General features: G+C 39.4%; 1 long non-coding RNA gene across 1 annotated transcript; it reads left to right on the top strand.

The window, feature by feature from the left end:
* The first annotated feature begins 915 nt into the window (after positions 1-915).
* LOC133073420 (uncharacterized) lies at positions 916-77,066 on the top strand. Its single transcript, XR_009696980.1, has 3 exons — positions 916-1,003; positions 1,153-1,295; positions 77,035-77,066. It is a non-coding gene; the product is annotated as an uncharacterized LOC133073420 (long non-coding RNA).
* Positions 77,067-121,896: the final 44,830 nt, after the last annotated feature.

Raw genomic sequence — 121,896 nt, 5'->3', positions numbered from 1 at the left:
ATATTGCCCTATTACACAGGTTGCAGATAAACTAAGCATAGTGTGGACTTTTACAATATTCTATGAAAAGAGTGCTATAAAGTATTTTTGGCTTTGAAACCTTCACTAGTACCTTAGACAAGACAAATATTTTTCTTCTTCATCGTTCTAAAACTGATTATGTACACAGCTTTAAAGTACTTCTTATCAATAAAGGGCCTCTCTGCCTTTGGGGTCTCTGCATCTTGGCAGACTGTAGCTAAAAATCACCCCAGGATGTCCTCGGTGGCTTTGTTCAGAGAATTGAGAAGCCCTGTAGCCTGTTCATGGAACAGTTTTGAGTTGGAGGCCAAAGAGATATCAGGGAGGCAAGAAAATTCAGTCTGAGTAGCAAAGCAGCAGGCGAATATTAATCTTTGGTAGGTCCAGGGCTACTCCCACTCTATCCCGGATGAAAAAACAAAACAGATATGGAAATACAAACAGAACCGTAAAGTCAGTGGGGGAAGTGGTTAGAAGAGGAGGCGGCATACACCTGGAAAGTTACTGCAGCAACTGGGAAGAGAACCCCAAATTGTGACCATTACACGGGATTCGCAAATACACTCCTCTTTTCTCCTCTCTGCTTCTGAATAAAACCATACCCAGCTCGGAGACCCCAGTTTCCTCTGAGGCTTCCGTAATCCCATCTGGAAAATCGTATTGGATTGATACACAATCCCAATCCAATCCATTTGCTAGTTTGCAAAGGAAAATCCGGTCCGGCGTTTATTTTTAGCAGCGCTCCCTGTGACCGAACGCGACAGCTCTTCAGCGGGGATAACTGAGGACCGTATTGGGGAGAGAGGCAAAGAAGGGCGGGGGAGCGGGAGGCGGCGAGAAGGGGTGGGGGGACGCCCTGCGCATGCGTGCCAGCGCCCATGCAAATCTGCTGTACATCCAGCGAGCAAAGTGGGATGATCTGTCACTACACCTGCAGCACCACGTTCGGAGGACAGCTCCTGCTTGCTGCTTCCAGAGCCAGGTAAAAAAACAAACAAACTCAACGGGCACCGTGCATGCATATGAATGCCAGGTCGCAACCTGTCCCTTGTAGAGGCAATCTGCCGCTGCTGCTAAGTGTCCTTTGGTGGCTGATTGCAGTTTCAAGGTTTAAGAAATCCCATCTTTCAGGAAGCCTGAGGGGAAGAAAGGAAGTACGGGCGAAATCGTCAGATTGGCTTCCCGGGTTTGGGAATCTGAAGCGGGCCCGCATCTTCCGGCCAACTTCCATTGAACTTCCCAGCACTCGAAAGGGACCGAAATGGAGAGCAAAGGTATGTGGCTGTCCCCATCGGGGGACTTCCCGCGGCATGTGCGTGTGGCCAGGGCAGTCCTCGGCGAGGGGACTGCAGTGCTTGGGGAGCGAGCATCATACTAGGTCGACAGGAGGAGATGCTATGTCCGTTGCAGCACCAGGGAAGTGTGGCAGGAAGGCGACTTCTTTTTAACTCCCACAGCTTGGAAGACAGTGTTTAATACTCCATCAGTTGCGTAGTGAAGTGTGATGAGGTTTTTTTTCTTTTCTTTTCTTTTTAGGTAGGGGGTGGGAAGAGTCTTTAGACGGTGGGGGAGGCGACATGTGTTGATAAAGCGATTTCTTTTCTGTAGAATGGATGGGTTCACATAAATATATTTCATTTACCTTAGGATTGCTGACAGGCACGTTTGTATCTGATATCCAATAATGCATTGCTATAGAAAAAAATGTTTGGATTTCTCCACCCCCCACCCCAGGAAGATGATATTTCTGGGTGTGTATGACCACATCCCACTGCATTTTGAATATATATCAGCAGAGAAATTGGGTCTATTTGAAACAGTGTGCGTTAGAACTGACCTCTAAGAAGAACAGTGTATCGGAGCACTGCTTGGCTCCAGGCATGATGCATATACTAGTTCTGGATATGTATATATTAATATTTTCCTCATAAGCAAATCTGCATAATGTATACATACTAATTGGTAAATGAGCTGTAAAAATCAACTTCTGATAGCATATTTAACTCACATAAGCAAAATGACTATTAAAATTGTAGGATTGGATAGCCTTTGGGTTTAACTCCATCTATGCAGGTCTCTTCTTCCTCCTCCTCCTCCTCCTCTTTAAAACGCCCACTAGCTTGCAAGAGTCTTGAGTGATGTGGTCAGATATCCAGTAGGAATACTGGATGTATTTAATTGTGGTGAAATCGGAAAAAATGATGTCAACTTTTATGAAACTATATTCATTACCCAGAACTCAAGAAGCTATATTTGAAACAAGGTTTTATTTTTAAACCAAGAATGTCAGTCATTGTGGTAATGTGCTCAGGATCAGGGAGTCGTGGTGGGTTACCTATTTCTGGGCTGATTAGTAAAACTGAAGTGTCAAGTGATAGCAAGTACATGTTCAATAAAGTATTTAATTATAAGAGTTAAGTATTTCAACTTAGGTAAGCATTTCCAGTGTGAAAATAACTGAATCAACATAGGTTCAGACAAGCTGACAAATTTTAATTGGGATAATTTATTCCTATGATTTACTGATGGGCATTTCCTTGACTAACAATCATGTACGTATAGAAGAGACCCCATGTCAATAAATATACATGAGGCATATATTGATTAACTTTACTGTAGAATCCATTTTAAAACTAGAAGTCAAAAATTCATAGATGTCTGTAATATTCCAGTTGATTAAGTATTTCTAGAACATGAAATTAACAACAGAGTATCATTTTACTAAGAAGCATCTTTTTTTTATTTAGAGAACACCTGCTATTTGAATATTAAGCTTGGTTATTTGACAAATGTTCTTTGTAACATTTTGCTTTCAATTTATACACGAATTCCTGGCCCATCGTAAAAAGAAAACGTATCTCTTAGCAATAATTTTTAATTTCTCCTCTTTGTCCATAACATATGCTACATGCCACAAAAAGTTCTAGATAGTTTATATCTCATACTGATAACGGTAGCATTCTAGTTATTCTGCCAGGCTTGGGATTTCAGAAAGGAAAATCTCAGAAGTATATCTGAGAAGAATCATGCTAGAAGTTCTAAAAAATCTATAGCAGTGATACAGGCATGAATCACAGCACTGACTTCAAGGCAATGAATTATTTTGCCCCAAGCCAATATTGTGGTCATTTTGCAGAGGTACCATAATTGCTTCAGGCAAAAGATATGGTGAAAGTCCTCATACACATTGGTTCATGGACTTTTTTGCAAAACTGAATTAGCCAGATAGTGATCATACAAAGAGTGGTGAATTACACGTTGACCTCACTTTCTGACTTGATGCAAATTGCATAGCTAAAAATGGTAGCTAACTTGAAATTTTATTATAGAAGAAAGTGTGTATTAAGAGAAGTATATTCATATCCCATCTGAATTGTTGTACCTTAAGTATTGATACTTTATGCTGCCATGTACAAATTTCTTCCCCCAATAGCTTCAAGTTTAGTTTCAGGAAGACATTTTCAAATGTAAACATACATACTTATTTTTTTCTACTACATACTCTTTCAATACTCAAAGTACTATTACATGATTCAATTGAGAGTTCAAGAGTTCTTCATCCTAGAAAAAAAGCTAATGGCCCACTTAGTTTTGAATCTTGTTGCCAACATTTGACAACCTTCATCTTACCTCCAGCATTTCAAAACCATTCTTAGAGCACTCATCCAAAGTCTTCAGCAAGTTAAGCATCAGTTATTTACAAATAAGATCAATTTTTTCGCTTCCTTACTTATTGTTTTGCATCCCTTCTTGTTAGCAGGACGAGGAAGAGAGGTAAATGAATCAATTGATCCAGCAGTCAATTTCTGGTGTAATTTCAGTGATCCTTATGTATCATGGTAATTAATGTTGCTTCAGAGATTTGGATTGGTGCACAGTCCGAACAACTTTGACAGGATTTGTGTCTGGTGGTGGTTCACAAACTTTGATGTACATTAGAATCATCTGGTATGCTTTTTAGACCTCCTCATGCCTGGTCAAACACTTCATCAATTGCATCAGAATTTTAAGGTAGGAGAGAGGCAATATTTTTTTTTTAAAGATCTCAGATGCAACAGTATTCAAGAATCACTCATTTAGACTTTTGATAATCAAAATGTGGTTTTGATTTAGAATGTTGATCTTTGCTCTAGGCTTACTGAATCAGAATCTGATTTTTAACAAAATTCGCAGATTATTTGTGCGCCCATAAAAGTTTGAGAAACATTGATTTACTGTGAAGAAAAAGGTTCCCTCCCTCTCTTCCCCGCTCCCTCCCCCACGCCCTCAGTCTTCTGTATTTTTCCCCTTCCTGCCTGTATCACATATTTTCTTTGTCCAGCTAGGTTTGCAAGCTTGTGCTTATCAGAAACACCTGTGAAGGTTTTGAAGCATAAAGATGCTTAGGCCACACCTTTAGACATTCTGGTTTAATTGATTCTATTGTAGAACCTGGGCATAGGTATTTTTTAAAAGCTCCTCAAGTGTTGCAAATTGATAGTCAAAGTTAGTCAAAGTTAAACATTGGTCTAAGACCTTGTTAGTCAAAATGTAGTCCATAGACAATCAGTATTAACATCACCTGAAAATTTGCTAGAAATGCAGAATCTTGGGCCTTACTCCAGACCTACTGAGCCAAATGTTCATTTCAACAAAATCTGCTTGTCATTTGTATGCATATTAAAGTTTAAGAAGCTCTGGTTTAGACCTTAGGGGACTGATTGTATCTGAATGACACCACTCTGGGCATCTGAGTATAGAAGATGGGATATTATCTTATTAATCAATATGGAAGCATGTGATATGTGATCATGCTGTAAGTTTTTGGTTGCTTTGGGAAAGAATGGAAATGAAATACCAAAGAAATTGCTTGCCTCTTAGTATTATCAGAAGATGGATTCATTTAAAATACCTTCTCTGTTCTTCCTCTAGCCATTTAATTTCAACCCCTTAATTATCTTTAAATGCTTTTTCTGTAGGTTCATTTTTGAACTCCTTAAAATGTCCTGGTGTTAACCCATGGTAGTGTGACATTGGATTGCTTAATCAAAGCACATCTTAGATTGAATATAGCTTACCTCCATCCCATTGCCATGTGCCTCTATTCCATTCTTTTAAGATCCATTTGCTGTGCCTCTTGTTCACCAAGAGCTTCTGTGACCTCCCTTACATCTAATTAATATTTACTGGTATATTTTATATGATCAAAGTCCCTGTTTGTCCCTCTCATACTGCATTTCTTACAATCAACATTATAGTTTTTATGTTCTTTATTTAAACAAGCATTTCTTGAGCATCTGCTATGTTCCCAAAGTGCTTAGTTCTGAGAATGTAAAAGAAAACTAAGATGTAGTCTCTGATCTTAAAGATCTCACTCTCAAATCTTCACTCATAGATTAACTTTGTTTGTGGGCACAGTATGAAGTTCTAACAGTCCTGCAGCTGCCCAGGTGCCTGCATCAGATAAAACATTTTCATTTACATAGTAGGGATTCAGATTACATATGTTAGATTGGATAGCTTTCATTAGTTTATCATGCCATGTTCACACATCCAGGAGATTATAAATTGGGAGAGGTGAAAGAAGTGGGCTTCCCAGGTGATGCTAGTGGTAAAAGAACCTGCCTGCCAATGCAGGAGATGCAAGAGACACAGGTTCAACCCTTGGGTCAGGAAGATTCCCTGGAGGAGGGCATGGCAACCCCTTCCATATTCTTTTTTGGAGAATTCCATGGACAGTGGAGCCTGGCGAGCTACGGTCCATAGGGTCACACAGAGTCAGACGTGACTGAAACAACTTAGCATGCATGCATGCCTAGAATAATCATTTATCTGAAACCAGAATGGTTCACTCTACAAGAGGAAAGGAAAATGTCATGCAGTAACTAGTTTATCAGAGCCAGAAAGTGATTTTTTAAAAAGCTGCTTTGTGGTTAAAAAGCAAACAACTAAAGCTCCAAGACTGTTGTAGGATGAGTAAGATATAACACGGTAAAAAAACAGAACAGGCACTGAGCATAGGAGATCCCTGTTCTTATCCCAGCTTTAATGGCGTAACCTTGGACAAGTCAATTTTTCCTGTCTGAGTCTTAAAGATTCTTAAATATCAGAGAGATTCCATTTCATTTAATTCAAAATATTTAATGAGTTTCCACATTATTCCAGGCTTATTGTTAAATGCAGGGGATGGAGATAATGAATAGTGCATTGGGGTTGCCCTCAAGAAGCTTTCAGTTTGAGGATAAATGAACAGGCTCAAGAGCTATTGATTTCTAACATTGTATGTGTCTTCTCCCTTCATCTCTCAGAGTTCTAGTCAGTTACCCAGGTGGCTAGAATATAAAGTCGTAATGATTAATGACCTCTACAGAGGCACTTAATATTCCACAGCAATAATGTCTGCCTTTTGTTCCGCTTTTGGTTTTTTTTTTCACTTTTGGTTTCTTTAGACAGAATTTTTGTGTGGGAGAACATTTGAACTCTTGCTGAGTACTATTCTAAAAGCTGTTCCAACTAACTAGCTACCTGGCTAGTAACCTATTGTCTGAGTTGGGTGTTAATGATGAGGCTTGTTAGCATTAGAAATAAGCCTGGGGGTGGCCCATTTGTTATCTCCAGTCATTCCCTATCCTTGTCCTTTTATCCCATTAAGCTTCTGACCCTATTTGGTGTAGAGTTTTGTGCCTACTGAATGACTAATAGTTATATGTTACTTTGAATTTGTTAATATTGGGCTCTTAATTTGTCATACTAACAGCCGTAAATAACATTCATGAGACATTCTGTGTTTTTCCAAAGGGCTTGTTAATATATGTCACCTCCTTTAAAAACTTGTGACTAGATATATTAACTTCATTTTGTAGATAACAAAACTGAGGTTCAAGACTAAGTAACTTGGGCAATGCATCTTTATTTTCCTGTAAAACAAAACTTATTGTGCCTACCCCAAGTCCCATACCATAATAATTATGAAATTAAATTCAAACCAATAAAGCATTTAGTATTTAGAATCAGAGTTTTCATTATGATTAGCTGTGTTGTCTTTCATTATTATTAGTTGTGTTTGTCTTTTCATTAGGATCTCATCCTAGAGGGGAAGAATTAATCCTTTGTCATTTTTGTAGTTTTAGCAGCAAGCATACTTGCTGCTACAAATTATCTTCATTGACTTCTGCAAAGGCTTTAATTTACCAATAGGGATTTCTTTTGTTGTTATTCTATATATTTTTTTGCAGTAACTCCTCAAAAATGTGAATTTATATTTGTTGCTCAGACATAGTTTCAAGTCAGTTATATAACATCTTGTGGGTTTGGGAATGGAAGTGCATTGGGTCAAATATCATACCTTGTGTTAGTCATTCAGTCGTGTCTGACTCTTTGTGACCCCCATGGACTGTAGCCCACCAGGTTTCCCTGTCCATGGAATTCTCAGTGCAAGAATACTGGAGTGGATTGCCACTTCCTTCTCCGGGGGATCTTCCCAACCTAGGAACTGAATCCGGGTTTCCCACATTGCAGGCATACTCTTTGCCAACTGAGCCACTGGGAAGTACCTATTATACCTTGACTGGATTTAAAACATTGTGTAAAATCTGGCTGGTAACAGGATTTTCGGTCGGGGTGCACATCTGAATCATGCGGCACCCTGTAGTACCTGGGACTCGGATATTTAAGAAGCACCTCGTGATTAGGATGTGCACTCTCAACTAGGAATCAATAGATAAGCTACAGGGTGAGTAATATAAAATTGTAACATGTATGTGTGTCCTTTGTCAGAAATACTACAGGACTCCTACTGCTAGGACCTTGATTTTTATTTTCACCCTCTGTAGTGTTAAGAGAACATATGTGTAGGAGAGAGAAACCAATTCTTGTCCTACAGGCTTGGGTTAGAAACATAGATAGCATGTGTCTGAGCCCAAGAAGACACGTCACTTCTCCCAGTGTCTTCATCCTCATCAGCATCCTTGCATGCAGAGCATGATGGATTTTGTTCTAGTATCCATGTCTATAGTTCTCATTTTAGTTTGCTATTCTCTCCAGTTACTTTTTGAAACAGTCTCCATCTCCCTGTCTTTGGGAAGGTGGGACTCCCACCCAGGGAGGCCATGGTATTTTGCTGCTGTGAGGCAACTGATGGTACATTGGCAGAAGTCCCAAGGGACACCTGTTGCCTCTCAACAGCGCTTTTCTTTTTTACTTTTTAAAAGCATATACTCTGCCTGGCTTTTTACCTGAAACAAATCCCACCACCAGTGATTCAGAAAGTACAGATAATTGAAAGTGAGCTTTAAACATTGTTGGACAAAAAGGAAAGGGAAATTGCTATTCTGTGGTCAGTCTTGTTTCCCTACTATTTGTGGAATTGCCATTAGCCTGAGATGCAGTCGAAAGGGACTAGACTACAGGAAAAAATCTAGAAGCTTTCAGAGGCCATTGAGAAGATAACACATCAAAATTTCCTTAACTAGCAGGAAGCAGCAATACCAATCTGCTAATAGCATGTCTTTTAGTCCCCATTCATTCCCACAACTGTCACCCATGTGAAACAATCAGGTTTTTCTCAATTCCTCAAACACTGACACCAAATATGTCCAGCAAACCTCATTGCAATAAAAATTAGAAATTCCTTTTTAACTTTTTGAAGACAAAAAATGTAGATGATTCTGATTTCAAAAGAAATGTTGAGGTGTTTTTGTCCTTAGTCTCATTCACATGCTAGATTGGGTTTAGATTCTCTACAAATTAGAGACTTTCACAGGACTTATTACATGATCATTCTAATTGTTAAAAATCTGGAAAGTTTAAAATTAGGTTATTTAAGCAGTTTTTGTTTTTTACAGAGGCACTTCTTTCATTTCAAGATATTTTTAACATTTCCAGCACTGCTTAAAATTGTATTTGATTTACTTTTTTTTTTTTTCTATTCTGGGATTTAAAAGAGAAATATTTGCTATGTGTCAAGAAAAAAGGTTGTCATATAAAACATGCTGTATTTGCAAGCCTACAAATAGTTCAAAATAAGATGACATAGACTTTGCATCAGCATAAAAAGAAAACCAATAATACAAGTATAGCAATATCTGCAATGATACTGAGGTGAGGGAGACAACCAAGGCAATTTTCAAGCAAAATGATTGATTGATTGATTTAATAAGCAGTATTTATTGAGTGCCTACTATGTGTTAGATTCTCTAAGGGTAAGCTTCTTTAAACTGGTGGGATTATGAAACTGTATGCTAGGGAGATTCACTGAGGCATAGAAAATATGGTACATGTTCTGATAAAATAAAACTAATATTAGACCAGATGCTAGAAAACCTGGGTTCTGGTTCTTGTCCCTCTAATTCAATGGAGGAACTTTAGGAAAAATCTTTCTCCTCTCTGGACCTCAGTATCTTAAACCTTTTTCTTTTTTCAAAGAGTATATATAACTTCAAAGAGTGTAATAACAAATAACTTTATTTGCCTATTGATTTCTACTTTCTTTTTAGGAAGAAACTGCTTTTTCAGCTTGTTTGTATTCATCCTTTACTTGATCCCTTTTAGACTTGGTGTCTGTAGAAAATAAAACAGGGTGATCATAATTACCACATTAATTTTTAAGGAGCCCCTGATAGGTTTGAACTAGTGTTTTCAGGCTGTGAGTTGTATGAATGAATTTGTTGGGTCCACAGCTGGGTTGAGCAACTGAATTAGGTAGAGTAATTAACTTGGTGCCATGAGTAATTAATTTGGTTCTACATGCACAGAAGTGAAGTGAAATGAAAGTCACTCAGTCGTGTCCGACTCTTTGTGACCCTGTGGAGTATACAGTCCATGGAATTCTCCAGGCCAGAACACTGGAGTGGGTGCCTTTCCCTTCCCAGGGGATCTTCCCAACCCAGGAATCGAACCCAGGTCTCCCGCATTGCAGGTGGATTCTTTACCAGCTGAGCTACCAGGGAAGCCCATGTGCACACAAAGGTTGAGGGAAAATGGATACTTGGCTGGAGTTTGTAGATTGCATGATAGTGACCACATACAGGCCCAGGTATGTCTGAACCAATGCATGGTTGCAGTAGAGATCTTGGCTTGAGTCTGGAAACTTGGACTTGAATTCGACTTCCTGACCCAACTCCTCGTGTGAGTTTGAACTGGTCACTTCCTTTCTCTATCCTTCTTCCTTCATCTGTGAAACAAGGGAGGATCAGAGGCAAGGTTCTTTATCTATGGGATTGTAAGAACCAGCATTTTTGAGTGTTTATATGGGGACAACAGTGATTATGTTTTGTTTAAGGATTTATGGTTGTTTGCCTTTGTCTCTACTATGTCTTCAGTTAACTTAGTGGCATTTTTGCTTGTCAGATTGCACATTATGTTTTTGTAATTTTTTTTCACCTATCTCATGTGTCTTTACAAATAAGAGTAGTTTATTTATATATTAGCCTTATGTGAGGTTGATTTGGTGGATATGGTTTTCTCCGCTCTCCCAGCTGTAACCAGCACTTCTCCCATAAAAAAAACAAAGACAAACAAAATAATGCCAAGGAGTCAAAATGTTGAGTGTTTTACTAACATTATAGAAAGGATATTTGATTTTTTTTAGTTTTCAATCATTTGTGACATTAAAAAGTAATTGCATTCAGTCCTTCATTGTCTTCAAACAATTTAAATCCATTTTCTCTCTTCTGATGTTTGGTTGGCAACTGATCATTTTAGATAGAAGAAGATGTCTTTTACTTCCAGATAAAAGTTATACAAAGTCTGAGTTTCATGATTAATAAGCTGAATTTCTTGATTGTGCAGAGAATAAAATTTAGTGATAGAATGAAATATTTAACAGCCATTAGCATGTTTATGAACATGAATTGTCAGAAATACTTGTGATATGATGGTAATTATAAAAAAAGTGATACAGATATACGTATCAATTACAAAAATGTGAAATTTGTATGTCCATCGACATAGATGGTAATATGTACAAAGTGGTAACATTTGGGTAATGATGATTGGATTGTAAGGGCTTTTTCCTTTTTCAAATCTTTCAACAATTTTTTTTTTTTTTTCAATAAAGCATAAAATAGTCTTCCCAGGTGGCTCAGTGGTAAAGAACTCCACCTGCCAATGCAGCAGGCACTAGAGATGCAGATTCAATCCCTGGGTTGGGAAGATCCCTTGGAGAAGGAAATGGCAAGCCACTCCAGTATTCTTGTGAGAAATTCCATGGACAGAGGAGCCTGGGGAGCTACAGTCCATGGGGTTGCAAAGAGTCAGACACGACTTAGTGACTAAACAACACACTAGATATTGGGCTCAGTTATAGACTTTTTAAGCAGGTCTACCTAAGACTGAACTAAGCAAAAATCTTTATGCTTGATGGTTCATGTTTTATTCATATGAGACATTGAAAGGACATTTGAGGCGATAACAGTCTTTTGAAATTGTGCTTATGTATCTTTTACTATGTATTGAGTACTGTGCTTTACATATAATGACTCATTTAATCCTCATAACAATCCAGTGAGGCAGGAGCTATTGTTATCCCTATTTTAGGGAGTAAAAACCCCAGCATAGAGACATTGAGTAACTTGACTAAGTCACATAGCTAGTACAGAGCGGACAGGCTTCAGAGTCTGTGAGCTTAACAATTCAACATCTACGATATACTTTGCTCTGGTAAGTCAACTAGCCTTCCTTTGTTCGTGAAAACTAGTCCAGCTGTGTACATACAATATCACATGTGCAGTTTATTAGCCTTCAGGAGGGTGATCTCTGAAGGCTCAGGCTCACCCACGCCCCGGGCCAATGACAGCAAACTTGGGGAAACAAGAGGAGTTCCTGCCTGCTGCCACGTGGCTATGAGAGAGCACCAATGCTCATGTGCCAGAGACGAGTAAGCAGGGGCTGCACCTTCCTCCTCCCGCCTCACCTGGAACAGCTGTCCTGCTCATCTGGGAAGCTCAGTGGTATGGTAGAAAGGTTACAGGACTTAAAATCAGACACACAACTAACAACCTGTTAGTCCCTATGACTTGGGCAAGATACATCTGTGTCTTTGCTTCCTTATTGTACAATTCATCTTTCTTTTTTTTTTCTTTTTTTTTTTTTCATTTATTTTTATTAGTTGGAGGCTAATTACTTCACAACATTGCAGTGGGTTTTGTCATACATTGACTTGAATCAGCCATGGAATTACATGTATTCCCCCCTCCCACCTCCCTCTCTACCCGATCCCTCTGGGTCTTCCCAGTGCACCAGGCCCGAGCACTTGTCTAATGCATCCCACCTGGGCTGGTGATCTGTTTCACTATAGATAATATACATGCTGTTCTTTCGAAACATCCCACCCTACAATTCATCTTTCAAGATGAATGAGACAAATAATATACATAGGGTGTATTAATGTATTACATTAAAGTATATACATTAATATTAATGTGTGGTGGTGGTTTAGTCTCTAAGGCATGTCTGACTCTGTGACCCCATGGACTGTAGCCCGCCAGGCTTCTCTGTCCATGGGATTCTCCAGGCAAGAATACTGGAGTGGGTTGCCATTTCCTTCTCCAGGAGATCCTCCCAACCCAGAGCAGACTCTTTCCCGCAGAGTCACCAGGGAAGGCCCATATATTAATGTGTAGTAATATATAATAAATACATTTTATGTTTATGTAACAAACCAAGCATAACATCAGTACCTAGTATCAACACCTGTTGCTGTTGTAATTTTTTTCTGACTCTTGGGTTTTTACTTCCTCTTTTCCTGTATGGAGCTGTATTCTTGCCTTAAACTCCTCACTATCACGTTAGCCCTTTGTCTAGAACCAACTACTACTTTCTGTATCCTTCACTCTACCTCATGTGAACATTCCCAATGCAGGACAAGATTCCTATCTGATGCTGGCTGCTGCCACTTTCTTATTCTCACGAACAGATTCTTCCCTTCCCCACTATTGTCCGTCCTCCCTACTTTGACACAGGCTGTGATTGGCCTAGCGTCCATTTCTTTCATATTTTCTTTAGATTGCTGACCCTTGCTTCCTCATTAGTATTCCCTTCATTCTGCCTAGTTCTAATTCACTCAGTGTTTCTCCTCTGGTTGGAACTAGCAGAATGCCACGCAGCTGTGGTATATGGTTTAAAATTATAGTTTTTAAGACCTACTGGTTTAAGTCATGCTATAAAAATTAAAGTATAATGACAGAAATGAAAGAGATTCCCTCATCTTTTTGATCAAAATTTTACTTATTTGTTCCAATTATCCAGCCTAAAATGAAGTTGAGTTTCCTCAGAAGAGGAAGGATGTGATAGGAATTTTGACATTGTTGGGTAGGTCCAGGGAATGCTCCATTGTTCAGGGCAGAATAGTGAGAACAGCTTTCTTCCCAATTGTATTCAGTCAGGGGTTTTCAAGCTTAAGTATGGATCATAATAACTTGTAGACTTGTTATAGCACAATAAATTTCTGGATATCCTATAGTTTCTGATTCAGTGGGCCTGGGGTGGTCCTGAGACTTAACATTTTCTAACAGGTTCCCGGGAAATGCTGATGTTAATTAAGGGATCACACTTTGAGAACCTCTGGTGTAGACAATGTAGTCTAAGATTCTCTTTCACTTGTATCTAGAAATAAATGTTGGAGAAGGCAATGGCACCCCACTCCAGTATTCTTGCCTGGAAAATTCCAGGGATGGAGGAGCCTGGTAGGCTGCAGTCCATGGGGTCACAAAGAGTCAGACATGACTGAGTGACTTCACTTTCACTTTTCACTTTCATGCATTGGAGAAGGAAATGGCAACCCACTCCAGTGTTCTTGCCTGGAGAATCCCAGGGACGGGGAGCCTGGTGGGCTGCTATCTATGAGGTCACATAGAGTTGGACACGACTGACGTGACTTAGCAGCAGCAGCAGAAATAAATGTACATTTGGCTGATCATTGAGAAATACCAGAGCAAGGAATCATGGGGCAGCATTCTCATGAGGGAACTCCATAGCTTGAAAGAATAAATAAGATCACATCACCCCAGTGTTACCCATGACCACATTCCAGTCAGTTAATTAACACAAATATGTTATTAATAGTGTATACAAATAATACATGCTTGAATTTATCTTGCCAGTCACATTGCTTATCATCAAGATTAGAAATGAGAAAAAAAAAAAAAAAAAAAACCAGCACAGCTTCTGACCTCACAAAGATCTCACAGACTAAGTTTTGGAGATAGACACCAACAGAAGCCTGGGAAGAGCTGACAGCTAGTAATGCATGTGAAAATTTAGATTAAGTTTTAAATTTACTTTTAATATCATATCTTCTGCGTGTTTTACTCTGGCTAGGTGTTATAGACCAGGAACCAATGAATAATACAAGATTTATCCCTTCTGCTATTACATCAGCTACAGAAATATAATCCTTGGGAATACAGAGAAAGGAGTTGGCATTTGAGCTTGGTCATGCAGAAGGGATGGAACTAAAACATTGCAACAGTATTCCAGGCTGATGGAATAGCATAAAGAAAGGTACAGTATTGTTAATATACAGGTAATAACTAGGAAAGATTATATGATTGGATAATTCATTCATCTAAAAAATATTTGACAAGCTGGGCACTGTTCTAGGTGCTGAATATAGTAGTGAGAAGACAAAGTCCCTGCCCTCAGGAAGCAGGTAGAGTTGGGAACAGGATACCATGTGTAAAGAATATTGATAATGAAATGAAGAATTAGAAGAAAATTATGGCAGGCTATTACAAATTACATAATGTAGATAATGATAACCTACATTTCAAAATTATTAACTAGTATCAATTATCTTTTAAAAAGTAGGTTTCAGGGCTTTTGGAGTACAATTCCATTCGCAAAACTTCAATTATTCCCTAAGTTTTCAGGAAAACATCCATTGAACAAAGCAGGTGTACCTGTAAGCACACTGCCTTGGCCAGAAGAAATGCTGTGATCCAGTACTTTACTCTGTGACCTTTGCCAGCCTTTACTGCTGACACACTTTTCTTATTTAACGGAAGAGTGAATTTCATTTCTATTCAGTTTTTGGCTCTCAATCCTCTGAAATTTTTGCATTGAAACTTATAGATTGGGATTGTAGCAGGAAGGTCCAAAAATATTTTTGAAATGTGTCAGGCTCAAAAATTGCTCTCCAGTGATCTATAAATTATTATTATCAACTTTCAGAATTACAATGACAAGACAAACTCTATACAGGTACTAATATATGTGCATTTTGCAACTATGCTATGTGAAGTTCTTCAAATTCTCCTTAAGTCTATGAAGACTCATATACTTCAGCATAAGAAATATGCTTGTTTTCAACCTTACCATCCCTCTTTCAGTGGTATATTTTGATATTTTGGCTATTTCTCTTTAGAGAAGATAGAGGAATTAAAGCAGTTTTTGAGCCCAATTCTGGTTGGTTTTTGTCTATTTCCTTGTGGAAGATATTGGGCAAGGTTCATAGTCATCCTAATTCTAGATTTTTTTTTTTTACATGATGGAGATAATAACAGTATTTATTCATAGAGTCGTTCTGAGGATTAAATGAGATAGTGTATGAAAGTGTTCATCATACTGCCTGACGTATAGTAGCACTCAACAAAATAGATCTATCTTTAAATATCTCAAAACTGCCTCATTATAACCTCAGGTACAAAATCTTAGCCATAGCTTTTGCTGAGTCTGATGGATTCAGGTTTACTTAAAGGTTTCAATGAATTCCAAGCATAATACTTTCAATCTGAGCCTTTGGTGATAACTCAATATATAGAGCTATAAAATATGGTAGCCCCACAAAGATACTGCTTTTGGATCAAAGTCTTAGAACTGTTTCAGGAAGACACTTCCTGCCAAACTGAGCATAATCAGTTTGAACATAATCATAATCAGTGGTTGAAATCTAGACTACTGCCTTGTATAGAGAAGTCTCAGCCTGGCTGGTGAAAGATTTATGAACAAGATTTTGAAAATGAAGGTCAGCAGATGATTTTCATCTCTTAGCCATAAGGAATGGTTAGACAGATGGCAAGGACAGCCTTGTCTTTTCTCTGAGCAACCTCTTTTGATCTCTACTGACCATCAAATCATGCATGTCTTAGTAAAGATGAGAGAGTGTGGGGGAACACAATGACACTTCTTGTGCTACTCATTCCTTTAGAAATGCTTCTGGAGTAAGAAAGGTGCAACAAAGCTCCCTCATGAATAAAATTTGAGGTGATTTCTTACTTTTCTTTTTACACTTGCCATTTTTGTCCTAGTAATAGAAAGTGTATTATCAAAGATGGCAAATCCTGATCCCGCCCCGCAACACTTTTTCCCCTCTCCAGAGATAATCACTCTCAATTCTTTTTGCTATTTACCTGTGTATTCTAAATAAGTCTTTTATTACTGCTTTTCAATTTCTCAGCTCTATTTTTGATGTTTCATTGTAGAAATGAAGTTTTCCTTTCTCTCATCATCACATTCTCACCACAACAGGCATTCTTTCTGTCCTGCCATCTTCCTAGGGCTGTCATTGTTATTTTTGGTTAGATCAGTATTTAGCAGTTACATTGTTCTGACTGTGTAAATACTTTTCATGACCAAGTCAAGTGAAACTATGATTGCTGTTCCTTTCTCTGAAGATTTTTCCACCCCCATGGTTGATAGTTGTCTTGTTTTCTGTTTGTTCGGCTTTCTATGTTCTCTTCATTATCAAATCTCTACCAGTTTTCTGAATCTCATCTCCAGGCAATCAGATGCACAGGTATTTTATCAAGTTCTCCTTTTGGGGGGTAAGTTCATCTTGGAATAATCTCTCAGAACCTTCTGCTTTGGTTCTATATGTGTGCTTTTCCTTTTATGCCCCATGTACTGGTTTCATCCAGGGAATCTTCCTTTCAATCACTCTGGAAAATCTCTACTGGTCTCTTTGCTTGTATCTCTTATTTTCTTGTATCCTCTGCATTCTTTTACCTTAGTTAACTTATTTTAGTGGAATCAATTTTCTAGCAGTTTCCTGACAAAAAAAAAAGGTACATAGTAGTTAAATTTTCTGGGTTTTTGCATGTCTGAAAACTCATTTATTCTTTCCTCATATTTGGACAATAATTTGGCTAGGCATAGAATTTAGGTTGAAAATAATTTTCCTTCAGAATTTAAATGGCACCACTCTAATGTCATCTCCCTTCAAGTTTTGTTGTTCTGGTCTTGTGATGTTCTGATTCCTTATTTTTTGCACATGCCTTACTCCTTTCAAGAGTTCTAAAAATTTTCTGAGATTTGCCTTCTTGTGGTCGCATTTTCTCCTACTATACTGGGTACTTAGTGTCTTTCATGAGGAAACTTGTACTCTAGAAAAGTTTCCTGAAATATGTCCCTTGATGAATTCTTTGTTTTTTTAGTTGTTGTTGTTGCTGCTGCTGTTTGGTTCTGGCTTTTTGGAAATTTTGTTACTTATTGATATCCTGTATTTTAATGTTTTTATTTTAATGTGCTTTCTTTCCTATTTTCATCTCTTCTGCATTTCCCCCCTATTTTCTAGGTGATAGGCTCTAGTTTATCTTCAAATCTTCTTGTTTTTAAGTCTGATATCAGACTTGTAGTTTCTAACATTCTTGTTTTTCTTTGATTTTATATTATATTATTTAATTTTATATTATGCTGCCTTGTTTCACAGGGACAATATTTCTAATATCTCGTTAGGAATATTAATAATATGACTAATGTTATATTGCTATTAATAAGCTTTCTATCTTCTTCCATAGCCTTTACATCCAGTTGGCTTTTAAAAAATTATTATTGTTTTGATTTCTGTATTTCATGTTAGAGATTTTGTACAGATATTTTTATGTTTGTCATCTGTTCATATTTATGAGCACTCTAGAAAGGTAACTGGAAGTTCTGTTCATGTGGGTGGGGCTTATTGATAATGATCTTAGTTATATGGTCATCTTCATGGACTTTTCAGTCTGGAACTCCTGATTTCAGTCTTTAGGTCTTGCTTCTTATTATTTATAAATTTCTCAAAGAAGGCTTTCTCTTGCCTGGATGGTAAGGATGTGGCTGCCAGGCTTCCTTGCGTCTCAGCGATCAGCATGTAAATGTTCACTTAATCTCTCTGTGGTACCCACTCTGCCCACTGTACACAAAGCCTCTCTTCTATCCTCTACAAAGAACAAATCTTGAGTCTTCTGCTGGGATTGGGGACAGCAGTTGTCTAGATGGTCAATGTTTAAGAGAGGGTCTGAGGTTGTAATATCTTCTTAAAAACAAACTGTCCACCAATTCTGTGTATTTTATCCTTTTTGTAAACAAGGTTGGTGCTACCACTGTCTAAACTTTTGAAGATTCTGCATTTCAAGTTAGGTCGTTTATTATTTTCCACACTGCTGACTTAGAATTCAGTTTTCTCAGGTCTGCTAAATCCTTTATAGCTTCACCAGATGGTTTCTCATTTCTCAAATCTGATGGTTGACACACACACCTTTATTGTCCTTCTAGTTGGTAAAGAATCTGCCTGCAATGAAGGAGAGCCTGGTTCAATTCCTGGGTCAGGAAGATCTACCGGAGAAGGGATAGGCTACCCACTCCAGTATTCTTGGGCTTCTCTTGTGGCTCAGCTGGTAAAGAATCTGCCTGCAATTCAGGAGACCTGGATTTGATCCCTAGGTTGGGAAGATCCCCTGGAGAAGGGAAAGGGTACCCACTCTAGTATTCTGGCCTGGAGAATTCCATGGACTGTATAGTCCATGGGATCACAAAGAGTCAGACACAATGGAGTCACTTTCACTTTCACTTTCAGTGGTGTTTTAAGTAGAATGAAAGTAAAAGCCTATGTTCTACTTTATTATCTTTACCTAGAAGTCTTTACTTTCAAAAGATACTAAATAATCTTATGGAAAGATAATCTCAACTCAGAAGCCCTGGAGATAGCTTTTCGTGGGATTCTCAGCAGGGCCTCACTGATTTCCTCTGTTTATCCAGCCTAGTTAGGGTGTCAGACATCAGGGTCATTAAAGTGGTCTTCCCTTGAGAAAACACCATGTAAATACCTTAAGAGTTACAAGGTTAAGAGAACTACCAAGATCATTCCAGACATTTTTTTTTTTTTTTTTTTACAGTGCTCTGACAGATTATTCATTATTCCACTACCTGGGCATTCATTGGGCACTTAACCTGAGTCATGCATTGTTGGGCATTGGCAAAACATTGAGTAAGACACAGTTCTGGCCTTATGAACCTTCAGCACTAGCATGGAAGACTGACAGTACTGCTCAAAATACAATATGGTAAAAGCCATAACAGAGATATTAACAAGTGCTAAAGGTTCTGCGGGATGGGAGATTAAGTCTACCTTCAGATTCTTGCTGGGAAATGCATCTTTGCTCAATAACTTCCCAGAAAAAAATGGTCTTGCCAATTCATAACCGGGAAAGTTACTAACTTCCCAGCACTATGATTGCATCTTTATGGTCAGAAGAGATTTTAGAATTCATTTTTAACTTCTTCATTTCAGCTGGAAAAACCAAGACCCAGGGAAAAAATAAATCGATCCTGGTAAAGTAAGGGATAAAAAGCAGTTTATTGAATTCCATACTGTTCTCTATCTCTTAAAGCATATTAAGCCCCCACCTTAAAGCCCAGTTATCCATAAATATGATTACAGATTTTAATCAATGGCTCTGACTCTCAGAGATCTGGAAGTACCCGTTTTGAAAAGCCCTGCGTATTTCTTTAAAAACAGTAATTCAAATGAATGCTCTATTCTATGCTTTAGATATAGGAACAGAACTCCAAACTCTCATGTAATATCAGCAAGAGAGAATAATTTGAAGTTTTCATGATTTATTTTGAAAGCAGTGCCAGTTCTTAAACTGGAACAATAGGTCTCTTTTTATTTGCACAGGTTAATATTGACTGAATTTAAATTCATTCATCAAATTCAGGAGACAGCTTCCTAGATCCAGCTTTGGTTCTATTATTTTACAAAATATTTTTCATGTTTTCCCCATGTTTGCATTGTCTTGAAAGCACACAACAGATGTACAAACAAAGAATTTAAACATTTTGGAGAGGCAGGGAATGTAGTCTTCAATGAACATTTAAGAATATAATGTGTTCTGTTAAATTTGTGGTTTCATGACTTAATTTTAGCAAATGGTATATTATGGGGGAGCTAGGAACTGTAAAAAAAAAATTGTTCAATTGTTATTTATCAGCTATGTAACAGTAGCAATAATTATATAACTCATTAAAAGCAAAACAAAACAACTTGAAAGAGATCTTATATATCTTCCCCAAGTACTTTTTACATACACTAATAATTAGATTGTAATTTTCTTAAGAAAGATTTTCTTGGTTCTCTGCTGAGAAGAGTCTGGCCCTCTGATTCCTGGTTGTGTTTCTTTCTTCACTGCAGTATATGTAGTTCCTTTGTTGCCTGTCAGGCTTGTCTTCTAGAGTATGAACATCATGAAGGCAAAGATTGTGTTTTCTTTGTCATCCCAGTGACTTGGCCATATTAAGGTCATTTCTATTAAGAACAGAAAGTTCATTGGGTGAATAAAACATAAGTCGCTTGATTTTATAATAATATTTTCTTATTTGGTTTTCATGGCACTTTCCATTATATCCTTGGCTATAAAGTAGCTAAAGACTTGGGGTTGACACTCATGTAGTACACAGCCTTCACTTCCCTTCCCTTCCTGTTTGAACAGCGCTCAGATCTCACCCCAGGTCAAATGTAGCTGTCTAAAAAATGGAGTGTATTCACTGTGGACTTAACTTCTTGTTGTCCAGGAAAGAGAACTATTGATCTTCCTCCCTATGAAATCTGGTTAGGTATAAAAACTTCCTCCTTCTTGTTGGAAGCAATTTCTCTCCTGTTTTTGCAAATGAGCACCAAAGCAGTCTCTTCTCTGTTGTTCTCTCCTGTCTGTGGGGAACGGCTTCATCATCACCTCCACTTGTGCCGTCCCTAGTCTGCTGGTTTCTCCTCCCTCCCATGAGAGCCTGGATGCGCCACTCCTGTCTGCTCCTGGGAAGACTGCTCTGCTTGCCTCACACTCTGATTCTTGTCTTTACTACATTCCTGACCCCAGGGACTCTGAGGAACAGACGGTACTGCTCAGGAGCTTTTGAGAGTGGCCAGTACAGAAGGGGTGGCATTTCCAGAGTCACACCTATCATATCTTCTATTTTTCAAGAGACCCTGGGATTTCTACATTTTGGGGTTGGTGATAGAGGTGTTTTAGTTTCCTCTGCTCAAAAGTAGAGGTTGAATAAAAAGGAACAAAGTAGTAACATTTGCAGAGATGTGGACGGTAGAGATTGTCATATAGAATGAAGTAAGTCAGAAAGAGAAAAACAAATACCGTGTATTAATGCTTATAGATGGAATCTAGAAAAGTGGTACAGATGAACTTATTTACAAAGCAGAAATAGAGACACAGATGCAGAGGACAAACACGTGCACATCAAGGGAGGAAATGAATTGGGAGATTGGGATGGACATATATACACTACTATATATAAAATAGGTGTCTAACGAGGACCTGCCGTATGGTGCAGGGAACTCGGCTCAGTGCCCTGCGGTGACCTAAATGGGAAAGAAATCTAAAAAAGAGGGGATATATGTATACGTATAACTGATTCAGCTTGCTGTCCTGCAGAAACTAACACAGCATTAGAAAGCAACCATTCTCCAATAAAATTTAATTTAAAAAATAGTTTTCAAAAAGTGAGGGCTGAAATAAGTACATCATGAAGAACTTTCTTGTCACTGATGTCTTAATCACTCTGCTGGTTGTGCATTTCAGTGCTGTCCTGTTCTTGTTCTCAATTTATCTCTTACTTTTGCATAGTCTATTCATCTGGTTAGTGTTAAAGTTCTTTCAAAATTAGCCTTTCTATTTATGAACCTTTCACAAAGTTACTGGGGCAGTCCCCTTAGAATTTTGGCTTAATAGGATACAAATTAGAGTTATGGCAGAAAATTTTTTTTCTTTGTATCTCTGAAACAGAGGTTGCTGTGGATTTATGTACATGGACTTAAATTTCTCATAAGAAAGTCTGGGCTCAAATTTGGCTCATGACCTTGGGTATATCAGTTTACCTGTCTAGGCCTGAGTTGATTATAAATGGAAGTCAGTTGTCTACTCGCTGGAGTTTTGAGAAGGAATCAAGCAGATAAAGTGTATGCAAAGTGCTTTGTAAACTATATGGTACTGTATAAAAGCAAATTGTTATTAATAGATGTCTGACTATTCCCAATTGTTTCTGCTTGGTCAGTTAGTTCTGGATGAACAAATTGGAGAGGACAGAAAGGAAGGAAAAAACACCGGGCTAGGAGTCGGGTGATCTGGAGTCTGTCCTGGTGCTGCTCAGGACTCACTGACTTGATGTGACCTTGGCAAAGTCACTCTACCTCCTGCATTTCTGTTGCGTCAATGGTAATGTGAGGTGGGTTAAAGAAATGATGATACAGAAACTGTCATCCACTCAAAAAAAAAAAACTATGGTTCTTTTTATTTTGAGTATAGCTGATAAGAGATTATTATTTATTTAAGGGTGTCATTATGTTTAGATTACTGAAATGGAACATTTACCATTTATGAACCATATATGTATATGTGTGTGTGTATATCTATCTATCTATATATAGATATGTGCAATTGTACAATTTGATTTTGTGTTTTATTTTTTCGTGATGGAAATTTATGTTCTTCGTATGAATGTTATAGGGAAAATTGCAGCATCCACTTAAGGACAATCACTCCTAATATTGCTTCCAAATTCTTTCACATCCATGTAGCTTTGATTTCTTATAACATGCGTTTTTTTCCATTAACACTAGTCCAATCATACTTTATATATTTGATTAAAATTTTTTTTAGTTTTATGCAGTTTTGAAAGGTTACTTTCCTTTTACAGTAATTACAAAATATTGGCTGTATTCCCTGTGTTGTACAATAACTATATCCTAGATAATCCCATGTTGTACAATATACCCAGTAATTTGTACTCATTCCCTCATCCCTTATTTTGCCCCTTCCCCAAATAATATATCTTGATTGCATGATTTTAAGCAATTATTTTAAGGAATGCTCCAAGGCTTAATTCTTCAAGCACTGAAAGGGACCTAATGGAATCTCCTATCTTCTGAATTTTTCGGTTTTCCTCAGGAGGAAAGTATATATTTAAAGAGGAGGCGAAGTACTGAAAACAGATGAGATTTTGCATGAGAAATTTTGTCAATGACACCTAAAGCACATTTTGTTAAATATTCTCTAGTAATTTTAATTCTTTTTTCCTTCAAATAAGTATTGAGTATTTGTTACAAATCTTACACTATGTTAAGCCATGTAGATGCTCAAGTTAGTTAGATAATCCCTAATTAAAGGGATAGTTGGTATAGGGTAGAAAAGAACATGGATTCAAATTTATAAAGAGAGGTGAAACAAAGTTCCAAAAGTACAGGATGAGGAGAGATTAATTTTGCTGTGGAGGAGGAGGGAAGTTAAAAAATATAGCATCTTTAAAGGGCTTTATAGATTATAAATGTTTTCCCATTTACTAACCTGTTTAAATACAGCACAGACTCTTGACAGGTTTAGAACAAAATAGCATCTTCTGGAAATCAGTTTGAAATCCTTGAAACTCCTAAAGCCCAAGCAATGCAGAGAAAATACCAGTAAGATATATTGTTTGTTTGTTTGTTTTAATTAAGGTAGTACCCTAATGCTCAAATTTCTCACAATTTTGCCCAAAGTGACATGGACTAATTTTTATATTTGAGCAAGAATATCCTCCTATTAACTATAAGAAATACCCCCAACTTGTATAATGTAGGCATTTAATGCCATGTATATTTTCAAGGTGAATTTAACTATTACTTATAGCACATGGGTTTGTGATCACAAAGCTAGAAGAAACCTCAATTCAATTACCTAATTTGATAGATAATGAATACAATATGCCTTATGTAAAAAAAAAACACATTATTTTCACAAAAGAAATATCTTGCCCAAGTAAAAATCAGGACTATAATCGTAGTCTCCTGGATGAGATTTTTGCCGCCACGTCACAGCCAAACTCTGTTTAAAGACTGCAGCAAGTAGACTGTCATTTGATATTGAAGATATCTTCTCTCATCTCCCTTCTGCTGTTCACACAGTATTTTTCCATGAATACCTTTTAATATAATCAATGCTGTGTCCAAAGTTGCTAGAACTGTACATTGCTAATATTCGAAGAAGTGTGACTCTTTTGTGGCATTTATATAATGTATCTACTCCAGTGTGGTAAGTGGCTTTCAATCATAAAACAAGGAAATATGGTGCTGAGAAGTCATTGCTTTGTCACTGCCTCAATTTTTAGTGACAAATCATTTAAAGAGGAAACATATCTTTTTATTATGATACTACAGGGTTTTATTTAAGTTTGTTTTATTGCAAAATAAAATTCTAATTTTATTTTATCTAAGCACATTAAATATAGCAAATCTTAAATTTCAGTAACTGTGGGTACAATTTATTTAAAGATGCATAATTTTTCTGGGTATGTGAATGTGATCTTTGGTTATAGTCTATATTATCTGGATGTTTTTAAAGCACTGTGTCCATTTTCGGACTCTGCAATTTAGAAGAACCTAGTAAAAATAGAGCATGCGTGTGAAATGAGCACTTTAATGACAGGTTAAGGAATTAAAGTTGCTTAACCTGAAAAACAGGGAGCTCAGGAAACGTGCTAATTACTACCCTCAGGCTTCGGAGTGATTTTGTGAAGAGCACTGTAGTTTCCCCTTCCAGCACAGAAAGGAGAGCTCTTGTTAGTGTTGATGGGGCAGGGATTCAGCAGGGGGAACTCTTGCTGAGTCTTAATTCGTCTTTTAAGACAGGAATTGATGACCATCGGGTTTTTAAGTTACCTCTACTTATGTCTGAATAAAATGATCTCACAAATTATCTTTAAGTTCTGTTGTTACCCTTGGGGCAGAGAGATTCAAACGGATTTCTTTTGCAATGAAAATGGTTCAGTACAATGAAATGACTGACTTAGAAGACCTGCAAACTGTTTCACCAGGCCCTCATCCTACAGCTGAGGAATCAGAAGCTCAGAGAGTGGTGGAGAGAGAATTTGCAGGAAGGGCTATTGACCCTTCTGGAATGGATTTTCCATCTTTCTGCCCTACTTCTGAGTGCTTGACTTCGTGATCAAATGTGCAGTGGATTTCATTGGTCCCTACACAAAATTAAATTAATACTTGGGTGGAAGATCAAGCTCAGGATAAATTGGGAAATGTACCTCTTTCAAAGTATTGCAGATGATGACTTATTCTGTTAGATCACTGGCTTTCTGCCAGTATGGCCAAGGACAAATAGATTTGTTGATTATAGATGATTAGCAGTTAGAAATTATGAAATTTTTGTTATGTCCTAGATCATTGTGCTCTTCTCTCATGAGCTAGAAATAAATATGTAGGAGTGGGTGTCTCATACCCGACCACAACTGAACATTATTACTTGGAATTTTTCATACCCAGCAGTAATGTTAGTGTCTCAGCAAGTATTGCTTTCTGAGAGCCATGGTCACCACTAACTGGCTCCTTTTCTGTGATTTCAGATTGTGTAGAAAAGGAAAGGGCAAAGAGGTCCAGACAGATTTCCTTGTTGTGATAAACACGAAGTATAACAAGATGCTAGATTTGCAAATGGCCTGGATGCTGTTTTGCCCAACCTTTCATCGGACAGATGTAAAACCTCAATCCAAATGAAAAAGATACGGCTGGGATTTGGTGGTAGGTAAGGATTAGGAACCAGAAATGAGAAAAGAAAAAACATTTGAAAGTTACAGATGCATTATGGGTCCTCCTTGGGAAATAGTGATGGCAGTTTTTTGAGGACTTAAAACAAAATTAGCATACGCATCTTTAGACAGGATGAGAGAAGGCATCTCATCACACATAATTCTCTTAATAGCATTAGCGTAAAGAGTTTTTCTGAAAGAGACAAAGGAACTAGTATTTAAAAAGGAGAAGAACAATATGATGAGCACTTGGAGAAGCTGAGGGGCTGTTGACAATTCAGGTTTCTCACCAGGGTTACGTGGTTTCTCTTTGAAAAATAGAAGTGATCATCACCTTTTGGGAGAAGATGATAAAAACAGTATGCTCTCTGTTGCTATTTGATCATCTTTGACAAGTATCTAACCCTTTCACATCTCCAGAGAAGCAAAGGTAAATTATAGAACTGGCAGGATTATGGGAATTCATCATTCCTGCTCAATGTAGGAATCTAATCAATCTTTTTGGATTAATATTTAAATTTTCATTACATTTTTGTCTTTTTTCTTCTTGCTCTTGGTAGTAGGTAAGTTATATTAGAGCCAGAATCTATGTTTAGCACATTTATGGCTTTTAAGTCTCAAGAACACTGTCCGATACACAGTTAATACTCTATAAACCTTTGTGTTGTCATTGCTGTGTATGAAGCCCTGCTATTTGTACTTTTAGTATTATGTCATGTGGCTGTTTGGAAGAGAGTTAAGAATCTTGTGTAATTCCTACATTTTATATTAGCGACTAAGGCTAGGAGAGAAGCCTATGTGAATTTATATACCTACATAGCTGCAGACCATAAACAGAATTTAGATATACTCACTTTTTTTTTTTTAACCTCCCAGTCCAGAACACTAAATTTTTAAGTAAACAATTTTGTTAGAAACATTCACATAGCTGTGATGAGCAACATTGCCTGAAATTCAAGACTTTAATGACTCTATTATTAATTAATTAGTTACTTGATTAAAAGGTTTACTTATTCAGCCATTAGTATTTCTGGGACCTCTTGTGTGCTAAGCACTGGTCTACATAAGCAAATGCAGAAATATTTCTTCTTCTACATGAAGAAAATCAACAAAATTTTCTCACTTCATGGAATTTGTCTTCTGCTGTAGGGGAGAAACAACCAAAGAAGTAAAACATTTTGTATATGTCAGATAGTATAAGGTGCCATGAAAAAAAATGAGCTGGGAAGGTGAGAAGGGCATTCTAGGAGACACTGAGAGATTCATTTAGAATTTCACTTAGGTGGGTCATGGAAGGCCTCACTGAAGAGGTGGTATTTGGGCAAGGATCTGGACTAGGTAAGGGATCAAGCCGTGAGCAAGCAAGGACCTGATCATTTGGAGGATCAGCATTCCAGGTAGAGGGAACATCCAGTGCAGTATGCCCAGCAGGTATGCTGAGCAGCAAGGAGGCTGTGAAGTCAGTCAGGAGAGAATGTTGGAGATGAGGGTTCATGAGGCCATTGTACCTCTCTATCCTCTGGCCCCATTTCTTCTGCTGGCGGCTACCATCACAGACAGATCTCAGGGCTCAGGTGTGCAAAAGGACACCCCTGGGGCTATTCAGCCTACCTTCTTCCTAACCTAGGGTGCTCCCCACCAAAAACAGCTCCTTCAGCCTACCAATACCTAAGTCTGCCAGGTTAACAATGAATACTCTGGAATTCTGAGCTGGGGCTGGGAGTTGACCTGCTCGTGAATGCCCTTGTATACCAGAAATTTGGGATGGTACAGATAATTTCCCAGGAGAAAATGTGAACACCTCTTCTGATGTTGCAAGAGCCTCGTATTACTGATAGGAAAGACAGAAGCGCAAACGGGTTTGCAAGAGGTGGCATTCTCTCGATCCTATTGGCGAGTCTGGTGGAGACCTCTGAAAAACTGCTGGAGAGCCAGATCAAGTTTCATTTTTAAAGGAGCTGTATGTTTTTCCACAAGGTTCCTCAGAGCCCCTGCAAGTAACCTTTGGGGATTCACTGCATTGCTAAATCTGCATTAGCCCATTGCCTTCTGGAAAAAGCTAATCCTACTGCTTCTGTCAGCAGGAGAAGTCAGCCCTTGGGCTGGAACCAGTTGTCCTCAGAACAAACTGAAAGAGGTGGGGGAGAGTTTCAGGTCTTCAGGGTGAGGTATGCAAGCACCCCTAGGAAATGCTGTAACCAGAAATGTAGATACAAAGAAAGCACCTGTTTCTATTATTGCGAATCATAATAGCTTTCTTTAATACATTAGTTACATGTATAATGCATCTCCTATCCCTTACCTCATTGTCTCCTCTGCAATCCTATATGGCCTTATCGTTGAAATGATGTGTATAAACCAGCAGCTCTGCATCACCCAGGAGCTTATTAGAAATGCCTCATCCAGGTCTAGTAGGCTAGAATTTGCATTTACTAAGACTCTAGCCTTTAAAATTTAAGAAGCTTTGCAACTGGTCCATGGGGCAATCATTTCTCCCTGTTACAGTAAGGAAGTGGAGGAGCAGCATGGTTGGGTGACTGAGGCAGGGTCATTCACGTTAGTAACAGTGAAGGAGGGGGGTCGTTCCCAGGCTTTGTGTCTCTTGGACCAGCGGTCTCTTGGCTCCACCCACTTCCTTCCTCTCCATTGACCCTTTGTAGCTTATCTGCAATGTACTAGCTTCAGAGGAAAAGCAACCCCTCTGCTCTGAAGCTGGGCTGTCACCTTCACTTATTCTGTCCACCAGCTGCCCCGGGCCCTCCCTCATCTGCTTGCTGGTTCTGGAAACGCAAACACCCTGAAAAGCTCTGCAGCATTGCTCGCAAGGAGCCAATAACGAGTGAATCTGATAAGAATTGCTGGCATCAGTCTCTTGCACTAGGTTTCTCTGCAAAATCTTTTCAGCTTCTTTGAAAGAGAGGGGTGCAGATTCAGATCTAGGCAAACAAGGGAATACAGCGAGGACATGCTAATGGGTACGATTGGGTTTCCCCCCCACCCTCATGCTCATGATTATGGGATGACAGATGACATCTGGCTCAGTAGCACCCAAAAACGTGTATGAAGTTGTCATATCTGCAGAGAGCTTCCCAGCCCACCATTCAGCATAGCTTACTGCAACCTTGAAACTCATATTCCCATTTTAAGGCTGTAAAACTGGGCCTAGATGTCACTGACATGACACACAGATAGTGAGTGCTTCCATCTTTTGCTGACTAATCAATCCAACAGGTAGGAGAAACTGAGTCTATTAGTAAACAACACTTCATCTGCAGGAATCATGCTTTGGGAGAGGAAAAGTTCTAATAGAATTTTAAAGAATGTTGCTCATAGTTCCTGAACTATAATTCTTAATGTAGCAAAAGCTCACTAATCACACAGTGAATCTTCATATTTTATTAGTTCAGCAAAAAATTTTCTATTTAGTGTGAACCTACTATGTGCATGATGGTCACCCTAGAAGGTGGGAGGAGGGGCTCAGTGATGAATGAGATTTTCTGTAGGAGCCTCTGGGTTAATAGACTGTATGCATGTGGCCAGGGCAAACTATGATGGGTGACAAAGGGACACGCCTCCCTCCACCCTAAGGATGAAGGCTCAACCTGGGAGGTGACATTTGAGTCCTTTCATGACAGATGGGCAGCCTATGGACCTTCAGAGTCTCCAGAGGAGGGGACTTCATGGGGGGTCATGGGACAGTGTGTGCAAAGACACAGATGCAAGTGCTTCGTTTATATCTGAAGTAGTAAATGAACAATGCATTGACTGTGACTTGTAACCTATGAACTCAGAGGCAAAAGAAATATGTTTTCATTTTCTTTCAATTGTGTCGTTGTCGTTGTTTAGCCACTAAGTCATATCCGACCTTTTTACCATCCCATGGACTATAGGCTGGCCAAGCTCTTCTGTCCATGGAATTGTCCAGGCAAGCATACTGGAGTGGGTTGCCATTTCCTTCTCCAGGGGATCTTCCCAATCCAGGGGTCAAACCTGCGTCCCCTGCTTGGAGGAGGTATCTTTACCACTGAGCCACCAAGGAGGCCCTTCCTTCAAAGAAACCAACCTAAATCTGAGTTTCTTTCCCTCTCCCTGGTGGTAAATTAATTATTGGGCCTTATTCCCTTCCTACCAAGTAGAGTCCAGGTCCTTCCAGGGCCTTCTGAGTCTCAGAGCATTTGCAGTTATAGCCACTGCCCTGGAGTGTGTGCCATGCCTGGGATGTGAGCATCTTGACTGCTACCAAGAACTCTTCTTTGCCTGGGTTGTACTCCCCAGGCGGCCATGCCACCATCATTCGCCTGCTTCTCCTCTGCACTCTCCTGGATAGGTTCTTAATCCAAAGGGAAATTTTACCCCCACCTAGATGTTCTTAAGAGCCCCCTTTCATAGTCTCCTCAGTGACTCCATTCTTTTCCAAGATCTCTGGTCTTCAGATAGACCAGAGCTGTCTTCCTTACTGGAAAAATCCCTGAGTTGAGGAAACGCTACCTTAGGTGACCTAGTTCAAGTAGCAAAGGCAAAGGAGAACAAATGGGAGTGAGCGTTTTAACAAACAGCGACACCACCTGCCGACTTCCTGGGTATGAGGCATGAGGCGGGCAAAGGAGAGTGGTGGGTGCTCACCCTGGGTGCTTTGTTGGGGCGGTGGGAAGAGGGAGCAGTGGGGGGCCTCTTCCACTGACTCCTCTGGTTTCCTGACTGAGGTCATAAGGGCCTGCGTTTTGGTCTGAACCTCAGCTTTCTAAACCCTTTAGTCACATGTGAACTTGCCTCTAGTGCGCATTCAGAACAAGAGTCGGCTCAGCCTCCACTCTAAGCTGGGCAACTTTCACCCCGGATCCCGTCACCGTCTGTGTCTTTGCTGCATCATCACCATGCTCCAAGGTCTCTGGTGTTTCCATTCCCATTCTCCACTGGCTTAGCTTATCAACCTGCTCAAGTCTATCCTATTTAGAAGTGCAGCAGCGGCAGCAGCACATGAAAAGTCCTCTTTACCTCTTTACCTTTACCTTTATCACTTTCCAATTCCTTTCTTAACTCTCTCCTTCACAAAATCCCTGATCATGCTTGAGAAACCGCTAGGGCAGCTCTGGTCTTGGAAAGACAGATGGGCTCTGCGACTTACTGTAAATTCTCGGAAAATACACCATAAGCCGTCTGAAGTCTCAAGTTCATAATTTCTAAAATGATAACGGTGAGGCCAACTTTGAAGTGCTCTTGTCGGGGTTCAATAAAAATGTAGGTAAATTACTTAACACAGGCCTTGTATATAGTAGACACTAAAGAGACGGCACTGTTATTATCATCCTGACATACTGTACCCTTGGCCTGAAAACCTACTCTCTCCCTCTCACATTCATCCAATTTACCTGGCAGATTTCTGCTTATCCTTTAATACTCTGTTCTGTGCTGGTATCTGCTCCCATTTTATCCCCCCTTCCCCCTCAGCCCAATATATTCCCAGTGTCCTCTCATGGTAACTAAGACATTGTCTGAAGTTTGTTAAATATCTGCCTCCTCCTCAACACAACTCTGGGCGCTCCTTGAGAACAGCACCTCTTGTCTACATGTCCTTGTTTGGGCCCTGACATGTTGTCAACTCTCAAATACTTACTGAATTTCACTTCGTTTCACAGAGTTTTTCTTAGTGCTTATTATGTGCTAGGCGGTTTTCGTGTGTTAAGTCGCTTCAGTCATGTCTGACACTTTGCAACCCTGTGGATTCTTTTGTCTTTGTGACCCACCAGGTTCTTCTGTCCAAGGGATTCTCCAGCCAAGAATACTGGAATGGATTGCCATTCCCTTCCCCAGGGGATCTTCCCTACCCAGGGACTGAACCCGTGTCTCTGATGTCTCCTGCATTGGCAGGCAGATTCTTTACCTAGTGGGTCACCTGGGAAGTACCACTAGGCTCTTTAGAGATATTAATTGTTAATCTTCATAACAATGCTGAGGTAGGCACTGTTGTCTTCATTCCACAGACAAGAAAACTGAGGCACAGGGACGTTAAGTTGCCCACGACCACATAGCAAGTAGGGAGGGGAGCTGAGATCCGAACCCAGGCTGGCCCCCTGGTCCAGGTCTGGGTGTAATACCACCTGCCCTGGGGTAATAATGTAACCTTTGTCTGTCTGAAGATTATTATGAAGACTGTAAAAGATGGAAGTCAAGTTTATAAATTGCAAAGTGTTGAATAAATAAAGGAAATGAGTTCTTTGATTCACGTTGAAAGTGGTATAAAAATGTACGTTATGACACTGATGAAAAAGAGATCAATATGATCATAACACTGAACAGAAATTTGCTTATTGTCAAAATGTCAAAATGGTTTTTTTACCCTGATTTTGAATTACTGAAAGAAGAAACTACTCTTCGTATTTTCTTTTCCATTAGAGGAAAGCAAAAAATGGAAAAGAGTTTAATTTCAGTCACCTCTGGAGTGTGGTCCCACAGTCTTTTTTCTACAAGGATCCATTTTACTTTTGAGCAGCTGTTTAGAACAGATGAACTTCCTAAAATGGCCCTGGAGAGAAAAAAGCAAACAGCCAGCTGCTTGACCTTTTTCCAAATGAAAAAACAAACCCTGATCAGTTGGTCTTGATTGACATGTGTGGAGTCGAGGAGTCTTTGATCAGTTTTTGTACCAAATTACCCGTGTTGATTACTCACTGCTTGCTAATGTTATACCGCAGATCTTCTGGTGGGTCTGATGTATGTTTCCATTTTAGCTCCAGAAACGCAGTCAGCTGTGGACTGCAGCTGGGCCAGTGGTGACCTATGAGGAGATGAAGAGGAAGTGTTCCTTAGTTTTTCTATGGATCAGTTGTTTAGGGATTACCTGGAAGAGTTGAATTAGGCAGGTTTATAGGACCCACCCTGAATCTACTGGTTCAGGATCTGGAGAGGATTCCTGGATGTTGTGTTGAGAGCAAATACCCCTAATGTAACTTGTAGAACAACACAATTTGAGTACTACTGTCTGAGCTTGGGCTGCCTTAACAATATTCCATAGATTGTTGTTGTTTTTCAGTCACTCAGTTGTGTCCAACTCTTTGCAAAATCATGGACTGCGGCGTACCAGGCCTCCCTGTCTTTCACCGTCTCCCAGAGTCCACTTAAACTCATGCCCATTGAGTCAAAGATGGCATGCAACCATCTCATGCCCCCTTCTCCTCCTGCCTTCAATCTTTCCCAGCATCAGGGTCTTTTCTAATGAGTCGGGTCTTTGCATCAGGCAGCCGAAGTATTGGAGCTTCAGCATCAGCCATTCCAATGAATATTCAGGACTGATCTCCTTTAGGATTGACTGGTTTGCTCTCTTTGCAGTCCATAGGACTCTCAAGAGTCTTCTCCAACACCACAGTTCAAAAGCATCAATTCTTTGCCACTCTGCCTTCTTTATGGTCCAACTCTCACATCCATACATGACTACTGGAAAAACCATAGCTTTGACTAGACGGACCTTTGTCAGCAAAGTAATGTCTCTGCTTTTTAATATGCTCTCTAGGTTTGTCATAGCTTTTCTTCCCAGGAGCAAGTGTCTTTTAATTTCATGGCTGCATGTGAATTCTGGGAGGGTCACAAGGATTCAGACCATTCAACCACTGAGGTAGCAGTATGATTTTTTACTGTGTCATAGAAGGTGGGAAGAGCTCTAGAACTTAATTTGACATTTCCAAAAGAAAGACAGATTCTCTCTTTTTTTCTTGCTGGACGTGATCAATTCCTTGATGTTTAGACCTGCACAGGAGCTTAGAGACTGAGTTTACATTAGAACAAAAAGTTATTCTTAAATCTGTTTTGGCTCAGTTGTGCTGGTGATTTCAGTTCTGTTCTCTGTGCCTGTAGGAAGGAAAAAAGGAATGAATTTTCTGGATGATCAGCATTTGAATTGCTTGAGAATGATAAAAATAAGCCCCACAGAGTAGTGGTTAAAGAGTTGATATATGAGGCAGGGCTATAGTCACCACCTGAGTGATGGCAGCTGCCCCCCAGAAATTTTCTTTCAAACTTTGTAACAGCTGCTTAATATAGCAGGGAAGTGTTTCTTTTTTAATCCCTGTTAGGAGGTGCCAGTGCAGATGAGCGTGTCCTCTCTGACATCTCAGAATGGTTTTTCATGTCATTCGTCACACCAGCATAAGAATCATGATTTTAAAGTGATGGCAGCTGCAGATCTCTTGAAATCACCTAACACTCCAGCTACTGCCAGAGCATACCAGCAACCATAAGCCAGAGAACTCTTCTAGATGTTTGGAATCCAATCCTTTGCCTAAGGACACATGCGAGAGATCTATAACTATTGTCCAGCAGATGTATCAGAGTGCAATTCTGACACTCTTACCACCTCAGTTTATCTTGCTTGAGGATATAATCTAATCCCTGTATTCAACTGCCTCCTGTACTCCAGTGACTTGTATGTCTCCAGGTGGGAACAGTCTCATGAACTTCAGACCCAAACACCTTCAGCTCCACAGGTTTGGGTTGAACACTTCATCCTCTCCCGCATTACTCCCCTGTTTTTTTCAACTCGCCAAATGGCACCACAATCTCCCAGGTCCTGACAGCAGAAACTGCGAGTTCTCCTCAGGATCCCCCTCTCCTCACCCAGTTAGACCCCATGTACCCATTTGTCATCTCTAGTTTAGATGATGATGTCCCTCTAGCTCTACTGTCTCATTTCAGATACTCATCACTTCTTGTCTGCAGTGATGGATGGCCCTACTCCTGCCAGCAGGACCTCTTCTCCCCTCTGCCATTTACCATAAAGCACTAATTCTATGCTCTGTATTATACTGAGCCAGGTGGCTTGCAGTCAGGAACTGTACTGAATGAATGAGATGTTTACAGGCCATCCCTGAGCTGACTACAATACTGAACATCAGAACAACTTGAGGACTTAGCTGAGTCTAGCGTGTGTGCTAAGTCGCTTTAGCTATGTCCAAATCTGTGCAACCCTATGGACTGCAGTCTGTTAGGCTCCTCTGTTCATGGCGTTCTCCCCACAAGAATACTGGAGTGGGTTTCCATACCTTCCTCCAGGGGATCTTCCCAACCCAGGGATGAAACCCTCGTCTCTTATATCTCCTGCATTGGCAGGCAGGTTCTTTACCACTAGTGCCACCTGGGAAGCCCTAGCTGAGTCCAGCACCAGGCCCTTATTAAATATCTTTATGTAAACAAATTATTTAGCCTTATTTAGGGCAGATTGCAAATCTCCCCATTCTGTAATCCTGGCAGCTCATGAACCGAAACCTTAGTTGTAGGGTCATTTTTACTTATTATTATGGGTCTAGCACTAAACTACTTGCGAATAGAATATGCTTTGTTTCAGTATGCTTAAATAAATAGTAATTTTTTTTGTGAACTGAATCAATGCAAGAAGGTACTTCTTTGTATGCTTGAGAGCGAGAGACCCTCAGATCAAACAGAAAAGAATCCATTCATTTATAAATATACAAGGTACAGTTAAAGAGAAGAAGCAAGTCACCTGAGCTTTTCTGTCTGGGCTGTTCTGATGCCTCTCACGTTCCTTCCTAGGTTTCCCACTGTGCATTCGCTGATCTCTGCTGCTGCGTTTTCTGTCTGCACCAGAGCTCATCTCACCGTCTAACCTCTTTGGCTTTGACCATGTAATGACCCAAATAACCCCTGCAATAGCATCTTCATTTTAATGATTTCTTCATTCCCCTTTCCTGCCATCACCTCCCAACCAGAGGTCACCACCTCCTACGTGACCACCTGAGCCTATTTGGGTGTATGGTCCCTCAAGCTCCTTTTACCTCATCAACCTGGGCCCCGGGCAGAGTCTCCTGTCTCCTTGGCACCATCTGCTCCTAGAGCAGGCATCACCCTCTTGGTCCCTTCTGGCACCTGGCTATGGCATGCGTCTTCTAAGGGCTCCACTCGGTCTCACTCTTTGTTAGAAAGGTTTGAAGCAGTGACCGTTACTTTCAGATTTTGCCAAGCACCCTCCAAAGTGCCCCCCCTGCTTCTGCCTTTTGAAAACTGCTTTCTTAGCATTGAAGGAATAGGACATGTGAGGCCAGCTATTTTTTTTTCTATTAATGGAAGAAGCCCACAGTCTGGAAATCTTTTGCCAACCCAGGAGCAAAAGAGGCTTGTTTTTGTTATTTTCATCTTTTAAACTGTGAGGTTTTACTAGCACACATTCCTCTGGTGGCAGAAAGGATGGGAGAGAGAATTTTCTATTCTCCAGCTCAGGAGGAATTACACTTTCCTGCCCTGCCACTCGGAACAGCCTCTCAGGCTCCAAGCTGAAGCCCCACTGCCTGTTCCATTGGATCCCCGATATTGAACAACTACATGGAGAAATGTCACACAGAAGCTGTCATGGTTTAAAAGCTGTAGAACAATAAGGTTTGGCCATTAGGTCTGATCCCTGGGTGTGGTGGTAGTATTGGGCTGAGAGCTGGGCTTCCTCATGTGTGAGAAGCTTATGCAAATCTCCTTATGATCTGAAGATGGTGCTGAACTGTTTATCTTCTGCTGATCTTCCCAGCCCCATCATGCACATGTCACACCGCAGCCTTACCCAGCTGCTCACATTACCCATGCAAGTCTGACCTTGCATGCTTCCTTTGTTCCTCCCGACCCTTAATTTACTAGGATGTTGCTGCTTTTTCTACTTCTTTCTTTTGTGCTTAAAATACTTACTACTCTCCCAAACTGGGATCCAGAGTAGCATAGTCGCTGTGGCAAGTGTGCTCACTTGTGTCTGATTCTTTGTAACCACACGGACTATAGCCCGCCAGGCTCCTCAGAGCAGTGCTTCTCAAAGGTGGTCCCCGGTCCTGCAACCTTAGCCTTACCTGGGACCTTATTATTAAGAGTACAGAACTCAGGCCCCAACCTAGAGACCTTCTGTATCGGAAACTCTGGGGTGGGGCCCAGAGTCTGTGAGTGAGCCTTCCAGGGGGTTCTGAAACATACTTGAGTTTGAGAACCCTTGCTTTAAAATGAATTCCACATCCTCCTCTTACCCTAGGGGGTACTATCAAAGGTTCTGTTATAGTGGATATAAGTCAGGCTGGCTTACAGGAAGGCCCTAGAATTCTGCATTAAACCGTGGAACTGACCCTGTTTTCATTTACTTCATAAATGGTTATGGAGGAATCCTTAGTAAATGGAAGGGAATATGGAGGACTTTGAGGAAATTTCAGGTGTGACTCAGACATGAATTTTGCATATCTATGAACTGTGGGGAAAGGGGGGATGTTTAAGAACAGCTAGCAACTACAGGGCAAGAATTGACAAATGATCTAAGAGGAACTTTCTGGAGAGAGAAAATGTTTCTTGGTTAGCGCACAGGGACATGGATGGGTTTGAGTCATTTAAGGATGATCATTAAATTCAGGGGATGAGAGAATAAGGCTTAAAGAGGAATAGTCCCTGACCTTGAAAAGTTCACAGTGGGAGGGAGGGGAAGGAGAGGGAGAGGGGACAGTTACAACAACCACGATGGCTACCAGTGCAGTCAGAGTGTGAGTTCTGCCACCTCGCATTCTGCACCCTCCCTTTACTAGCCGCGTGAATCTGAGCAATTTCCCTAATCCTTCTGTCTCTGCCTCAGTTCCCTCATCTGTAAAGGGGAACAATAAGAGCCTCTACTACACAAGCTTGTGAGGAGAAGCACACAGTAATAGAAGAAAAGCATTTGGAACACTTAGCTGGCACACAGTAAGGGCCTCTGTAGGTGTTATTTATTTTGTCTTTAAGTATTGTGATGGCAACTTGCATGACACACCCAGAAGTGGGTGTTCTATAATGTAAAAGTTCTGATCATGTTTTGCTCATGATGGAGTAGTTCTAGGAAGCATTTAGACAGTGAGCTCAACCAGGCTCAGTGGAATGACTTTGTATTGGTCAAGAATACAGTGCCAGGACTTATTTGATCAGAAAATGATTCCAATGTTTCCTCTTTTGACTAATGGATTCTCAATCAGTCTGTTTCAAACTTATAAGCTGCTGCTGCTGCTAAATCGCTTCAGTCATATCCAACTCTGTGCGACCCCATAGACGGCAGACTACCAGGGTCCCCGTCCCTGGGATCCTCCAGGCAAGAACACTGGAGTGGGTTGCCATTTCCTTCTCCAATGCGTGAAAGTGAAAAGTGACAGTGAAGTCGCTCAGTCGTGTCTGACTCTTAGTGACCCCATGGACTGCAGCCCACCAGGCTCCTCCGTCCATGGGATTTTCCAGGCAAGAGTACTAGAACTTATAAGCTAGTATTGTGTAATTCAGAGCTATGGTACTGCCTTTGTGTAAGATGAAAACATGCCAGAAGCTGTCTTCTGCATCACCCAAAGGCAACTTGCACTAAAAAACAGAGAGTAAGGGTCACATTTCATCCCCGTTAGTACCAAGGCATTCTGCTCATGCATAGACCAAATGGCTTTTTTCTCCCCAATTTCCAAATTTAGTTTCCTATTCTTTGGAGTCATTTGTATCTTCCTGTTAGAAGAAAAAGAAAAACAATATACTGAATTAACTAGCAAAATGACTATAAATTATTATTCATTGGAGCAATTAGAAATACAGTTCAAAGGAACCTCTCTCTGTGTATAGGTATCAAATGCCCCAGGCATCACTGCATGGGGTAGAGTTTGCCTGCTCCAACCTCCAGGGTTTCTCTCTGGTCCAGCCTTCTGCAGAGATGAGATAAGGGATGGAGAGGAGGAGTGAAGTCCTCTTAGCCTTTAACTTCACAAGGTATTATAGATGCTGGGCTCAGGTTTGCCTCTGCAACTAGGTTTAGTCAACCCTCCATGTGGGAGCCAAAGAGTGCTGATTATCTGGAGGGTTATAGTTTGAAAGGTAAGAAAAGAGTAGAGGCCATACTTGGAATGCCATTTTCATGTGTATGTTGGGGGTAATGAGCTATTCATTCTACACCAAGTCATACCATCTCTGTGATGTATGTTGGGGCTGGGGTCAGGAAGACAGCCTGTCACTGGAGTGAGCAAATCCCCATTGTGGACCACGAACTTATTCAGACACCATGTGTCTACCCAAACATCTTATTAGCTTGTGAGGGCTACTCTAACAAAACATAATGAACCTGAGTGGCTTAATCAACAGACATGTAGTTCTTCACAGTTCTGGAGACAAGAAGTCCAAGACCAAGGTGCCAGCAAGGCTGATTCCTTCTGAGGGCTGTGGAAGAAAATCTGCTCTGTGACCCACCCCCCAAGCTTTTGATGGCCTGTTGGTGATCTCTGCTGTTCCTTGGAGGGTAGAGGCCTCACCCTGCCTCTGCCTTCACCTTCACATGGCATTCTCCCTGCACTTGTTTATCTCCAAACTTCCCCCAAATGTATCAGATTACAGCTCATCCTCATGACCTCATTTAGCTCAGCTACCTTTGTAAAGACCCTATCTATAAGTATGGTTATATTCTAAGGTACTAGGGGTCAGGGCTGCAACATATGAATTTGGGGAATGCTCAATGCAACCCACAAACTCACATATAATCCCTGGTAGCTCAGATGTTAAAGAATCTGCTTGCGAGAAAATGCAGGAGACCCAGGTTTGATCCCTGGGTTGAGAAGATCCCCTGGAGAAGGAAATGGCAACTCACTCCAGTATTCTTGTCTGGGAAATCACATGGACAGAGAAGCCTGGAAGGCTACAGTCCATGGGATTGCAAAGAGTCAGACATGGCTTAGTGACTAACACTTTCACATATAATGAATCCACTGTAATTCAGCCCCACATACCATTGCTTGAAGAGAGCCATGAACCATGAAATGGGAAACCTATGGGGTAATGCCAGCTCTATCTGCAAGTTGCAATTTACTCAGACACATAGACTCTGAGGCCTCTTCTCCCCTATAAATAGAGGATTTTGTGGTTCTCTTATATTTCTTTTAACTTATATTTCTCTTATATTTCTTTTATCTAGGACTAGTTTGCACATCTTTCAGAGAACTTCTCTGAAGTTCTCCCAATTGGTCAAGGAAGTCTTATGTTGGTTAATAGCATCATACTTAGCCTCTTGGCTTCTAGTGATGTGAGCTGGGCCAAGGACTCCCCCAACAGATAATTCCAAGCACTTATCCCATCAGGGGAGGAAGAACTGATTTATGCTTTTAACTGTCAAGAAAACTCATGCGGCCTTCTGGTTTTGTGGCTGTTTAATGGGTTCCTATCATTGCCCTCATCCTCTACATTCTGCATATGAACAGGCTTTGTCGAAGGTGTAACCCTCCAGCCTGGCATTACCTCACATGTGTCATTCTGGACAAGTCAATTACCTGAAGTGAGGTCTTAGATTTAGGACTGTCCTGGAGCATGGACAGCACTGGATGTCACCTGTCAGCACAACCAGTGGAAATGATAAGCCACACCACACGGATCTGAGTTGTTTCCACTGATCTGCTGAGCCTTTTGTGCATGCCTGTGAAGTACACTTGGGAAAGGTTGAATTTCAAGCATCTTAGTAACCTATTTTATAGGCACACATGACATTTAGATTCTTAATTTGTTGTTGAATATTTTGTATGTATGTATACTTTATCAGAGCATACGTTTTCAAATATCATAAACTTACTATCTGTGTATATTGGGCAAGATGCTTCACCTCTCTGAGCATCAGATTCCTCATCTATAAAGCAGGCACAAAAATCTCCATTCTGTCCCCTTCTTAGGATTGTGAAAATGGATCCGCTGAAATGGTGGATAATGACCAAAGACGAAGAGAGAGACCATCTGTCCATGTTTATATCTATTGTCTTGGGTGGCAATTAATAGCATCTCCTTGTACTCCCAAAAGTGTTTGTTTGCATAATGAATTATATGATCATCTTATAAAATAATAAATGTGAAGATTCTTGGTTTTATCATTCATGGCTATACAAATGATCTTAAATTCCTGTTATTAAATAATCTCACTTAAAGCAATAATCTCACTTTAGGGAATCTGTTGACTTCTGCCCCAATTCAATGCTGAATTTTCCTCTGCTGAAGCCCCTTCATGAATATGCATGTACCCTTAGCTTAAAATTTCCCCAATTTTGCTATTCAGGGGGACACTGCTTTAGGAAACATCCCCAGTGTTCTCCTTACTTGTTGATAGTAATAAATCCTTCCCTCTAAAAAAAATTTTTTAAAGAATAATTTTCCTTTTATTAACTTCATAGATTCAAAATAATCTACTTGCTATGAGCTCAGTAGACCAGCCCCATTCATGTTATTGATGTCAGGGGCCCTGGTGCACCTCAGGTGAGCCCCACTGCTGCTTTGCCCCAGGACCGTCCCAGGCTCTGCCAGCACTCAGCTGTCCACAGGCTTCAGTCACTCCACCGACTTCCCCTACGGGGCTGGCTCTACTCCTGGGACACAGGATAATACTAGCTTTCCTGGTTCACTCATTTCTTTCCGTTCCTGAAGGCACGTACGTAAGCCCTGTCCATTCTGAGGATAAAACCACTGAACACACTGGTAGACAGATGGCCATGTAAAGAATAAAAATATGGGAGGCTGCAGAGTTTAAGAAAGGATACAATGTTCTTACAAAGTCCTTGGTCTATGTTTCTCTACTCTCTTGTGTTGACAGTAACTGCAAACCCCAGTGGGCTGCTATCCTCTACATTTATGCCTCAGGCTGGAACATACCACAGCTCTTTTTTCCTTAAATTCTATTTTCTCCTTTTAGAAAAAGCATGCCCAGCTCAATATCCTATCTCTCAACCAATGCCAAATAACAGGCTATAGTATTTTCTTGAAAGAGCATTTGCGTCTCAGATTTATAGACTGGAGAATATTCATTTAATGGGGGCTTTTATTCCTCTAACTGTGTATTTCTTATTACTGTTATCATTAAAATTTTTGGTAGTGGAAAGCAACTTAGGGATCACAAAATCTGCTGCACCTCCTTCCCCTTTGTACAGTTGAAGAAAATGGGAGCTTGGATATGAGTAACTATCCTTTAATCACATAGTAGCCTCATTCTGGCTCTTCAAGTTCAAGATTTCATTTCAATAAACCATCACAGTCATTTATGTATCATTTTGTTCTTGTAAGATGTGTTAGATGTGTTTGCAATGAATAATGAAATTCTAGATGGATTATATAGTTTGTAAAAGTATATCACAAATGCTTAGCCTCTTCCTTCTGTGGGTTGTAGTGGCCAGATTTTGGCATCAACACTTTTGATCTTCATGAGGTTTTGATTATTTAGAAAGCAACTAACCAGAGTTTACAGCATGTAATAATTTATCATGTAATTATTTTATAATTGTCATGCAATAATTATGGCATGCAGTCATTTGTCATGAGGACAATAACTGCCAATTGGGTTGTTCTAGTGATTAAATGAGATAGGGCATGAAAAATCCTGAGCATGAGTGTGAATTACTTGGACTGCAAAGCCTGGTTGTAGGAGTGATTTCTTAGTGAGAGGGCCAAGTCTTAAAACCCCCAGCATTGACATTTGAATGAGTTGGAGTCAAGGACTGGGTGATTGTGAAAGGTCTCTGAATGTAGTCTTCATGATTGCAGGTCTACTGTGCTTCTGTTTACAAAATAGCATTCTTTGCATTTTTCTTGCTAACACACTAGCCCTCTTTGTGGTTGTCCTATTTGTGGGGCTCCTCCTCTAGGCAACCTGCTGGTGTGACCATGTGTACCTGCAGAAAGTAAATCAGTGATGAGAATACCTCCCCATGCTTAAGAGATTCAGGGAGGCGAATCATCCAGAGTTACTCATTTCATGGACAAAACTACCCTTCTACTTCTCAATTTCTACCAAGGCCTGGTTTTAGACATCCCCTTCTCCTAACCAGAGCCCTCAACTTGAAGTGGTTATTCCCCTGAACCCAAGCAACTGCACCTCTCATATGCATGCATATCTCTTACTGCCTTTTATATTGTGCCATAGTCTGTCCCCCACTTTTTTTCCCTCTGTATCTTCCAGTATGCCTTGAGCAGAATCTGACACATAGTAATAGCTCTTGAAATGGGCACTGAAATTGAGCTGAGCAGGGCAAAGAAGATGAGGGAATTCAATGGATCAGGGCCAGATCTTTACTCCTCGTGGAATACTTCCAACTCTTTTTAGTGCCAAGGGTTCTAAACTTCATCATTGTACCTGGGCTGAATATTTCTATGGCATTGATAGATTCCTTGGCAGCAACTTGGTGGCAGGGAAGCTCAGAAACATTTATGGAAATGTAAATGAATTGATTAATAAAGGAGGCAAAAAGAAGCCCACACAGTTTTCCCCTCCCATGCTCTGTTACTTTTAAACAGAAACAAATCCTAGTGTTTGTGTTATCACTTCAACAGTTTGGTAAATAACGGAGCCTTCTCACTGATCTGTCCTCTTGTGCTTGCAGTGGTAAAATGTGATGATTAGTCATGGATAAAAACTCTATGCATCTTTCCAAACTGCTTTGGCAATATGTATGTGGGAATTTGAGGTAAATAGAGATGAATGCATGGGTATCCATGTAGAGTACTGATTTTAATATGATATGTGTTCACTTACTTGGAATTTTCAAGTTCGCTCACACCAAATTAAAAAAAAAATTCTGACACTGTAGTAATTTTAATTTTATTTTTCGGCAGCAGGAGAACTTTATTTTTCAAAGCTTTTATAAAAGATCCAGAACAGTCCTCAAAATAGTTGGACAGGGAGGTATGTGCTGGAGAGGTTGGTTTCTTTTTTTTAATCTCCCACCCCATCCTAGACCCTTCTTACAACTCTAGAGCTCTATGGAACACAGAGAACTTCTACATCAGCTTTATCATACTCAGGCAGTTTACTATAAATGACTATTGGACTGGAAGTCAAGAAAGAACAGTTCTAGTTCTGCTTTAACCATTAACTTGCTATAACACTGAGTAAGTCAAATTTTTTCCCTGGGTCTCAAATTTCTTCACTGGTGAGATAAAGGAATTTGTCTAGATGAGCTCCTTGGTATGGCAATCTAAGGAGTGATAGTTTCATTTTAGTCAGTTTTATAATGAAAAGCTATTTAGTCCTTTAAAATTAACTTAAAATTACATGATTTTAGCACTGGGCATGGGCTTGGTCAGCTTTAGTTTTTTATATGATCTGCAAATTTTCTTTCTTTTTGTGGGCCAGGATGCTTTGTGGTATGCCTCCATTTCACAATAGGCTTCAGCTTCTCACCTTATTAGAGGAGTGTTTGCAGTCCGTATGAGCTTTCCCATTCATCACCTCCTGTGACCTCTATGGAAAATGTGTGAGGTAGCAAGGAGGGCACTGCATGTCCATTTCACAGTAGGAAAAGTGTTAAAGTCACCCACCTGGCCCAAAGTCACACAGCTGGTGAATAATGATGGTTATTCCCACCTACTCATCTGATGCTTTTCTACTGTTTATTGGGTATTTTGACCTCTTAGGAAACTGGTAGTTAGAGAACATAACTAAACCATGGAATTTCCATCAAAAGTCTCATGAACTTTTTGTCTTTAAAAATTGATTTCTTTACATGTACCCAGCTGTTTACCTGAAACTGTCATGACATTGTTAACCAGCTATTCCCCAATACAAAATAAAACATTTAAAAAATTGACTTCTATGGGTCCTGTTTTCCTCATGCCAAAGTAATAACCAGCAGACCATATCATCTTAAAATGTCTCTTAACCATTCATCAGGTCTCCTGACTGTCACTCCTGCCTTCTCCAATACATCTTCTATTCTACAACCAGGCACAAAAGTAATCACATAACTCTCCTTTACTGTTTTCCTACTGTCTTTCCCAGAGGCTCTGTAGGGTAATCTAAGTTCCTCTCCTTGGTATATAAACCATACAGTCTGGCTTTTGCCTTTCTCAACAGCCCTTTGCCCCTTCCCATTTCATGTCCTCTATTCATTTGCTCAAAACTGATTTTCACACCCATGATATTCCAGTTTTCATGCTAGGATGAAGGTGAAAGGTGATAAATGAGGTAAATCCAGGTGATGCCCTGTCTGAGATAACTACCTAAGATCTAGCTGAGCCAAATGTCATGTATTTGATACTGCTCAGCCCAGGTTGTCCTCTCATTTTACTCATCCTCTCTCTACTTGGCAAATTTCTATACATCTTCAGAACTCAATCACCTCTGTGATGCCTCATGGAGAACTAAACTAAACTATCATTTTGGCTTCTATTGTGCTTTGTATGGACTTCCCTGGTGGCTCAGAGGTAAAGAATCTGCCCACAATGCGGGAGACCTGGGTTTGATAGATCTCTGTGAGCACTTGTAAAAATAACCATGCTCTAGACTGCAGACTCCTTGAAGGTAGGAAATTCAATATACATTAATGTCATGCTTTAGCAGTTGTGAGTCAGAGAACTGCACAATCAATAAACCTCTGCCCAGGAATACAAGACCATTTACTGTACTTGTAGTATTTTTAGAAAGGGTGATCTGCTTGTAGATGTATCCCAATGTTTTATCCTTTCTGTTATATCATGTCCTAGATCATTCTTCATTTCAGCAGACTATGCTGAACCTCTTGACAGTTGTTGGTTTAAGTTAACCTTCATAGAACTGCAGAAAGTGGCAGCTAGTAGATGGGTAAACCAGTCATGTGTGCTCGTCATTTACACTGTACATTAAGCTTCCTTTAGCAGACATATAAAATGAAGAAAGACCTAGGTATGGACCATGCTTTTTGCTCAGTTTAGGTTATTTTGGATCATCTCAGTTTAGTTCAGTTCAGTTGCTCAGTCATGTCTGACTCTTTGAGACACCATGGACTGCAGCACGCTAGGCCTGTCTGTCCATCACCAACTCCTGGAGTTTACTCAAACTCATGTCCATTGAGTCGGTGATGCCATCCAACCATCTCATCCTCTGTCATCCCCTTCTCCTCCCGCTTTCAATCTTGCCCAGCATCAGGGTCTTTTCTAATGAGTCAGTTCTTCGAATCAGGTGGCCAAAGTGTTGGAGTTTCAGCTTCAGCATCAGTCCTTCCAATGAATATTCAGAACCGATTTCCTTTAGGATGGACTGGGTTGATCTCCTTGCTATCCAACGGACTCTCAAGAGTCTCCTCCAACACCACAGTTCAAAAGCATCAATTCTTCGGTGCTCAGCTTTCTTTATTGTCCAACTCTCACCTCCATACATGACTTCTGGAAAAACCATAGCTTTGACTAGAGAGACCTTTGTTGGCAAAGTAATGTCTCTGCTTTTAATGCTGTCTAGGTTGGTAATAACTTTTCTTCCAAGGAGCAAGTGTCTTTTAATTTTATGGCTGCAGTCAACATCTGCAGTGATTTTGAACCCCAAGAAAATAGTCTGTCACTGTTTCCAGTTTCCCCATTTATTTGCCATGAGGTGATGGAACCAGATGCCACAATCTTAGTTTTCTGAATGTTGAGTTTTAAGCCAACTTTTTCATTCTCCTCTTTCACTTTCATTAAAAGGCTCATCTACTGTTATGTTATTTAAAAAATAAATGAAACTTACTTGTATTTCCAGAACTTTTTTAGGAGTGCTTGATTTATCTTTAGAATTTTTAAATTACTGATTTTTTTAAAAAAAATAACAAACCAAAAAACAAGAGGAGAGGATGAAAATTGCCAGTATAAAAAACTGAAAATTTAATTCTATGACGTCTAAAGCATTGTTGTTAATGAATATTATTCAATGAGTCTATACAAACCTACCTACCTTCCATAGCAAATGGAGATATGTTTGCTATTAAATGTTGAAACCCGTACTGTGGATTTCTGCTTTTCCAATAGGTGGTTTACTGAATTCAGTCCCTTCATAAACCTTGTACATTTAGCAGAGATAACTTGTTCTGGTACTCTCCAGAAAAAAAGGTCTCAAGTCACCTCCTTTAAATGCCTAACCCCATCCATCTCTAAGGGCATCCACATCTGTTTAGCACTTGGGGCACTTCCTGGAATTCTGTTCATTTCTGCTGGTTTGCATGTTTGATGTGTTTGCCTTCTGTCTTGTTTTCATGCTTATTCAATCAGCTTTTTCACACTCAACCAGCAGGAGAGCTATAATATGTCTATCTGTCTTCCCTTACTCGCAAACTAAATTATGTCCTCCATCGTCTCTCTACAGTTATTCTTTAACTAATCAAGATTTGTAATCTGATAGTAAGTACTCTATGTACTCGATTTGTTCTTAACTCCTTGCTTGACTAAGGAGGTGAGTCACCTCGCTCAGGTAAGGAGGGCCCATGTCTTTTCTAGTCACAGCTATTAGCCCAGTGCCAAGATAACTTTTGTTAAATAATGTTTATTAAATACATGTATTACAGAAAATTCAAATGCACATTAAGAATAGAGGGGGAAATGATATAATGTGTAGTAAGTTTCAAATAACCAATGAAGCATTTTTATCATGTATACAAATTATATATGCATTTAAAAATGGGATCATACACTATATACTATGTAACATTTTATGCATCATATCATGACCTTGCTATTATGTCACCATGTTGTTCAGTCGCTAAGTCATGTCTGACTGTTTGCAACCCCAGGGACTGCAGCACAGAGTCTCAAAGAGTCAGACATAATCCATATGCCACCATTTCTCAAATTTTTTAGACTCAGGAGATCTACACATTTCAAAATTATGAGGATTCCAGTGAGCTTTTGTTTGAGTTATCTATTGAAATTTACCTTATTAGAAATTAAAACAGAAATTTGAAAATAGTAAGTAATTCATTAAAATAAGGAGGCCTGGAGTGCTGTGGTTCATGGGGTCACAAAGAGTTGAACACAACTGAGCAACTGAACTGAATAAAAGTATGTGATTCTAAGTTAGTTTAAGCAATTTATTTTTCTTAAAATAACTATGTTTTTCAAAATACATTAGTGTGAAAAACATCATTGTTTTATGTTCTTGCAAATCTCTTAATGTCTGGCTTAATGGATGACAGCTGGGTTCTCATATCTGCTTCTGCATTCAATCTGTGGCAAATACTCTTGGTAAAGATATATTTAGAAAATCCAGCCTCATACAGGTATATAGTTGGAAATGGAGGAATATTTCACTAGTTTTTTCAAGTAATTGTGGATATTCTTTTCTGATACTGTATCAGAACTCAAAATGTTACTTTTTTATACTCTTTTACATTGGTCTGTCTTCTACTTTGAATGGATCTCTTGCCCCAGTGCATTATGTTTTATGTTACCTAATGGCCACATTGATCATCTGGAAAATATTGGTTCACTGGGTTATGCAGATCTTTCAGATGTTGACATAGTTCATTATGCAGTGTCATCACATGTCATGAGCCTCTAGAAAACACATTATCATAAGAGATTAATAATAAAAATGGCAAATAACACTTTAATATTATTGCAGAAATAGTTTTGATTTTGTGGACACCCTGAAAAGATTCCACAGGCCTCTGGGATTCTCTAGACCATATTTTAAGAGTTACAGAAATCTGTCAATCAGACTTATGCCGGTGTTCAATTCTGGAAAATTCTCAGTGATTGCAACATTGCTTCTATTCTATCAGTTTTGGCAATACCTATTGTTCATGTGTGTTAGTCGCTCAGTCACGTCCAACTCTTTGCGACCCCATAGACTGTAGCCTGCCAGGCTCCTCTGTCCATGGGATTCTCCAGGCAAGAATACTGGAGTGGATTGCCATTCCCTTCTTCAGGGGATCTTCCCAACCCATGGATCAAACCTGGGTCTCATGCATTGCAGGCAGATTGTTTAACATCTGAACTACTAGGGAAGCTTCCATCTGTTATACATAATAGAAGGTATCCATCTGTTTCATATTTTCTATTATACTAATTCTAACTTCCATTTCACCAATGCTAAATTCTGCTGTAACTTGTATACTATTTAAGCTTATCTACTGAGATTTTTATTTCATTTTAAAGATTTCATCTTTTTTTCTTGTTTGCCTATTCTTGTTTCCAAACTGCCTGTTCTTATTTTATAATGTCAGTTTTATATCATGATTTTCATCTCAAAGATCTTAATACTATGTTTAAAAACTCTTAATCAGATTTATCTATTTTTTTATTTTATGGGTATGAAATATCCTGCTTGTTGGGTCAGATTTTATACCACAATTGCTGGGCTTCATCATGTGTCTTAAAATTCTTACTTGAAATATTTTCTTCTTTCTGGGAATTTCTCTCCAATTTGGGGAGTTTCTCTCCACTTCCATAGGGGAGTTTTGCATTTGGATCTGGGTTCTACAAAATGCACAGTTCCAAATCAGGTTTTATGATAGAAATTCAGTTTGAGTTTCCCCTTTGGGGATAGTAAATTCCAAATCTTGGCGTCCTTATGCTACACAGACCCATATCCCACTTTTACAGGGTATTTCTGCTTCTTTCCATTGAGTGGCCCTAGGAAAATAAGAAGACTTTTGCCATTATCGTTTTATAAATGGGCAGTACAGTCCCAGATTCTGGGTTAATTTGAGGTGCCCATCTCTGCCCTCCTACCATGCAGTATCCATATTTATTCCCCATTGCATGTTCCCATTAAGAGTCCTGATCCGATGTATCTGTATCTGTTCTCAGTGGCCTTAAAATAGTAGCTTTGTCCCTATTTACCACGGTGGGTTGCCTCTTTATTTCTGCCATGCAGATGTTTTTCATTGTTTTTTAACAGTATTCTGTTTCAATTATACATAATTTATGTTTTCATTTCTTTTTGTTATTTTATCCATTATTTCTAATTTCAGAGTGGAAGAGGGGATTTTTGGTATGTACTTAACTTGCTATCTTGAAACATTTATTAGTTATATAAGAATCTACCAACACTTATTAAACCAATTATCCATTTTTGGACATTTAGGTTGTTTCTAGTTTCTTCTTATTACAGATATCACAATGCTAGACATTTTTCTAACTAAATATTTACATGTATCCATTATTATATCCCTAGATTGCCTTTTTCAGAAATGAAACTGATGATTTTTATCTTTTCATTGTACGTGTCTGATAAAGTCTTTCTTCCAGATTTTCATTGGCTTTTATAGCCTTCAGGATAAAGCCCTAACAACATAATGTGGGGTGTCAGATATGTGTCAATATCTTCCTCCTACTTCCCTTTTGTGGAGAAGGAAATGGCAACCCACTCCAGTATTCTTGCCTGGAGAATCCCATGGACAGAGGAGCCTGGCAGACTACAGTCCACGGGGTTGCAAGAGTTGGGCACAACTTAGTGGCTAAACCACTACCATCACCACCACTTCCCTTTGGAGCCTCCTATTCTACCCCTCTCCTCCATTTGCCACACTTGCAATTCTGCAGATGTACTGCGCTCTCTTACTTACCTGTCTCTTTCTCTCTGCTATTTCTTCTACCAGGGATGCTTTCTCCCCTTCTCTTTGCACACTGAAGTTCTACTCATCCTTTAAAACACCGCTCAGGTGAGCCCTCTGCTGTGAAGTTCTCAGTGACCTTTCCAGAAAACATTTCTTTCTTCTAGGCTGTTATACTGCCTTTGTTAAAGCATTTACTACAATTGTTTACATGCTTGTCTCCACCACGAGGTCGGGAAATCCTCGAATACTGTTTGAACTCCAGCACTTAGCACCCTACATGACACATAGACAGTACTTGCTCAATGTATAATTGATGAATGAATATTATATAACTTGGTGAGTAATATCATTGAATCACATAATTTTTTTTTGCTTCCCCTAGCCACGTAATAAACTTGTTTTGGGTCAGAACTCTATCATGATATTTTCTATCTAGTTTATCATAGTCTTTTCAGCTCTCATCTACTAAAGCAGTATCAATCATATTCTTAGCATGCTCTAAATAATTATTGTTTGATTGATTACTAGGCTATATTGCAGAATCAGTGAGGCTGAAAAAAATTTACTGTGGGTTCTTCTGCAGGTTATTACATGCCAGGCCATTAGGACGTTTGCACTCAATACCCAGCTTCAACAAGGCTTTTTCCCTTTTATAAAGTTCTCAGGTTAAACAAAGGCTTCAGACTTAAAGACCTCCAAGGCAGCTTTCAGCTGCACTAATTTATCTTCTTACTCACAATTACAATCTTACTCTAAAAGTTAAAGTGTAGACCCTGTTCTATGAAAAATGAGTGAGTACCATGTTTCATAAAAGCACTTGCTTGTGGTATATTTTTGGAGTGCCAGAAGAGTAGTCATAACACTTGTATTTGTGTCTCAACTTGCATCTGGAGAAATGACTTACGCAGTTTTGGGGAAGAAAGCTTGTAAACTTGAAATATTCTGACTACAAATGAGCACACATCTATTTTTCTGGTGAATTTGGAAATGATAGCAAAAATGATAAACTCTTTGTTGCTTTCTAGAGTAAGTTCAGAGGGTGAAAACAAATTCTTAAGCAAATCTGAATGAAACTGAGTAGAAAAGATTTGTAAAACTCAAGATAGCATCCTTAATTGATTACAGAATAGGAAGGTATTATAAAATGACACAGCACCCCTTTTCCTTCATATTTATTTTATTGTCAAACTGAGAGATATTGGTGTAGCTTACCAGGCTCCTCTGTCCATGGAATTGTCCAGGCAAGAATACTGGAGTGAGTTGCCATTTTCCACTCCAGGCAATTGTCCGGACATAGGGATCGAACCTTCATCTCTTGTGTCTCCTGCTTGGCAGGAGGATTCTTTACCACTGTGCCAGCTAGGAAGCCCTATTTCTAACAATCTCTTTATCTTTCATATCACAGCTAGCTTGTATTGGTTTTGTTGAAGATTATTTCTTAGCGGTATTAAATGATGTATGAACTCAGCTGAAAACAAAGAAACAGGCCCTTTGGTTTTCAATTCAATTTCACCATTACTGATTACATTTTCTTTGTGAAAGTCCTTCATCCATAATTAATTGAACTGAGTACATGAACCAGAAATGATGTTTAAAGTGCTGGTCCCACCTATTTGAGACTTTAGATAAACCACACACATTTATTGATTTCAGATTTATCATCATGGTGATAGCACAGCAACCTGTTCTCTTGCTTTTGGCTTATCTCTGGCTCAGTGTTCATTTCCTTCCCTGTTCCCATGATTGTTCCACGAACCATGACTTTAATCAATGACTTTTTTTCAAACTTAGTCACTTTCAAAATCCTATAAAAAGGCATTGTTTATAATTCATTCTTTCACTCTTCCCTACCATCTTAGTTCTAACATACAACATGGATTTAGGAAATACTTTGAAACTGGCTGGATTTCAGTGAAGAGCTCAAGCTTTTTAATGCAAAAATCATAATTATGATTACCTTTGAATCAACTATGGTCCTGATTTCCTGGATTTTCAGGACCAATGTATTAGAAATCTCATTGAATTCTGGATGAATTTTCTGGATAATTTGGTTTGGTTCTTTATGCTTTCCTTTGTATTCTAGTTCTTTTATACTACTAGGTATTACTTAACTGTAACATTCAAATGTTACTGAAAATTTAGAAAGGAGACATCACTTAGATTCCATGTACTGGATTCCATGTTCCCTGCAGAAGAAATAATGATGGACAATCAAATTGATGTGGAGTTGGCTTTTTGGTAATTTTAAACATCTTTTTGTATAAATTAAGGAGCTAATGCTGGTGGTAATGTTAGTGCTGTGGTCTAACTTAGAATCTGTGTGGTTCTTCAATCACTATGTGGAGTGGTTTTAAACACCTGGCAAGTAGGTGGCTCATTTAAAATAGGAAGTGCTCACAATGCTGCTCAGTTGCTACTATTTGTCTAATTCAAACAGGGACAGTTTCATTGGGTTATGAGATCTCTTCATCTTATTATAAAGATATCTTTTTAAATGTCTCATGATGGGTTTATTTGGTTGGCAAAAACGAAATGTTTAAGTATGCTACAGTGAGGAGGAATTGGTTAACTTCAAATTCCATCCACTTCCTTTACTATACACCTTACACCTTAAGAAAAGCCAAGGCAGGTAGTATGTTGGAGAGCAGGTTAGTCTCCAGGTCAGTAAAGCCTGGATATGCTCATTCACTCATTAGTATAGGAATTTAAGCAACTCATTTGGCTTCTTTGACCCTCAGGAGCCTCCTGTATAACACGAGAGAATTATTGCCTACCAGTCTACCTAATAGGGTTATATAAAGCAAGTGAAAATGCTAGGTTAATTGCAAAGCACAGAACAAATGGATATTGTTATGATTATTGTAGTATCTACATGTATAGGCAAAAGTGAAATCCTTGGAAACATGCTGGAAGATTTTATTTTCTTAAGCATCTCTTCTGCCAAAAATGTTTATTGATTGCAGCTGGAAGAAAACCATTCTGAGAAGGAAAATGATGCTGAATAGGAGTCAGAACCTGTTTAATATTCTGACAGCTTAAACATGTTTCTTTATGCTTCACAATAATAATTTAGCTTCTAAGTGACTTCTCTGACGTGAGAACCCACTAAATCAGGAAAGCCATAAATTGCTGAAAGGCTACCAACCCTCAGGGAAATGACCAGGAAGAGGCAAATGGGATTGGACCAGTGTATTTGGCTGAGGGGACTCGACTACCTAAGACTTCATAGACCTCAAAGGAGGCGGAAGACCAGAGGAGTAGCTACCTACCAGCCTTGGACCTCATCTACTGAGAGTCTACTGTATACTACACTCTGTGGTAGGTGCTTTGGCTGAAGTGTTATATTACATTTGACCTTCAGAACAACTCTTGCAAGAATACTATTATATCATTAATGCATTTAGGAAAACTGACATTCCCTGAACTGCAATTATGCTCAACTCTTCCAATTCTACATCCAATTTTCTTTTCATTTTGCAGACCCTTCCCTTACTCCCACCACAAATAACTATGTTGTTAACTATGCATTTACAAAGAATAGCCACACAAATTACCTTACTTGATTGATACTTCCTCTGTACCCAGCTTTTCCAAGGCATGCTGGTGTGTTGTTTCTTGCTGAGTTTGGTGGCATGACTGAACAGAGCACAGCATGAAAACCAGAACTCTGCCCTGGTCTCCTTCATCAATCAACTTTGTTCCCTTAAGACCCAAAAAAGAAGGGTGTGGCCACTAGTTTAGTTAGGGCTTCCCTGGTGGCTCAGATGATAATCTGCCTATAGTGCAGGAGACCCAGTTCAATCCCTGGATCAGGAAGATCCCCTGGAGAAGGACATGACAACCCACCTCAATATTTTTGCCTGGAGACTTCCATGGACAGGGGAGCCTGGTGGGCTATGGTGGATGGGGTCACACAGAATGAGTAGAAGAATCTGGAGTAGAAGTTAGGTTTCCTGAGAAGCAGGTCTCCCAAGCATCTTTGGAGATAAAACAGATAAGTACAATATTAGTGCATTTGTTGCAGAGAAGGCAATGGCACCTCACTCCAGTACTCTTGCCTGGAAAATCCCATGGACAGAGGAGCCTGGTAGACTGTAGTCCATGGGATCGCTAAGAATCGGACAGGACTGAGTGACTTCACTTTCACTTTTCACTTTCATGCATTGGAGAAGGAGACGGCAACCCACTCCAGTGTTCTTGCCTGGAGAATCCCAGGGACGGCGGAGTCTGGAGGGCTGCCGTCTATGGGGTCACACAGAGTTGGACATGACTGAAGCGACTTAGCAGCAGCAGCAGCAGCAGTGCATTTGTTGAGGTCATTATTTAATTAAAAACTATAATTGTGATTTAATAACAGGGAGAAGATAGGACTTTGAAATGGGGAAGGGGAAAATGTTGGTAGAGAAAGATTTACTGTAAAAGTTTGATTCTAATCTATAATGAAAATGATACTTGGTAATCAGGGGGAATCAGCTGCTTCAAGTTTGCATTATTTGTAGAAGTCCCAGTTTTAGGCATTGGAACCTGCACAAATTCAAGAGAGACTAGGCTTTCTTTAAGAGAATCTGAGCACATCCAGTGCTCCTCTTTGTGGAGGATGCAGGTCAGCCTGCTCTAGGAAGTAAAAGTCTGTAGAATGTCAGCTTGTCTCATGGAAAAGGAATGTGCTGGAGACTTACTCTAACCTAGGTTGCTTTTAGGTATGCCTATGGGAAAGATCATCTTAGAGTGTTAGTTAATGTGATGGCTAATGTACTTATTAAAATTATTGGAAGCCATTCATTTGGATTTTGCAGGGATTCAGATTTGTGAAAATGAATTTGTAATAAAAATGAATGACAGAAATAAGCTAACGAAGGGAATGCTTAGCCTGCTTAGGCAAACCTGCCTTTCTAGCAAGACTAGGATTTCGCCCTCCAGGGGATGAAGGTCACATGTCTTTGGGGATATTTTATTAAAAGTTAGTCACGATTCTCTTTTGAAATCAGTTGCTGTTACTCCAGGGAGGATGAACTTAGGCTGCATTCCTCTTTCTCTGATCTTTCCTTTCCTTCCCTTACGCCCTTCTTATTGTGTGCACCCTGATGAATAAAGGCTGTGGGATACAGAGTGAGAAATGGGAAAGTCCACTCAGCCCAAGGCAGATGCAGGAGGAGATCAGTGAAAGGAAATTTCCCCTAGGGAGGGGGATGTGTTGAGGGGAGAAAACTTCTTGAAGTAGCATTGTTATGGCAAGGTTGATGCTAAGTAACTCACCTGTAAGTGGTAAAGCTATGACTGAGCAGGATCTGTCTGGCCTAAATGCAGAGAACCCAAGGAATCACCAGGCTGGCTCTCATTGATTTTGGGTAGCAGAGGGCTCACCTTCAAAATGCCATTATTTTCACTATTTTCTTTGCCATATTGGTTACATTTTGTCTGGAACATGGTAATCTCAGACTCTGACTGGTCCTCTACTCAGTAACTATTTCCTTTATTTCTTGCTTGTTACTTCTATTCCATTAGGTAAGACTTATTCCTTGGGGGAAAAAATTACTGATACAAATAAATCTATAGTTTTTGTTGTATACATGATCTTGCATTTCAAAAATTTTCAGTTTCTGATTTGGGAGGGAATTTATTTATATCAATGACAATTGTTTTTGCACTACCAAGTTTGTTCTTTTCTCAAAGTGGAATTAATTTGACTCTTGATACCTTGCTATTCTTGTCTAGTTTCCCTAATCATTTCAGACTAAATATAAATTCTTCTTTAGTATCATCATTCACCTCTTACCCTAACAAGTCTACTATTTCATTTATTTACTTGAAAGAACACAGATGTTTCCCAAGTTTTCTTTTATCTTTCGAATGTTAAATATTTTTTTAAAATGACTTTTGGCAACTTCAGAGCAATTTTCGCTCATTCACATATTATAGCCTGGGTTCCACTTGTGCCGTCCCTTCCAAATCTTCCTTGATCATGGATCTGAGCATGGAGTCTTCCAAAAGCTAGACTTCTGTGTTTTCCCTTATTCATCAATGATTTCCATGCGAATGTAATACATTCCACCTCTCAGGCATTAAGCTGGTGGCTTACTTGATGTGCAGAGACTTGCACTAATTTTTAGAAGATCACTTGGTAAGGCTCTGCTCAAATAAGAAGGTATCTTCTGCTTCCAATGCCTGTATATTAGGATTCTCCAGAAAAATGGAACCAATACGATATCTTTTGGCTCATGTGATTATGGAGGCCCACAGGGTCCCAAAGGAACCTGGATAATTGCTGCTGTCCAAGCTGGAGAACCAGGAATGCTGGTGGTTTGATTAGATCTGAGTCCAAGACCTGAGACCCAGAAGTGCCAATACCCACCATCTGAGGGCAGAAGAAGATGGAGGGTCTCAGCTCAAAGAAAGATCAAATGTGCTCTTCTTTCACTCTGTTGCTCAGTTCAGGCCCTCCAGAGACTGGATGAGGCCCATCTGAATTGCTTAGTTGATTGGCTCAAATACTAATCTCTTTCAGAAATACGCTCACAGTCACATCTAGAAATAAGGTTTCACCAACCATCTGGGCATGCATTGGTCCCCTAAAGTTGACAAATAAAATTAACCATCACAGCCTAGTCCTTTGCTGTGAAAATTTTTTTGTTTGTTTGTTTTATTTTCCCTGAGTGATCTGAAACACTTTTCAGTCTTTACTTTTTGAGGAAGAGAGTATACAACTGTCAAGATTTTCCAGTCTTCCCCAGTGCCCACTGCCAACTTTCTGTTCTTTTCTCAGTTGGCCTTTCTGTGTCACTGGGCATTACAACCTTTAAACTTTTATTTTAGAGAAACTATCGATGCTAATGAATGTCAGGGGAGACCCCAAATCATTTTGGATAGCATAGCAAGCTGTTTCCTTGCTGTGTGCATGGGGAGGTGGGTGTCAGATTTCTCATTTCTGCATCTCCGAGATAGAGGCACACAATGAGAGGCAACGATGTCTTGTGCTGCTTGTCTGGCCCTGTGTGGACACCTGAGCTGGGGATGAGGTCACATGCTTGTCCCATACAGAGGAGTATGGGTTTCTCCCAGATGTTGAAAGATAGTTGCTAAGCTATTAGTTTCAATTGCTATAGTGATGTCAAGTCACAGTTTTTGGTTTTTATGTATTTTAACGTAATGTGGAGAGAAAAAAATGAGGTGCCTTAAGATGTATCATGAGCTTCCCTGGTGGCTTAGATGGTAAAGAGTCTGCCTGCAATGCAGAAGACCTGGGTTCGATCCCTGGGTCAGGAAGATCCCCTGGAGCAGGAAATGGCAACCCACTCTAGTACCTTTGCCTGGAGAACTCCATGGACAGAAGAGCCTGGCAAGCCCCAGTCTATGAGGTTGCAAAGAGTCAGACACGACTGAGTGACTAACACTTCGCTTCAAGGTGTATCTACACTTCATTCTTTAAGATGTCACACTAATGGTATCACCACAGACTTATCTTCAGTAGCTATTGTTAACAAATTAATAAACAGAAATTTCAATTAAATAAGGTTGGGAGACAAAGAAAGGTGCTCTCATGCCCTGCTAAGATAGCAGAGCCCAACAGGAAGAAGAGAGACTCCTCTTTTTTCCTGGTGAGAACTCAGTCAATGGAAAGCCATGGACCCTTTGTTTACTCCAGCCCTCCCACCTTCCTTTTCCTTCCTATAAAAGCTTCTCCTTCACATGCTGTGGCAGAGCTTGCATAGGACTCACAGTGGTTGCAGGTCCTAAATTGCAATTCTCTGCTGATCCCAAATAAACCCAACTTTGCTGGGGAAATATCTGGCAGTCTATTTGTTTAAGGTCAACACAGTAATTTCTTGGAGATATTTTAAAAGAGAAGGTATTTGTTCTTCAGCTCATGTTTTGCTATAAGTGGAAACCTAGCAACAACAGCTGAACCTAAAAATCTTGTGGTGATTTCAAACCTGATTTGTCCTGTTCTGTCTTTCACTCAGAGCACACGGGAAAGCAGCCCACGGCTGTAACACCAGTCCCCTGAAGACAGGCCCAAATATGACTTATCTTTGCATCCCAAGTACTTTGCAAAGGACCTAGCACCTGACTTTCTAGAATGTACCATTATGGCTACTGTAGAGCAAATGCAAAGCCCTGTAAAGATGTCAAGGGAGTATGCAGCCAGCTTTTCAATGACTATATCTTCAATCCCTAATTGTATATCTATTTTGATATGTAGCCAACAAGTTTTTATATCATCTTAACTGCCTTGGTAGTTTTATACAGACTCTTCCAACTGGAGGAATAAATTATCTTCTTTGGAAAGCTAAGTTATATAAAACTATGATTTAAGAGACAAGCAGAATGTTTATTTCTTCTCAGGATAACCCTTTATTTTCCAAATAAGTCAAATGTCCTGCTTTCTAGGGTAAAGCTAATGCACTCTGAAATTTCATTTACTAGTTAACATGCTCCAAACTCTGCCTTGTTCTGCTTTCCAAGATGGTCTTAGTGCAAAGGCTGCAGCTTGCTCAGCCTCACAAAGTCAGGGCAGAATGTAATAAAACTGCTGGTAGCAGCATTCAGATTCCCAAGGGAACATTGTCACGAAACAGTAGCTGATCTTGAGTTGAAAGAGGCAAGTGACAAGCAGAAGAAATGCAGTGCTCTGACATGCCACATTCTGGATACCCAAACACCAGCAGTTTCAATACCAGCCTTCAGCCTGCCAAAGCACAGATCCAGTGTAGCACTTACTGATGACATATAACTATACAGGAAATCTATTTAAATGTGATTTTTTTAAAATGGTGCACTGATGGGTTATTTAGCAGATTTGTCATGTTTTTTCTGTTGTTAATAAGATTTTTATTTTATATTCATAGTTGATTAGCAGTGTTGTATTAGTTTTAGATGTACAGCAAGATTTGTCATGGTTTCTTGCAAGCTTCAAGAATCATTGATATGTCTGACTGTATTTTGTCATAGTTAAACCTCACAGAATCTCTGTGAGTTGCACCATTTTGCACCTGCAATTGTAAAATGCTGATAAGAGTCCTTTCCATTCTCCAAAGGAACAATGGTGGAACAAAAACAAAACAAAAACTGATGTTGTAGGCCTCATTGGAGAAATAGTTTCCTCCAGAGTAAAGCAGACTTTGAAACTTCATAGTATATGGTTACATTTATTAGTTCTGAGAATTTTATTAGTATTTTTAATCTCTTTTTAAATTTAAAAATGTGGAGGTACGTGTTTAAAAACTAAAGGTATGGTTTGGATACATATAGGAAATGTGTTTTTATTGATAAATTTAGGTTTGTGTTAAAAGATGTGCTTAGTGTGGTGTAAGCATGGCACAAGTCCCATTATAATACAGTCAAATGTCGAATTTTTCTAAATCATGATGATTAAGATGTCCAGAATTGTAACACCTCATGAGTCTAAAGCTTACAGATCCAGCAAACTCAGCTAGCTGGAACCCAGTTGCAAACTAAGAAATAAAGCCAAAAGGAATTTGGAAGAGAGAAAGTTGGTACCTTGAAGTTTACATTTTCTTCATCCCTCTTTGCTGCTCCCCATCTTCCTTCCCCACACTGCACCCCCCCCCCAACATACTGTGGGAGATTCTTTTAGGATCTAATTTTACATATAGTCTAATACACCTGGTGATCCCCACAGTGGCTATAGTTAAAAGAGACCGAGAAAATGATAAAAATCAGTCAGAAAAACTCTAAAAGCATTAGGACCACCTAGTGAAGAGACAGGAAGCTCTGTACATGTCAGTTGATCCAGCGGACATTGCAATTCTGGGCAGTGTGGATATTCCTCATAATCGTCTTGACATATCAAGATTAAATTTTGTCCAAAATCGTGTGCCTAATTCAGAGTAGAAATGTACAGTGCATTCCAGAAAGCATTCTTTGCAAGAAGGCTATTGTTTTCTGAGATTTAAAGGGTGGAAAACCCTCTTAACTCACTAGAGAACGTAGGTATACAGAATAGCAACCATCTTGTGAGTGTACATTAAGCTTCCTATAGTTGTGATGCTATGTGATCCTTTGCTATTGATAAGTCCTGTGATCCTCGGCATGGAATTTCATCTCTCATAGCTTTGTGTTCTCTTCCATAAAATGATTTTAATAGCATCTACTCTTCAAGAGTGTTCTATCAGTTCAATGGGATTTCTTTATAAAGTTTTTTCATTGTGCCTGCCAAATAATGTATATTTAATCACTGGGGTTATTACTTATTTCCAGCCTTCTGTGAACAAGGAAATACATTGGAAGCTGAGTAATACCAAGAATTATAGACTGTATATCACATTTTTATGATTCTACACTCTTCAGTGTTTTCTTGTTGAATGCTTTGAAGAATATCACATGAACTGAGAGACTGTCAACTCTAGGGATATTATGCCATCCATAACCTTGAAGTAGCTGGCACTGTTACTGTATTTGGAGCAGGATAGCTTTTTGTGGGGGTGAGGACCGTCCTGTACATTGTAGGTTGGTTGGCTAGCCTCTACCCACAAGATACCAGTAGTGTCTCCACCTCACTTATAAAAACTGAAAACTACTCAAGATATTGCCAAATGTCCCTACAGGGCAAAATCACCTTAGTTGAGAATCACTGTGCTAGAGAAACAAATATATAAATATCAAGTGTAGAGTTTTAAATGGTAGTTAAAAGTTAATGCTGAGTCTTTTTAAATTCTCATTCCGTTTGTGTTAGGAGACTTTGATGACATGTACGTGCTTTATCGCAATTACCTCTATGTGTATCTTTTCCTCTTATAATTTAGATGTTATTCAGTGACAGTTAAAGGAGAAAGATTTGGAGTGAAATGGTATAGCCCATGCAGTCTTTTGAAAATGGGGCTTCTCAGGTGAATTTTCATCACTGATTTCCTGAAAAGTGAAAGTGTTAGTCGCTCATTGGTGTCAGGCTCTTTGCAACCCCATGGACTGTAGCCCCCCAGGCCTCTCTGTCCATGGAATTGTCCAGGCAATAATACTGAACTGCGTTGCCATTCCCTTCTCCAGAGGATCTTTCCAACTCAGGGATCGAAACTGGGTCTCCCACATTGAGGGAAGATTCCTTACTGTCTGAGCCACCAGGAAAGTCCTAATTTCCTGGATGGCTTTAAATAAATCAACATGTATTTACTGAACATGCACCAATTTTTTAAGACCTATGCCAGCTATTGGAGGAGAAGGAAAACATTTTTTTCTAAACCACCTGAGTAAATAAGTTTCTTTTCTAGTTCCGTGTCTGGGGACTAATGATGCCTGCCCCTCCAGCTCCAAACAGCTTGCCTTTCCCTCTTGCTCCATTAGCCTTTCACTCTAATTTTCTCCTGCTTTAACTCACTTGTTCACCTTCCACCCCCACCTTTGTTGCACGATTATGCAGGGTTCCAGACACCATCATCTTCTTTCTGGCATGACTCAGACTCCTGTTAAAGTTCCATTTCTGGCGCCTCATTTAGGAAAAAATCATCCGCTTCTTTTAGCCCACATTAGTAGGGAACACTAGTCCATCTATTCATCAATTGGACTTTAGTTCTAAAATTCAATCATAATCAAATATTTCTGGCTCCTTAGCCTGTCCATATTTGGAGAGATTCATCAGTTATGATTAAATTGGTCAGCTAGTAACAAAGAGCTGTAGTTATAATGACTTAAACAAAGTAGAATTAAATTTCTCTTAACACAGAAATCAAGAGGTAAGCAGCCCAAGGCTGGTATGATGGGTTTATGATTTCATCAGTGTCTCAGTTTTCCTCTGTCCTTCTGCTCTGCCATTCATGTTGTGTAGCTTCCATTCTCAAGGTCACCCATGGTCAAAAGATGTCCATCTATTGCAGTTCCTATTATCACATCTGAGTTTTCAATTAGAAATATACAGAAAAAGAGAAGGGCAAAAGGAGGACCTGATAATGTAATTTTTTCTTTTTCTGTAAGTCCCTCTCAAGTTAGGAGTTTGGGATTAACATATACAGACTGCTGCTGCTGCAGCAGCTGCTGCTAAGTCACTTCAGTCGGGTCCGACTCTGTGCGACCCCATAGACGGCAGCCCACCATACTCCCCCGTCCCTTGGATTCTCCAGGCAAGAACACTGGAGTGCGTTGCCACTTCCTTCTCCAATGCACAAAAGTGAAAAGTATAAGTGAAGTTGCTCAGTTGTGTCCAACTCCTAGCGACCCCATGGACTGAAGCCTACCAGGCTGCTCTGTCCTTGGGATTTTCCAGGCAAGAGTACTGGATTGGGGTGCCATTGCCTTCTCTGATATACAGACTACTACATCTACTACATATAAAATGGATAACCAGCAATGACTTAGTGTATAGCACAGGGAACTGTACTCAATATTTTGTAATAACCTATCAGGAAAAAGAATCTGAAAAAGAATATATATATATACACACACACACAGACACACATGTACATATATATGCATATATATGTACACACATGTACATATGTATATATGTGTATGTATATTACTGAATCATTTTGCTGTACATCTGAAACTAACACAACAGTTGAAAATCAATACACAATTTTTAAAAATTTGTTTAGATACTGCCTACAAGGAAATGGCTGGGGTATGCAGCTGGATGTATTACTGCTTCCAACAGTATAAAGATAGTGTTAAAAAGGAGGAAATGAGAATAGTTATTGATCGGGGACAGACAGACATCTCTGCCACACAGAGACTTTTGAGAGGAGTGTATATCTTTGATGTTATGTATACCATGCTTGACATAGGACTTCAATAAGATGTTTCATGGTCTATACAGTGAAGATTGCTTCTTATATTGATAGTGAGTTGTTATTCCTAACATCTGTTCCTCTCGCTTAAGTACACAGTTGGAAGGACTCTTTATCATTGTCCCAGGAAATGAAGTAGAAAACTGTTAACATTCTACTGAAAAGTGAAAGACGTTTTCAGTCAATCTGGTTGATTATTTGCTGTCAGATTTTCAGAAATGACTGATTCGCAATGAGTTTTGTTTTTGTCTCATAGATGTATTGAATGCCCACCTATGGCATGACACTATCACAGGACAGAACTCTTGTGAGCCTTAAATGAAAATATCATATATAAAAGCATATGAAAATTGAAATGCTATTGGGTTGCTGGTATTGATTTTATTATTTAGATCCAGATCAAATTTTAGCCATTCTTGGCAACAAAAGGCAACAAATACACTCTGTTTTTCTAAAAATATTCTATTAGTAATCAGTTATCTCAAAAAGAATTTTATCTACTGTGTGATAGTATAACAATGTATTATCCAGTAATACTAATTAAGGGGAATGTAGGAAGCACAACTAGATTACCTATATCTTACTCCTAGACTTCTTACTTGCCTCTCAGACTTCCATAAGACACTAGGTCCCTTCATCAGTTCAGTTCAGTTCAGTTCAGTCGCTCAGTCATGTCCGACTCTTTGCCATGAATCACAGCACGCCAGGCCTCCTTGTCCATCACCAACTCCCAGAGTTTACTCAAACTCATGTCCATTGAGTCGGTGATACCATCCAGCCATCTCATCCTCTGTCGTCCCCTTCTCCTCCTGCCCCCAATCCCTCCCAGCATCAGGGTCTTATCCAATGAGTCAACTCTTCATGTGAAGTGGCCAAAGTACTGGAGTTTCAGCTTCAGCATCAGTCCTTCCAATGAACACCAAGGACTGATCTCCTTTAGGATGAACTGGTTGGATCTCCTTGCAGTCCAAGGGACTCTCAAGAGTCTTCTCCAACACCACAGTTCAAAAGCATCAATTTTTCGGTGCTCAGCTTTCTTCACAGTCTAACTCTCACGTCCATACATGACCACTGGAAAAACCATGGCCTTGACTAGATGGACCTTTGTTGGCAAAGTAATGTCTCTGCTTTTCAACATGCTATCTAGGTTGGTCATAACTTTCCTTCCAAAGAGTAAGCGTCTTTTAATTTCATGACTGCAATCACCATCTGCAGTGATTTTGGAGCCCCCCAAAAATAAAGTCAGCCACTGTTTCCACTGTTTAAACCTACCTCCAAATCTAAAATTCATAAGTCACATACTCTATCTCTTTAGGCAATGGCAAAGCCCTGAGGTCATTCGTATGTTTATAAAGTTTAGGTGGCACTGTCACGTCAAAAAAGTCCAGAATGAGGAATGGATATTGAAAGAGTTTTATTTATTCTGGTTTTAAAAATTTTTGATGCATTGTCTTTTTCTTAATTAGAAATGATTTGCATCAGGATTTTCTTACAGGGCATACAGGAACTAATTAGAATATTTTTAATAATGCAGATCCACAACTGTGTCCCAGAAAGCCACAGAGCTCTGCAAGAGAGAAATAATTCTTGTAGATGTATTGTCTAGGAAGAGATTATATCTGGTTGAATGAGAAATAGTGGCATTTGAGCCCAGATTTGACAGGTGTTGATGAGCAGAGAATGTGAGTCTGGGTGAGCATTCCAGGAAGGAACTCCTAAGGTAGGGACCAGGAGAACTCCTGGGGGTGACTGGGCAAAGTGAGAGCATTTTTTGAGCATTCCAAAGAAATAGACTAATTCCATGAAAATAAGAACTGTGACTACTACACATCACCACATGGTGTTGACATAAAGCTTTGTGATCAGTTATCAAACTAGATTGTGAATAGTTCTAAGCCAAACCAGAAGATTACAGGGGAAAAAATGGGTGGGCCCAGTTTCTCCTCTGGAATTGTCATACTTGAATGTGACATGAGTGTTCCATAGAGAATAGTTCACAATTCTTGTTTGTGAACCATTTGAAATATGTTACAGAATGGCTAACAGTAGTTTCATAAGAGACATTTATTCCAGGGAGAGCGGGGCCGTAGATGACATCTACTTAAATCAGCAAGAGATGTATAAATCTCCCCTTGAACAGTGGTGAAGAGTAGTGACTCTGCACCTGAGCATAAATTTCTAGTTCATTCCCAAATAGCCCGTTTTACCCTTGGTCAGCAGACTTATACTCACATGCACAGAATTAGTCTGCAGGCTTGGGGGAGAGTCAGGTAACTTGGGGCTAGAATGGATGCCTAACGGTAAAAGGGGCACATGCTGATAAGCAGGAAAAATATTTTAAGGAAGTGATTCTCAAACTTGAGCAAGCACCAGAATCACCTGTAGGACTTGTTAGAACCAGAGTTCTAGACCCTACCCCAGAATTTTTGATTTGGTTGGTTTGTGACCAGAGCCTGAGAATGTACATTTCTCAAAGTTGCCAAGTGATACCAATGTTACTATGGTGGACAACACAGAGTGAGAAGCATTCTTTAAAAATATTCTGAAGCCATGAGCAAGTGAGCATTCTCTTTGAAAAGCCTGGAGAATGAAAGGGTAGGGAGGATGTTTTAGTTTGCAGCCTCAGGCTTCTCTGGCTTTTCTGAACAAAACTGGTACCCATTCCCTCTTCATCTTTCCCATACTGGCCAAAAGAACTGCCTCCAGGTGAGCCTTGCATGCTCGTCCATCTGAGCTATCACTCATACTCTTCTTTTCACATTGGGATTCCTTCCCTTCCCATGTCTGTTTGTGGAAATATTTACTCTTCAAGGTCTAGCTAAAGGCCAGAGGCTCTCTCCGCTTCTCATAAATGGAATGGATTATTCAAACAATGTGCTCCCATAGCTCGTTTCTTATTTATATGTTTTTGTGGCACATATAACTTCTGCCCAAGTCATATAGTTAGTTTTATCCATTTCAATCTTTCCTTCAGAGCAAAGGGCCCTGGAAGTCAGGGTCTCAGAGGAGTCTATTTTTTCCCTGGCATCTTGCAGAGGGTCTTGTACAGAGTAGGTACCTGGCAAATATTTCTTGAATGAATATATAAACCTTTTAATCAGCTTTCTCTCACTTAGCAGAGTCCTCTTTATGAATAGTGTGACTGGAGGTAGGGGGAGCATCGATACAGAATGATACTGAATTTGAAACTAACAATAGACTGTTGGCTCCACCTTTACTAGTTGCCTGACCTCAGTTTCATTATCTGTCTGATGTCAAGAATCCTAAAAGAGATTTCTTGAGGATAAAATTAGATTCAGTGTTTGAGTCCTTTGGCAAACTGTAAATTCTGTTTGAATGTAAGTATCATGTTAATTGCTTAACAATCTGTGTATGACAGAAGGATGTACATATTCCAGAATGGCCCAAAGTAACAGTGGTTTGAACATATTTTGTGCAATAATAATGCTTTAGACTCAATGTTTTATTGGTCCATATTAAATTAGTTGCCTATAAGAAAAGTATCTTGGTTTGGAGTTGGGTGTTTTTTGTCTTCAAAGCCAAGAGAAAGGAGGGGGAAGTTAAAGGATGGTCTATTATTTGCCATTAACCAGTTAACTATCACTCAACCTCCTGCATCATTTTATATAATGTGAGACAGTTCAAGGACTGATAGGATGTGAGAGCTAAGAGGCATTCAGAAATGTCTCCTAGCTCCCTTACCTTACAAAGGATAACTTGCAGTTCAGTAAGAAGTAACCTACACAGTTTCACCTGGTTGATTTGGTACCCAGTTTACAACACCCAAAAATCCCACCCAAAGGCTGCAGCAAGTGTCTATTAGTCTGAGAAGCTCAGTGTTCTATGTTCCTCAGCCTTGGGACTAAGGTTTCTACCAATTTACAGACCTGATAATTTGGATGTTTGTTTTTTGTGTTGTGGGATTTTCCCTGAATTTACACTTTGAGCTCCCAGTAGATGTCTGTTTCTATGACCATAAAGGACAGAAATATACAGATTTTAGCTGAAAAAAAAATTTTTTTTTTATATTTAGGTCACCAAAATCTTCTTGGCAACTTGAGACATAAGGAATAAAATAAGTTTAACTTGACATTGTATTCATTGTTTTAGGGTTAAATGTTGACCAGTGAAACCTGTTGTTTACATTTTGTTTCTATGTTGTTCATATTTTCTCAAAAATCAGGGTATTACCTAGCCAATCAACCTTTGTTAATAAGACAGGATATTTAAAGTCAGGATTATCCCATTAGATGTATAGTAATAGGTCACATATTACTTTATTTTAGATTTTTTTTAAAGTCATTATTCTTTAAGCTATGAAATTGCATTCTTTAGGTCATGAATACTTCAGCTTCATTTAGGAGGTTTTATGGGGCATTTTCTCTGTGATAGTTGCTAATGATACAAAGTTGAATATTTAGATCTCCTTTGGAAGAAACTTACAGACTATTGAAAAAATGAACTTAAATTATTCCAATGAAGTACAGTAAATGCAAGAATGGAATAAATAACAGTTGGCACAAAGGAGATGAGGTGAGTTGTTTAGACGGCTCATGGATGTGCTGCAGGTGGGAGCTCTCTTTAATCCTCTGTTGACGGGTGAAGGGTAAATGAGATCACTTGCTGTAATAATGAATTTTTCACTGGGGACTATCAGGTCCATCAGATGGTAGCCACTTATCATTGTATTGATCTGAGAGCTGAGATAACTACAACTGGGGAGAGCGACTTAAAGCCTTTAGCTTGGACACCCTGGTGGTGCTGATTTTCAGTATGATGCAGTGAATGCTCAAGGTTGAAATGCCCCTTTCTCCACACTCAACATCTGTCCTGTCCCCCGAAGATGATAACTTGAAATAATTCCAAGAGCGAGTTCATTGATCTGCTTGCGAATCCATTCTAGAGATTAATCAACTGCACATTTGAGGAAATCCCTAACTGCCTTCTAATCCTATACTGTAAGTTTAGTTCATATTGGAAGTGTTACTCAGTTCAAAGTCTTATCTCAGGGTAAATTATTCTGCTTTCTGAAAGCATTATTTTTTCCCTAGTATTTTTTCCTTTTGCTCCTTTCTGATGCCATTTCTCTCTTTTTTAAATATTTCTCCTAAGTTTTGGAGCAGAAGGCAGAAACACCAGTAAATGACCTCAATCAAAGTAATTATCATTTATTCAGGAGATGCTTATCTAGTGAGAGAAGAAAACAACAAATAACAATAAAATCTGGAAGTTTGGTAGGTTTTTAGAAATAGTTTGTTTCTGACAACAGAGGAAACATCCACTGATGTAAGAATTTGAAATTACAAGAGATTTAAAAAGTTCTAGATATTCTTTGTCCTTATAAGGATGGATAGTTGAGACTTGACCATATAGTGCTATGAAAGACTCATTTCATGTATATATAGGTGTTTTAGTGTGTATGTTTCCTTTATAAAATAAATAAAAGCAATGACAAAGTTAACAAAATCAAGTATTTTTCAAAATACATTATTTTCTAGGCCACTAGTCAGTTTTTATACCATAGACCATTTAAATTATACCATAAGCCATGGTATAATGGTTTCTATCTGATATATGTGTGTATCTTTTAATTCTGTGATAATAAAAACAGTACTCAACATAATGATAGAATACTGTGTCACATTAGAAATACACTGACCTTGAGATCGGACGACGTGAGGTGACATACGACTGGACATGCCACTTTGTGCAGAAGTGTGGATCTGCACAGAGTGGCCTTGCCCTGGTAATAAGCCTTATTTTCTCGTTCTGTGAAAATGGGCTCTTACTGTGCTGCTTATTTCACAAAGCAGATGTGAAAATCAAATTCAGTAATAGATATGATAATACTTTGAGACCTACAAAATACTGTTTTTATTCATAAATATTTTTAAGCTAACACTTCCTGAGCAGCTCCTCTCCTTGGTTTGCTAGCTCACCTATTTACTGATTCATTTATGTACATCTTGTTTTCTGAGGAGCTTGCTAATTTGATGTAATCTCCACCAATATTCATGTTTCTATTTTCCCCTAAATTTCTAAAATAAAAGTGTCAAGCCATGGTCCCCATGTTGATATGAATTCCAGGTAACCAGTCTTTCATTATTAGCTGTCAAGGGAAAACTGAAAAGTTGATAAGACTACTTGTTTCTCAGTATTTCCTGAGTATTTGACATTAGGGAGACTCAGTAACTTGATAAGTCACTGCATTTCTTAAGTTGGAAATATGTTAAAATTTAAATCTTACCTTGGCTGCTTTCAAAATGTTTGATGGATTTAAATCCCTCTCAGTTTTCTTGACTGAAATAAACTAGTAGGTTAGTACCAGAAGGATAAATAATGTGTGAAACACATCTTCTGGTTCATTGATAAATATGTCATTTGGGGTAGAATCCAGATACTCCTTAAAGCCCCACTGTGTTATATCTCTGCCTCATTTTTAATCTATCATCCTTATCATTCAGCACAAGGGAAGAGACTCCTTGATAGTATCTTTACAAAGACAGTAAGTAGCGATGTTTTATGAGACACATGGACTCTAGCTTTTTCACTTTATTTATGTGATGGGTTACTGAAAGCATTTCCATTATCTTTCCAGGTAAAAAAATAATCTTATGGAACTGAACTTCCAAAGTCATTCTTAAATATAGGTATAACTTATTCAACCACAGCTCATCAAAGGTAATATCAGCTTTAAAAAATTAATTCTGGTGAAATCCTAAGCTAGCTACCTGAATATGTCTATCTTTATGCTTTTGCCTATCACCTCTTGAGACTAATAGAAGGCAGGAAGGTGTCCCATATGATTTTTTTCAGTAACAGCTTTATTGGTATAGAATTCACATACCATAAAGTTCACCCTCTTAAAGTATACAATTCAGCGGGTTTAGTATATTCATAGCGTGCATCCATCACCACTCTTGGATCCCAGAACATTTTCATCTCTGTGGAAGAAAACCTCACATCCATTATGCAGTCACTCTCTGTTTCTCTTGGCAACCATTATTCTACTTTTCGTCTCTAAGGATTTTTCTGTTATGGACATTTCATATTGATGGAATCACACAATATGTGGCCTTTTGTGCCTGGCTCATTTCACTTACAATGTCTTTAAATTCATTTGTGTTGCAGTGTATATTGCCATTTCATTTCTTTTCATGTATTCCTTTGTGTGGATATACCAAATTTTGTTTATTCATTCAATGAGACCTTTAGTCACACCAAAGTACCTCATGGATCCCTCTTATGTCCTGCTAGAAAAGAACACTGATGGTGGAAAAATTAGCCATGAATAACAGCTCCTTTATTTTAATTGAGTGGAAGGGGCTCATTATTAGATATCATACTGTGTTGGAAATTATATAAATCTGTTTCTTTTATAAAATTTTCAGTCCCTTCCCCCTCTAATTAAATGGTGATTTTCTGTATCACATGCTTTGATTGACTGATTAATTGATTGACTGACAGTGTCTCAAACTACAGATCCAGACCTTCTCTGATGAATAGGTCTGCTTGAACTCACCTCTTCCTATTTCTCTATCCTGAGCTGATACATTATGTTGTAACCTCATGAGCCTTCTTTCTATATTTTGAATACAACTAACTCTGGCCTCAGGCTTCCCTGGTGGCTCAGTGGTAATGAATCCATTTGCCAATGCAGGAGACTTGAGTTTGATACCTGGGCTGGGAAGATCCCTGGATATGGAAATGGCAGCCCACTCCAGTATACTTGCCTGGGAAACCCCATGGATAGAGGAGCCTGGTTGGCTACAGTCCATGGGGTCACAAAGAGTCAGACATGACTTAGAGACCGAACAACAACAACTCTGGTCTCAGGTCTTTACATATACAGTTCCCAGTTGCAATGTTTTTCACTTACCTAACCCTTTATCAAGCTGTAGGTCTTAGCTTATATGCTCCATGCCTCAGAAAATCCTTCCCTGACCATCCCCCTCCCCAACCCCGGTCAAGATTACATGTCCCCTGTTATTTTTTATGGTATTCTATACTTCTCCTCTGTGGAACTTAACATAATTTGGAAGTATGGATTTATTTATGTGCTTTAAAACATAATTTCCATTAGAATGTTTACTCCAAGAAGGCAAGGCTCCTTTTTTGTCCAGTTTTGTAACTGCCATATCCCTGCCTTTTAAAATAGTTTCTGGAATAATAATAGATGCTCAATAAATATTTGTTGAACAAGCAATTGGTTTTAATTACCACTTGTGTCCTAATAATTCCCTATTTGGCACCTCTCTGCCAAAAATATCAGACACTCCTTTCTAGTGTAGGCTGCCATCTTGACGTCTCTACCCAAGTGTTTCTCACATACACCAAAGTCAGCATTTCTTAAACGGGGCTCATGAGCTTTCCTCTCCAACTTTGGATCCACCTTTCCAGTTTGATGGCTTCTTATTATCTAAGCTGGAAACATGAGTATAACCTTAGATTCCTTTTTAAAATTTAGCCCTTTATATCTAATTGGACATAGGGTTCAGTTGATTCAGTCTCGTAAATATCCCTTTGGTATGCATTTTATTTCTATCAACACTATCTTAGTTCAAGTTCTCATTTTCTGTCAGTTGAGCAGTTGCGCTGTCTTCCTAACTTCTCTCTCTCTGGCCTTATTTAATTCATAGTCCACATCACTGTGATCCTTCTCAATCTACAATTTGGCCATGGCACTCTGCTTCAAAATCTTCACTGATGATTCATTCCCTGCAGGTGAGGTCCCAACTCCACTGCTCAGCCTGTAAAGGCCCTGCCTGCCTCTTCAGCTTCAGCAGGAGCCATTTTCTCACTTATTCCAATTATGCCAGACATCTTGAGTCCCCCAAACATGCTATTTCTTGTTTAACACAGTACACCATTTCCCATAGTGTTCCCTCTATCCACAAAGCTCTCTTTCTCTTGTCTACTTTATGAATGTCTAGTCATTCTTGAAGATTCTGCCCAAATGCCCTAAATATTCCTCAGAGATTTGGCTAACTGCCCTCTGAAGAGTTAGAGTTCCTTCCTCCGTGCACAATGACCCCATCTACTTGCCTAAATGAGAGCTTGTACCATACTGCTTCAGTAATTGTGCTAGAATCTCTCCCTGATACTAGATACACATCCTTAAAGAGCAAAATCTGCCCTCTTGAAGGCTTGGAATTCAGAAGATGATAGACTTGGGTTCAAATTCTGATCCCTACTTGTGGTCCTAGACCTTGGGTGAGTCATTTAACATTTTTAGTGAGACTATGTGTGTAACATGCTTCATACAGTTCCTGGAATACAGTAAGCATTTACCATAACAGTCATTGTTTATCATATGATTGTTAACAGTAGGAGAAGTAACTGTACCATCCTAGCGGCTAGAATAGCAACTGACATATACTAATAACATTTGTTGAGTCATTGATTAAATAAAAATTTATTTTTGGTGACTCATGGTTAAACCACAATAAAATAGGAGTCAACATATAATTATAAGGGAGTCCAAAAAGACAGCTCTACAAATGCTAGTGAAAAAGATATGATAGGAGTTTCATCAACTGTGGTTAGAGAGAGGGCTGGGTGAAGTGGGCTCTGCTTCATCCTATCTCTGCTGAAGGCCAGGTCCGAAAATCTTAGAGGATTCAGACAAGGCTCTATGATCTCTGAGGTATGTCCTGACTAAAATATATAGTGAAGTTGTGGTTTCTTGAGGAATCTTCTAAAACTCTCTGTACATGATATTTAAAAAAGCAAAGTGCCCAAACATATAACATTCTGGCAGTAGACATCACCAACTGAAAAAGGTTGTTAGGGGAAGTAACATGATCAGTGGGAAAAAGTAGGGGCATAAAATGCCATGAAACCCAGGCTTTAGCCCTGGTTAAGTCACTTTACCTCTTTGGACCTCCATATTTAAGTGTAAGACTATAAGTTTGGCCTGGTGGGTCCTTTAGGTTCTTTCAGACTTCAAAGTTCTAGGGTTATTTGAGTTACTCTTCAAATAACTCAAGTGTCCAAGGATCCCTAAACAATAAAACTCCTGAACAATCACAACCCACTCTGAGAGCTAATCGATGTTTATTACAGTGTAGGCACCAACAGCCTTCTACTGTATAACAGTCTTTCCTGTTTTAAAAATATGGTCTGGCAACAATTTAAAGTATCAATTATTCATAATTCTATCATTCATATAAAGCAGTGAAAATCAGAAGTATGGATGAATAAAAGTAAGTGCCATTGGAAATGGCCACCAACAAAGTGCATTAAGAATTCAGAGGAGTAGAGCCTTGAAGAGTGGACAGGATATGAATATGAAAAGTAAGAGAGAAGAACTTTCTTATCACACAGAAAGAACAAGGAGAGAAAAGCATAACATGACTATTTGGGGTGCAGGCCAAAGGATAGTGGGTATATTTACATGAAGCAGATCTTATGGGTGACAAGATTAAAAATGTATGTTGAGGCCAGATTGCAGGCAAATTGGATGTATATATAATTTTTGCTTTTGAACTCACATTGAGCAAAATCATCTTTGGTGGCAGTTTCCTCACTGATTAAGACAATTGGGCTAGATGATCTGCAGTAGTCCATTGAATCATAATGTTCATAATTTTATAATTCTCCGGCATTCCAGGATCAATAAATGTATTCCAGCTAGCTCAAGAATATCTCTCTCTCTATTCTTGAGAATTCCCAACATTTTCAGAAGATTTGAAGAGTAAAGAATTGTCCTAATAATTTTAACTCTATTCTTAACTTTTAAAAATGACCACTATTGCAAGCTATGTGCAGAAAACTCTCAGGCAATATTTAAAAAAGAAACACATAATGATTGTGAATGTATTCCAAGGCAAATTGCTACTGGTAAGACAGTGAAACTGATAGCTGGTCTTTCTGTAAATCACAGCATTTAGTGGTAAAAAGGACTGAAAGGAAAGAAAAAAAGAGTAGCACTCCAGATGGATTAGGACATTTTTTCAAGCCCCTCATCAGTTGCCTGCCAGGACTGGCGTAGTGACAGACAGCAGTGATGTCCCCCGTCATTTTCTTTAAGCTACAAGTAAATGGCCCATCAAAATGGGCTTCGTGGCAAGTGCTGCACTGACCTTAGATTAACATTTAATTGGAAATTCTCTTTTCCTTGGGGACAACTGGAACCATGTGAAATCTTTCCTCAAACAGCTCTCCCTGGCAGGACATGCTGCCACTTGGTTATCCTATATTAGTTTGGAAATACAAAAACCTTATTTTCTGAATAAGTAATACATGTCCATGGTACAAATTTGAAACAAAAAATTATAAGTACCCCTGAACTCTCTCTCCAGCCAAACAGAGACAACATCCTCCCACAATAGCCTTTCAGAGACAAACCTAAATAGGGGAGAATGAAAATTTGTGTTTTTAACATCTCACATGTATTACGTCTTTGGTGTTTCCCATCTGAGCTGTGACTGTGTTTGCGCCTTCAGGTGGAATGCTGCTTTCCCAGGAGTGCCTGGGTTCTGGGTCAGAGCAGGAATCTTTTGCTCAGTGCACAATGCTCTTTGGATAGTCATTTGAAGGCCCTGAGCTTCATTTTCCCTCTATGGAAAGATGTTCTTTCCATCAACATCTCGTAAGATTTTTGTGAGAGATTAATGGAATGATGGATGTGAAAATGTTTTAAACAGTAAAGAACCATATAGGAAAAGTATGGTTTGAGAAGAGGGTGGTGATTGCTGAGAAATCAAGGAAAATTCTCAGATGTTTTATGTTGTCAATGAAAGTTTGATAAACTCATGGATGTGTAAATAAAATTAAGATCTAAGTCAAAATTTGATTATCTCTAGTTTATAAAAAGTGCATATTAATATATAACATATCTCTGAGGTACGTCATTTTTTTTTTTCTCTGAACAAATCTGGGACTGTTTAATCCATTAAGTTTTAAGATTTCGTTAGGTTTAATGTTGGTACTGGATGTTTCCACATCTCTCAGTAAACTTTTTCGGTAAAGCTCCAGAGAGTGACTATTTGAGGCTTGGCTCTCTGTTGCTACTATTTAACTCTATCATCATAGCATGAAAGCTGGTGCAGAAAATGAACAAACAGATGGGCAGAGCTGTGCTTTAGTAAAATTGTATTTATGAGCTCAGAAATTTGAACTTCATATGATTTTCACTTATCACAATGTATTATTCTCTTTATTATTTTCAACTATTTGAAAATGGAGAAACTATGCGAATATAGGCTTCAGGACGAAGTTAGCCTATTGGTCATAGTTTGCCAACTACTAATTCACCACTCCAGTATTCCTGCCTGGAAAATCGCATGGACAGGGAAGCCTGGTGTGCTGCAGTCCATGGGGTGGCAAAGAGTCAGACATGGCTGAGTGACTAAACAGCAACAACAAATTAGAACAAATCTGTATCAAGAAAAATGAACCTTTACTACGCAAAACTTTGGTTTACTTACTCAAGGGTTTAACATATTCTATGCCAAACTGGCCTGACTGCACCACCATCTGAGCCACATTCCTCATCCTATAAAACAAGGGAGAAACATTTGCAAAATCTTAGGAGCTTTCCTTTTCTAATATCGTGTGGTTTAATGGTTCTGGATAACCTCCCTCTCTTGGAGTCCATCTATACTTATATGTGATATGTAAAATATACCCATGAAAGCCCTTGCAGCAAGCTTTTGCCTTCTGATATTTTAAACGCATTTGTAACTAGAGGTTGATTTCTGCATCTCGATGGGTTCAGATTTTCTTATCAAGTTTCCCTGTATTAATTGAGATGTTTTGGGTGTGCATTAAATTCTTCAGTGCCTCCTGGGTATCCCTTGGGGTACTTCCATGTTGTCACTGCATTGCCTAGTGAACCTGAAAATGTTTTATTTCAGTGGGATTTTTTTCTGTGCTACACTCCCACGAACATGGGTTCTAACTCATAGTAAATGAGCACATCTATGAAACAGAACTAATACCTACCTTGTAGGCGTGTGGTGAAATTTAATTAGTGAATGCTTCCAAAGAACTTCAAATCCATGGATAAAATGTATTATTCAATTGCTAAGAGCTATTATTGTTTATTATTTCCTCTAGGTATTTCTCAGTGGGTGTTTTGCTATTAGGATATAATGGCAGTAATTTTGAAACAAGTTGACATTTGAGTTTGTTTGCAGAGCACATGAAGCTACAGGTCTCATTTTAATGCAATCTTCCCTCCTCCTCCCCCCGAGTCATTAGGTGTACAGTCACTGCTACCCTCTCTTAGATATTTACAGAATTTATTAGTATTTATAGCATTGGCCATCAGTGTAAAAAAATCAGTAAACAATCTTTTTTCAATTAGATAAGTGATTTAGTAACATATCTGTTTATAATTTTCTCAGTGCTAAGGCTGTGTTTAAAAGGAGAAAAATGTTGTATCCAGAAATTTACTAATAGTTGTAATTGACCTTTTATGTTGGTCAACATCAGAAATTGGGTAAGAGCCACTGGGGAGAGACCCCATGTCACTCTTCCACAATACACAAATTAGCTGCGAAGGGATTGCAATTTTTAGATGTTGTGCAATTTGATGTCCACTTACAAATATGAAAGCCAGCCAGCATATTATTATAGAAGCCCTGAGCTGGAGGCAAGCTGTCCCTTTAGAAACTCAGCTCTTCCCCTCTTAGCTGGTTACTTCTCTTTCTGGGCCTCAGGCTCCTTATCAAATTAGAATGTACCCTTGGTTCTCAAAATATGCCCCTTAGAATTTAAGACTCAGACCAGATGCTTCAGGGTTTCTCCCAACAGTTAAGTATTTTCCAACAAATACTGAAGATTTATAAGCCCAAAGACCCCATGTATTGCTTTTTCTTCTTATGTATATTAAGATTCCTTTTAAATTAGCATCTGAAGGTTTTCTTTGCTTAAGAGGAAATTTCAAAGACACTCTGAAATCCAAAAGATGTCCTCCAGCTCTGGTATCCTGTGATCCTGCATCTGAAATGAAGCTGAACAATGTGTGTGGACACACACACACACACACACACACACACACACACACACACAGCTATTAAAAACAGGCTTTGAAGATTTCAATTGTAGGCTCTGGGACCAAAGACAACTTTAATTCTTGAGGCGTATGTACTATAGAAGCTCTGTTAAATAAGTAAAATATTCAATAAATAAATAAATAGCATTTGAAAAGCATATACTCTGTGAAACAGCTACTGGAATGCTTGACAAATTACCTGCCTTAAATTTTCTCAATACCTGATTTGCTCCTGAGTAAAATGTGGTCAAATTTTCACCTCCAGGGTCTTTGGACTCATTTAAAGTCATATGGGTGTGGCCCCGGTGGGAAAGCTTTAAAACCCCTGCCAGTGCAGGAGATGCAAGTTCAATCCCTGGGTCAGGAAGATCTCCCGGAGAAGGAAATGGCAACCCACTCCAGTATTCTTGCCTGGGAAATTGCAAGGACAAAGGAGCCTGGCCGGCTAGAGTCTGGAGTCAGAAAAGAGTTGGACGTGACTGAGTGACTAAACAACGACATGCCTGCTGAAGTGCATACTGTCCTGTGAGTAAGTGAATGCACCGAGAAGAATGGAACTTAATCATTTGTGCTATGTTAGAACTTCCCCCTTTACAAGGTAGAAGTTTTTTTTTTTTTTTTAAGGTAGAAGTTTTTAAATGTGACTTCCAACACCTATTTCTTTTTCCTCTACAGAAACCTCATCGTTCTGACCTATAAATAATTTTAGGAACAACTATTAAAAGCTGAGCTTGCATCTTTTGATTGCTGCATAGAATAAAATTGTAGGCATATATACAGTGTGTGTATGTATATGTGTTTATATGCACACACATACAAACGTATATAATAAAGCAGAAATACTGTCTAATTGTCAGTGCAAACATGTTATCATTTAGTAAACAAAAAAATTTTTTTGAGTAAGTGCTCAGAAATGCGTATTGGATGGTGTTGATGTGATAGCACTCAATCCTTGGCCCTTGAAAAAATGCATGTTAAGTTGCTTCAGTCATCTCCTTCTCTTTGAGACCCCATGGACTGTAGCCCACCAGGCTCCTCTGTCCATGGAATTTTCCAAGCAAGAATACTGGAGTGGATTGCCATTCCCTTCTCCAGGGGATCTTCCTGACCCAAGGATCAAACTCAGATCTCCTACATTGCAAGCAATTTCTTTACCACTGGAGTCACTTGGGAAGCTCCTTGAAAAGTGACTCCACCCTTAATATTTTGTATGACACTTGAAGTTACCTATATGAAAGTCAGGCTTCCCAAGGTATTGTAGTCATTTTCTATCATTTGGCGAGATGTATTCACTGACTCTGTGATGGGTCATGACGCATCTGCTACTGTTTGTAGGCCTTACATGGTAAGTTGTTTGTGTGATAAAGAGAATCCCTCACCTGACAGTTTGTCCCATACAATGCCCATGGTGTATTCTGCACACCCACAGGATCTCAGATAGGACCTGGATGAGGTGGAGAATCTGACACTGAGTCTCCTTGCTCTGCTATTGCTTGGCCTGTGAACTTGGGCAAGCACGTGCCGTTCTCTGTGTACCTCTGTTTCCTTGTATATAAAATATGGAGTTTGTGCAAGAAGATTTTAAGGTCTCTCTTAGCTTTAAAATTTCTATTATCAGGCACAGGAAAAGTTTAAGCAGCTGGGTTTACTCAGTATTCATTTAATCCCCAATAATGATCATTATGAGTTTTTACTTTGTTTTGAACACTGTTAAGAGCGTTACTTTCATTATCTCTCTTAAACTTTACCATCACTTCCTGGAGATAAAGTTATCCCCATTTAACAGAGGAGAAACAGAGGCTTAGAGCAGGGAGGTCTCTCTATGAAAGAAAGGTATGGTTAGCAAGTAGCAGAGGTGAAATTTAAACCTAGGCCATCCAATTCCAGAGCCCGCCATGCAAGGGCAATGCCAGTTTGGTTCCAGCTGTTTGGGAAACTATGCTAAGACCTGTCAGGGTCAGCAAGACCAATGTGACACAGTTCCTGCCCCCCACAGCCTACAGTTGTATTCAAGCTGGAAGGACATGTAAGTGAAAGGGTTAAGGGAAATACCAGGCAGCCTGGGCTTTGGCGTCCAAGGAGAGGTGCAGAACATGGCTATTATGGGAGTCCTGAGAAGAGGGCAAGAGGAACTTGGCATTGCTGAAGGGTCATCACAACACCAGCCAAAAGCACTGTCAGCATTTAGCAAGATTTCCATTGCCTTATCCAAAGGAAAAGGAGCAAGAGAGAGATGTTATAAAAGGAAGAGTAAACGAAACAACTCTTTATCAGCTGTTCTCTCAGTCATCCACGGTGGGGCTGAGCTGATAGCCTGTGATAATCAGGCCAGAGGTGGTTTGCCAGGTAATTCTGTGCAGCATAGCTCGTCTTTGATTTCCTGCCACCTCCCTCTCCAGTAGCACTCTCTCATCGCCACTGCCCTTCTTTCTCGCCTTTCCAAACACTCTGTATCTCTCCTAGTCTCCATTTGTGCTTTCAATTGAAGATTCTACCACTGCAGGATTTTAGAACAGACTTGCTGATAACATCTTTGTTCTTCTCTTGGATGTCTGAGTCATTAGGGTGCAGTCCCCTCAAATCATCTCTGCTGATCAGCATGGCTTGGTCACCTGATAACAGAGAAGGACTCAGCAGGCAGAGCAGCCAGTAGATATGGCTCTTCTCCCCATCACCCCCACTCTGACACACTCATCTGCACCCACACTTGTTTGCAGGGGACCAGCCCCTTCTATGATATCTCCCCGACTCGTGAAGGAGAGAAGGAATGTCACCTTGGAAAAGATTTATAAGCCCATTTGTTAAGGGTTGATTTGTGTGGATTTCACCCTCATGAAATGCTAATGTTTTATACTGGTTGTTGACAATGGTGCATGCTGTCTAATAGAACACTCTTCAGTGATGGGAGTGTTCTGTATCTGTACCATCCAACCCAGTAGCCACTAGCCGCACGTGGTTATTTAAGTCTGAGAATGTGGGACTTGAAGTGAGACTGACGAAATGAACTTCAAATTTTGTTTAACTAGTTTGAATTTAAGTAGCCATGAGTGCCTAGTGGCTACCATTTGGAAAGGGCAGTTATGTCAAAATATCCAAATATTCAGAACTAACAACCTAGGAGTATCTAGTCTACTAGTGCTAATATCTGTATGGTATCATCCTAGTCATATAATATATTTTATAAAGTGATTTTCTGTACATAATTGTATTTGAGAAGAAAGATCTTAAGTATATCATGGATTTAGATTTTATAAATATTTATTGCAGTATATATGTGGCATCTATCCTCCAGATCCCAGGATCAGAATCTTCACTGCATTGCAGGTAGTGACAATTGGTGGGCTTCCCAGGTGGTGCCAGTGGTAAAGAACCTACCAGCGAATTCAGGAAACATAAGAGAAATAGGCTTGATGCCTGGGTAAGGAAGATCCCTTAGAGGAGGGCATGGCAACCCACTCCAGTGTTTTTGCCTGGAGAATCCCATGGACAGAGGAACCTGGCAGGCTACAGTCCATAGGGTCACAGAGAGTCAGACACGACTGAAGTGACTTAACGCACATGCAGTGTCAATTGGTAGAATTTGTCAAGAAAGAAAAATCATGTCCTCTGAGGTAGGGGTATATGATATATCGTGATACACACATCTTCAATTAAGAGTTAATAACCAGATGATCTTTAAGGTCTTATCATGAGATTATATGATTCCATCAGTTGAAAGAAAATCCATTCTACAACTTATGAACACTTCCTCATGAATACTGAGGATAGCATCTCTGTAGCTGTAAGATGATGGCCACCTGATTACAATAAATCCCCCCCACACACATAAAAAAGAACAGAAAGAAAAAAATGTGTGGCTGAGATGTTAAAGAATGAATTTATCAACTTCAGCTCAGTTCAGTTCAGTTGCTCAGTTGTGTCCTACTCTTTGCGACCCCATGAATCACAGCACGCCAGGCCTCCCTGTCCATCACCAACTCCCAGAGTTTACCCAAACTCATGCCCATCGAGTCGGTGATGCCATCCAGCCATCTCATCCTCTGTCGTCCCCCTCTCCTCCTGCCCCCAATCCCTCCCAGCATCAGGGTCTTTTCCAATGAGTCAACTCTTCACATGAGGTGGCCAAAGTATTGGAGTTTCAGCTTCAGCATCAGTCCTTCCAATGAACACCCAGGACTGATCTCCTTTAGGATGGACTGGTTGGGTCTCCTTGCAGTCCAAGGGACTCTCAAGAGTCTTCTCCAACACCACAGTTCAAAAGCATCAATTCTTTAGCACTCAGCTTTCTTCACAGTCCAACTCTCACATCCATACATGACCACTGGAAAAACCATAGCCTTGACCAGACGACCTTTGTTGGCAAAGTAATGTCTCTGTTTTTTAATATGCTATCTAGGTTGGTCATAACTTCCCTTCCAAGGAGTAAGCGTCTTTTAATTTCATGGATGCAGTCACCATCCGCAGTGATGTTGGAGCCCAGAAAAATGAAGTCTGACACTGTTTCCCCTGTCTCCCCATCTATTTCCCATGAGGTAATGGGACCAGATGCCATGATCTTAGTTTTCTGAATGTTAAGCTTTAAGCCAAGTTTTTTACTCTCCTCTTTCACTTTCATCAAGAGGCTTTTCAGTTCCTCTTCACTCTCTGCCATAAGGGTGGTGTCATCTGCATAGCTGAGGTTATTGATATTTCTCCCAGCAATCTTGATTCCAGCTTGTGCTTCTTCCAGCCCAGCGTTTCTCATGATGTACTCTGCATATGAGTTAAATAAGCAGGGTGACAATATACAGCCTTGATGTATTCCTTTCCCTATTTGGAACCAGTCTGTTGTTCCATGTCCAGTTCTAACTGTTGCTTCCTGACCTACATACAGGTTTCTCAAGAGGCAGGTCAGGTGGTCTGGTATTCCCATCTCTTGAAGAATTTTCCTCAGTTTATTGTGATCCACACAGTCGAAGGCTTTGGCGTAGTCAATAAAGCAGAAATAGATGTTTTTCTGGAACTGTCTTGCTTTTTCAATGATCCAGCAGATATTGGCAATTTGATCTCTAGTTCCTCTGCCTTTTCTAAAACCAGCTTGAACATCTGGAAGTTCTCGGTTCACTTATTGCTGATGCCTGGCTTGGAGAATTTTGAGCATTACTTTACTGGTGTGTGAGATGAGTGCAATTGTGCGGTAGTTTGAGCATTCTTTGGGATTGCCTTTCTTAGGGATTGGAATGAAAACTGACCTTTTTCCAGTCCTGTGGCCACTGCTGAGTTTTCCACATTTGCTGGCATATCGAATGCAGCACTTTTACAGCATCATCTTTTAGGATTTGAAATAGCTCAACTGGAATTCCATCACATCTACTAGCTTTGTTTGTAGTGATGCTTTCTAAGGCCCACTTGACTTCACATTCCAGGATGTCTGGCTCTAGGTGAATGATCACACCATTGTGATTATCTGGCTTGTGAAGATCTTTTTTGTATAGTTCTTCTGTGTATTCTTGCCACCTCTTCTTAATATCTTCTGCTTCTGTTAGGTCCATACCATTTCTATCCTTTATCGAACTCATCTTTGCCTAAAATGTTCCCTTGATATCTCTAATTTTCTTGAAGAGATCTCTAGTCTTCCCCATTCTGTTGTTTTCCTCTATTTCTTTGCCTTGATCACTGAGGAAGGCTTTCTTATCTCTCCTGGCTATTCTTTGGAACTCTGCATTCAAATGGGAATATCTTTTCTTTTCTCCTTTGCTTGTTGCTTCTCTTCTTTTCACAGCTGTCTGTAAGGCCTCCTCAGACACCATTTTGCCTTTTTGCATTTCTTTTCCATGGGGATGGTCTTGATCCCTGTCTCCTGTACAATGTCACGAACCTTCATCCATAGTTCATCAGGCTCTGTCTATCAGATCTAGTCCCTTAAATCTATTTCTCACTTCCACTGTATAGTCATAAGGGATTTGATTTAGGTCATACCTGAATGGTCTAGTGGTTTTCCCTGCTTTCTTCAGTTTAAGTCTGAATTTGGCAATAAGGAGTTCATGATCTGAGCCACAGTCAGCCCCTGGTCTTGTTTTTGCTGACTGTATAGAGCTTCTCCGTCTTTGGCTGCAAAGAATATAATCAGTTTGATTTCGGTGTTGGCCATCTGGTGATGTCCATGTGTAGAGTCTTCTCTTATGTTGTTGGAAGAGGGTGTTTGCTATGACCAGTGCGTTCTCTTGGCAAAACTCTATTAGCCTTTGCCCTGCTTCATTCCATACTCCAAAGCCAAATTCGCCTGTTACTCCAGGTGTTTCTTGACTTCCTACTTTTGCATTCCAGTCCCCCATAATGAAAAGGACATCTTTTTTGAGTGTTAGTTCTAAAAAGTCTTGTGGGTCTTCATAGAACCGTTCAATTTCAGCTTCTTCCACGTTTCTGGTTGGGGCATAGGCTTGGATTACCATGATCTCGAGTGGTTTGCCTTGGAAACGAACAGAGATCATTCTGTCGTTTTTGAGATTGCATCCAAGTATTGCATTTCGGACTCTTTTGTTGACTATGATGGTTACTCCATTTCTTGTAAGGGATTCCTGCCCACAGTAGTAGATATAATGGTCATCTGAGTTAAATTCACCCATTCCAGTCCATTTTAGTTCGCTGATTCCTAGAATGTCAACATTCACTCTTGCCATCTCCTGTTTGACCACTTCCAATTTGCCTTTATTCATGGACCTAACATTCCAGGTTCCTATGCAATATTGCTCTTTACAGCATCGGACCTTGCTTCTGTCACCAGTCCCATCCACAACTGGGTATTATTTTTGCTTTGGCTCCATCCCTTCATTCTTTCTGGAGTTATTTCTCCACTGATCTCCAGTAGCATATTAGACACCTACCGACCTGGGGAGTTCTCTTTCAGTATCCTATCTTTTTGCCTTTTCATACTGTTCATGGGGTTCTCAAGGCAAGAATACTGAAGTGGTTTGCCATTCCCTTCTCCAGTGGACCACATTCTGTCAGACCTCTCCACCATGACCCGACCATCTTGGGTGGCCCCACATGGCATGGCTTAATTTCATTGAGTTAGACACGACTGTGGTCCTGTGATCAGATTGGCTAGTTTTCTGTGATTATGGTTTTAGTGTGTCTGCCCTCTGATACCCTCTCGCAACACTTACCGTCTTACTTGGGTTTTGATATCAAATAACTGATTGTTCTCTTTTATTTCTGGCTTAGTATATGCACAGCCTCAGGCCACATCACAAGCATTTTACAAATTCATTAAGGTCTAGCACTCCTGTCCTGGTATACCTAGGGAATTCAATGTCATGTTATTAATGATTGCAAAGAAGCATTGCAAAATCCACAGGCCTCTGTTAGGTTGTACTTAAGTAAAGCAGTAATACTGCATGAAATATATACCATCAATTTTAACAACAAATTCCATGGGGATTTTAATGATTTTGACAAGAAGATTCTTAAACACAACTAGGCTTGGCCTACAGGAAGAAGATAGGAGTCTGGAGGTACTTGAAAAAACTCTAACATTATAAATACTGAAACAGAAGCTGAGTGATTTGGACAGCTCCTACAACCATGTTATAACTCTTGGTTTTTTTAAATTATAAGAATTTTCCATTTATTTTGGGATTGTAGTAATAGATCATGATATTTTTTAAAAATTCTCATTACTTATTAAGTATGAGCTTATACTTAAAATCAGTTGTTTGATCTCTAACAATTTATATATAAAGTCATTTATTCATATATTAATGATTTATTGAACACCTTCCTAGTAGGATATACTGCTATATCCCCTCTGAGAAATAGACATGAGTCCTCCTATTTAAGAGTCTGACATCTGCTTTTGGAGCTAGGTGTGTGTGTGTGTGTGTGTGTGTGTGTGTGTGTGCGCACACACACATGCAAATATGTACATCATGTGTATGCATGTTTGTATATGCATACATGTATATGTGCAAGTACTATATATACAAAGAGAGGAAGGAAGGAAAATATTATTTCACTTATATTTTGTTTGATACCATCTTAAAGAAAAGAGGCAGTGCTTGGGAACTGAAAGCATAGAGAAATGTATACCTGACATGGGCTTTTAGGAATGAATTTGGAGCTAAATAGATTTTAAGCATGCAGATATGGACTGAGGAGAAGGACATTTCATTACAGGAGAATAAATAAGGATATAACCTATGAAAAGGCAGAAGAGGAGAGTATGGGGCTGTTAGGTAACTCTTCTTGTTTAAACATAAAGGTACATGAAGAGACACTGAGATGTGAGAGTGATTATTGGGAGTGATGATTAGGCATGACTCTGGAGGCTCATGAGCACAATGACCCTGAGCTTTCTGTTGGTGACTGAATGAAGCTGCTGTTGGCTGCATAGGGGACTGTACAGGTATTTAACTCTATGTTAATTATTGTCATTTAGAACAAGTCAAATGAAGCAAGGTCTCTTTGCAAGGTGAAACAGTATGACTCCCATGCTTAGTCGCACATCCAGACTTGGTCACTTGGGCAACATAACCTAATGGAAAAATTATGTGATTTGAATGTGAGCTCTATAGACCTTTGTTTGGGTTTCAGCTCCACAACCTGTCAGCTGTATGATTTGGGGTTGTATGGTGTCTCCTCCAAATTCATGTCTGTTCAGACACTCAGAAGGTGACCTTACTTGGAAATAGGGTCTTTGTAAAGTTAATTAGGCAATTAAGATGAGGTTATTCTAGATAAGAGTTGGCCTTAAATTCAATGACTGGTGTTCTCATAAGAGGAGGACAAGACACAAGGAAGACACCATGTGAAGACAGAAGCAGAGATTGGAACGATGCACTTGTGAGCCAAGGAACACCAAGGACTCCTGGCAACCACCAGAAGGCAGGAGACAGCAGTGAACTGATTCTCCCTCAGAACCTCCAGAAGGAAACGACCATGGCCATACCCTGATTTCAGACTTAAGGCCTCCAGAACTGTAAGAGAGTACATTTCTGTTGTTTTAAGCCATCTAGTTTGTAGTACTTTGTTATGGATATTCTAGGAAACAAATACACCTTCAAATCTTAACTTCCTTAGTTGTAAAATGGAGATGATGATATTTACCTCTGAGAGTTTTAGTGGGTATTCAATGAACCAGAATCAAATTAAGAAGAGATTTGTCCATTGTAAAGTGCTCTACAAGTGTTGCAAATTTAAATACTGATTTTCTAGGACAGTGAAATATCTCTAGCAGTTACCGAGCATTAGTTATGTGCAAAGGAAAGCTTGAAGCACCTTATGCTTGCTTTCTCACAGAACTGGCCATACATAGCTGAGTAATCTCTTGCCTTCTTGGCATTTGAAACTTAATGGCAACAAAATTTTATAGACATGTACTCTCTGGGGGGGAAATAATGAGTGTTCTGACCAAAATGGAATGGTTAATGCATTTGTGCTCCCTGGCAGTGTTTTTCCTTTAGGCGGAATCATTTCTTTTTCCCCACAGATAAGCAAATTGTTATGTTATGGTTTAATGGTTAAAATACATACATCAGTTAAAATAAAAATCTAAGTGGGTGTTTGAATTCCTGCTTGGCTCCTCAATTACTACTCACTTTTTCCTAGTAAAAGCACACCTTCTCATTCCTTTCCAATCTGGGTTAGATGGTGGTGAAGGAACGCCATGTACCACGTAGTGAGTGTCATCTACAGTTCCAGGAGAAAATGTATGTGTAAAACTTAAATAGCTCAGTTCATTTTCAGATGATTGGGTAAATATTGGCTAATTTGCGTTCATGGCTCTCCTGAGAGAACTCTGAGTTGTGTTCTTTTGTAACACAGAAGCTGAAATGAGCAGTTCAGTGATTTACCAAGTGAATTAAAGAAATAGGTATTGCTGCTGGAGCCAGACTCCTGGAATTTTAAGATTCTACTTGCTGATGAGCTCCTGTCCCTCCCCCAAATCACGTTGCAAATATTCAAAGAATTTTTCTAGATTTACATTCCATCATTTATTGAAAAGTCTTTTGCTCTCTCTTGAGTCTCCTAGTTTCTTTTCTATTGCCTTACCTCTAGAAATACAATGGTAAATATAATGGGTGTTGCCACCTGCCTTCATTGTGCTGTGTCTAAAAGAGAATATAGGCAATTACCACATAGTGGTAATTTGCCAGAGCTCAAGATCAGCTAGACTAAGTCACTTTCAGCAAGATGTACAGAAATGAGGAGACTGAAGCATCCTGGTTCCAGACTTGTCAACTGGTGTGGTACAAGGGTTTGGGGAAGTTATATAGCTTTGGGTGCAAATAGGAGCTCAATCTGATGAACAGATGATGTAGACAAGATTTTCAGTTATTGTTAAGCAGTTGTAGCATTATATCACAATAGGCCAAATGTAATAGGCTTTGGGGTGGGCCGAGTTCAAACATCTGGACAGTTGTCATGAGAGTGATGGGTTTAGCCTCTCGCCTGTTGCTATTTAGTTGCTAAGTCATGTCTGACTCTTTGCAGTCCCCTGGACTGTAGCCCACCAGACTCCCCTTACTAAAAAAGTTAAGGTCAGCAAATGGACAGGTGACATTGGAATTATGAGGTAGATTAGCAGAAAAAGATCCCTGTTGTGAGAAAAAAAGGGGGGGGGGGGCAAAAAAGTGGCCACAGCTTGGGAACTGGGCTGGGGGATGAAATAAGGAATGGGCTGCTAACAAGAAGGACTTGACATTTGTGAACTCCAGAATAGGGACTGGGGCCAATTGAGTATATTGTTTCAAACTATGGTGAGACAAAATTTTGAGAGTAAACAAGGACTGAAAATGAGCCTGCAGGTGTGAAATGTAGCCCTAGTCTCATCTGTGGGATGGATGAAGTTTACAAACAGGCTGGACCTTAGTTTCCTGGGGAAAAAAAAGTGAATTTTTTGTGGTTAGAAACCACCTGTCACAAAGGATAAAGTGTACATAAAGGGTAACAAGAGTTACCTTCGCTAGTTATTGGATGTATGACCTTGACTTACTGGGTGGGGTGGGGGGAGAATTCTTTCTTGCCCTGACTTCTCTATCTATAAAATAAAAGTGTTGCTCTATATTAGTGGTTCCCAAAGGCTAGGCCATGGGTTGACCCTGGGTTGCTAGTCAGAATCACCTGGAGACCTTGTTCAAGGTACATGCTCTTAGATTCTACCCTCTAAGATTGTACTTCAAACAGTCAGCAGTGGATCCCAGAAATCTGTGCCTATAACAGGCACCAATGTGATCCTAAGGAAGGAACCTGCAGAAGACTACATAAGATAAGCCACTTAGGTTTCTTCAACATTATGTTTTCATTATTTTCCCTTTCTGTCATTTTCCTTTCTACCTCTTTTTATTCATGGACTAGGGTGATACTCAAAGGTTCAATAAAGAAGTTTATTGGCATGTTATTTCCAAGTCACACTTGAAGTCTGGGAGCCAAGTGATGAAGGAGAGCTAGTTTTTATCACCTTCTCAGCTGCAGCATGGACACAAACCATCACAGGTCTAACATCGAATCTGTTCTTAGCTGACCCTAAGTTCATTTTTGCAGAAGCAGTATTTAGCTTTCTTGAAATCGTTGGTGTCCCCTTTCCATGCCACAAAGCACTTCTGAAATCTATTTAGTAACATCTACCTAACATTTCAAATTCTTTGAAGAGTCTTCATAGATAAGTACAGATGAAGTTGTCCTAGAGATTGGGTGATTTCTACTGCCAGGTGGGACAATGGGGCGACTTCCTTGGAGTTCACCTTAGAGGAAGTAAATAAACTTACTTTATGCAGTGGGTTATCTAGGGACAAGGGGATGGTCCTAAGGTTCACATGTTACCTGGTTTTAAAGAAAGATTATTTCCTACTCAGTAAGTAATTTTTTCTGTTAGAAAAATAATTTACAGATGCTTCATAGGTCCTAAGTCTTCATAATCATAGAAGTCTGTTTTTATCCTAGGTTCACAGAAAGTTAAAATTGAAAGGACTGTTTAAAATTCTCTAGTTTATGTGTAGGGAAACTATATCCCAGAGAGGAAATGACTTGCTCAGGATCACACAAGAAATTCATGGCAGACAATCCCAATATCTGATTCTTAGCTCTGTGTTCAAGAAAGTGAATGTTAAAGTGTTAGTCGCTCAGTCATGTCCGACTCTTTGTGACCCCATGGACTGTAGCCCACCAAGCTCTTCCGTCCATGGAATTCTCCAGGTAAGAATACTGGAGTGGGTTGCCATGCCCTTCTCCAGGGGATCTTCACAACCCAGGGATCAAACCCAGGTCTCCTGCATTGCACGCAGATTTTTTACCATTTGAGCTACCCAGGAAGCCCCTGTGTTCAGGAGCCAGTAAAATATCCTCTATACCTACCAAAATGGCAAAAACAAAAAACAACCACAATGCCAAATGCTAGCAAAGATGTGGAAAAACTGATTCATTAATTTATTGCTGGTGGTAATAAAAAGTTGTACAGTCACTCTGGAATAGAGTTTGGCAGCTTTTGCAACACAGCCTTTGCCTGGTGCACTGGGAAGACCCAGAGGGATTGGATAGAGAGGGAGGTGGGAGGGGGGATCGGGATGGGGAATGCATGTAAATCCATGGCTGATTCATGTCAATGTATGACAAAACCCACTACAATATTGTAAAGTAATTATCCTCCAACTAATAAAAATAAATGAAAAACAAACAAACAAAAAGTTGTACAGTCACTCTGAAAGAGAGTTTGGCAGCTTTTAAAATAAGACTAAACATTGAACCATATACCTTGCAATTAAATTCTTAAGTTTTATTCCAGAGAAAGGAAACCTATGTTCATTCAAAAATCTGTACGTAATTGTTTTTAGCAGTTTTATCGGTAATAGCCCAAAATTGGAAATAGCTCAGATGTCCTTTAACAGGTGAATGACTCAACCAGCTGTGATACATTCATACTATGAAACACCGCTGCTGCTGCTGCCAAGTCGCTTCAGTCGTGTCCGACTCTGTGCGACCCCACAGGCGGCAGCCCACCGGGCTCCTCCATCCCTGGGATTCTCCAGGCAAGAACACTGGAGTGGGTTGCCATTTCCTTCTCCAATGCATGAAAGTGAAAAGTGAAAGTGAAGTCTCTCAGTCGTGTCCAACTCTTAGCGACCCCATGGACGGCAGCCCACCAGGCTCCTCCGTCCATGGGATTTTCCAGGCAAGAGAACTGGAGTGGGGTGCCATTGATTTCTCTGATGAAATACTACTCAGATATAAAAAAGAGCAAACTATTGATACATGCAAAAATCTGGGTGAATCTGGGTGAATCATGGAATAAGGCTGAGTGAAAAAATTATTCATTTATATAACATTTTAGAAGTGAACAGATTGGTGATCTAGGGTTAAAGATGGAGAGGTAGGGTGGGTAGAAGGAAAGTGGATATGGTTATAAAGGGGCAATGTGAGAGATTCTTATAGTGATAACACTATTGAGTATTTTGATTGTTGTGGAGGACACACAAAATTATATACATTATAAAATTATATACAACTAAATACGCACACAAGTACAATCAGACTTAGGAGATCAGTGGGTTATATAAATATCAATATTCTAGTTTTGATACTATAGTAGTTTTGAAAAATGTAGTAGTTTTGAAAAATTGGAGACAATTGGTTAAAATGTACATGAGAACTTTCTCTATTACTTCTTATAATTGCATGTGATTTTACAATGTCACACACAAATTTCAACTGAATAAATTAGAAATCAAGTAAAATAAGCAAGTTAAAACTGTTAAAACTAACTGAACTGTTAGTTCAGTTTAATCAAACTGAAAAAAACGATTTTTTAATGTTATTCCAATGTTGGTGATGATAGAATAGATACTTTTCTATACTGTACTTCTGAGTATGAATTGCTATACTTTTGAAAGTAACTTTACATATTAAAATATTTTGACCCTGTAATTTCATATCTATGAAATTGTCCTAGGAAAATACTCAGAAATACGATTTATTTTTGTTGTTCAGTCACCCAGTCGTGTCCAACTCTTTGCAACCCCGTGGACTGCAGCATGCCAGGCCTCCCTGTCCTTCATCATTTCCCTGAGTTTGCCCAAGTTCATGTCTATTGCCTTGGTGATGCCATTTGGCCATCTCATCCTCTGACACCCTCTTCTTCTGCCCTCAATCTTACCAAACATCAGGGACTTTTTCAATGAGTCAGCTGTTTGCATCAGGTGAACAAAATACTAGAGCTTCAGCTTCAGCATCAGTCCTTCCAATGAGTATTCAGGGTTGATTTTCTTTAAGATTGACTGGCTCAATCCCCTTGCTGTCCAGGAGTCGAAGGCATCAATTCTTTGCCTCTCTGCCTTCTTTAGGGTCCAGCTGTCACAACTGTACATGACCACTGGGAAGACCATAGCCTTGACTATACAGACCTTTGTCGGCAGAGTGATATCTCTGCTTTTCAACACACTGTTTAGGTTTGTCACCATCCGCAGTGATTTTAGAGCCCAAGAAGCAGAAATCTGTCACTGTTTCCACCTTTGCCCCTTCTATTGGCCATGAAGTAATGGGGGTAGATGCCATGATTGTGGGCTTTTTAATATTTAGTTTTAAGCAACTTTTAAACTCTTCTCCTTCACCCTCATCAAGAGGTTCTTTAGTTCCTCTTCACTTTCTACCATCAGAGTGGTATCATCTGCATATCTGAGTTTGTTGATGTTTCTCCCACCTATCTTGATTCCCGCTTGAAACTCATCCAGCCCGGCATTTCTCATGATGTGCTCAGCATATAAGTTGAATAAACAGGATGAAAACAGACAGCCCTGTCATACTGCTTTCTCAATTCTGAACCAATCATTTATTCCATACAGGGTTCTAACTGTTGCTTCTTGACCCACGTACAGGTTTCTCAGGAGACAGGTAAGGTGATCTGGTATTCCCATCTTTTTAAGAGCTTTCCACAGTTTGTTATGATCCACACAGTCAAAGGCTTTAGTGGAGTTGATGAAACAGAGGTAGATGTTTTTCTGGAACTCTCTTGCTTTCTTTATGATTCAGTGAATGTTAGCAATTTAATCTCTGGTTCCTCTGCCTTTATATTTATATATACAGATTTTTTTCTATAGTGTATAGGATAGTACTGTGATAGCAATGAAGCTAAAAATAGCTCAAATAATAAGCCTTTTTACATCCTTCATTAAAATTGTATTCCCTCCAAAGATGTAATAATTGGAAAAGCTGTCACATAATATCAAATAAAAAAGATAAGATGTTGTTCTTTGTATCATAAACTCCATATCTACATAAATACCTGATCCTATACTTAGTAACTGTGATCTCTGGTAAATTGCTAATCTTCTCTGTGAAAGTCTTATCTGTACAATATGGATATAATAGTACCTCTTCATTCTTTTTTTAAAAAATGACTAAAGCTCTTCTAAGAGTATACTAGCACATACATTTTAGTTGATAATAAATAGTTTTATCTGGGTAATGGTAATACTACTCATCTTTATACTCTTCTGCATTTTAAAACTCTTACACAACGATCATGGATATTTTCTATTTTTAAAATGTTTTATATTAATACATATATATATATTTTTAATCTCTGAAGTGAAGTAAAAGTTGCTCAGTAGTTTCCAGCTCTTTGTGATGCCATGGACTGTAGCCTGCCAGACTCTTCTATCCATGAAATTCTAAAGGCAAGAATACTGGAGTGGGTAGTCTTTCCCTTCTCCAGGGGATCTTCCCAACCCAGGGGTTGAACCCAGGTCTCCTGCATTGTGGGCAGATTCTTTACCATCTGAGCCACCAGGGAAGTTAAAATGTCTGACTCGAACGTAACTCTAATCATGACTAATTTCTATTGATGCTCAATTCACAAGCAGAATGTACACAACTAGTCCATTTCTGGGACAGAGGGACTTCACAAAGTTATATCCAATTGCAAATTTCCTTAGAGATTCTTTGAACTGAGTAATTAATTTTTAAATTTTAACTACGACCAATTTTAAGGGTTATAGTTAAGGAATATGATTTGATCTTGAACAGAAATAAAGAAATGAGAAATATTTACTATTCATTTTGGCAGTAGGTAATTAATTAACTTCTTGGGAAATTAATCATTGAGGCAAGCATGAAATAACATAAGCTAGTTACTTGTAAAAGATTGATGTGATATACTGGTGGTTAGAATTGAGAACTCTAGTCATTTACTCCCTCTCCCAGCAGCTGCGATGGGGGAGGGTGCCCCTCAGAGTGGCAGGAGTGGAGGGTGTCTCTGCGGCCAGGTGACCCAGCTGCTGTCCCTCCTGGTGTCTCACTGAGTGACTGCTGACAAGGCGCTGCAGATCCTGGGGAAGATGAATGAGCCTCCTTAGAGGATGGCAGGCCCCTCCCCTCTCCAAGATTGGAGGAGTATCCGCCTCAGTTTCCCATCTGGACAGCAGAGGGCTCTGCCCGTCCCCCATTGATATCATTATGGAATCCCAGCTGGGGGCCCCTATTCAGTGCTGACCGCCCCCCACGCACACACACAGCAGCTGCTCCTCCAACCACACCCCTCCTCCTGCTCCTCCATCCACAGCCCTTGACCCTGGCCAGCCTCCCCCGACACAGGCCACCAGATGAGCTCCTGAGACCCTCCCCACTGGCAAAAGGCTGCCTGCATGCAGCTCATTCTGCTGGGGGTGGAGAGCAGGAGGGTGTACGCTGGACCTCGGACTGGCAAAAGTCTGGGGTGGGGGTCAGTGTGCCTCAGTGTCCTCCCCAACAACTGAATTTTTATGTCTGAAAACTAAGACTTCCCTGGTGGCTCAAACAATTCCTGCAATGCAGGAAATATGGGTTTGATCCCTGGGTCGGGAAGATCCCCTGGGGAAGGAAATGGCAACCCACTCCAGTACTCTTGCCTGGAGAATCCCCTGGACAGAGGAGCCTGGTGGGCTACAGTCCATGGGGTTGTAGAGATGGACACGACTGAGCGACTGACACACACAATCATTTACTGGGTCATGTTCTGAAGAATGTAATCACTTATTGAGTCTCAGAGAACTTTAATTTGCTTTAAAAATGTAGTGCTTGTGGCAACCATAGAAAATTTTATAAACCCGACTCATTGCAACCATGTCAGAGAAAAGGGTGATCCTGGGAAAGAAGACTCTATGAATGCACATAAAACAGTAGACTAGTTTATCGATCTAATCTAATCTATCTAATCTCATCCACCAAGCTATCCATCAACCTATCAATCTTTCTCCCTTTAAACAGAATATCCTATGAAAAACTGCAGTTCATGACATTAGATTTTTAAAGCTCAGAAACATGTAATATTTAATAATTTCCCATTATTTACTCTCATTTTTGTCCATTCTCCCTTTCTCTTTTAATATGTTTTATTTTCAATATTTTATAACTTAAATACTTATTAGAATAATCTAAATGCCTACACATGTTAACAAAGTGCTTGCAAAAATGCAGCTTTTAAAAAGAATATGTTTTCAGAGAATGGAGATTGTTTTCTTTCTATATTCATTCAAGCTCCAAGAAAAGCATAGAATCTGTATTTTTCTATGAAGATGATTCATGATAATCACTAATGCTTCTTATCACCTTTTAAAAAGATATTAAAAGAAACTGAATTTATTAGCTTACCATTTTTATTTCTAATATACAGCATTGTTTTTAATTTCAAAGAAAATTCAAATGGTTTGTAAGCATTTGCAAATATGCTCAAACTCACAGTAAGAAAAAAGCAAGTTGAAAATTTAAAATTAAACACTTGTATACCACTTTTAAACTCTCAAATGTAAAAAGATAAGAAGATTGTATAACACATGACCAAACTGCAGGGGGAATAGACATCATATAAAGCTGGTGTGAGAATAAATTGACAGAAACTTTATTGGGGGCAATTTGGCAATATCAGTTAAAATTACAAATACACATATCTTAATCCAGCAATTCTATTTCTAGGACTTCATCACAGATATACTTAGATGTGTGAAAGATGAATATATAAAATACTTCATCACAGTGTCATTTGTAAGGACAAACAGTTAAATGATTTTATATACTTAAAATTAAAAAACAGTCAATCGTAGAGGAAATCAACCCTGAATATTCATTGGAAGGACTGATGCTGAAGCTGAAGCTCCAATACCTTAGCCACCTGATGCAAAGAGCCGACTTATTGGAAAAGACCCTGATGCTGGGAAAGATTGAAGGCAAAAGGAGAAAAGGGCAGCAGAGGATGAGATGGTTATATAACATCACCGACTTAATGGACATGAATTTGAGCGAAGCCCAGGAAGTAGGGAAGGACAAGGAAGGCTGCTATGCTGCAGTCCATGGAGTCGAAAAGAGTTGGACACAACTTAGTGACTGAACAACAACACACACTTAAAATGGAATCCTATGTATCTGAAACACAAGAGAGCATTTTGTGTTTGTGAACATTTTGTGTTTGTGTTTGTGAACATGTTTGTGTTTGAGCATTTGCTATGTGAACTAACCTCTAAGCTATCTTGTTAAGTAGACCAAGAAGAAGTACAGGACTGTGAGAGTAGTCTGACACCTACTAGATTCATAAAATGTCTCTGGAGAAATACATTAACACATGACAAAATGGTTTTCCCATAGGAGGGTAGTCTTGGCTGGAGAACGGGGGGTGGATACTTTTAAAAAAGTCTCTTGTTCCTTTTGAATTTTAAACTGTGTGACTATATCACCTAATCATAAAATAACTATATAATGATAATAAATTTATACATATATATTTATAATTGATGGAACTGCCTAAAACCAGTTTTTTTCTGTTATAGAGATTTTTTTTCTAATATCATCTTTAAAAAAGAAGGTGGCCTATAATTATTTTGTAATGGAAACATGATTTTTGCTATCCAATGATTTTTTTTAAAGAGAAAAATTGAGATATACTATATTGGAATCAGTTTATTGGTTCTATTCATAGGTGGAAAAAGTATGAACACTCAAATAAATGAAGCCCTCCCTTCTTCCTCCTCCTTTCCCTCCTCCTCTTTAAAAATTCCTATCCTGCAATTGTTTACCTTTTCTGTAACACTGGGGCAGAGGGACAATTTTCAGCATATACTCACCAAAATATGGGTACACAGATGGTCCATGTGAATTAAATATTTACTTAAATTATAAATAAATTATAAATATATAAATATTCATTTAAATTAATTTGTTTCCATGCTCATCTTAATATAGGCAAGTCTAAGCTCTTTTGGTGTCTATATCAGCCACATTGTAGTAGGGATTTTATTAATTTTTTATTTAGTTTAATATAAGAACTTCTTTTTAAAATAGAGAGTATTCGACATTTGACAAGGGGGTGCATGTCCTCCACTGAACAATGTATGTCCTATGTATATGAACAATGCAAAGAAATAAAGGAAAACAATAGAATGGGAAGGACTAGCGATCTCTTCAAGAAAATTAGAGATACCAAGGGAACATTTCATGCACAGATGTGCACAATAAAGGACAGAAATGGTATGGATCTATCACAAGCAGAAGATATTAAGAAGAGGTGGCAAGAATACACAGAAGAACTATACAAAAAAAAAGTCTTAGTGTCCTATATATATTTCTATAAAGATCATCAGTGCACTCCACTAATTTTTGCTATCAACTCAAGAGGAGATATGGAAAAAAGGAACTTAAACCACTTAGCCTGAAATACCATTCTGATCCAACTCAAAATATAGTGTGTTTTCATATTTAATAAAACCTCCTATCTAAGGCTATGATAACCCAATCTTAAAACCGATTATACACTGTTGAACATGTTTTCCAAAGTCCATAAAATAATTACGTTTTCAAACACTGGGCAACTAGTCATGATTTTTCTCAACCTTCTGTAAGTGATTGTCAAAAGGGTCTGATGTGCCTTGGAAAACCTCAGAGCTAGTGACAGTAGGCAGGGAGACAGGGTTATCAGACATCCCTTCCTTTCTCTAGAGTTTTTGCAGCTCCCTGTGTCAGGCTGAGTCTGCTCCAAGTGTGACCCATTTATGTTCCACATACCTAACGAGGCCAGCCTCTACCCTGGGCAAACACAGGAAAGAACACAATGGAGGTCTGGCTTCCCACATTCATAAGGAATCAGGCTTTTCTCTCTGAAACTCCAATGCATCTGGATTCAAAAAAGCAAACAGTACAAAACACACCAGTCCCCTTTGCACAAAAGGCCAACAATAATTTTAGCTCATTATGTTTAAAGAAACTTTGAAGGGATTAATTTGACCTTGTGACATCATATCCAAATCAGGATTAATAGCACCTGACACTCTATTCAGCTACTAGGTATCAAAATGTAACTTGAGCAAACATTTTAATCCTCCCTGATCAGATTTTTGATCCAGAGCTGTTAACAAAAACTGCATTTGATTTGTTGAAATTGTTTCTTTTCTTTTGTCTTCACAGTAAAAAAAAGATAATACCTCCTTCTGTCCTCTCCTCATTCAGGACTTCCTTGGTTCTTGCCTTGTTATCAGTACTTGTTCTCAAGTCTCTTCTGTCTGTTAGAATGTGAATAAGCTAGAGGAAGGAACTACGTTATTTCTCTCTTTATATCCTTTAGCTCTAGCAGGGGACCTGGTACACAGTTGTTACGTAGTTCATGTTCATTTGGTGAATTGAATTATGAGTGATGCTTTGATTGTGTAAATGAAAACTGCTACAGAGGAAAGGTGGGAAGGGATAGATTGGTTGTATTTCTCATATATTAAATATATATTGTAAGCATCACAATCTAGCCAGATACTTGGTCACCCCTTTGAGTCCATAAAAGAGGATGATACTGACTTGATCACCTGCCAGGCTTTTAGGTTGACTAGGCAGGCTGCCCCAAGAAACAGTGTGTGTCTGGGTCTTCACCTGGTAGAGAAGAGTGTTAACCTGTTTACTTCTGGGCATGGGGTATTTCACTGTTTACAAAGTGCACCTATGCTTGTTCATTATCATGTTTGATTTTCTAAACAATATGAGTATGATTTCCCTATTTTATACTTCAGTAAACTGTGCTTCAGAGCAATTAAATGACTTTCCCAGGTTCTCCTAGTTAGTAAAGGTTGGAACTAACAAGACTGGCCCCTGGGTCTGTTATTCTAGAGAAAGGGAAAGAATGGCATTTCAGAAGTGCTCAGAGACCTTCAAATTCTACATATGTCCTCCCTTAGTGGTGATTTCTGCTCCCTCTTCTCTCTCATCACTGGTTCCCTGAGACCGTTTTGCATCCTTTGGGTGTCTTAGGGTAGAAGGAGGACTGAAAACCTCTGCCTCAAAGACTGCACTCCTAGTTTAGTGCTTTTTGCTCAGGGCATCTTCTGCCAGATGAATTATCTGTAGTCTCATGTCCTGGGCAACATTTCTTAAGAATGGCTCCAGGTGAGATTGAAACGCTCACTTGACTAGGTTACTCAGTTCCAATATGTACCTTTGCTTCCCTTTGCACTGCTCCATAGCCTTCCCATCTCCTGGTGGCTGCATTTTGCTCAGTGCCCTTGGGCTGAAGGAGGGCGTGCTGTGCAAAATGATTACATCTACATGCCAGTTGGCACAAGGAAGCCATGCTGTGCATACTTATTTGTGCCCATGCCACTTGACAACCGTAAGATTTAGAATCTGGCTTGCATTTGTAAAGGAATTGGGAGGAAGGCCTTTTCCTCAGCTGGCTACCACCAAGAACTGTAATTATCTGACTTTTCAGTCCTAGTCGGCTACAACTTTCTTCATGTAAGTCTGGCAATATTTGACTTCTCTGCAGTGAATAAATATTCGGGAAGGAAGACATGGACCCATTTTCCTTACTGGTCCAAAGTATATTATTTCCACTATTGGTGATGGAGTACAGTGCCTAGCATCTTGCCAATCTTTCTGGATTTTTGTGGTCCCTTCTGGCTCTGATATCTATGAGATCTTAGGGCTGAAGGCAAAGTTTTGTGTGTTTCCTTTTTCTTTGTTTGAATTTGGCATTTGCCCAAGCTCTTCTATACTTATTTAACTTAATCTTGCTACTTCTGTAAATTGGAGACACAATTTTCCTACTAGTAAGAATATCTACATTGTGACACGTACTATGTTCCATGTGTTATCTAGATTATCTCTAATCTTTAAAATAGCCCTGTGATGGGATGGCTATTATTCCCAGAACCAAGTGGGGAAGATAAGGGGCTCTATCCTATATTATGTAAAACCACAGCCACAGAACTTGAATTACAACCCTATTCTTTAGTCAGGCTTCAAAGCTTGTACTCATTACATGTACTACTGCATAGCTAAACTAAATAGAAACTTAATTTTAAAGAAGGCAACCATTTCCTTATAGCCTCTCTTACTTAACCTACTCTCCACTAGGGAAAACTCTCATCATTTTGAGGAAAAACCTTCTGTATGAAAATTAACTAGCTAAATGTAGGCGGGATATGTGACAGAAAAATGCACATATCATTTTGGGAGTGGGTAAAACCTGTGGAAAAGTCTTAAAAACATGGAAATACCAGACCACATTACCTGCCTCCTGAGAAACCTATGTGCAGGACAAGAAGCAACAGTTAGAACTGGACATGGAACAATGGACTGGTTCAAAATTGAGAAAGGAGTACATCAAGGCTGTATATTGTCACCCTGCTTATGTAACTTATATGCAGAGTACATTATGTGAAATGCTGGGCTAGATGACTCACAAGCTGGAATCAAGATTGCTGCGAGAATTGTCAACAACCTCAGATATGCAGATGATACCACTTTAATGGCAGAAAGTGAAGAGGAACCAAAGAGCCTCTTGATGAAGGTGAAAGAGGAGAATGAAAAAGCTGGCTTAAAACTAAACATTCAAAAAACTAAGATCGTGGCATCCAGTCCCATCACTTCCTGGCAAATAGATGGGGAAAAAGTGGAAACAGTGTCAGATTTCATATTCTTAGTTTCCAAAATCAATGTGAACAGTGACTGCAGCCATGAAATTAAAAGATGCTTGCTCCTTGGAAGAATAGCTGTGACAAACCTAGGCAGTGTATTAAAAAGCAGAGACATCATTTTGCCAACAAAGGTCCATATAGTCAAAGCTATGGTTTTTCCAGTAGTCATATATGGATGTGAGAGTTGGACCATAAAGAAGACTGAACACTGACTGATACTTTTGAACTGTGGTGTTGGAGAAGACTCTTGAGCGTCCCTTGCACTGCAAGGAGATCAAACCAGTCCATCCTAAGGAAATCAGTCCTGAATATTCATTGGAAGGACTGGTTCTGAAGCTGAATCTCTAATACTTTGGCCACCTGATGTGAAGAGCTGACTCACTGGAAAAGACCCTGATGCTGGGAAAGGTTGAGGGCCAGGGGTGAGGCGAGCGACAGAGGATGACATCACTGTTGGATGTTGTTGGATGGCATCACTGATTCAGTGGACATAAGTTTGAGCAAACTCCAGGAGATGGTGAAGGACAGGCAAGCCTGGCGTGCAGAGAGTCAGACGTGATTGAGCGACTGAACAACAACAGCCCAAACATAAACGATGGTTGGATTAAAGTCAGAAATGGCTTAAAGAGAGTGGGGGGGGGGTGGTTAAGACAGGGCACATTTGACACATTTGAAATTTTCAAGTCAAGTATGATCATGTTCCTTCAGTTTACCCGACCAGAAACATGAAATTAATATGTGACAGTCAGATGGGGGCCCCCAATACTATAGATGGGAGCAGAGACAGTGATGCCCCCAGAGACCACAGATCTAGAACTTGGGCCTCCTGATCCTGAGCTCAGTTCTCAGTTTTGTGGGTTACTGAGATATGCTTTGGTCACCCACCAAATGTAGGGAAGGCAAATCCCAGCTTTTTTTTTTTTTTTTGGCTTTTCTCTAAGGTAAATCCAGAGCCCACTACATTGATATGGAGTTCAGAGCTGAGTATGGGGGCAATTAGACATTCTGAACCTAAGAATATAATCTGGGAAAACTTCTGGGACTGCATGGACCTTATAAATTAAATATAAGGGTGAAGGTCATGGACAAAAGCTCCTAGTGAATGATAGACTGGGGAGAAGAGCCCATTAGATTTTGTGACTATGTGGTTAGCCTCTCCTGTGGGCAGCTTGCCAGGTGAGGATTCTGGGAAGCAAGTTGGAAGCATGCTGGCTAGCTTAGGCAGGGTGGCATTTTTTCCTACCATATAGTTTTTATGCAGAGCACACACCAGGCAAATGATTCTCAGCAGGGAAGGATGCAGACTATTTCTTGTGTGTTACATTCACAGGGGCATATGAAATATGGATCCTGGAAGCATTTTTGGCAAACTCTCCAATTGCTGCAAGAGCACTTAATAGGAAGAAGAACATGGGCTCTTTGTCAGTCTACTGAAACCTGGAAAAGTTTTGTTTGTTTTGAGTGTGTGTGTGCGCATATGTGGGTGTGTTTGTGTTGATTTAATCTTGTTGTACTGAATCATGATTTTTTCCCTAAATTCAAAGCCAGAATAGATTTTCATGTCTCCTTCAACTAGGAGCATGGAGATGGGATGGGTAGAAATGGAGTGGTGACAAGAAAGAGATACCAAAGAGAGTTGATGTGTGGATATGAGTTGTCAGAAGAGGCGTTCCATTACACTCTTCTCACTCATCAACCCTAAATGACCACAGACTATCCAGGCCTGAAACAATCAATAGATTGTTTCCATCCTCCTAACCCACCTCAGCTACTTCTCCCAAGAGTCACAGAGAAGTCCTTGCCTTATTGGACTGGGCACTGATTATCCCAGGATGCTAACTTCTGTTCCTCTGCTCCGGCTGAAAACTTGCCCAGCTGGAGATGGTTTTCTGTTTTAGGATATGACAAAAGAGAGCTGAGAGCTAAGAGAGAGTCCCAATTTCTTCTTCAAAATGATAAGCTTATGGTCAAATAAATTGGGGCTTCCCTTGATGGTTCAGTGGTAAAGAATCTGCCTGCAGTGTAGGAGACCCAAGTTCGATCCCTGGGTTGGGAAGATCCCCTGGGGGAGAGAATGACAACCCACTTCAGTATTCTTGCCTGGAAAATTCCATGGACAGAGAAGCCTGGCAGGCTACAGTTCATGGGGTCACAAAGAGTCAGACATGACTGAGCAACTAACACTTTAAAAGCAATATATCTCAAACTTCTCACATTATAGAAAAATTAAACAATCAAAAGCCTTACCATAAACACTGGCAGATTGGGCTTAATATTTGGATTCCAAAATATCATGCCAGGGTGAGAGGAGGTAGTTGTTCTCAAATTAGGGGGTTGCCAGTTAAACCTCTGATAAATAATAAAGGCCATGATCTTGACAAGTCCTCAAAGGTGTCAGCAGGAAATGCTCAGAGGAAAGTGGGCTCAGAGGAAGTGCTCAGTGACTGGCAGGAAAGCCAGCTAAGGCCCTCATGCACTTCTCCAGCCTCAGCCCGCATGCCCCTCCCTACGTGCACACTGGTCAGGCTCACCTCTCCTGGGTGATCCTGCCTTGTGTTTTCACTGCTCTCGGCTTTTGTATACGCTCTTTTCTCTGCCTGGAAATGTCTGTTCCCTTTTTGAGGTCTGGATCAAGTGTTCTTTATTCTCTAAAGTCTCTTCCAGGTCCTCACCCCTGGTAGGAGAAGGGGGATTAGATTTCTCCCTTATCTGTGGCCAAGAATATATATATATATATATATATATATATATATATATTTTTTTTTTTTTTGATTTTCAGTAGTTAGCATGTTATACTATTTTTTTAATTGGGTATCTTTCTGTAACCTTGATCAGACTGTGAACCAGGTCTTCAAACCTAGTAGGGGCTTTTATTAATTTGATGTCAATTTTTTAAACCGTTCTCAGCCAAAAAGCAGATACCATTCTTTTTTTTTTTTTAGTATTTGTGAAAGTCAGTCTCTGATCTATAAAGGCAGAAGCAGCATTTGTAATTGAACTGGGTTATTACTTTTCTCTTTCCCATCTGTGTATCTGATCTAAAAGTCTTAGCAGTTAGCAGCTTTGAATGAAACTGAAACCAAGTTTTTAAAGGCTTCAGTTTCTGGGCCAGAGGGTTATAATATTTTTTGGCTCCTATACTGGGGAAGAAAATATTCAAATTTATCATGAACATGCAGCCCTTCTTATGCACTGCCTAATTTTTCTCATCTTATTGAATATCACACTCTTTCTTTCTTTAATTTCTCTTTCTTTCCTCCCTTCCTTCTCTCCCTCCCTCCCTCCCTTTGTCTTTCCTTCCTTCTTTCTTAGCAATAGTAATGAATTTTGAAAATCTGTTATTAGGTCTTCCCTTATATCTAATGGTATTAACTGGCCAACTGTGGATGGAATCTCATTATAAGGTCATAGAACACACAAGAAGCTTAGAGATGTTCTATGGGTTTGGAATCAAATTTCACTGGCAGCACTCTATGCTTAACTTACTTCACTTTTAGCATTTTTTCTTTGAATTCCTCAATATGAGCTGTCTTAAAAAAAAAAAAAAACAAATTACAAGTGTTCTTTTATAGCCTTGGTGATTCTACTGTAGAATTAAGAAAGTAGAATAAGAATCTTGGCAATCATCTCAATGAATCTTCTACAATTCCTGAGATAAAAATTTGCTTAGGTTCAATTTGAACACCTCTAAAGAATGCAGTTTATTATCTTCCAAGTTAGCAAATCCCTGTTAGTTAGCTTTGATCTCCCTTGCTATATACATCTGGAGTCATATCTACATCAGCAGCCCAGATTTATTGTCCTTTTCCATATCCTTGTTCCTAAGATGCCTGGACTGACTAGTGTTTCTGGGAGTGTCCAACTTGGCTTATATGCAGACGGCAGCTCCAGAGCCTCCATAAGCTACCATGTCAGCCTCAGACTCTGTTCCACCAGTTCTTCCTCTCCCATTCTGGCTTCTCCTTGTCAATTTCTTCTCATCACAGAATCTCCACCGAAGTTTTACCTAGTGGTTGCTGGACCAACACTTTCAGCATCACATCACTCATGAGTTTATTTGAAATCTGGAATCTTGGGTCCTACTTCAGACTCATTGACCTGGACCAGCATTCTCAGGTCCTCAGATAAGTCATATTTACCTTGAAGTTTGAGAAGCATCGCTCTGTCTAGGTGGTGCCTTATAATGACTATGCCCTTGTCCATTGTGCAAACACATCAGAACTAGAAGAGGTGCTGCCAGCTAATTCCCAAATCAAAAGGATCAAGTGGAGGCAAGTTCTATATCACAAGTGGGAGATAACCTCTCAAGTTTTGTGACTCATTTGCCACCCGAGCAGGGGCCTATGCGGCCGTGTCCTGAGTCCGTCCTTCTCAGTGGAGCTTTTCAGAAAAACTGCTCCTTCACCTCTCCTCCCACCGAGTTCTCTTCTCTGGAGGCAGTCCAGGAAAGTAATCTACACTTCTGGGCAGATGCCATCATATCCTTTCTAGTGATTTCCTTTCAGTCTCTCTCAAGGCCTGTAATATACCCCTTGCTCTTTCTGCTCTTGCCTGAAATCAAGGCCTACCTAGAAATCAGTTCATCCCAACGCACCTTTATGGACTCACCAGTTCCCAACAATACATCACACACACACACAAACAAGTCTGAATTCCTTTTACATTTAACTAGACTATCCCATATTCGCTTATATTGAACTGACACATAGCTTACAAAAACTTCTCTATTTTCTGATTGTTGCCTTCTGGAGCCATGAAAAGTGTGCTGGACTGGCAGTACAGTTGAAAAGAATCTTCCTGCCACTGCGGGGGACATGGGTTTGATCCCTGGTCCAGGAAAATCCCACATGCTGTGGAACAACGGAGGCTGTGTGCCTAACTACTGAGCTCTCAAACCCTAAATCCGATGCTCTGCAACAAGAGGAGCCCTTGCAATAAGAAGCCCCCATACCTCAATGAAGAATATACCCCATTTGCTGCAGCCAGAGAAAGCCCACAGGCAGCAACAAAGACCCAGTGCAATCAAAACTATTAATATAATTAATTAATTAATTTTTTAAAATATGCTTTCAATCCCTCTTCCATATGACTGTCCTTTAGTGTCTGAAGAGCATTTTTATGTCCCTGTCCCCCAAATCTTCTCATTTGTAGAACAGAACATTCCTCTTTTGCCTTTTCCCTCATGTTTGATTTTCCTTTATTTACCCTGAATTTAACAACACTCTAAGAATGGATGATACAGATGAATCACAAAATAAACTGATCATCATAAACAGGAGATAATGGACGGCAGAGAGTTACAACACAGTAACTAAGTAACTAAGGTTTCACTTAACAGAGCAGAAGACTTCTATTACCAATTAAATTGAAAAATGATTATGTTACTTTATTGCCTTTCATGGGTCAAGCAGATGAGCTACTAATATTCTCTTCTCTAAATATCAATGTCCATATCACCTTTTTCTCCAGTTAATTTATATTCTAGATAAAAGTTTCTCAGCACTCATTCTAGGTTCTCTTCAGCAATAGAATTCTTTATAATAAAAGTCTGTTCTTTAAAGCCTCTGTGTATCCAGGGCTATTCAAGGTTTTAAATATTAAAAACAATAAACTTAGGAGTCACAATAAATCTGATTTGAGAATTGTTATGATCACTGAAGCTTTTATAAGTTGAGGAGCTGTGTATCTAGGTAACATTAAAGTATCTTAGAATCATGGGCAAGAATCATTTGATATCTTTTGCTTCTTAGTGGTAGATATAATGTTTTAGAAATAATAAAAACAAACAAAAATAAACCAAATAAATCATCAGTAATTTTGAAACTTCTCTGAGGCTGAGACAATGTGGTACACTTTCTTTTCTTCACCAGTGATTCAAATAATCAAATACAACCCAAGTTTTTTCTTTTGATAAAATTTGAAGAGATTACATTGGAAGAGATTACATGTAACAACTATATAATATAGTATACAATATGACAAATATGCAATATAGTTGTTATCAATATAGTACATTTAAGGTTATACATGTTATATTTCAAATATAAAGTTTATTCTAAATATACTTTTTTAGTTGAAGTAGAGTTCATTTACAATATTGTGTTACAAGTGGATAGCATGGTGATTCAGTATCTTTGCTGATTATATTCCAATATAAGTTATTACAACATAATGGGTCTAAATACAAAATTAATAATGATCAATTATAGAACTCTAAAGTTATAATTTATTATAATCACAAATAAATTAAAGTGATTCATAATACTACTACTCTTAAACATTTACTATTTTGGCATACTATTTTCTAATCCTCTTTAACCAATGAAATATATGATTATATGCATAAGTATGATTATTGATTATATACAATTTTCTATTCTGCTTTTATCACCTGTCATATATTACTATGCTATTAAATGTCTTTTGTTTTTAATTATTGCATAATATTCCAGCCCATGAATGTACCATAATTTATTTTACCATTCTCTTATTGTTGGACATTTAAGTTTATTTTTCACTTTTTTCCCACTGGGATGAATATCTTTATATGTAAATTTTGATCACTTCTATTATTATTTCCTCATAATGGATTCTGTGAATTACAATTGATGTGTTAAAAATTATATATATATATATATATATCATGCACATTTTTAAGCATGTAGGTTTAGTTTGCCAGTTAATCAAAATGGCATTTAACACATGCCACTTGGATTGAGTAGGTTTTGTGTGTGTGTGTGTGTGTGTGTGTGTGTGTGTGTGTGTGTGTAGAGGGGAGATAGAGAATTATAATTACGTATTTTCAAAGAAAGAAAAAAGATAATTTGTTAGTAAATGATTCAAGACCCTACCAGTTAACTAACTTGCAAAATTCTAAAATGTTTTTGTATAATGGGAAATTTTAGTTTTATAATTATAGAAAAAGGAGAATTTCCATACTTTTGTTTCCTTGTAGAAGACAAATGCACACACACACACGTTTAAGTGTATAAGTAATGGTTTATTTTTGCACAATACTAGAAATATTTGTAGATTGAATAATCTCTTTTAAAATCTTGAGGGGAAGTTTATAATATTTCGCTCATGTCATAAAAGCAAAGACACAGGAAAACTATGCTAAATTCCATGAGGGCAGAGATGGCATCTATTTCAGTAAGGGTGTGCCTCTGCTTCCAGTAGAACTTTTGGTTCTTGGAAGGTACAAAGTAGATATTTGAACAGTAGAGAGAATCTCCTTCTCCTGTGACTGTTTAAGTGAAAACATAGATCTAGTCAAGATAAGTTTATTCTCATAAAAAATCCCTAAGCGGAGAGCAATATAATGGAAGGGAAAAAAAGGATCCAAAAGATCAATCTAAAGTTGAGGTCTCTTAAAAGCAGGAAGTACTTCTGTCTTCCTGAGTCTGGGGTAATTGGAATCCAGGAATGTTCAGGAACTCACAGAAAACCTTTATCTCTTTCACTTTTCCAAGGGAAGTTACCTGAAATCTTGTTGACAGAAATCTCTCTATTCTTCCCTTGCCTTATTACAGCATAGAGAATATTCAGTAACACTTTTTAAAGTGTTTTCTTTTAAACTCTAATTAGTACTACCCAAAAAAGTGAAATTTAACTTAAAAAAATCTAAACACCTATAGCAACAAGAGGAAAACATATTTGGCTCTGTCAATGTATTTGAGGTAATGAGCACTTTTAAGGAATAGTGCAGAAAAAGACAGATTGTTTAACTTCAACTAAATAGTGTCTCTCTTTGCTCAGCAGCTCAAATCCTTTTCCAACCACTGCTGAAGTTTTTTATAGGTAAAAAAATGCTTGGGGGCTCTAGGGTTCTTTCTTTTTGTCACCTGTTAAAGGCATTCTGAAGCTAAGACCCTTGTTCTATTGTCTCCATTTTAGTCTAGATTTAAAAGTAAAAGGGCAGAGGAACAAAGGATTTATAGCGTGGATTCATTTAAAAGGGAGAATTTAGGGGAAATAATTTTAACTTTAACCACAGTAAACACTGACTCTTAGAGGGAAAAATTCTTAAGATATGATAAAAGAAATAAAGGCATGTGGAAAATTATTATTTAGAAATAAAATTATCTGTAATAGGGCTACATGCAGGCTTCCCAGGTGGCTCAGTGGGAAAGAATCCCCCTGCCAATGCAGGAGACATGGGTCCGCTCCCTGGGTTGGGAAGATCCCCTGGAAAAGGAAATGGCAACCCACTTCAGTATTCTTGCTTGGAAAACCCCATGGACAGAAGAACCTGGCAGGGGTCCCTAAGAGTTGGACACGACTTGGCAACTAAACAACAAAAACAACAGTGAAAGGCTACATAAATAGAACTTCTTCTCATCCCCATATTCCTGGAAGCAAGCCTGTACATGTGGGAGTTATGAACTGTACTGTTTCTAGTTAGAAGCAGTGGGGAAGGAGAGGAATATTAGGATGCCAGGTACCACATGCCACCATGACTTTGATTCAATCAATAACCCATCCATCATTCCGAGGTTGATCATTCTTGTTACTGAGAAATGAGTTAATTTATATTCCCTCATTTAATGGCCTTGTTAGTGATGTTTTGAGATCTTATACATAATTACTGAGAAAAGTTTGAATTTTTAAGCCTGGGCACCAAGTTTGAATTTTTAAGCCTGGGCACATGAAATTTCACCCATCAAAGATTCCATTTTGGATGTTACCAATAATATAAATATTGGTAGAAATGTGTGTTTGAGGTTTGCTTATCCAGTGCACTTGGGATCGGTCGTCTTCCACTTCCCTTATTTGGAAGGATGATTGATGAAATTGTTCCATAGCTAATTTTACTTTGAACATGCTCTAACTCTAGGCAATTATTTGTAAATCTTTAGGAAACTGTATCAAACATCTATAGGTCAAAGAGCATTTATTCCATAGAAGGGTCATTCATTGGACTGTTTATCTGTTGCATGTATTTGAATTCCAAACATACTCATTCAGTCAGATCAGGAGAAATGAAGGGGATCCCATACAGTTTAGTTCTTAGTTTTCGCTGTTGTATTTGTGCAGCAAACACCTTTTCATCACACTGTTCTAGAAACATAAAACAGGGCAAGTTATCTCTGGTGCACCTGTGAGGAGGCCGTCTACATTGTTTCCTCTACTATAAGAGTCATTAATATAAAAATGCTCATAAACAAAATGAGAAAGAGCTTGGGGAAAATCAATAAGGCACAAATTGAACGATAAAGTCACTAATCTCTTTTCTGAGAAATTTTTTAGCAGAGAAATTGTGCAAAGAAAGTCTTCAAGGAATAATCTACTGGTCAGCAAAAACTTTTTTGCTTTGAAGTTAAAAACAAAAAAAGAAAGAAAGCAAAACAAAAAATCAGCAAAAGAGCAGTAAAAGGAATAACACATCTTTCCAGCAAGAAAACTGAGCAGAGCGAGGTCACCATCTTGTGTTTTCAGTATTATTTATCCAAGGCACAGACTGTGGTTCCAAAGCATTTTATCAGCATTAATTAGTTTTTTTACTTAAAAATGTCTGAGAACGTTCAACTCTGAATAGTTAAGCCAATTTAAATCTCAAAATAAAATTTGGACATCAACATGTTTCTTGTAGAAGGGTTGTAAAGAAAATAAGTTCTATTTATTTGGTTTCCATTAAAAATATCACAAATTATTGGTTTTGGCTTTTCTTATTGTTTCTGTTTTGAAATTAATATATGTTCACCTTAGAAGATTTAAGACATGTATAAGTTAAAGGAGAAAATAAATATCACTCAAAATCTTGTTCAATAAGCACAACTTATATGTCTTATTTCATATCATATATAGATTTGCATCTTTCATTCAAAACATTTTTATCTTATTATGTGGTGAAGTTTTTTCCATGGTATTTCTAATTCTCAAAGTATTTCATCATATGGAAACATCTTAATTTATTTAATCAATCTCCTTTATTAATCATTTATTTGTTTTTAATTAGGAAACATAAGAACATCCTAAGTTGACAAATAAAGCAAACCTTCACTTCTCTTTCTTCCAAATTATGTAAAATGCTATCAACCTGCTACAAACTCAATAAAGCAACAAATGCAAAAGTCTTGTCCAAAAATGTGAGGAACTTACAAAGAAGAAAGGGAGGTAGGAGTACCCCAAGGGAGAGCTCATGGAAGGGGAACCAGAACTTACTTCATCCAGTCACTTGAAGCATCTTTTAAAAAATAAAGCCATTAGTCTACTTCTCTGGATGGTTTGTTTTCATGGTGAAAAACTAGCTTTAGTTGCAACTTTCCCTGGCTGAGATAAATGGGCATTATGTAGAGCTCTGTGGTGGCCCAAAGGCCAAGCATGACTGTAATCCCAGAGGCATTGCATGGCTTCCTTCCTTCCATACCAGATTATTAAGTGCTTACTATATGATGGACTGTATTTTAGGCTTTGATAATATGCTAGTATGCTAATTAATGAAACAGATGAATGCCCTTGTCCTCACCAAAGTCTCAATCTAGTCGTGAAAACAATATATAAAATGGCAATAAATGCCAAAGAGGAAAATAAAGCTGGAAATAGTATAGGGAGTGGAATGAGGCTGCAATTTTTAGATAAGTGGGCCAGCCAAGGCTCTGCTAAGAAAGTGATATTTGAGTAAACAATGAAAGGTGAGTGAAAATCGAGGGGACAGGCCAGGGGAACAGTGTTCAGGCCAGGGGAACAGTAACAGCAAAGGCTCTGAGATGTTAAGCATGTAACTACCTGGTGTATTCCAGGTACAGCCAGGAGGTTAGGAGAAGGAGATGAAGCCAAAGGAGAAAGGAGGAGGGCAGATCTCTCAGGACCTTATAGGGAGTGGTAAGAATGTTGGCTTTGATTCATACAGAGAAAGAAAGTCGTTGAGGGTTTTGAGTCAAGGAGCAACCTGACCTGACATTTTAACAGGGTCATTCTGGTTCATAGGCTGAAGAGGGTAACGGGTGGAAGCAAAGAGACCAGGTACTATACAATCACAATAATCCAGATGAGATCATGGTGATTTCAACCAGTGTTAACAGTGCTCAGGTTTTGTGAATCTTCTTTGAACTATGGACCAGTGTGACAAGATGGGAAAGAATACACATTTTCCTCTCTGGACATGTGTGTAACAGCTCTAATTTCCAGATTTTCTTGGAACCTTAACTTCTAATTCCTTTTCTACAGTTGCAAACAATGCGGAATGAAAGAAGAAAATTGGGGTTTGTTTTTAATAAGCACAGCTTCCATTTCTTGAATGCTCTTTCTTGAAGAAGCTGAAGAGAGGGTTTCTGTTACCTAGCAGAGTGTGAATAGATACTTGAACATCCTTTCCAATATTGAGATTCTATGATCTGTGATCCTTAGAAACTCTGAAAATTATCTCAGTGTGCAGGGACTGAAAACTTACATGATAGTCACACAAATCATCACAATGAGTTGAAAATGAATAGTAATGATCATGGATGACAAGCAAAATATTTCATAGCTGGCCAAGCACAGACACTGTCTAGTCATAATAGATGCTCCCTGAAAACAACACATACAGTCATGCATCTGACTATCAATTCTTCTTAAACTTGAGTATGAATCAAACCATACTTTAGTGGTCATGGTTTGACCATGTTGATTTAAACCTGTTCAACTGAGAGCCAAGAGAACACACTGGTCATAGCAAACACCCTCTTCCAACAACACAAGAGAAGACTCTACACATGGACACCACCAGATGGTCAACACCGAAATCAGACTGATTATATTCTTTGCAGCCAAAGATGGAGAAGCTCTATACAGTCAGCAAAAACAGGACCGAGAGTGGACTGTGGCTCAGATCATGAACCCCTTATTGCCAAATTCAGACTTAAATTGAAGAAAGAGGGGGAATCCACTAGACCATTCAGGTATGACCTAAATCAAATCCCTTATGACTATACAGTGGAAGTGAGAAATAGATTTGAGGGACTAGATCTGATAGACAGAGTGCCTGATGAACTATGGATGGAGGTTTGTAGACAGAGACAGGAAGCAAGACCATCCCCAAGAAAAAGAAATGCAAAAAAGCAAAATGGCTGTCTGAGGAGGCCTTACAAATAGCTGCGAAAAGAAGAGAAGCGAAAAGCAAAGGAGAAAAGGAAAGACATACCCATTTGAATGCAGAGTTCCAAAGAATAGCAAGGAGAGATAAGAAAGTCTTCCTCAGCGAACAGTGCAAAGAAATAGAGGAAAACAATAGAATGGGAAAGACTAGAGATCTCTTCAAGAAAATTAGAGATACCAAGGGAACATTTCATGCAAAGATGGGCACAATAAAGGACTGAAATGGGAGGGACCTAACAGAAACAGAAGATATTAAGAAGAGGTGGCAAGAATACACAGAACTGTACAAAAAAGATCTTCACGACCCAGATAATCATGAAGGTGTGATCACTCACACTCACCTAGAGCTGGACATCCTGGAATGTAAAGTTAGGTGGCCCTTAGGAAGCATCACTACAAACAAAGCTATTAGAGGTGATGGAATTCCAGTTGAGATATTTCAAATCCTGAAAGATGATGCTGTGAAAGTGCTGCACTCAATATGTCAGCAAATGTGGAAAACTCAGCAGTGGCCACAGGACTGGAAAAGGTCAGTTTTCATTCCAATCCCTAAGAAAGGCAATGCCAAAGAATGCTCAAACTACCGCACAATTGCACTCATCTCGCATACTAGTAAAGTAATGCTCAAAATTCTCCAAGCCAGGCTTCAGCAATATGTGAACTGTGAACTTCCAGTTGTTCAAGCTGGTTTTAGAAAAGGCAGAGGAACCAGAGATCAAATTGCCAACATCCGTTGGATCATCGAAAAAGCAAGGGAGTTCCAGAAAAACATCTACTTCTGCTTTATTGACTATGCCAAAGCCTTTGACTGTGTGGATCACAATAAACTGTGGAAAATTCTGAAAGAGATGGGTATTCCAGACCACCTGACCTGCCTCTTGAGAAACCTGTATACAGGTCAGGAAGCAACAATTAGAACTGGACATGGAACAACAGACTGGTTCCAAATAGGAAAAGGAGTACATCAAGGCTGTATATTGTCACCCTGCTTATTTAACTCACATGCAGAATACATCATGAGAAATGCTGGGCTGGATGAAGCACAAGCTGGAATCAAGATTGCTGGGAGAAATATCAATAACCTCAGCTATGCAGATGACACCACCCTTATGGCAGAAAGTGAAGAAGAACTAAAGAGCTTCTTGATGAAAGTGAAAGAGGAGAGTGAAAAAGTTGGCTTAAAGCTCAACATTCAGAAAACTAAGATCATGGCGTCCAGTCCCATCACTTCATGGGAAATAGATGGGGAAACAATGGCTGACTTTATTTTAGGGGCTCGAAAATCACTGCAGTTGGTGATTGCAGCCATGAAATTAAAAGATGCTTACTCCTTGGAAGGAAAGTTATGACCAACCTAGACAGCATATTAAAAAGCAGACACATTACTTTGTCAACAAAAGTCAGTCTAGTCAAGGCTATGGTTTTCCCAGTAGTCATGTATGGATGTGAGAGTTGGACTATAAAGAAAGCTGAGTGCTGAAGAATTGATGCTTTTGAACTGTGATGTTGGAGAGACTCTTCAGGGTCCCTTGGACTGCAAGGAGATCCGACCAATCCATCCTAAAGGAGATCAGTCCTGGGTGTTCACTGGAGGGACTGATGTTGAAGCTGAAACTCCAATACTTTGGCCACCTGATGTGAAGAGCTGACTCATTGGAAAAGACCCTGATGCTGGGAAAGATTGAGGGCAGGAGGAGAAGGGGACAACAGAGGATCAGATGGTTGGATGGCATCACCAACACAATGGACACAGGTTTGGGTGAACTCTGGGAGTTGATGATGGACAGGGAGGCCTGGCGTACTGCCGTTCATGGGGTCGCAAAAAGTCGGACACAACTGAGTGACTGAACTGAACTGAACTGAACTGAGCAAGTGTAGTGAACACAAAGTTTGTGACTGGGTTTGTGTCTGACACTTTGAGAGGAATATAAAAGAAGTAGAAAATATGACTCTGACTTCCTGAGTCAGTTTCATCCATTTCAGATGACTTCACCTTGCACTCAGGACACAGTATCACGCAACATATGAAACAACTGTTTTATGGGTTGTATAGATTCTTGGCCTTTAAACATCTTGCCTCTACCCTGGAAGCTATGTCCTTGCTTAGGCTTCAGAGTATTCAAATGAAAGAAGAAATCTAGCTGTCTTATAAAATTTTAGGAAATGATGTTGATCTCATGATACTTGCTCACCTCCTGGGTGTAGAAATGCAATGTCTTCAGCCACTGTTTATCACACACACTGAGACAACAGTCATACAGAGTGAGATCCATTCCCTATGTTCATGATCCCTTTCTGTTTAGACGCTTCCTAGCACTAGGCCTGCATGCTGTTGCTTCAGTTATGTCTGACTGTTTGTGACCCGATGGACTGTAGCCCGCCAGGCTCCTCTGTCCATGGGATTCTCCAGGCAAGAATGCTGGAATGGGTTGCTATGCCCTCCTCTAGGGGATCTTCCTGACCCAGGGATCGAACCCGTGGGTTTCTTATGTCTCCTACTTTGACAGGCAGATTCTCTACCGTTAGCACCATCTGGGAAGCACTATAAGAACCAATAACCATAAGTCAAAGGGTATTTGGAGCCTGGGAAGAAGCAGTCCCATAAATGCAGCCTTTTATAATTTTGGCATGCTTCACCCCTGATTCATAATTAGCTTTAGGAAAACCTTTGTTATGTGAGATCTGATCATGTACGTTCAGAGCCTGGATGATCATCATCCATCACTTGGAGCAGTTATCTGTATTAAGTTTATCCCATACTGTCCAGAATCAATACACCAGGCCTGTACAACAAATAGAATTTGCAGAATTTTAGTTTATTTGACCTATTGATACCCCAATCATTAAAAGTAGGCAAGGGGCAGAAGGGAGTGATAAGAGCTCTATCTAAAAGGAACACAGCCTTTCCGAAGTAACTATAGATTCTCCCCTCAAGCTGGATACCCATTAAAACTCAGCACATGTCTTTTTAGTATCTTCTTTAAGCCTGCCTCGCTGGGTTGGTGGAATGCCAGAGTATGTGGAACTGACCATGCTGTAATGGACTTCATCTGCATTAAATCTTTCAGAGCTGGTAAATTTAGATGACCTGAAGAGCCATGTTATGTCTGTACTGCTTATCAAATTGGCATCAGAGTTAGAGACTTAAAACTGAGACCTGGATTTTCCCAGAGGGCTGCATTATTCAATCGTCAGCAATTTAGAGATTCACAGTCAAGTAGAATTAATGGAATTATCTGCTTCTAGATGTGAAAGCATCTTTCCAGAAAGTCAGATGGAGTTTGCAGCCTTTTTTGTTTGCTGGGGGAGTGGGACGGGCCTAGGCCCGGCCCAGCATGAATTGTTTATCTGGCTAAAAATGTGAGCAATCTATAAAGATGGTACTAATGAGCATGTTTGCAGAACAGCAATGAAGACACAGACATTGAGAGCAAACTTACGGACACTGTTGGGGTCAGGGGGAGACAGAGAGGGTGGGAGATATGGAGAGAGCAACATGGAAACATAGGTTACCATATGTAATACGGATAGCCAGTGGGAGTATGCCATATGATTCAGGGAGCCCAAACCAGGGCTTGGTAACAACCCGGAGGAGGGGGATGGGGAGGGAGGTGGGAGGGATTTTCAAGTAGGAGGGGATATGGATAAACCTATGGCTGATTCATGTTGATGTTTGGTAGATGGCTTCTCATAGGGGGTTAAAACATCAGATTTGGTACTTAATCCTCTCTTTCTGGTGAACATTCTTCCCCATAACTAAGGGAAAATGAAGTCATGCTCTGATCCTGTTTCTATTACCTACTAGATCTGTGACTTGTGCAAACTACTTAATCCTCAGTGTTACAGTTTCCTCATCTGTAAAATGGGAATGATAATGCATCTCCTTAGCAAGGCTTTTGTGAAGGTGAATTCAGTCTCTTTGGGATGATGACTGGCTCAGAGTAAGAGCTTATGGAGTGTGAGCTACTCTTATGCTGGCATTAAAATGAAAAGGGTTGAGAAGAAAATTTCCATCGACAAAATGTTTATGCCTCTTCTTGCAGTTGTCAAAGTTCTATTGAAATAATTGGAGAATTTAAATAAAAGTAATGAAGCGTGCACTGAAGTAACAAGAGTAATAATCAACGTATTTTTTAAAAACAGTGGATTGAAAATGGAGAAAATCTTTTACTCCAATGAAGAAACTGGTATATATGCGGAGCATGCAATGCGTCCGGCATAGGTAACAGCAATCACATCATACAGCCTCCCTCACCCTGGTGTCATTGTCGGCATTTTATAAAGAAACAAAAGCTCTAGTGAACAACAGGATGAGAACTCAAGTATGACATCTCAAACCCCTCCTCTCCCACTAACCCCGCATACCACCCCATTCCTCCTTCCTTGCCCGCTTGTTCCAGCCTCTGTTTTCTTTCTGAGATGTTGAGGGACCCTACCCGTGCTCCCCTCTCAGCAGAGCTGCTCCTCACACATGCCTCTAAGGGTCCTAATAGTTTCCCTGGACACATGTGAATTTCTTCATGGGAATTGCGGTGAAATGTGGCAGCTTCGTATGCCTTTCCCCCCAACCTTAGCCAAATAGCTTGTTTCTCATGTCCTAGGATGGATGGCTGACTAATGATGCACTTTGTGGTCCCACAGTGAAAACATTTCAAAATTCAGGGAGAAGTATCAGAAATAAAAGGTAAAATAGTAGCCAGATACGTGCTTGTGTATGTTGTCCTTGAAGCTGTGTCTCTGTTATTGGGTTCGAGTAATAAGCATGTGTATTCACACTGTTTGCTCAGCCTGCTACTGCGATTGCTCTGGGATATAGTGCATTGTTTTGGAGAAGATTTATGTTCCTGACTTGGGGGGAAGATGGAAGTTTGCTGAAGGGAATTCCTGGTTAGAAGCCATTTGGCAACCTGAACTCGGAGTAGCATAGACCTGGGTTCAAATCTTGGCTCTGGTTTTTAGTAACTGTGCAACCTTGGACAGTTTATATAGCTTCTTATGCCTCATTTCTCTCTGTGTAAAAGGAGAGTAATCATTTTTGCTACAGGATTTCCTGTGATGAAAAAAAAGTGAAAGTGTCAGTGACTGTCATGTCCGACTCTGCTTCCCTGTGGACTGTAGCCCACCAGGCTCCTCTGTCCATGGGATTTTTCAGGCAAGAATATTGGAGTGCGTAGCCATTCCCTCCTCCAGAGGATCTGCCTGACACAGGGTTTGAACCTGGGTCTCCTGCACTGAGGACAGATTCTTTATTTTGGGGCCACCAGAGAAGCCCCGGTCAATGAATTGGTGAGCATCAAATACATGGCACATAGATCAAGTAGTGCCAAGTGAATGACAGTTGTTATTAATGTGCACTGATTTCACTAGGAAAGGCAGATACATCATCAGCAGTGTTTGCCTGGGTCATACACAGAGTGGAATCCTAGGTCCTCGCCTCAGCAAGTTTGCTGTTTAGAAACTGAGTGGAACAATTACTATGGCGATAGCTTGTTCAGCTCCTAGAATAGACATTTCTCATCAGCCAGCTCAGTTCCACGTCACACCTCTGAGAATATGTGCAACCTTCAACACATCCACAGATACAACATGGGCTTAAAACCTGGGGGAAAAGGTAAGGGTGGGTTTTATAATTGGCTTCTTCTCATCATCCAAGTTTTCTGTAAACACCACCTCTCTGACCACAGTATCTCAAACACCCCTCATTCTATCCATCCCTTCTGTTAGCTGCTCTCTGTCTTCTTGATTCCTCTTTCTTTCCTTTTCTTTCTTTTCCTCCCTCCCTCCCTTACTTCCTTTCTTTCCTTTCTTCTTTTTTCCTTCCATTCATTTCAAATTGACTTTATTTTTTACAGTGGTTTTAAAATCACAGCAAAATTGAGCAGAAAGTACAGAGTGTTTCCTATGCTCCCCCTGCCCCTACACATGCATAACTGTCCCTGTTATCAGCATTCTGCATGAGGAAGGTACATTTTTTATGATTTATGAACCTACATTGACACATCATAATCACTCAAAGTCCATAGTTTACATTAGAGCTAACTGTTGTACATTCTATGCTTTTGACAAATATATAATGACATGTTCCACCATTATAGTATCATGAAAAACAGTTCCACTGCTCTAAATCCTCTGTATTCCACCTGTTCATTTCTCCTTCCCTTAAACCCTGGCAACCCTGATCGTTTTCCTGCCATAGTTGTGATTTTTCTAGAAGATCATAGAGTTGGATGTTTCATTTTAAAAAAGCACTTATCATCATATTTATTTATATGTTTAATAATTATTTATTGTTTCCCCTCTTGCTGGAATGTCAGCTATTTGGAAGTATGGTCACTTTATGACTTCTTAAATGAGGCGTCCTCAGTGCTAGACTATGTCTGGCTCAGAAAAACCCTTAATAAACATGTACTAATTTTGTTGTTGTTTAGTCGGTAAGCCATGTCTGACTGTTTGCAACCCCATGGACTGGAGCCTCCCAGGCTCCTCTCTCCCGTGGGATTTCCCAAGCAAGAATACTGGAACAGGTTTCCATGCCCTTCTGCAGGGGATCTTCTCGTCCCAGGGACTGAACTTGCATCTCCTGTGTCTCCTGCATCGTCAGACGGATTCTTCACTGCTGAGCGACCAGAGAAACCTGCATGTCTTATTAATAATTTAGTAAAAGAATAAATATTTCCCCCATAAAAATCATTCTAATCCTTCTGCTAAGGTTAGAAACTAGCAATTAAAGATATGTGCACAAATGGCAACAATAATATTGATTTTTGTCATTTTTATTACCTCCCAGGTGCCAGGCACTGTATTGTGTATTTTAAGTGTATTATCTAATTTAATCCTCATAACAACCTTCTCAGGTAGATACTGTTTTAACAGGTAGTAAGGGTAGTCTATAGGTAGTCTAGCTGTTTTATGGCTAAGAAAATGAGGTTCAGAGAAATTAACTTATCCAGGATCTTAGAGTTAGTAAAAGACAGAGTTAAGGCCCAAATGCAGGTCAATAGGATTTAAGTCGACATTTGTAAAAAGTAAGTTATAATTTAGAGCTGGAGGAAATCTAGCTAGTTCTTGATGCTTCTTGCATTTGGAACATGGTTAGCTAATCTATGTCCCTTGACCTTAACTCTGGTCCATTTAACTTTATACAGCATCTGCTATTTGTGGTGTCCTGTACTATAAGGCAGGTTCCCAGGTGGTGCTAATGGTAAAGAACCTGCCTGCCAATGCAGGAGACATAAAAGATTCAGATTCAATCCCTGGGTCAGGAAGATCCCCTGGAGAAGGGGGTGGCTACCCACTCCATTATTTTTGCCTGGAGAGTCCCATGAACAGAGAACCCGGAGCGCTACAGTCTGCGGGGTCACAAAGAGTCAGACATGACCGAAGCAACTTCGCACTCATGCACATGTAGTATAGGGCAGTGTGTGTTTATTCCAGTACCTGGGTATTCTTAGAAACACAGAGTCTCAGGTTCTTCCCCAGAGCTGCTTACACAGAATCGGCATTTTAACAAAATCCCTGTAGGTGTGAGATGTGTATGCTTGAGAAACACTGTTCTGTAAGGATATTGAGACTCAAAACCTCCTGTGCTCCCAAGTAATGAGTTAACCAGCGTCTCAGCTTTCATTGCGGCTTATTCTTTAGAGGGGGAAAAGTTATCCATGTAAATTGCTTTTCCCATTCCCTAGCACTTGATAAATACTTGGAATTATTATGAATCACACAAGGAGCAAGATATCTACCAGGTAGAGGGCTCCACATAGCTGAGTGTGAACAAATCAGCCTCTGGGGTCTCAGACAGTATAAATCATTCTCTTTCAATCATGCGCAGGAAATGCAGTTTGTTTTTCTCTCACTGTGATTCAGTGGTGGTGTGGGTATCTGGGGGACCATGTAATGTCAGGCTTTTCTAAGGGTCGTTGGTTAGATTTCTGTAATACAATTTAGATGATAGCACATATGCAATCATGTAGTAATGAGCGTGGCCAGGGAGGGCTGATGTTTTATTACAAATCACAGAGATGCTATTGCATCTCCACCAGGGAAGTAGTGGGTCGTCCATTTTGGCACAACTGAGGCTTCTAGGTCTTTATAATAAGGAGCAAAGTGATGTCTGTTTTCTAGTATTTCTGATTCAGACAAACTCAGTTTTCATTGTCCATTTTACCATTTTTGAGCATGCACACCAGGGAAAATGCATGGAGCTACTGCAGATGTGTCATCTATCCTAGCATCGTTGGCATCAAAATGCCAGGTTGCTGTCCAGCTGCATCTCCCTGTTTCCTCATAAGGTGTATTTGAGTCTGAGGATGAATTCAGCACTTTCATCTGTGCATTTGTTTTCTGCTTTGTCATACACATAACTGGCAAGTCTAGTCAGGGCGCTGTGTGCAGAAGAAATCTCCCTGTGTCTGGAATGCAGAGCAGCCAGCTTTTCAGATTTCTCTTCTCTGTCTCCCTCACCCCAGCCACCCTTTCCAGTTTGCTTCCAGGTCCCTGCAGATGGCAATTATGTAGATTTCCTTTCAAGCCACTTGTAATTGTATAACATTTCTGCATCCAGGATGAACGCAATTCATCCAGTTTTCTCCCCTTTTCTCCTTTGTAATTCAAGCTGTTGCCTTATTCTTTCTCATTGATCCCTGTACCACAACACTGTCAAATGAATATACAGTATGTTACACCTGACTTATCCATTTAAATCACCTGTGGTGGTGCTAATAGGTGGTGACAATTTCTTCCTGTAGCCATTTATGGGGAATTGTATCAGTATTGCAGTAAGAAGCCTGGATTTGCTTTTTCTGGAATATGCTGTGGTTTGCTTCTTGAACAATTCAACAGAATTGTGACGATTCAATGGGAAGAGCAGCAGATACTCATCCAACATCTTTCTTAATGTTTAAATCCTAGTAGTCCTAGTGAGTTCCTCTGCCCTTCTAAGGAGTTGACATGGAGGTAGGAATTAGGCCCCAGACTAGGTATTTCGTATGCTCATTCTTATTTTTAAATTTATTTTTGCTTAACCCTTTCCAGAAATATATGTCTTCATATCTACATGTGATTTATAGGCAAGGAAGGTAATCTTCATGGAGGTAAGACAATTTTTCAAGGTTTCATGGCTGGTCAATGACAGAGCAGAGATATGTTGGACTCAAACATCCACCCCCTTCTCACATATTCCCTTTCTATCCTATCTTTCTGCAAAATTTTAAATTCCAGAAAAATCAGCACACTCTTTTGCTATCTGAAGCTGATCAATTGGATGCATGGATTTTTAAAATCTTTTTCCAGGTAGTCACTGCCAAGTGGCTATATATATACATATATATATATATATATATATATATATTTTAGTAAAATAGATATTTTCTGCTATTGTGAGCAAAAGATTTTTATTGTGGGCCCAACTGTATTTTAAGAATCTTTTAGTTTACCGTAAGTTCTAATGGTATTGTCAATCTGGCCAACAATGTGTGTCAGTAAATGCGCAAGACAAAAAAATCAAGTATTAGCCCTGGTGTTGCCACATGTGTTGCTATGCTTCCCAGGGAAGGCCACAGGACCCTTCTGAGACCCAGCAGATTTTTCTGAAACATCATGTGATATATCTGTCCAATTTACCTCACTGGATTGTTGTGAGCCTTGAAGGAGATAATGCCTATGAAAGACTGGAAAGCTTCAGAATACATAGATATACACTGTATGTCAAAGCTGCACACGTTTGAGTGTCTTGTTCCTATTTTTAGGGTATGATTTTGCAGAACTTTAGGTTTGTTTTTTTTGTTTTTCCCAGAGACACATACATTGCTTTATATCAGAACTCTTTATGTTATGGTACTTAAGGAAATCCAGTCACCACATACTTTATTTAGACACAGCCTAACTTCTTCAATATTTGCTGATATTGGGTAAAACTAATCCACATTGAGAGGTTAAATAAACTCTATTGCTGCTAGACATTTGAGAATTATTTTGTCAAACCAAGTGGGCTTCCCTGGTAGCTCAGCTGGTCAAAGATCCTCCTGCAATGCATGAGACCCTGGTTTGGTCCCTGGGTCAGGAAGATCCTCTGGAGAAGGGATAGGCTACCCACTCCAGTATCCTGGCCTGGTGAATTCCTTGGACAGAAGAGCCTGGCAAGTTATAGTCCATGGGGCTGCAAA

This window comes from Dama dama, chromosome 19, assembly GCF_033118175.1.
Source record: "Dama dama isolate Ldn47 chromosome 19, ASM3311817v1, whole genome shotgun sequence".
In the NCBI taxonomy this organism is placed as follows: Eukaryota; Metazoa; Chordata; class Mammalia; order Artiodactyla; family Cervidae; genus Dama; species Dama dama.
Note: the sequence above shows the minus strand (reverse complement) of the source record. Positions and strands in the feature narration are given on the sequence as shown.